The sequence below is a fragment of the Macrosteles quadrilineatus genome, unplaced genomic scaffold (assembly GCF_028750875.1).
Source record: "Macrosteles quadrilineatus isolate MER2022 unplaced genomic scaffold, UCM_ALF_1.0 Scaffold_2__2_contigs__length_208266976, whole genome shotgun sequence".
Taxonomy (NCBI): Eukaryota; Metazoa; Arthropoda; class Insecta; order Hemiptera; family Cicadellidae; genus Macrosteles; species Macrosteles quadrilineatus.
In genome coordinates this window covers 123,331,204-123,453,099 of record NW_026542595.1, presented here as the reverse complement: position 1 = coordinate 123,453,099, position 121,896 = coordinate 123,331,204, and the positions used below count along the sequence as shown (strand labels likewise).

Genomic DNA, 121,896 nt, shown 5'->3' with positions numbered 1-121,896 from the left:
TAGAAACCTTTTTATCGATAGATACTTTAACACAAATTGGAGTAATCCTCCTAAACAAAGTCCATTGCATTAACTTATCCATCCTTTAAAAATTTTCCCTGCTTTTTGGAACTTATTCCTTCAGATTACGTTTCGACCTTTATTTAGCCCACTATAATTTTCTATTATTTCAGCCCTGTTATCTTTACTTTCTACTTGCTCTGGTCTTTCTTCTCAGTTCGGCTCGTGCTGATGAAAGGTCAGGAGCTGTTTTGCTGACCGGAAGCGCGTAGTCGGCGTCCTTTCATATTGTGTGCAGATTCCTTTCACTCCAGTTACCATCAATAAAACCCCACAAGCAGCAATGATCACTCTGGTATTTCCAAAGGTACTTGCATTTCCAATTCGAATCGTGCGTTTGTAAATCGGCAACAGATGCAAGCGTAATAAAGTAAGCTAGGGAATGTACGTTTGGTTCATGTGGAATTTTGAAACGTTCATCGTTAAAATTTCAATGTTGGCCTACTTTAGACATTACATACCCCCGTCACAGCAAACTTGCATACAAATATCTATTTCCCTGGTTGGATTTCACTAAAATGTTTCCTTCAAATTGTCAAATTTATTTTCTATTCATTATATTTATTTATTTATATAACATTGGGTCAAATGAGTACTTAGGGTTGCTGCTAAATCGAAGGTAATAAAATGTGTTTAAGTAAAATTTTAACAGCTTATTCTCCATTATGGAGAAAAAGAAAACTGTTATATTTTGCCAAATTTGGTAATTGGATTTATTCTGTACTATGATATTAATATTTTACCAAAAACCACCTTTTCTTTACCTGTAGCAGCAAACCTAAGCACTCATAAAATCGAATGTTATGACAATAGGGAATAAATATAACAAGTTTAAGACAAGATTTTTGTAAAAATCCAAACACAAAAATTGAAATTAACTTAATCTGCAGATTATCTGAAATGGGTGTATTTTATTGTAAAACTGGTACTTAAATAACTTAAGTAACTTAAATATTTTAATCAAATTACTGGTAGAGTATCTATAGTCAAAGGTATAATAATTTAGTAATTAATAAGTTTGCAGTTTTAATAATAAATTAAATTCTTTCATCATGCTTTGTGGGACTACATTTAGCTGTTAACAGTATAGTTGGATTAATTTATAATTTCTAACTTTTACCAGCCAAGGTCTTAGAGAGAGGCGGAAGGTGATTATTTATTCTTTATCTCTGATATCATCAAGTCAACTTCAGTAATGACACTATTGTGCTCTGTGTTAACTTTAGTGCTTGTTACTCACTATAATGTTACTTTCTTCTTCCTTTCTCCGACCAGAGGCCGTCAAGTAAAAGTGTTTTGATCTAAAAAACTTAAGTTCAGAATATTCTAACAACCCTAAATTCCTACTCACAAAATGCCTGATATTGCTCTGTAGTAGCCATTTAAAAAGTCTGTCACAATTAATTAATCAAGTACCCGTGACAAAACATGACCGAATCAAAACGAACATGCTATTTCCATTGTTGGAAAAACAGCTGATTTAATGAAAACAGAAAATACACTGTTTAGGTTTGCACTGTTACTTTTGAAACACCTTTATGAGAAGTTCAGGTTTATTCTCTAAGGTAATAGTGATGCCAGTTTTGAACCAAAGCATAAACGAAATTAACCTTACAATCAAATCATGTTAAAATTTTCACCCTAGACTTTTGATTAGATTAATGGTTTGGGCAAATAAAGTGCATTGAGTGTAATGAGTGTAAACATATAGACATTGCTTTGTTACTACTGTATTTTATTCTCCTTCGTTTTTTATATTTTAATATGTATGGTTGATGTAACAAGAAACTGCTTATGACGTGTGTTTTTAATAATATGTTAACATCTTTTGGGAATGGTTCCAAATTTAGTATATAAGAAGAAAAATGTTATTCGACAAAACCATTTTCTTGGTGGATTTACTAACGCACATAATCATTATAAAAGGCTATAGCAACTTCTACTAAAACAGGCAAGACTTTAAATTCGCGTTTAGTCAAAGCTAGTACTGTACCTTCCTTTATACGTTGACTGCCCAAACACCTTACAGATATTTTAGATCTTACACAAAACTAGTTGATCCTTACTTGGTTTTTAAGACTATTAGGAAGCAACCAATGCAAAATCCTGCTCCGTCTTCCAATTTCTAACAAGTAAACAACCTATAAACTCACCAACCAAGTACGTAACGACATCCTTCCATTCGTAACTCCTTCAAACCTCTTCGTCGTGTTCTTCACTACAATCTCGTCTCCTTAATGTTCTTTTCTTCCTTCACCACTAAGCTACCTAAGTCACCCCAGATTACACCATCTCATAGTGGTACGTTCTATTCTTCTTCCCTAGTCTTCTCTTTGCTCTTCTCTTCGTCTTCTACAAACCTCACGATTCGTCCACTTCCTGGGAGGCCCGTCGTACGTGTTCTCGGGCACCTTCAACGTCACTTTCCCTAGATTGCTGATCCTGGTTGTGCTCAGCAATTATTGCACGCTGAGCCGAAGACGTGGCGATAGACATGTCCAACTAAGCTGACTCAAGACTTTGTTGCGTAATTGATCTTGCAGACGTTCATACTTATTGATTACTCAGGTTTTTGTCTGGTTTATATTGCAGACAAGATTTTTATTGTATAAGATACATATTTGGTTGTATTTTGTCTACAAACCCGAGTTTGTCCTAAAGGTATTCTTGTTTCAAGGGAATGTTGCCTGAGTGAATCCCCGTGCACTAAAACGCCGAAGTAATTCTTGAAATTCTGCATCAATAACTGAAAAAGAGTACGGCACATACACATAGACGTTTCTTCATTTCCAATAATTATATTATAGACTCATAATTAATGAATCATAATAATACAAATTATTTTATTGGAGGTTGTTTTCCAAGAGATGCTCTTCTTACCTTACGAGCTCCGAATCATATGTGCGGCATTTTCAAATATTGGAGCAAATATGTATTTTTGATTGGCAGGATTTGGAACAGAGTATCCAGGAGTCATGTTGCAGGAGTTGACCACTACCTGCTTTAAGTAAGTAGTTTTGAAACTACCTGCTGGGCCCGTTGGCAAAAAATAACGTTTATCCTTATGAAAACGTTTACATATTTGTTCCTTTGAGTCTCCTAACATACAAATCTTCACCTACATCATGCGGTAAAATGTTATTCAATCGCGAACTCAACTCACTTTCAATTGGATTTTAATTGGATAAATCGGTGGATCGGTCTGTAGCGTCACGGACTTCTGGCCCCAAGGCAGCGATGTCGTGGTGACTGCCGCCACATTTTGTCAGTATAGTTCACTCAATGGACTGTACAGATCAACAGATGTAACCTGGCACATGGGACTGGCGAGTCCGGACGGGGAGGGAACGGAAAACCCTAACTATTCCTTTCCTAAGAACATTGGCTCGGGCCGCTGCTGCCTACTGTCGATGCAGAAATTATGTAGACTCAAATTTGTACGATTTGTACATGAGAGTACACGATTTCTACCTAAAATCCATGTGCCAGGTTACATCTGTTGACCTGTACCAGGTCACCCCTTGCTTTGCTGGATACGTTCTACGCTCAGGCTTATAGCCTAGGTGGACACGTAAATGCAAGGTTAAAAGAGGCCACCAACATACAGTAAAACAAATTACTCCAAAATCCCCATCAAAGTACTATGCTGTTGTTTCATGCTGATTTCACAACAATGCATTATATTATGGTTCATGTTACAGTTAATCCTACTAATATTATAAATGAGAAAGTTTGGATGTATGGATGTATGGATGTATGGATGTATGTTTGTGACAAGTGAACGCGAAAAATACTGGTCGGATTGGGCAAAAAATTTGGCATGATGATAGCTCACATTCCCGATTAACATATAGGCATATTCTTATTTCAAAAATCCTTTCGGGCTCCACCCCAGTGGCTCTGGAGTTTCCCATGTTAACCTTATGAGAAATGGAATTATTGAATCTTAACAGCTGTTTCAATTAAACAAGTTGGTTCTGTTCTATGATGTTCAATAGCATTAAAGTTACAAGGATTACCAACAGGGTGCAGCACTATTATTTATTTTACATGTATGACAACAGCTAATTTGCAACCAAAAGGTGAGTGAGCGTAGCGAACGAACTTCAACCTGGAGGCGAGTTAGCGTAGCGAATGAGCTAACCTAAAGGCAAGTGAGCGCAGCGAACGAGCACCAACCTAAAGGTGAGTGAGCGTAGCGAACAAACTTCAACCAGGACGTGATTGAGCCATGCGAACGAGATGATCTTGAAAATTAAGAAGTTAAAAGGGGCAAAGCCCGCGGGTTACAGCTAGTAAAAATATAAATTAGGGAGAAAATTTGTTAAAATATTATAATCAAACAACTGCTGCAACTTGACGTAAATTTCTCCTCAGTATCGTTTCCTGGTCATGACAAGAAGTGTTGTTAGAGTAGCATTGCGATATAATTACTGTATCAAAGATGGAATGGAAAGAGAGAGAATGATTAATTTAATTTCCTAAATAGGCGCTGTAATTTCTCTTAGGAAGTGGCTAGATTCATAAAAGTATTTAATGAAGAAGTATTTTGTGTTGAAAAAAGGGGACCCCTCCAAGAGTGACGAAACACATTAAAGAGTGTTGCTGGGCATTATTGAAGGTTTAGAAAAGTGTCTCCAAAATGTATACCTAGTTATACGTTAATTTAGATTATCTACTCTAACTCGAGTTGGGGAGCAAACAGGTCTAGTGGTAGAGCGCGGGACTTCGACCCCGAGGTCCCAGTTTCAAATCCCAACAATTACTAATGGATTTTACTAAGTTATGATGGCGGAGCCCTGAGGTCTATCCTGAAGTAATGTGAAACCCGATTCCGGACTAGAGGCCTAATGTCCTAGTACAAAAAAAAACTAAACCGACATAACAAGGTGTGTATTTTAAGACCAAGCCAATTAAAAACTGATAACTTTTCTCATGTTGGATTGTGACCTTCTGAAAATGCAAGCACGATTTCCACTCGGCTTCTCATAATACTGACAAAGATATTTGTTTTTTTGTTCCTTTAATTGTTAATCACCGTAGACCACTGATTTGTGCGGTCGATCTAAAGACAAGAACCGTTATGATACATTGTTGTAGTCTGTATGATTGAACATCCTGAATCTAACCTAACCTAGCTGGGAACCGACCAATGGTTTCAGGCCCTCGTCAGTCCCAGGTAGATTAAGGGTAAGGAGTCAGGTTCCATCATACATACTTTAACGTAATCAAACCAGTGGTGCCTGCAGGGGTGTGACGAGTCTCGAAAGAACTATTTAACCCATAAAGTTGCTACCTCTGAGATATCGTGCTTTATTTGATCTTCTAAGCTATAACTGTGTACCCTACTTTACCCTGATGATGTAACTTGTCCCCTGCCCATTCATCTACCTGGACTAGCCAATGGTTAAATTATGTGGAGACAGGTTCCATCATACAGACTATAGACTGAATCGTTCTTCAGACTACAATACACAACTCAAACACAAGTGAGGCAGTCAGAGTCAATGGCACACATCAGGGCGGATTCCAAGCTCAAGGTCGTAAGGAGTCTGCAAGTGTAACTGGATAACGTATCAGCGAAAGTAGTTCCAGTTGTGCAACCCGAGCATTTCCCGTCCTTGGGAGAAAGCCGAGGATGGACAACGACGACGTAGGGCTCTGCCCCAGTGGCTTTGACGACCGCTTCCGTCGCGAGGGTGGAGTACTTATGCAACGTGGGAACATTGTTATGACATAGGGTGTGGTGGATATGATGGGTAGAAACACTGATCTAGGGTACACAAGAATCTTGGGACATTGTTTCTGGTTCTTGAATGACTGGCAATTTGGGTCGGGAAAGTATTTTTGTTTTAGTATTTCTATAGGTGTTAGCCCGGAATAGGGTTTTGCATTACTTTAGGCTAGGTCTAGAGGAGGTTGAGGCATTATCACCTAGAGATAAAGTCACTTAGGTTGAGGCATCCATTGGTGATTGGCGGGATTTGAGCCTGGGACCTCTAGGACCAAAGTCATGCACTCTACCTCTATGTCAGCTGGCTACCTAGGTTGCAGACATAACTATTGTAACCATAATACAGATAAAAAGTGAAGATTTTCAAAACTATGTAGCTTTGCTTAGAAAGACTAGTTGGAGGACTACCTAGAATGAAGCTGGGCGAAATCAAAACCAATTGAAAATCAAGAGCATCTTCTGCTACAAAGACATTTATACCTAAAATAATAAAATCTACTACTAAATTTATTAAGAACTTAAGTGGATGTTTTTATGGAACAACACTCTCTCCATCTTTATAGGCCGATTATTATGTAAAACGTGTCGATTTAGACTTTTTGGTTAAATAGTTCACATCTGAATTTTCTCTTAACGCTTTATTATACAACACACTTCTCTTTTACATAAAACATGGATTTTTGCTGAACATTCGACAAAAATATATGTGCCAAAAGTCAAATATATGGGGCACTTTTTTAGCACCCTCCTCCTCTCTACGTTACCCCTACTGGTCAGGCCTGCCTTAACTGCATCCAGTTCTTTCATTATGGGCAGCTTCGCCATTTGCTGGGGACTTTTTTTAATTGTTAGATTTATTAATACAAAGTATTTATTTGCTATATCCTTTTACTACTATATGTTTCGTGGGACCTACCACATATTTAGGTTTGACTTCTTCTAGGATTCGTCATACATGGTATAATTGCAGACGATCCAAAATTTTAATAGAGCAAAGGTGCAGTCTTTAAAGAAAATTTGACATGAGATACTGTTTTTTTAGATTTTTTTGGGGAAAGAAATGTATTTATGAAATTAAACCCTACCTAAAGAATTTAACACCAATTTTTATGATAGAGTTTTTTAAAAGAGACCAAAACATAATGGTTTGCTTCCTGATTATCAGGTAAATAAACGCTCATTAATACAGCAGCAATCAATTTAAAGTTCAATAATTCCTTTATCGGACATAACCTAAATAACATTGATATTGTCTTTATAACTGTGAGGAGTTTGGCGAAGTTCGTTTTCTGATAAATTTTGTATTATTTGTAACATTCTCCTCTTGCAATATTAATTGTGCAACTCTTCTATAACGCGACCTACAGGAAGTGTAAGAACACTTAAGATCGTTCGTATACAAGTAGCAATAAATCAATGGTAGAAAGTGTTGATCTTCGCACAGAGCAAGAACGTATCGGAGAACGTCCATAGAGTAGTGAGAGTAAACGTATCAAGCTGTTGGTCGAGATATCTGTTTTTTGTGCGTAATTACGCTGAACTAAGAAAGTTATTTCCCCACATTATATATCAGATAGGAGACAGACTTTTACTTGTAGTTCAACACGTTTCCATCTTGCTGCGTTATTTTTTATAACAGGTTATCAAATTAACTACATCACGTTGTAAGTAGCAAAGTGGTTGGCATTATAATAATTGTCCATCTCTGTCTTTCTGTCTTGGTAAAACTTAATTTATAAATCCAACATTCTAAAGGACCAAATTCACAAGCGTACTATAGTATTTTTGTTCGACAAAAACTGTTGCACTTTAAAAGTGAGACCCTCTACTGAATATCCCCACAGTAAGTGCATACTTAGACTTCTTAAGATTTAAGTAAGATTTATGACTGAAACTGAAATCTCAGTTTTCATCGATTTAAGTACCTTTTAGCCATTAGATGTAGTTCAAAGTATATGTTTAAATAAAGTTTTTCTTTTTATTTTAAAACTGTATTGTGAAACTACTGATTCCATAAAAACGGGTTCTGTCAGTTAGAAATATTTGTAAGCATTATAGTAACCATTATTGAGCAATATATTTTGCTAACTAACAAAATTTTTTTGTTTTTTTCGCATTCATTTTTTTTCAGAAGCTTCCTTGTCGTTTACATACCTTTCAAAGACCGGATTGAAAAAAGCTAAATTTATCAAAGACCACTATAATTGACCCGATTAAAATAGTCGCTGTAACTCCAATAAGTAGTACTTCCAGTTTGGCTTTGTTGAAATGTTGGCATGGTTAAAAGAATAAAATAAGTAATAACATTCGTGCACCATGTCGGGCTTAATTCATCTACGATTGTTATTCTAAGACTGGCGACAACTAACTTTAACATGAAAGAGGGATCTATTATTTTCAGTATCCAAAGGTAGAACCTTAACTGTAATCATTAACAAACTTAAACCCTGATGTATCCGTATGTATATATAGAAGCTGCATTAATAAATATTATATATTGCAGGGTTTTAAAATACAACTTTATAACACATATAAACGATTAAAATAAACTTTTATTTGTTAGAATGAATACAGAAAACACAACAAAACATCATGATGATGGCTCAGCCCCATGGGTGGTATGAGGGCTTGTGGGCTTGAGCGGCTGCTTGGGCGGCTGCATGGGCGGAGGCCTTCTGGATAGCGTGGGCGGCGGCCTGGGAGCGCTGGATAGCGGCGGCTGCGGCTTGGGCGGCTTCAGACCTCTGGATGGCCGCGGCGGCAGCTGCAGCTGCTTCGGTTCTGTAAAATCTATCGAAGTTAATACGTGCAATGTGGTTATACTCATAAACATTAACACTTAAACATTTGATGTGTATAAATGCAATTGTAGTTTTGTCCCTACACTACGTTAAAGGTTGAACTTTGTTTTTTTTTTGCTTAAGAAAGTCGAACCTACCTCTGGATAGCGGCAGCGGCGGCCTGAGACCTCTGAATAGCTGCAGCGGTGGCTGCTGCGGCTTCGCTCCTGAAAAAAATCACAAATATAATTTTAAAACTTTTATTTTCGGTATTTAAATTTGGAAAATCATTAAGCATACAAATCAATGATGTAATTATTGTTTACATTTTTTGCTTGGGGGATCTCAATGTGGTCAAGAACTCGTGTTTTTCTTTTCAATTTAGGAGCATATTAAGTCAATACAAAACCAAGTAGCTTAAACAGTTAGAGAAGAGTTTAATACAATACCTAGCTTTCCGAGAACACGAAAACTTGATGTTTGCTTTGCCATGTCTTTTGCACTTTTTCTCTTCTGTGATCATGACCCTACAATTACATAACTGTTGGTTTTGATTCTAGACTTGAAATTTTACAGGATGTTTGAAATCTTATACTAGTCAATGTTTGAGAGGAAGATTACTTTCTTGGGTTGTGTGAAATGGCCATATTTTATTAACGTTGAGCTCTTTTAAGTGTTTAAGTTCCTCTTTAATTTGATGTATTCCTGTATATACCTGTACATAGATAGACCATTACAAGCAGTTACAACCTCTTATATACATGTTATAGCAAATTGGCCATAGTTTAAAAACGGTATGTAAGTTGTGACGTTCACTGCTTTCAAACTCTAATATGTATTAACTTTTTAGTTTAGAATATCGTGGAATAAGTACAGTTTAAAATGGTCATCGAGTCTTGGTCACTCCCTAATTATTGTTTTCAGATTTTAGACCGACATAAATCAATATTATTTTGTAGACACATATTTTTAAGAAATTGATAGTTTTAATTTTCAAACCAGCATTGTATTACTGTACATTAAATCGTTATCATTTCTTCGGTCAATTATTCTTGATCATGGTAACACACTAAATTAAAAGATTCGTTGACCAATAACAAAAAATTATTTAATCTACGAAATATCTCTCACCTCTGGATAGCGGCAGCGGCAGCCGCTTCCTTAGCCGCGGCTATCCTCTGTTGCACTAGGACTGCCTCCTTGGCCGCCTGGACGCGGTGTTGGGCGAGAGCGGCAGCGGCGGACGCCTCCTTGGCAGCGGCCAGAGCGGTGGCGACCTCGTGGGCGTTGGTGGCGGCAGCTCCATGGTACGCCGCGAGAGACTGAGGAACAAGTGATAATTTATATAATTTTAGGGATTTTTGTGGATATTTTCTATTGCATTTAGTACAAAAAAATGTTTTTGCAACGTTACAGGACGTGAAGTCTGTTCTAGTTTGAAACAATTAATCCCTGTTTAGTCATAATCATGGTAAACTTCTTTATATTTTTGGTGTGTAATTATACTTTAGGTAGAAATAGGGATGGAATTTTATTCTATATTTTAAACAAGTTTTATAATTCGTAAAATGCTTATTCGTATAAGTTGATTCATTTTAAACTGAGTAACAAAAACACATATTTTGAAAGTATTTAGATTGTGATGGGATTTAACCTACTGAGTTTGAGTTAGTGAGACAATATAAAATTTAATATGTCCATAAACTCTTACGGGTACACTGCAGTTTAATTGGGTATATGTGAAGATTTAGGGGTAAATAATGTCCATTTATGGTGGTTAAATAATATTGGAGTCAATAACAAAGAAATCCGTGTCCAACATCACAAAAATCGTGAATGTCTACTCAAAATATAACAAGGGTATAGCAAAGAAAAACAAAGCTTAAAAATATTACCTTAGGGCTGCCCAGATCGTGCAGGGATGCAGACAGGGATGCAGACAGGGAGTTGGCAGGGTCGTGCAGTGAGAGGTCAGCGCTGAGCGGCCAGCCGGCGAGACCCACGCCGCTACCAGCCGCGGGCCAGGGAGCTGCTCCAGGCCAAGACCCAGCGGCACCGGCCGCAGCGGCAGCCAGACCCGCTCCGCTGGACGGCCAGACGCTAGCCGCCCAGTCTCCTGCGCCGTACAGACCCAAGCCGACCCCGCGCTTCATGGACTTCTTGTCTTGGGCATCTTCCGCGCCTCTGCACACCGCGGTCAAGCACAAAGAGGCCAGGAGTCCCTGGAATAGATGTATGGAAATGTTATAATGTTACAAGGAATATACAAGAGTCAGCTCATGATATCAAGATTGAGATGGTAAATACTAGAGATGCGAATAAAAGGATTCGAAATAATATGTTTTTATCATTAGTTTAAGGCAGTGAGGCATACCTAGCCTCGTATTTTAAACTAAATGAATGCAAGATGAGTGTAGAATGGTGTGAAATGATCTGTGTAGCTTTGTTACTGACCAAGATCAGCTGTTTTATTAGCTTAGATCAATTTATTAAAAGCCCAATAATCAAGGACAGCTGGGTCTAGTTTCAAACCATCAAAACATTCACTTTTTTTGGGATCGAACCGGTGACCTTTTGATTACTCGACGAGTACTATTGCTACTAAGCTATTCAACTATTGGAAGAGGAGCTTCAGTTTGTTTTTGAACCTAATGAATACACTATACACTGACATAAGATACAAAGACATCTTTTTAGTGTATTTATGGTGTAGCCTTGTAATATTTGAACAACACTAATATCTCTCGTTTAAGTCACTAAAGTACTAAATGTATTGTTTCAACTAAGTGTATGATTTTGTAATTAGATACTACCATAGTGATTTGTAAACTATTTATAGGAATTTTGTAACTAAACAAATAGTAAGGTCGTAATTAGATAATAGTACAATAATAATTTTAGAGTCCAGCTAAAACGCAATTTATTCATATTTCAATTTTATTTAAATGTTATACAAATTATTAAAGCTTAGGATTTGAATCATAACATATTGTACAATTCCTAACACTAGGTACCTTCATTGCAATTCTTTAAGGATAAAATAAAGTTAATTCCCAAAAGCTATTTAGTAATTCATCTCTTTTTTTAAGTCTTCAACATACGTTTTTGACCAACATAATCCAACAAACTAATTATTTTTATGAGTGATTTTAAAACAAGAACACGGAAGGCGCCACATCGGCAATATTCATACTGCGTTCAAATAGCCTACTCTACGTTTCTGAAGGGGCTAGATCTGTATTTTTATGAGTTATTGGCGTGTACCTTGGGGTACACAGTTTAAATTATATCGTTAATAAACATTTCTAATTTATTCGAAATTTTTTGCCAAAAATTGTTAATATTTAATGTAGTTCATACTTTAAAAGTTTTAAATGCTATTAAAACAAAAAATGTTACTCACAAAAGTAATGTTCATCATGATGAGATGGGAAGCTGGATAGAACTAGAAGAAGCTCTGAGAGATACTGTACCTTCCCTCTGGTAGGTTCAATATTTATACTATCACCGATAGAAGGTGTCCTCTAGTAATTATTAATAATTGAACCTTTTGTTTACTTTCCCGAGAGAGGACACCCCCTCTTCTCGCCCCCCTTGACGTAACAGGTCCAAATTCCGTTCCATCTGACCATCACTGAAGGCTTGGAGCACTGGAAGTCTCTAGACTTAGAAATTTTCAAAATACAGTTGGTTGAAATTCCTTTCTGTATATTAATTAAATTCATTCGTGGGATTTTTAATAGGTACGTTCATAGGTAAGCTAACATTCAACATTAGTTTGGATCCAATATAAATTGAATGGGTATACTAGTTAAATAGTTGCTTGTGGTCGAGTAAAATGTTAGCACAAACTTTTTGTCGGTATTCTCTGATATATTCATCTTGGATGACAAATATACTAATATTCTACCTTGACAATAAAATATACCATAAAATATATTTAATATACTACCTCTTGGAGTTGTCATTCTGATTCATTTTAAAAATAATTTCAAGGCATGTGTCAATCATATGCTATGTGTGTTTCTTTGTACCACCAATTTAATATTATTTTAATATATTTTATAAAGGTAAAATAAAGATGTACTAACAAAAGATTTCTTCACCATAAAAGAAGTAAAATATTGCATTACAACAACAAAATAAATCACAATCGTTACCAGTCATCCATAGCAAGAAATAAGTATTTCATCAACTTTAAAGTCCAAAAGGCTAACTGTACGTGGAAAAAACGCTAAAACGTGCCTCTGATTTTACAATAATACAACAAATCTTCTTGAATTATGTGAAGTTAATGAGAAGTTGAATGGGTGTTATACTTATTGTGATCAGGTATCTGATTATACTAGTATGATTATTTTGGTGAAATACTACTAATAATGACGGGCAAAACTGTGAGAAAAAGTTGCATTCCTCTAAATCACATGTAATTTGATTTTTTATATTTTTATAATTTGTTCTGTATTGTAAAGAATACAGCCACAACAAAACATAAGCTAGGTTAATTATAGGTTTAATGATAAGTCCAGATTTATATATTTAGTCTTAGAGAAAATCTGTGGCTTTTGGTATTAACATGGACATTTCAAACCCAATTTTTACATAGTGGCAAAGGAGAACCTGCATTTTAATTTTTTTTTAACCAAACAAATTGTTTAGGCCTACAAATAACCTGTCTTCAAACGGGGATTAATTAATTCTTTTTAGTTTTGGAATACACTACAAAAGTACAGATTCCTTTTTTATATTTGGTAGCAGAGGTTTTGTTTTCTTATATTTGTCTGAGGGTTTAGCTGCATTTTTACAATAAAGTTTGTAAAACTTGTATGACCACAAGAAACAATTATTCGACGAATTATTTTACTTACTTATAAGACTAAGACAAAAATACAACTATCTGCTTTTAACTACATGTATAACTGTTTTTGTTTAGTTTAATTCTGTGCTAAAACCCCTAGTCTATATTCAATGTTTTATGTTGTAACGATAGTTGTTGACTCGTGTCCTCAAGAAAGTAACATACACTGCTCATTTGTTTCAAAAGATTTTAACTAAAAATTGTCCTAAATATGTCAGATTTAATCCATATTTAAATAATGTTACGTTTAATATGTACCTGGGTTTGCGTTTACAAGGGAGGAAACTATTTTTTGTAAATATAAATAATATTAACTTAATAAATCATTATGTTTGATCGAAATTTATCCATAAACAAGCTACAAAAATTTCGTTTCACTCAATAAGAATTACACTGAAATTTTAAATGACAATTTTTCATAAATCTTCTCCATAACCCTTTAAACGTACAACATTGCTTCAATATTAAAAATTATTTGTATTGCAGCTGTACACGATGGTTGTAACGATAAGTTTAGTTTTAAATTAATAATACATTGTAAAAGGGAAACAAAGAGTATTTTTGACCTTAAGTATTACTTAAATCTAAATATAAACATGTTTTCGATCGCCCTTTGCTCATGAACACGTCATTGTTAGGAATGAAATCAGATGGTTTAAGTGTAGTAGCATTCTTCGCACAATATAATAGATAGTTTCCTTCCTGTTTATTTTACAAAATGCTTGATGTTGAACCTGTGAGAAATCGTTATACAAAAAATTTGGAAACCAAGCCCCAAGGCTATGGGATCAACAACTCTATAATCTTTATTATTTAGTGGTGTTATCTAAATCGCTTACAATTGATTTTGATCAGAATTTTAATTTCAATTTATACAGTAAGTAGCACAAAGTGTTTGCCATCATTTATTGAGCTATTACAAGAGCTATTACACATCTATATCTCTACATAGCCTTATCTATATTTTATTATTTCTTCTATTATTTAACATACGAAAATGAGCCTTGAGGAAGAATGCACTATCGAACTTGGCGAGGCAGTAAAAGGTCAAGATAGAGGAGATTCTAGTGTCATGGTAGGAATGTTTCTTTTCACTGTTTGAAAAGTTCAACTAACTGACAATGGTGCAATTGATTCAATTGCACAATCAGCTTCTTTGTAATCTATAAAGCAACAAATATCAATATCATTTAGGAATTTAGATTACTGCCACGCATCCGTATTTCCATTCTAAAACAATAATAAAATACATAATGTTCCAATTTGAAAGTTAGCCACCATGTTTGAAAATAGAAGCAATTTTTGAAAACAAGTTGAATTGATATATTTTAATGTACTGATGATTTTCTAGAACTCACAGAAAGCAGCTTTCTGTCATTCGAGATTACGATCATGTTTAAAAAGTTAATAACATGTAAAAATAAAAAGTCTTTTGTGCTATAAGAGTTGTTTGGAATACTTGTTGATTTATTATACAGCCACAAAAATAACTATACAAAAACTACTAAATCCTAAAGATTCTCTTTTGTCTTGTAGACTCTATTACTTAATTTTCCCTTTTAGGGTCTTTTGCTAAAAAATATAATACAACATGTTTCACACAAAAATAAATATATCTAACAAAATATTTAAAGTAGGAACTTTAATGAATATGTTGGTGAATGCTTTTTTTTACTAAATTGCACCCTTTTATGACCTAACAAAATAAACTTATATATTCTGACATAGGCCTAAATTCTTGTTGAAACTCTATTAAACTAAACATTTTATGTCTGTAATCTCGTTATCGTAGGTCAAAGCGAAATACCGAAAACTCAATATTACTCTAGACTAATGAGAAGTCCCGAAGACAAGGGTTCGATTCCCACCAACCACCAATTGATTTTAGCAATTCGATAAGTGATAAACTGATAACCGGTGCCCACCTTAGAGATGGAAAATTGCTTTCAAAGATGGCAAATTACTTTTAAAGATGATAAATGACTTTAAAAGATGTCTAAGGACTTTTATCAAATTTTCTCTTGATTCCTAAACTTTGAAATTATAATTGAGATTCGGGCTGGAATAAGATGATAGGTATTTTATACCTATGTGTACTAAAACATTTTATCAGTGTCTTACTCGTATGTGCATGTTCAAACAAATCACATGCTAACATCACACTATGTCTACGATAGTAATCTACACGTAAACTGCTGTTTTCGACAGTTTTGAAATACTTTTACTTTCATCTAGAGCGTAAACTTACATTACATAACTATGCTGAGCGCGTGGTGGCGATAGGGAAGTGCTAAAGTGCCGATGGAAGATTATCTTAGCACCCTCCAATCTCCAGTGTTTTCACTTGGGATAATTTCCCCTTAATCTTGAGATGTTTATCGTTAAACCAACAGTAATAACAGTTACCCTTTAACCTACGTAGGTCTGTCTAGCACCGGGGTGCCACGTGCTGCAGTTTACATATTTTCGTAAATAGTGCGAGATCTGAACCAGGGGCGTGAAGTTTGATCAGTGAAGATGATCTGTAGTTAACTAGTGGGAATCAAGAAGTGAGAGGAACCCTTGCTTTGGTTTTTACGTAATTTGTTGGAAGTTTTTTTTTTTTTTTTTGTTAGTCAGTTTGTATTGTAATGTGTTTTTTCATATGTTGGGAAACCAATGTGCAAAGAAATTCTGACCAGTTAAGCATGAGTACTTCACAATGTTTGTACAGCTTGGAACCAAACCTACGAAAAATTCGAAATAACCTCTGTACATTAATATTGTGTTTTCCAATTTAAAAGATTAGTGATTTCTTCGCCATTCCAAAAGAGGCCAAACTTCCAATGTAAGTAGCCAAGTATTTTGTTTGTAGTTTTTTTGTGTATGGTTTTCTTTTGCTGTGTGCTTGTTTCGGTTTGTGATTGGCATTGATTTTTGCCTATTTAAAATCCATATTTATTTTTGACGATGCTTATTGCATGTTTTTCATTTTAATTGGTTGTGTTCCATTACAATATAGCTCTAGGCTGGCTAAATATTATAAAGGCTTATACTAGCACTCATGCAAATATATATTTCCATTGCCTGAATTTGTTTAACCTCTTTCATCACTTCCACATGGGACCTCAAAACAAAAAAGTAAATTGGTCCCGGGTCTAGGTCTTACCATGAAACTATGGTAATAGTTTATTCCCTATATGGGAAATTTGCTAAAATAAGAAGTTAAAATTCTCAGAAAAAAAATTCCGTCAGCGATTTAGTGCAAAAAGACTGCATGAGATATAAATGTTGAGAACATTACAGTTATAGCTGTTATACTGCGTTCATAGCAGACGAATTTGGTAAATCTGTCATGTGTTACAAGGCGTTCACATCCTTCAATTTCGAATTCCTTTATTGTTTAGTACAACTGTAAATTCCAATTCTTACGTTTTCAAGTAATAATTTACAAATATACATGACAGACTCTAATCGCTTTCAGAAATAGTTAGACTTATTACCGAGTTATTGTGGAGACAAACAAATCGATTGAGGGTTGTTCTTACTAAGTTCTTTGAATCCGTTCTTAAATTCAACTAACAATATCATTTAAAAAAACATTTTTAAGAAATGCTACAATATTCAAAGAAAGCCCGTAAATATACTGACCTTGTAGTAGATAAAGCAACATACTTTGAAAATGATCTAGTTCAAATTTTGTTCAATTTAAAATAAATTTTGCAATAGTTCTTACCTCTTTCCTATACTGACGTGATATGATCGTAAAATTGCTGTGAAAACTGCACTGATGCAATGCTGAGCCACTCTGATATTCTTTAGTTTTGGCCAAACTTCTTCTAACGTTTATGCTTAGAATCAATTGAAGAGTTTTTGCTCTAAGTTTCCATACTTTTCAGTTTTGGAACTCAGTGGTGAAAGAATTTTAGTATTTTTTCAAGGAATTGGTTTTCTAACAACCGCAAGCCAATGGATTGTTTCTCCATTCTCACTCCATCCATCCAATCCAATTAATTTCATAAGACGCGGCATCGGCGACTTTCTGGTCGTGTGCCGATCTAATATTGTTAGCTCAATCTTAAGCCTGGACCATTCGCCCAAACTACAGGGTAGACGACATGAAGGAGATTATAGTTATAATTACGTCACAAAACCAGCCGACGCCGTTGAATGAGTTTTAGGATTTGTTTTGTTGTATAACGCGGGAATCTGAAGCAATCTAGATATAACTCAGGAATGTCACGATTTTTGCTTGATTTTTTAGGTGTGGACGAATAAATAACACAATGGACAGGGCCCTATAATTAGGAAATTGATTTGTCAAAGACTTCAGATAAATTACAGTGAATAATGTGATTGGTGCTGTGAATCCAATGAATATATTAATTTGTTATTATTCATTGTGACTCTTGGTTGCAATATATTATTGATAAAATTAAATGATTACCTTATCCAACCACAGTTGTTGGTGTGACAACTATTTTCGTTACTTCATCCGGTCATTTTGTATGAAACCACATTATCGATGGTTTAATACATTGTGGTATGTCAATAGATACTTAAAAAACTGCCACAATCACAATTGAAACTTGTCATGTTGATAAAATAATTAAAATGGAATAAAAATTGAATAAACTGATAAAACTGATTAAAACTGTACAGGCTGGCCAGAAATGTCTTATCACTGCCACTGACTAAATTAATCTGACTGAGTATCACCAATTAATTGAAGTATAACTAAAAAGTTGTAAACTTGATGTTAAAGAAGAATTCACAATCTACAAACCTAAATCACTCGACCTATGTAACATTTTAAATGATCAGACTTCTTTCCTGTCAAAGATTATATTTGATACACGTATTGACCAGTTGCAAATCAAAAAAGTATTAAATAAGAAGAAAATAACAAACTGAAATTCAGGTGGCACTGGTGAGAAGAAGAAACATCGTGATTCAGTCAGTGACAGTGATAAGACAGTGCTTGCCAGCCTGTACAGTATTAATCAGTTTTTTTTTAATTTTTATTGCATTTTAAATATGTTATCAACATTAAAAGTTTCAATTATTCTGATTGTGACAGTTTTCGTTTTTAAGAATCTATTGACTTACTTGTAACGATACATTGATGATGTGGTTGCTTGCATACACAAATGACCTGGCGAAGTTCTGGAACGAAACTATTCGTCACGCCAACAACTATGGATAAGGTAATTATTTTATTTTATCAATATTAATTGAGTGCAAAAATTATTGTTGCACCTATATTCAGAGATACTTTTAGAAAACCTAACGCGTACGGCGTACATATTCAGAGTGAACATTTTAACTGCTACACCATTGGTATCTCAGAAACTATTAGATTTAGGAAAAATGATAAATGTCGAACCTAATTATAATTCATTTTTTAATTACCACTATTTTACAATATGAAGGATAACTTTTAAAACTCATCTCTAAAGACACTCGTTTAGGAGTTACACTTTGGAAAATCATGATATACATTAAAATATATCAATTCATCATTTCTTTTTAATTGCTTCTATTTTTAAAATACCTATTTTTAATAATATTTTTGAAATACCGACGATGCTGTAATCTCCGTTTGAGGTCAAACTACTACAAACCACACTTCAACGACCACTTACGAGCGTACACTTTAAAAGTGAGTGTAAAAAGTTACAGGAACTGACTACATGAATAAACAATAACATCTTCAGACAACAATTAAATCAGCTGATTAGTTTGTTAACAAGTACGTTGATTTTCACCACAGCTGTTATAAAAAGTTTCTGTGTTTTGTGTGAATTGTTAAGACAGTAAAAAGGTGTACAATTTAAGCCATCCTAATGAAAGATGATTGAAAAAGACCCTTTTGAAGTTTTGTAATATTTTATTATTTTTTTAAATAATCTAAAATTGCTTAAAAAAACTTGCAAAGTGGACGGATACCGTTGCATTGTTGTGGCAGACTTGCCTCGCCATGCACTACATCTAACCTTCAGCGGTCACGTCAAGCTGCCATATCTCAGTTAATATTCGTCCAATATAACAACACAATAAAACACAAGGTGTCAATCGATTTTTAATTAAAATCATTGTAAGTTTTTTTGTAAAATCAACGCTTTTTGAGTTAAGAAACAAATGTTTAAATATAGCCGCCATTTTGTTTTATGAACTTTACGTGATTTAAACGTTGAACGTAATTTAAATTGAATCACGTAATTTAAACGAGGGGTCTGAAACCTGGTCTAATTTTCTTACGTCTACCTTTTTGTTACAGCGCTTTATTAATTGATAAGTCTAATAATTAATTGATGGCATCTGTGTCCAAGATCGGCTCTGTTTGGGATCGAATCAGTAACCTTCAGATTTGAAGGTTATAATTATAACTACAAACTCTTTTTTTTCTAAACTACCCAAACAAAATACGAATATGTTACGTTTTTGTATATACAAATTTGTATACTGTAAACGTAATTTTCGAATGAATTATTCGTGTTTTTGTGGAAATAAATTTGAAGGTGATGATTTATCAACAGACATACGAATTAGGTATAGACTATATATTCACTATGAACATAGTCAATTCTTTCAACATAGACAAAAGAGTTAAAGCAGCGCAACCTATTGGCATTGCGGTAAACGATAATCTACTTTACCGTCTCGACTCGAACATAATGACGGGTTTGTTATGAAAGGAAACATAAATATTTATTTAATTCTATTATAATACATGCTGTTTATACATTTTATGCATAATAACAGCATACATTTTTGAGCCATGCTCCATATTTAATTATCATTTAACTTGTTGGATTTTCACTAAAATATTCCCTTAAAATTATCGGATACATTTTCTATTGAAATAACAATATTAATTAGGTCTGGTGTTACAGGGAAGGCTAATTAATATGTTACACTGTTTAATTAAATGTTACACTGTTTACCTTCCCCGTAGCAGCAAACCTAAGCACTCGTTAAATCTAAGGCTATTTAAATTGGGAATAAATATGTCTTATTTATGGAAATATTTTGGTAAATATGTAATCAGACAAGTTAAAATTCGCTTAGTCTGCAGGTTTGCTGCAGCGGGGGTATTTATTTATTATAATATTAACTGCTAAGTATGAAATAAAAAAAATGCCGAATTCGATCAAAATTATCCTTTACCATGTAAACTAAAGTAATATATTTATTCTACATAAGGATAACTATAGAATTTAAGATTTTATACAACATACCCTTTTGTCTGTGTTAATTAATAAGTATGTATCAAATTTCATCAAAATCTGATGGTTTTTACTAGAGTTATTGTACTTACGGACACAAATACATATGAGCCTATTTGTATCTAAATATGAACGGTCGGTGTTTTGGCCTCCTTTCTGGGGACATCGAAATGAAAAAGTAAATCGATCCCGGGTCTAGGTCTTACCATGAGGCATATTTCCTTCCTTTTCATTGATCGTTATAGCATAATAAAGAAACAATATTAGTTTTATTTTTTTACCAGTTTTCAAACAGTTAATAATAAGGTTTAATTGCTAGTTAAGACTGCAATCAATAGTAACTAAAACCTGTTTATAATTTTCATATTACCAATTATTTCAGATTGCCTTATTTGCGAATTTCCCTATAGGGAAGTAGCTATTACCGTAGGTCTCATGGTAAGACCTAAGCCCGGGACCGATTTACTTTTTCATTTTGATGTCCCCAGAGGCCAAAAACACCATTCGTTCACATTTTTATATATATATATAAATATATATATATGTGTCCATCCGCACGATAACTTGAGTAATTTTTGTCCGATTTTGATAAAATTTGGTTTGAAGGTGTAAGGCGGGACAAACTTGAATGAGTTCGCGAACCAGCATGATCGGACTATGGGAACGGGGGTTTATGGGGGGTTTTATGGAGTAAAAATAGGTTTTTCCCATTTTTGACCCTAAAAACACAAAATTTCACAATTTCTTTTCAAACCATTTTGTAGAGCTTAAAAAAACAAATCATTTAGTATATTGAAGCGTTTTTCTTTTGCGCCTAATTGTTACGGAGAATATTCTAAAAAATTGTAATTTTGAAATTCCCATGTTATTCTTATGGAGAATAAGTCAACTGTTGTAGTTTGCTTGTTTATGAACATATTTTGATCGATTTTGGAAAATACTTTTATTTCTTACTAAACTATTATCATTTTATAAAAAATCTTTTTTACCCTCCCTGTTGCAGCAAACCTAAGTACTTGTTAAACTAACTCTATTTAAATAGGAAATAAATGTGCTATTTTTATGGAGGCATTTTAGTGTAAATCCAATCAGGTTAATGGAAATTCGCTTAGTCTGCAGGTTTGCTGCGGCGGGGGTATTTTTATTTGAGTGGACGCCTGCACTAAATAAACGACAGCATGCAGTACATAATTGTATGGCATATAGTCTGGTTTTTAATGAAGGCGCTAGCACTAAGATGAAGTATTTAGGAGAAGCCCCATTATTCAATATGTATGAATAATTAACCATCATAATCATACAGTATTTATTATCAAGCCCTTCATACTACATGGGTTTATACTTATTTCGGTATTTTATATATTTTGATGGGTGTAAGCCTGTGTCACCACAACCATTTGTTTTGAAATTTATTCGTCTAAACTAAACTACCAGTTAGTTACAGTTAAGTATTTGATAGGGTGCATAAGGTTTAGGTTGAGTATAAGTGATACAAAATAACAACATGTGTTAACATGTTCATTTAAAAAACAAAAGCACACTGTATTAAAATTAATTTTATAAAAACGAAACTTACTTTGTTTTGTGTTAAGTTGAGTATGAACCGTCAAAATGTATTCTGGCAAGTAAGCAATTATTTATTTATTTATTTATTTTTTATTATTATTGTCGATTTATTTTTATAGGAAGCATCTTTACTGTTCTATCCCTTGGAATATTGCATATACAATCAAAAATGGCTACAAACTATAGAATATTGCCTTTTTAGCTCTACTACGAATAAAAAGTATCAGATATGTTATAAAGGATCGTTCAGATAAATTAGTAACCTTGTTATATATAATATTTAAACACAACTATATTACATATATAAAATAGTCGTACTCCAAGTTTAACAAAAATTATAACTGTACTAGACGCCTTCTAATCCTTAAAAACTTACTTTATGTAGTTAAACATCAATTACACACTTTCAAATAAACCACCATACGTGTATTAAGTAAACTCATATTTAAGCTTGAACACATATCATATTTTTTTATCTGGAGTAAAACTTGTTCAAGACTTCTAACCTCTATTACATTGTTTGCCACTTTTAGGTAGGCATTAATATGATCTATAACACGTTATTTTGTAAGAAACCTATTATTTTTTATCAATTAAAGTTTTAGTTTTTTTTTAGTTAATATATTTTTGATTTGCTGCACCATTTTTTACCAAGAGACAAAATATTTTATGGAAATGAATGTAAACTGGGCTACTCAAATTGATAATTGGAACATGATTGCTGTACGTAAATTAAAATCCTTATGGTGTAGGGATACGATAATATATAAAATATTGTGAATTAGTAGTGTTATTTGTATAAAAGTTCTTTTAGCCTCAAACCAACATTCAGATCATGTTAACTCTCATGTCATGCATGATTTTTCTTTGATAATCTTTTCAACTATAATTAAAGTAATTTTTGAAAGGTTAAAGGGTATTGCATTACAATATTCAGTATTATGTTTACATTTTTTGTGTATTCCTATGTAAATATATTAGGATAGTTTAGATAATGACTTGATTTAGTTAGAAAAGTGTTTAATATGAAACTCGCTTACAAATAAAGGCATTTTTATTATTTATTACTTTTATTATTCGTTATGCATTGGAGACAATCAAATGTCGAATCCTATTAAATGCACAATATGCGTACGGGTCTCCTCGTCTGTATTTATTTTCATTAAATGAATTAATTTAGATTAAAACAAAGAAAACGGTAGCTGTTTGACTCATGTTATTGAGTACAACACTAGACAATAGGCAAGATTTGTAACTCTATTGACTGCACAAAAGTCAGAAGTTATGTACAGTATCACCAAGGTAACCTTTTACTATGTTATGTTATGGGGTTGTTTTTTTGTGCTACCTTCTCACCCTATAACCATAGGTTCTAGGCCATAACTTCTAAGGTACAAAGGGGGGCAAAATGTACTGCTGACGTTAAGACTCCAGCCAATTTTAACTCAACAAACCGATTTTTTACAGTAAAGTACTTCTTTTTCTCTCTAGATGATAAGCATTTCTTTGACTCCCTAGAAAGAAAAAGAGCTACTTTACACACCATCAACACATTAATGAAAACAGCTATTTTTCTGCAGTTTGACAATAAAGGATATAACTTCCGATTTACCATTAAATCTACGGCAATATCCAATTCTAATTCAGTTGCGCAATTAGTTTGAATAGGTCAATAAATACAAGCCAATTTACAAAACAGTTTATTTAATGAAACAATTTATACAAAAAATTTACAACTAAAAACAATAACAAGGAGTAGACTTCAAGATATCAACAAAGCAACAGATTTCTTGCATAAAAAGGTTATAATTAAAAAATAAAAAAACTTATTTAAGTATTTACAAGATAAATCTAAACATTACAAATATTAGATACAATGAAAATACTCGTACCTTATATTACCTTGTTAAGTGCAAGGTAAAAATAATTAAATCGAAAAGATTGTTACTCAACGCATAACAAACAGTAGGAACTTAAAGCTGTTTAAAATTAATACATAAATAACGAGATATTTAAATTTTAACCATAATTCATTGCCAACGGTGACAAAAAGTGCATTAAATGTCTCAATCAATTCTCAAATGGGTTTAAAGGAAAACCCCTCGAAGCAAGTTCACTTTCTACGGTACACTTGTCGATCTAGTATTCATCAAGATATGGTTAATCACATAATATATAGGGAAAGGAAGAGGAAGCTGTTTAAACATTCAGGAACACCCTGTAATAACGTAACTTGCTCTACTAGCAACGATTAAATTTCTCCTGTTGCTTATGGAGTTTTACAAAGGATCAGACTAGCAATGCAGCTTTCACTTGCAATTTAAAAAAAAAATTAAGACCTCACGCTATTTCCTAATGTGGTAACATGTATTTTATTTTATTTGTGTAACAAGCTATTATTGTGTTTCGTTTAGAAGCCAGGTTGTGAAACTCTACTGTTCATCATGATTCCAATCGTTAATTTTCTTACAATATCCTTTAGATCATTCACTGGGAAGAATTTGTCTTTCAAGTAAATAAACAACAGCCTATGTATACATAGAAAACTTACTTTGACAGTTTCAAAACTAAGTACTGGCTTCGGTATTCGGGCATTCATGTACTTTTACTTTAGGAACTTATGCACAAAGCATATATTTAGTTTCGAAGATGGAATAAGCAAATCGAAACATCACAATGAACTGTTAAAACTAGGCAACCCTATGACTAAGCACGTTTGACAATCACAAGCTTTTTCGTTCTGTATGGCCTTGGATGGTGTGTGATAGGATGGTGCATGTTCATGTTGGATTCTTTTAGAGTTGAATAAGATTGAGTTGGCTCCTTGAAAGAAGGATCATCGAAGAAGGATTCGAAGTCTGTGTTGGATGAAGAAACTTGTGATCTGAAAGGAGCATGATCCGTGCTGTCTGCAGAGTAAACTCTGTTGAACTTGGGAGAACGGTCAACGTCACCGATGCGAGGATGGGAATTTGGTCTTGTCAGGTGAATTTGCGGGTCTGTAGCTTCTTCCTTTTGGTGTCTCGCCCCATAGTGGGTCTGTACTAGCTTTACAGGGGATTTTAGATAGCTTTGATGACTCTGTTCTGAGTTTGAATTCACGTTGTAGGGAGAACTTTCAAATTCTTCTTTTTGTGGTACGTTTACTCCCGTGGAATCTGGAATCCTTACCATACCTACAGGATGACCGAAGTAGGGTGAGTATCCGTTACTGAGTAAAGGCATTCCTACGGGATACGACAGTCCCGGGTTTTGAGAGTTTACAGGAACTAGAAACGCTTGGACCATTCCAGGAGGAGGCATTTTGCCTGGATTGTACATTGGTTGGAGAACGGGGGTGTTTTGAAATCCAAAATTATTTCCGAAATTCTCGTCATTAACGTTTTGTCCTGTGTTGCTAAACGTTTTGAATGAATAACTTGACTTTGCCCCTCCAGGGTCTGATTTTGTAAAATCAGTTTTAGGCTTTGTAAGTAGGTTTATTGAATTTGGGATTCTTACTGCACTTTGTAAACTTGAATGGTACGGAGATTTCTCGTGTTTCGGTCTTTCGTACTTTCCTTCATTTATAGGATAATTATTTGTATTTAAGATCGTGTGAGTATATTGTGACGATTCCACCTTTGGTGATTTATGATTGGGCTGACCTCTTACATAGGAAGCCTTTGTCTGTTTTGGAAATGTATCAGAATAAGCAGAGTGTGCGTTCTTTTCAAACGATTCGGTAAACGAAGGAACTGGTTGTTTGGAGAAAGATTCAGCAAAAGATGGTTGCACATGTGAGAAAAGTTGGTTTGTCTTTTGTTCCGTAGAGTACTGATTGTTTGCCATCGGGTCTATTGCGTTGCTGAAATCGAAAGAATTGCTTTGTTGAAGAGCGTGGTTATGGTCAAAGTTGTTACGGCCTGAAGTTGACAGGGTGTTGAAGTTTTGATCGAATCCCTCTCTGAAAAAGATTGGTTGGTTGATGACAGATCCTGTGGAATAAACATGGCGATCGTTTCCATCACTGCTGCCAATGTTTTGGTATTCAACTTTGGAGCCTAGGCCTACTTCATGGGACATTTCCACACCTGACCCCATGTTCTTCCAAACAGTGTTCTTTCCGTTCACGTGCACATTTACAGGTACGTTTTGATATGAAACTGGTAAAGCAAGCTGTTTTCCGTGCCTGGTGTTCACTGGGGGTTGCACTATTCCCATTTTGGGATGCTGGGCAAAACCGCTGCCAAACCCGATGCTGTATCCGACATTGAACGAAGTGTCTGAAGAAGGGCTGTGTACGCTGACTCGGTTTGGAACATAAATTGGTCTTTTAGCTATATCGTGGCTATCCTGTTGGCCAGCATTTCCTTGCGGAACATAGTTTGAATGAAAACCATTCATTCCTACATTCTGAGGCTGCTCTTGGTTATTCCAATTTATCTGCTGTTCGTAGTTGTCCGTCTCTTTCTCTTGCGGTACATCAAAAGTCTGTGGTTGTTGCTTTAGAAGATTCTGCATGATTGATGGATGAACAGCGTGGACAAACTGATCTGGTGCTGGAGTAGCGAGAACGTTGGAAGTTTGAGGAGGTGGATCAGCAAGTTTGGGGTTCTTGAAGGACTTGTAGTTCTGTGTTTCTCGGTGGACTTGGCGAACTTTCTGCCGAGGCTTTGTAGGTTTCTTCTGCACGTTCTGATACCTTTGGTGAGCTTGTGTGTCGTGGAGCACCACGGTTCTGTAGCTAGAAGCATCGACATTGCTGTCCTCCTGGGTATCGTCCTGTACTTGGGGGCTGATTCTCGGGTGTTGACGCTGTCTTGGAGTAGAGGCTACCTGGGGTGCGATTTCCTGTGAAACATAAAAATTATAAGTTTTTTGCAAGGAAAATTAATAGGTTGCTGCAGGTTTCTGTAGGGAGTTGAGAACAAAAACACTGACACAAATTTATTATTTTAGTTATCAACGGCCACCCTTTTGAAACGACTTGATCAAACTCGACCATTGATAACTGGGCCGAGATAATGTATTCAAGTACTCGTATACAAAATTTCATTAAAATCGGTTCGGGCATTTGGGTGTTATAACAATTCATGGCAACCCAGCCATTGATGACGTCATTATGGACAACCGAGGTCCTTAAACATCGGGGACTGGGTGGTTTTACGTTCAGGGACTTGTATACTATAACCACCTCAAGTAGCATTCTCCCCGCCAGAACTGAAATATTCTGCCACTTTATACAGCTATACAACCCCACTAATCACAAAGGTGAATGCCGATCGGAATTAATAAAATAAAAACCTTTGTAACAACATTTTTGATTGAAATATTGAATAACTCGGGTATTAATTATCTGAAAATCAATTATGTTTATTATTTATATATTGTAGACCTACTATAACCTACTTTAGACGACAGTTAATTATACTAATATAAAAGGAGTAAACCGCTAACTCTGTCATTATAGTAGCTCATTAACTAGTTTTATAGTTAATTAGGCCTATATGGTTAGTTAAAGTAGTAGTATAACGACCACTGTTAGATACAACTATTACCGGAAACCTCATTGACATCATAGCATAATAAATTATCAAGTACTAGCAGAGAACCCGTTCTTCGTACGGGGTTGGCGTATAAGTATGCAAAATGCTTAATGCAGTTATACTTGGCTTTGCGTTTGCAATGGGAGAGGACACGGTTTAAGAACATTTGGTTCTTTTAATTTACGGTATGCTGTAGTATCTAGCACATCTATCATAGCCTTAATTTTCTACCACTGCACCTAAACAATAGAAAAAAGTAAAGTTCTCATTCTATATCACAGCTTTTTGTTGCTAGTTGGTTCAAATTAGCTGTTGTCATAAATACAAAAATATTAATAGTGCTGCACCCTGTTGGTAAACCTTATAACTTTTTAACGCTATTTAACATCATAGAACCAACTTCTGTAATTTTGAAACAGCTGACAAAATTATTTAATTCCTTTTAAATATGAATACTCATAAGATTTATATGGGGAACTTCAGAGCCACTGGGGCGTAGCCCTAGTGATGTAATGTGAGCTATCACCATACCAAATTTCAGCCCAATCCAACCAGTAGTTAATGCGTGATTGAACTTCAAACAAACAAACAAACACACAAACTTTCACATTTATAATATTAGTAAGATGGGTATAATTTGGACAGATCGTACCTAAATGGAAATCTCTATTATATCATGGTAATTGGAGCAAAAAAAAAAAACTCAAAATAAAATTTTTACCTGAAGAAATTCACAAGTCTGAAATGGGCAGACAGAAGGGAAATTACTAAGCCTAAGACATTGACAAAGTTTTAAAAGAATTATGCATACACACTTTCTGGTTCAATGTACTATAGTCTGTATGATAGGACCTGTCTCTGTACCCTCCATTCCTGGGGCGGCCAGTCTCCAGATAGACCTGGAGGGTCAGGAGACAGGTTCCATCATACAGAGTATATGACTTACTTGCTGCGCTTCCTCGACTTCCTGACTGGGCGTGAACCTCTGGCTCTCCGTGGTCTCCCCGCGAGCCTCCCTTGGACGCTGACTGTACCTCAGACCATACCCTCCTTGAGTGTCTGTGTCTGCGATCACCCCCGTCACCAACACCACATATAACACCACCTGGAACATACCAACCTTACTATAGTCTTTGATAGAAACCAAAATAATATTTCAATATTTGCATCACGGAAGAAAAAAAGTGAGACTCTAAATCCCTCACTACAAAACTTGGCAACCCCACCAATTTAAAATCAAAATCCCGCAAAAGAGTAAAGTTTTCGAGTTTATTCGATTTTTAGTGTTAAATTATACTTTAGTTCTTAAAAATGTACTCGTATATAAGTCACTAGAAAATAGGGGACTACATTCACGTAATATTTTGAACCTGAATACTGTAATGTGTTTCCAAAATTAGGGTTTTCGTTGGTGGTTTGGCGATAATGAGTAGGCCTACCCCTACAATATTTAGCTGATTCAGCTAAATGTAACAGCAAACCCAGACGATAATCAGCTTATTGTAGAAAATTATGAAAAAAGTAATTAGTAGAGAATTAACATTTTTAAGACGTTAAAACAGGCAATCTTCGTATACGCGTTTTGGACCGACAAAAGAAACACGCTGTTCTGAGACTCCCACAGGGAGACTTCTGATTATTAGCTGAGCCCGGACACATCTAAGAATATGTCACACAAACGTCTATACAGAAGGAAAGGTACGCCTCAAGACGTTAAATGATGGTTTACACCTCCTCCACAAAACTGTGATGTTAACCCCTACAAACCTATGGTCTGTATGATGGAACCTGTCTCCTAACCCTTCATCTACCTGAGACTGGTCTGGGCCCTAAACTTAAACCATTGACCAGTCTCGTAGACGGTACGGAATACAGGTTCCATCATACATACTATACACTCCAAATCCACCAGACCGCAATAGGTGAATCGAGCCAGGAATTAATGGAGCACCGCCATTAGAGCTGGTCCGGTAGCTCATCTGCGCACGCGCTTTTAATTGCGCAGGAAAGTGACCTCCATGGGTAGGCGCTAGAGCGCGACTCATGTCTTGAGCCGGAACACTTTCGGTTTCGCGTAAAGCTACTTTCCAGCTCTGGAAACTGATCGGATTGTGAAGGTTATTGCGATTGTTACGAGGGAATGGAAGTGGCCGAAGGCGGAGGCAATCCGCGTATTTTAGGTGAAGGGATCTTCCGAAATATCGTTGTTCTGAATTTGAACATTGAGATTTCATACGTTACAATTCTGAGGAAATTGTACCTTACGTATGTGGTTTCTGGACCGCTTTTATTGGCCCGGGCCCAGTGCGCAAGAGGTTTTAGTATTGTTGGGGCTCAAAGAAAAATTCCTCCACGATGTGGGTGATGGGTTCAATTATCTCCGGGGCCATAGCCATAGCGCATTCCATGCAAACAATGGGACTGTGTAGTTCAAACAAACTTTGAACGATTTGTCACTTTCTAGGAAATAAGCTTTTCCTTGCAGCGTTCACCTTTACTAATTTACTGGCAGTTTTTGATGAAGGTGTAACCACAGGTTTAACACAAAGCCCTTAAAATGATTATGAAATAATAGTCAAAGTAGTGAGTTGGCATCTCTTAGAAGGATTTATGTAAGAGAATTTACAACACAAAATTCGTTCCCTCTACCAAAATGTCCATATAATAGACTATATAGTCGTACCAAAACAACTAATCTCTACTTAAAAATGTATTTTAAATAAACAAGAGACAAGTTGTCCGATTTTTAAGAATGTATTACAAACTGTGCGTTTGTAATCAGAAAAACCTTTTTATAGTTATGTTTAATTCTATAAGCAACGTCTAGTTGTCTCTAAGCAATACGATATTTTTCTTGTATTTACAACTGTTCGTATTTATAGTATACGAATTTACTACGGAAAGATTAAAAGATTTACATCGGTTTTATGAATTTTCGCTGGCTTTTGAGTGGTCTAAACGATTAATATGGTTTTATAAATCATCAATTTTCAGTTCGATTTGTATCAATCTATATATACCTAACATCGATTACCAGTATGTAGTGGGCCTACTCAGGAGTCTTTACAGGACTACGGTTCAACTCTATCCTTGCAAAAAATCATCACAGTTCAATCCCAATGTTGAATATTACAACAAATTATTTAATCACTGAACCGTTTACTACGGTCAGAGCAGCTGCCAATGTCAAGGTCAAGGTCGTAGAAAGCATTGCACGAGGAACTCATAACTTCCAGCATGAAGGATGAAGGAGCAGTTTGAAGGCGTCGCTGATGATCACTGTCCTAGAGCAAGGAGAGCCGCGTAACCAGTGCCAGGAAAAGTCTTCATTCTTCAATATCATCCTTCAGAGGACTTTCGATGTCTGCAACATGAGGTAGAAACCGCACCGGTCGGAGCACTCGGTTAATTAATGTTTTCGGGGAGATGATTTCGTTACTGCAAGTTCGAAAGAGAATCCGGATAACGAAGTAGACTCGTAATTAGTGTATCAAGGTTGGAAAGTGATTGATGAGATTTTGGAGGACAAGACAATTTTGTGGTACAGATTAGATAGTTAAGATATGTACATATAGTATGGGTTTTAGAAGTAATAATGAAAATTAATTGACTAATTAAGGTAAAAACGTACCTTGTCAGACAAATCCGTGACAATGAATCGCTCAATAATAGCTCCGTTATTTTTTAAACGTTCATTTAAAATTAGTTAACTATTCGTGGATTTGAGGGTGAACATATCAGACAAAGTCTAGGTCATGTGTATTTATAAGGTCTACATATATTTTACATTTTGCTCTAATATGTTAAATACTGCTATTACAACTCTCTTAGCATTTCCACCGATTTTATAAACGTGATCCCTAAAAAATAGGGAACAATTTAGAGTAAATTCAAAAATATTTCACTTCAAACTTTCAAAAAGGGAGAAAGCAGTCGATTTCTTTATTCGTTCGTTTTATTGTAACATACAGAAAACGTAGTTATGATTTGTTTGCTTGTCCAGTTTTGGAAGTGATTTCAATTTGGATTACGAATTTGGATTGACTGAAAATGTACTTCTGCAAAAGGCTTATGGTGTTTCTTTGGTAGATTGTTGTCACTTCTTGTGTTATAATAACGCTGCTATCCAATGATCACTCACCTCAATAGGTAATGAAGATATTTTCTATCTTGGTCAAACACAACTGTCTAAACCTCTTTCCACAAATACCTATGGGATTTTACTTCCAGCCTGATGTCTTTACTGGAGTTGAGCCGAGCATTCACATGTTGGGTAATTAGACTTGTTTGCCAAGCTTGCAATTACCTGCAACTGTAGTTCAGCGGTGTGTGGACAGCGTTAAAAGTTAATTACCTACAAGTTAGCTCGCGTGAGTGGGTAATTGGGTGAAAGACCAACGTCCACGGGGAATTAAGTAAAATAAATTAACCTGTAAAGGATTAGTGATTTAATCTTTGTCTAGAGTTGTGTTAGTGCGAAATATCCTTGTCGTTAAGAAAATCTAGTGAAAATATTGCCCTTCAACAAGAAAAATATTGCCCTTGTTTCGACTTTCAGTAAAATAGTAATTATTTTTATTTTTAATAAATAATTTGTTGGGGTTTCAGCAGGAAAAGACTCATCGAGGCACTTAAAACTGAACAATGTGAGAAAAACTGGAATTCAAGCCTTGAAACACCAGATTAAACGTCTTACCTTTTTCGTAATTGGCTTTTTAGTGAGGCTTGAATAGAATTGTGAATTAAGATATTAGAACAAAATAGATGAACGTGAGGAATCCAGTCAAATGAGTAAAATTAAATTATTTTATATCCAAGCATGTCGTTTAAAAAATATTATTTTTTCTAGCACTGTGGTTGCAATAGCAAGAGAGAAAACGTCCGAATATACCAAGAGATTTCGGTACTTTCCAGTAAGTCAAAGTTTGATCCGAGAGAACTAGATTCAACGCATAAACGAGGTCAATTCAAAATGGTCTACGTAAGCTGGACAATAGTTTCCACATAACTCAGAGATAGAAGATAGACCCCATCTTGAACTGGCAAACCCACCTGACAAACGTGCAAAATAAATGTCGGTGACAGTCAATATTGATTTTGAACTATATTACCATTTATTGTACTACTCTAAGATTTCTAATAGAGTTCAAATGTTTTAAATTATATACTATACGTCATTATTAGGTTTATTTTATGACTATTAACACTCTGATAAATTCATATCCGCACCAGAAACCTCTACCACTCTTACACCTATATCTAACTATGTCCCCAAATCAACAGATTTTCAATTCACTCTGTCCCATTCGACATTTATTTTTCCCCTTATAAAAACATCCAAGAAACCAAAAACCTTGAAATTCAACGAAAGTGTAAGTTCTTCCTCTGGTTTTTCGGCGACTCCTATATATCCGTGACCTCCGCGGTCCCTGCCCTTAGGACACCGTGACGGGGAAAGCTCTGACGACCCTCCAGGCGGAAGCTACATCGCGGACCATGCTCTCTCCCTCATGTCTCGCTGATGTCATTATGGTATTGTCTTCACGGTACATGCCTACGGTTAATGCTACGTTGGCCCAATTTACATTTACATAACGCTGCAATGTTTCAACAGTGGAAAAGAAAATGTGGAAAGAGTATTTTAGCGAGTCCGAACGTTATGATATATGTAAGGTGTAAACAAAATATCCGTAAAAGTTAATGAAGTATTTGTCAACAAGAAAACATGGTATAAGAACCGTCTATTTGTTCACAACCATGAATACTCATGTGATAAATTTGGTTACCATACGTGAACTGTCAGAGATTTAACTATACCAAACCATAAGACCATTAACTTGCAAAATTGGGGAGCGAGCTGGTCTAATGGTATAGCGCGGGATTTTAGTCCATGAGTTCCCGGGTTCAAACACCGCCAATCACCTGGATGGATTGTGTCTAAATGATAATGCCGCGACCCCCTTGGCTTAACCTGAAATAACTCTTATGTAGTAGTTACTTACATATGTAGTGAAGTCCAAAATCGTCTAGTCTAGAACGCTTTAACTAGTTGCCTTATTGATGGTTAATTGTGATTGACTAAATTGTTCAACTATCTTGCACGGATTTCAAACATTAAGGGTTTCTTCAATGCGACATCATGCCATTAGAAGGAAACCAAATTACAATTTCTCCCCCAACCATTTCCCTCAGTCATTTTTCATCAAACATTGCTCTAACCTTCAGGAATCGAACCATGTCCTGGGAAAGCAAACGCAGTGTGTGACGGTAAACTGTTTTTAATTCCCAGCGGGGCGAAGCCCACGTCCTCCTGGTAATGGGAGTCCGTGCATGAGGTCCGAGGGCCCAGGCGCGGGAAAGTACTTAGGAAGACGTGTGGATAATGTCTACATAGCTCCCGTGCAGCAATGGCTACTTTCATGCGATTACTTTCGCTCAGTGTTTGAGTATGGCTTAGAAGCGCGGTGCTTCACTTATGAAAAACATTGGAATTAGTAAAGCTGTTTCCTTTCAACGTCGCAACGCATTCATTTCAAACTTTTGGGTTGGTAACTGTCTGAATCCTAGTTTTTAGGCAATTCGTTGAGTTACAAATTTGGATACAATGCTGCGTAGTGTTAGGAACGATTTAAAATGTGATGTTGGATACATAGCTGACGGAAATTATTAATATCATTTTGAGTAAAATATTGGGAATAATGTAGAATTGCATTTGTTTGGCGCAATACCAGGTACTGTGTTGAGTAAAATTATGGGTGAGTTGAGTAAATTGTTGGGTGAAATTTTGTTGCAAGCAATGTTGTTGGAAGCAATGTTGTTGGGAGTAATGTAGTTGGGAGCAATGTTGTTTGTAGCAATGTTGTTGGAAGCAATGTCGTTGGTTGTAATTTTGAGTAAAATGTTGGGTGCAATATACTGTACAATTCTGGGTCTAATGTTACTACAATTCACTTAATAGTACGTACAAAATCGTGTGCTTAGGTGCGAAAGGTACTAAGTTAATTTAAATTGTATTACAAAAGTTGTTAATACCATTCAAACTAAAGATATCACAATCAATAACAATTAACACATTCGATTTAGATTTTTCAAATATTTGTACTACCTTTTTATTTAATTGTTGGACCACTGTTGAAAGCATAAGAACAGTGTCTGAACTGAAGGACTAAAAAATATTTTTCAATAAAAACTTTCAAATATTCAAGCTTTCATAAAAGTTCTGCTGCATGGCTATTACTTCTAAGGAAAATTCGAAGTTTATTTGTTTTTTTTACGGAAAATGCCTAAAGAAGATCTCTCAATAAAAAAAAAAACAACAATAGAAACACATTTTTGGATAAGCAGTTACTAAAAGTAACTGAGAGTAGATTTAACTACTTAACTCCTTAACTCTAAAAGTAACTTCTTATATAAATATATTGACTCCTCTGAACGTATAAAGCCAATGTTCATAACATAGGAACAGGAGCTAGATTGAGGTTTACGATTAATTTCACACCAAATAAATGGATTTACTGCAAACAATCAGTCGTTACGATAGAAAGGCAAGTGAGCGTCGTATGTGATTGTTGAACTTTAAGAACAGATTAACAATTACTTTCAATATGAAAAAAACTAATGTATATCCATCAATATGTGCTTCATGCATTGAAATGTCGTTCGTTCGAAAACCGTGAAACTTTGAGAAATTGTTCTTGCTTAGGAAGGTTTCAGAGATATAAAGTCAATGGTTTCAGTCTTGTTCTCGATTTCAAAATTTCTTAGGAACCTGTTCCTAGGTGTTTTAAGTTGTAGGCCTAAGTTAAGCTTATGAGAGTAGTTTACAAATCAGGTAGGATATTTTTTGTCTGAGGTTAGTTTATTTTTCCTATTGCCATGTCATCATTTCGGGGTTTAACCCCTAACCCTGTTAAGTGCGGGTAGTTTGGTAATCGGGTTACTAATAAACAGATGATTTAGTCAAAAATATATTCTACAAATAAACAGCTGGCAAAACTGTAGGACAGTCTTACGTATTCTGCAACAATGATGAATCTCTGTTTACAGCAAAAAAGTTTATGAACATTGTAAAGAGTCGAAAATGACTTTATAACACATCAAAATATTAAATATATAACTATGGGCACAGAACAAAATTTGTTTCCATGCTTAAATATGCCTTCAGTTTTCTCTTGCGTAGGCTAATAAAAACCTATTATTGAAATATCAGGATTATATTCTCTTGTAAGGAGTATTTTGTAGGTCACAATAGTTATAGTACAAGATTGTGTATATTTTGGATGGAAAACTTTAATTTTTGTTGAACTGGTTATTTTACTAGGCTACTCAAAGATTTTACCATAACCTAAACAATAAGAACTTTTTATTTTGTATTGATCCTGGAAATAGACTTAACACGTGGTAAGTATTGGTACCGAGTTTTGTGATTGGGAGATTAATAATCTTAAAAAAGGAAAATTCCGACGATGAGTAATAGTGAGTGAAGTAGCCAAACCACTATTTAAATAATTACCCCCACCACCCATGATTCTGTGGTTTTTGAACTAGGAATATTAATTAAATCACAAATGGATCAGTAAAAGTATAAATCAATTCAATTGCACGTTTTCAATGCATTCAAAAATAATTAACTCAATTTCCAAAATTTTATCAAGAAATGTTAACATAGTGTTGCTTTTTTGTAGTTTTCACTTAGCTAAAAAACTTTCTAAGTATTTGAAACCTCTATTAATTTAGCCTGAACCAACTTTTTTTTGTCGAAGATTATTTATAATCAATGAGAAGACAAGTGGACTTTGTTACAACCCAAATACAGCACATTCAGCAAGCGAAATACATAATTGTGTTGTTTTTACAGTAAAAAGAATGGGAAACCACTCACAATAATCAATAGGCCTACATCTTTAAGATATGGAGAGAGATAGGATAAATTAACTCCAGTTAATTTTTAAATACCTGCAAACCATAATATTTTAATTATTGTAGTACCATGTCAGTCTTAAAGTATAATTAACTCAAATTCAGTTAAGTTTAATCATTAACTCACTAAAACGATGATCAAAGATTCTAAATTAATTTGTAAAGTAAAACTGTTTTCCTCTAATTTAAAATTATAATTAATTAACAAATCTTTCAAATAGTTTTCAAACTATCCAATACTCAATGAAGTACAATACTTAAATCTATAGTACTAACACTATTATGTTACAGCTAGTAACGTCACACTCACTATAGCTCTGCAGCGGCACATGTTATCCAGAGGGCAACGCACAGCACTGTACAGCGCCGGGCGGAGCCCCTACCTTTATAAACTACGGAGCTTTCCTCGGTTCGACCGTTCTACGGTAGTCTAGCTACTACGGTGTCTTCTGGTAGAACTGTGTAACATATTATCTATATGTATATCTTTATATCGAACCATCTATCAATGTATTTGTAAATCTAACTATTCATCAATCCATCTGTGTTTGATGCCCTGCATGTGTGTTTTGTTGCTAATAAGATTTTTTTTATGACCATATCAGTGTACACAATAAATACGCATGTGTAAAAACTGTATCTAAATTTTTGATCCATACCATAATATTCTAAAAAAACTTTTTTTGTTATTTGCAGTAAAGTAATTTATTTTCATTGCTTAATTTAAAATTTTAAAAAACCAGTAATTTTTCTGTTTTGTTTTTGAAAGCAAAGATTGACACGCCATAGTAAACATAACCCAAAATATAGTGAAGAATAAGTGCATAATTTATTTAGTTTGAAAAATAATATATCAATTTATAAATAAATAAATTAGTTTTTTTTATTATGAAATGTTTCTTGTCAGATATGGCGTAAAAAATATAATGACAAATAACATGTAAAATCATTTGTATAGCCTAACCCGCAGCTATTACTGGAACGAACCCAGAAGTGTCAGCCTACTGGGAAAACCCGGGAACTTAATTGTTTTTGTAGGCTACCGTGAAAAAGTATATTCAATTATGACCGATAAAATCCGCAACAAATGGTTGTTTATTCACTTTTTCGTCTCGACACGTAAATTTTATGATGTTCTTGTGATATACGAAGATGGTTGCGTCGTTTCTGAAGAACTAGGTGAAGATATGGTTTTAATCAATTTGTGGTCGATGGGATTTAACTACACTAACACTGACAATATAGCTGAGTAGAGTAGTTATCTGTTATATTGTCATAATTACAATTAAAAGTTTTTTATCAACACTCCCACAAAAGTTGTATTTATAATACATCTGTTTGCTATTTGAAAATCCACTCCGAGTAGCAGTGCGTCATAATAATAAGTTACTGGACAACAAATTTTAATTGAACGCAAGTTACTTGTAAATCTTCACCTGCAGCTCTGCAAGGGAATTACACCTGATTTATCTTACAAGTAACCTTCAAGGAGAAATTATATATTACGGTACTTTTCTCTCGGAACTATATCCATCAAGCACTATTTGATAATATAAACCTAAGCTTGGATTTGTATATTCTACTACACCATAGTAAGAGAAGGAATTGATTTTAACACTACTATACAGTTTTGTTGCTCTACTCTGCCATTAAATATCAAAACTCAACAGTAGCTGTGGGTATTTGACTATACAGGGTGTTTCAAAATGAAAGACCAGTTTTGACATGTTTATTACTTGAAATCTGCTCTTTAATTTGGAAAAACCCTGTACAACCCTTAGTGTTTATTTTTCAAGATTTTCCGATTGGTACCGCCCTTAAGACAGTTGCACAGCATAAATATTTATTTAAACAAAATATAAGAGCACGGTGCCATAAAACTTCAAGGTATATTATTATAGATTTGAATTCATAACGGTTCTACAACAGTGGTGCTGTTCAGCAATATTAACACGGGTTTTAGCGGTGACAAAGTTGAAGCATACGGCAATTCTTCAAATATATTCACGTAAATAAATATATACGAGTAGATTGTAGTCTTGATTCACAAATATCCATTTTATTAAGCCAAATGGTTTGTTTCTTGGCTTCGTCAATTGATCCTTTTAAAGGCGGTGACACACTATCGACCGTCTCCTCGATCATGACCACGAACCGAGCAGGGAGAAGGGTGATATTGTGTCAGGGGTCCGTACACCGTAGACGGCGAACAATGACATGATATACACACAAGCCAATTCTATGTAATTATCTAAAGCCTCGGAATTCAGAATGGAACCCAAGCCTCAGACAGTTGCTGAGCGAAAGCTCACAGCGAGCGTGGATCATAAAATTCGCGATAGTCCAAGCATGCACGACGTGGCTGTGGATTTGTCAGGGATACGTATAAGGGATCTGCTACATAGAACATTCCCTTGGGCAACGACGGATTTATTTGCCTGATTTCCCTGCTGGAGGAAATTTGTAATCTACGCCCAGCGATGGTAAACGTTTTAAAAGTAATTCTCGATATAAAGGGGGATACGAAGATTAAGAGTTTTAAAATAAGAATCCAGATACTTGTCGTAGAATTGTGTATACCTATTATGTATAATAGAAAGTGGACCAATAGATCTTTGGAAAAATACTTCAGGTCAAAATGCATACACTAAACATGGTCTCACCTAAAACAGCAGTAAAATCTTCCCAAAAAACTGCTCAAAACATTAAAATTAAAATTTAGTGTGTTGTGGTTCTTTTTTAAATACAAACAAAATGATACAGTCATTGATGGGAAAATTACAGTTCTAAAGTTATTGCGACTTTTTACAGATAACACATCACAGTACTCCCACAACTTAGCCATTAAAAGATGTTGTTGAGCTAATTGAAGAAAGTATGTGTAAAATTTGCATTTTAATTTACAAGGCTTCACACTTTGGATTACCTACAACTAGATCGTTTGAAGTAAGTTAACTCCTTAAGGTGTTGAGGTGTCGAGTAAGTGTGCTTGACAATAAAAAGTTATTGAATAATTTGCCCAATAAACAAATATTTTAAACTAGTGAAAAATCCCCCAATAAATGTCATTGTTACTCCGAGGGTTTTGTACTTTGGAAAGGGTTTAAAAATAATATGTTGAATTGCCCTAAATCTTAGTTAACTCCAAAAATTTTTTTTCGCAAAAAATTTAACCTCAAATAAATTAGCGTTTGCTTCATAATCATAGGTTGTATTCAACTTAGAAAAGAATCAACGACAATCATTGTTGAAGTCAACAAAGGCAGTTTGTTGGATATTCGCCTCAACACGCAATCCAGGTTGGCAATTTGAACTGATTCTCGTTCAATTTGGGAAACAATGACACAATGAAAAGTGCGCCTTGCGTGTAATTTACATCACCAAAATAATCCCTAGCATGGAATTTCGTAATTTCTCTAATCCCAGAATATTTTCCAATATTGAGCTATTCTAATCTACCACGCATGGAATGATTTTTTCCGTTAAACTGTTAAGCTAAAAAGTCGGTAATATTAAACACTGCTTAGTTATTGAGTTTCTTAACTGCCTCTGTTCCTGATCTGCCTAACCTTTACTCCTACAGACGTATTATTTGACGTAGTATTCATTAAGTCCGTAGCTCAAATTAGCGTTAAACGTGAGCTATGAGGATTCCGAAACAAAGGATCATACAAACGTCTTAAGACCTTTCTTTACCAAAGTCGTAAGGGAAAATTTTCCCCCACTCTAATCTGTGAGACTATTTTTAGGCTGCATTCTATATATTTTTAGAGTAGATTAATCACAAATTAAATGCTATGACAAAAAGATAGTCGGTTTCAATTTTTCTTACTGGGCCAGGACCCACCAATAATACGAATATTCCCAATAATATATGTTGGCATTGGTTGCAACCGCCATAATCATGTACCAGTATGATAATTTTAATAAAAATTATGTCCATCTACAGGACAGATTTTGAGTTCTTAGCAATAAAGCATATACGAAGCAAAACAACAAAGCAAAATTTTCATGTTTTCTCGCCAGTTTACTACTATCTCCTTATCTCTACTGCACCACTACAATGCGTATTCAGTAGAGTCCTGCGCGTTCTCTGGACATTCCAGTGAAAGGGACAAGCGTTCGTTAATGGGAAAGTGCGAATGTCCGTTGAATGTCATGGGAAAAACTTCGATACTGGTCGGCTTTGGCTACCGTTAGAGTGATTTTATCTATTACGTGACGATAGTTAAAGAAACTGTTGTTAATCACTAATTGAGATGGAAGAATGAGTGTTGATGATATTATTAGCTTTTTAGTGACTAAGATCAGCTGTTTCATTAGACAGGATGATTAATTGTAAGCCAGCTGATCAAAAACAGCTGATAATTTGTTCGTAAGGTTCTTTGACCGTTGCTAACCGGTTATTTGCAACTTTAATGACTAATATACTTGTTCTCGTGTTTTGATACGAAAATCAACAATACTAAACAGTTTTAATCTTCGACAATCGAGCAAAGCTAACACATGTGAATTTCCTGGACAAAACGTAGCGTATTGCACGGAGAGAGTGGAGGGCGTAGTACGCCTTGGACCGTAGCTGAACACGCACACGTATTACTTCCTAGCGTAGTAAACTAGACTTCCACGTTGAATATCCTGGGCGTGTTGAGAGGGTTATGTTTCCTCGACGTGATAGACATAGATAGTTCATTATGACTTGAAATTATGGTGCAGAGTTTGCGCTTAGAGAATGCTATTTTGGAGAATTTATTTGAGTAAGACACACTACTCGGATTTCAAGTAGCCTGAGGCTTGTAGCTGAGACTATAATGCGCTTGTGTAGTAAGAAAAGATAGCATTTCTTTTTGGTTTTATTTCGGACTGGTTTCCTTGATTATTGTAGGTTGATTTATTGAGTAAAAGCCCTCTAATTTTTCAAAATCCATCATTGCCAACCTTCGCCCCAAAATACGTCATTGTGTGTGTTGTGTCGTAAAATTCTAAAAAAAAATTATTCACTGTGAATATTTTTCTAAAACACGATTGAGTAAACTGTGCTACGATAGACTTGAGATCCTTCAGTTGAGCTAATTTGATAAATTTTTTGCATGTTTAGATGTGTATTTTATGTGTGTATTGGATGTCTTTTTAGTGTGAGTAACATATACTGTAGTTACCGTACTTGTTTGTTTTCTATAATAGCAATTTCAAAAAAGGTTTTCATTTTGTAACCCCTAATTTTTGTCTCTAATTGAGTAGGTTCCAAATATAACAATATTTATACAATGCCCTTGGAACGGTTCATATGCAATAGCTTTCGAAATATGCCTTCAAAAATTCGGGATTATACGTTAGATAATCAGAATTAATTATTATATTTCGAGACTTCCAACAAACTTTCCATTCATTTTTAGGTTAAAATACGCCAGTAGCGTCCCTATACTAACACTATAGTGAATACACCGTCTATCAGAAATAACCTTCAGCTCTGTAGAAAACAGGATGTGATGTTTTATTTGTTGTAGCGACAGCCTGAGGCAATCTTTCTCCTGGACTATAATATAGCTTAATTGCTCATATTCAAACTGAATATGACAGGCAAAATACCCGCGCTTTCTTATTAGGTTCCGCATATTTGCCTTTATAGATTACACTTTAGTATTACTCACAGGTTCATTACAGTTTCTAACTGGATCCGGTAAATTCAGGAGTGATTGTTATTGTTATCATTTTGTAGCGGATTTTTATTTGTATTTGAAATAACATAACATGATCCGATAAAAAAATATTAATTTTATGTTTAATTGTACATACAAAACCACCAACGCAAAACAGAATACGTAGTATAATATACCCTCGCCGCGCAAAACTGCAGGATAAGCGAGTTCCATTTGAAAATTTCGATGTGATTTCCCATTTGCTTCATTTGATAATTCGATTTCCACTGAAATCTTTTCTAATTTTCAGCTTTATTCTCCGTTTGAATCACATTAGGTTTAATGATTAACTTGCTTTGTTGCTACAGTATGGTACTACTGTATATTGTATATGGAGAAAGTATTGTTTTTGTCAACATTTGCGAGTTTGAGTTTTTGGTGGATGTATCTGTTTTGGGCCCCCCTAACCCAAAACAATGGTTTTGAAGTGATCTGTGTGGATGTGAACAAAAAGCTACAGACCACACCTGTTGTCCAATTTTGATTAAATTTGGTATGTGGGTATAGGTAATCTACGGTATCTCCAGTGGTTATTTTAATTTTTTTTTTTATGAGATTCGATCATTTTCATTTTTACTTTCTCCCCCTATACCATTTACCACGAAAAAAAGTATTTGTAGAAAGTATTTGTTTTTGTCAAAATTTTCGAGTTTGAGTTTTGAGTGGATATATCCGTTTTGGGTCCCCCTGGACCCAAAGAAGTGGTTTTCGAAGTGATGTCTGTGTATGTGTGTGTGTGTGTGTGTGTGTCAGTGTGTCTGTGTGTCTGGTTGTGTACCGGTTTTGATTTAAAAAAGTATGTTGTAATCCTTATAATTTTGATAGTTTTTCATTTTTTAGAAATTTAGATTTTTATGGGGATTTTCCCATAAAACCCCATAAAATAACGGAAAAATAGGATTTTCCCAAAAATGGCCTGAACTATTTTGATAAAAATTTAGTATGTTATAGAACTTTATATTCTGAACAAAATGGTACAAATCCCATTTCTGTAAAAATTACGGTTCAAAATTTATTGTAAATTATGTTATTTTCCCATAAAAACCCATAAAATAAGGGAAAAATTGGATTTTCCCAGAAATGGCCCGAACGATTTTGATAAAAATTTAGTATGTTATATAGTCCTTTAAATTCTGAAGAAAATTGTACAAATTCCATTTCCGTATATTTACTCTCACCGCTTACACATGATAAAGGTTGTTGACAAACTTATGGGAGAAAGTATGTGTCAGAATGCTGATACCATTTATTTTTTCATAAAATAACAGAAAAACAGAATTCCCACAAAAACTGCCAAAATAATTTCTTAAAGATTCAAATTTAGTACAGAGCAGACAGGGGCGGCTGCAGGAATTATCTTTTGGGCAAGCCTTAATGGGGGGAATTTTAAAATTATACGCAAAATAGTGGGTTTTAATGTTTTCCCTTTATATAATTGTAATTAAATTTCTTTCTTTATTAATAATTTTATAATTTATCTAACTGGCCTAGCCTCTGGAGCTGCCCCTGAACAGAGAATTAATATTATAGGCTAGTCCTTTTAACTCTAAACAAAATGGTACAACCATCGCTGGGAAAAACTACGGTTCAAGCGCTTTTCAAATTGTGGTAATTTTCCCATAAAGTAACAGAAAAATCAAAAAATCTGATTTCTTAAAACAGCTTAATGGATCGTAAATACAATTTAGTATGTTATGGGCCTTATGATTCTAAACAAAATGGTATAACCCCCATTGCTGTAAAAAATATGGTTAAAACATTATTGCTGCTTTTGCGATTTCCCCTTTAAAATATTATAGTTACCTACCTATGATGATACAAAGTTTGTTGACAAGTGTGAGAAAGTTTGTAGACTTCTTATACTGTTTATTTTAGTTCTGTCTGTCTTAGATGCTGATCAAATTTAAAGTTGAATAGTTCAAAGTGAGTAAAGAATGGAGTGAGATGATCTGTGTAGCTCTTTTACTGGCTAAGATCAGCTGTTTCATCAGTCAGATCTTTATTAAAAGCCAAATGATAAGGAACAGCTGGGGTTTACCTACCTGAGTATAGAGACCAAAGTGTCCCATTGTATAGTAGCTTTGACTATTATTACGAGGCATGTTAGTGGGTAAGGGCATTTAAAGACGGCCCCACCAATGTTCATGATGAGCAATGCACTGGGCAGGGTCATTACTGTCCCCAGTACCCAGTGCCTTGCTCATGATGAACATTAGTGGGGCCATCTTTAAATGTTTTTACCCTCTTGTGTACCATTCTGTCACTCATAATGTTCTCGCCATACACTTCTCTAGTCTGTCGATGAATTTCAATGGCTATCACACCTTTAGCAATTAAATATCTAATTACAGTACCCACTTCACAGTCCTCGGTAGTCTCAATTTTCAGCACCATTTCTGAATGCTTGAAACCGGATGTAAACATTGTCGATTGTTGCCGAATTTCCGGTGCAGGCTTGCCAATAGATCCACATACACAGCGCAAATGTCCAAAATGCCATTCGCAGGGCTGGAACGGAGAAATTTAAAAACGGTACTTACTTAAAAAACATGCCTCATACAATTAGTCAATGATAGTAGGTACTGTATTAAGTCCATAAACCAGAATATTGTGTTTTGGTGTCGTGAACACGTTTTAGGTTATTGTAGTACCGACTCTTTTTTGCTAGACATTAGCAAGATATAAATAGCAGATGTGAATAAAGTATGTAAAACGAGCAATAAATTACACAGTAATTTAAAATCAAATTCCCTGTATGATAAGCCTAGCTTGAGCTGGTACACAATTCCATCAAGAATGTCATTTTGGGATTTAAGGTCTTAAAATAATAATTTCTATCATACCATTTAAAATCTTTATTGAATGTGTAAATAAAGTTGTCATAAATAATTTATAAACAAATCTTTAAATGTTACTTTATTTTAACTGGCAGGGTTTTAATTTTGAAACAATCCAGGCTCTAGAACAACTAACTTAATTTGACTTTGCCAATGCATTTGAATAAATCTGGCCAAATAAATGGCTTATGACAACAGCCATGTGAGAGTAACATGCTCTAAATTTTACTACAACTAGTGAAGTCCATGATAAATTATACAATTGTGTACAAAAATGAAGAATATGCGTTTGTAAACATTCAACATATTCATGTTTTTGTTTCACAACTTATTTTAAAGTGACCTAACATAATCAGATAATGAGACAATAATGACCTATTTAAAAATAATATGTTACAATAATCATTAGTGAATCTATGAATAAATCAGAATTTTTCATATATAAGATGTATATAATGAATCAAGTCATATATATGAATAATAAATACAAACAAAAATAATGTCTTCAACATAACTAACTATGTACATAAACAATCTTTTTCCACTGTATTTTTTTAGACGATTGCAATATGAAATAATAAGCACACAGGATCTTATATTTATTAATGACAAAATTTATTAACACAATTACGTATAGATATAAGGCTCATTATTTATTCTTAAGGGTAAAGAGGATGGACATAAACTATTTATTTAAAACAAAAACAAATTAAATAGCAATGAAAAACTACTATTTCAATTAGGCAATGACAAAAAGATAAAAAATAAATTTTTGTCAGATAAAGTAAGAAAAAAAACTAATTTTCAACTGGCAATTTACTTTTATGTGGTAAATAAAAAATCGGTTCAATTTAATACACTAATTAAATAAATTAGATTTTTACTGACAAAATTAATGTCAACATGAACTCATAAAAGAAGGTTTTTAATTTAATAATTAAATTTCCAAACACAGAAAAATATTAAAGGCTTGCAGGCTCTCCATTAGGTAGCACCACATCGAAAACCTTTTTCCTCCAAAATACAATTTCAAACTTTAAATTTGGAACAGATAAATGTATTTAACATAAATCAAAACCCTTTTAGACAGATTACCTAACTTACTGATCGCCCTTGAACTACATGAATAGGTAACAAATTTGAGACTTCAAAGCTCAATTTTTCTTCAATAATTGAGCATTTACATGCAGAGACGTGTCAGAACACATATGGATGGGGCTTATGTTTCATCAACGGAATGTTTAGTCTTCTCCGGCAGGAATTGCGTCTTCAAGACGTTTGATAAACTTTACCCTTAACTCAGTAACACTGTCGCCTTTGAGTACGTCTTGCACAAACCAGCTGCTAACATCCATCTGGACCTAGATAGATAATTAAAATTTAGCATACTAACTAATAAATGGTATCATAATGATAGCACAACCATTGGTAAATGTTTCAAAGTTATAATTTGGGTGCAATTGAACATAGGTATACTTAAATTAACTCATTGTCAAAACCAGGGCCGCCACCAGGTTCACGGTTTACGAGGGCTTCGGCCAGAGAGGAACACTTGGGGCCTAAAATGAAATTTTTCTACTCTTGAAAAATGAATTTTACTGAAAATCTGTTAGGGCGTTCAATTTTCAAAATAAGCAATTATTTTCGTTATTGTTAAAAACATCTGCTAATATTATGCGATGAAAAATCACGATTTTGCCACAATTGCAGTAGATTTTTAAACAGATTTTTGTATACCATTTTCTATTTTTTAAATCAACCTGATTGAATGATTAAATTTGAGGTAACTGCGTTTTAGGAATCAAGATTGGCACGTTTAAGACTACCAGGTCTGTACTGTTGTCTCTAGTAAGTTAATCCGTTGATCATAGAGTAGTATCGTGACAGCATTCAAAATGTCCATAACTTTAGCCAATGCCTGAAACAAAACTGATAAACTACCATCATCGTGCAATTTACTGTACGGTAAACATTGTGCAAATTTTACAGCCCTTTAAGCTCATCGCACACTACAGCCAAACGCGCCGCGCCGCGCCGAACCGCCCTATGGAAACTTCCGCTGTGAGGTCGCACATACTGGCCGCCGTCACCGTCGTTCCTCACCGCACCTCAGCGGCAGTGGGGCAGTGCCTGTAGTTCTGTGCAGTCGTGTGTCTCGTATGTGTTGTCAAGTGTAACATTTTGGTTATTTTTCAAGATGAGCAGCTCTGAGGACGAAGATATGTTTTTATTTTGCCTACTGGAATCAGAAGAGGAGGAGAAGAGGCAAAAAACGACGTGGGTCCATCCCATAAACGAGAAGAGGGAAACATATGGGGAATTTCACCACCTTTTCCCAAATTTTACTGAAAGACAAACGAATATTTTACAAACAAAAAGTTTTATGAACTACTTAACATGCTCAGACCTTTAATTGAAAAACAAGACACAACTTTCCAACAACAACTAGACCGAGGTAGTACGAAGACACACGAAGGTGGCCGTGGTCAGAAATCGGTTCCGTTGCCTATCGCACACTACAGAACAATTCCACGCGACTTCTCCCGAGAGTTCTGGCAACGGAATTATTCCGAGGCGGACACGGCTGCGCGGCGCGGCGCGCTCAAGTGTGCGCACTCTCATTGATTCCCATGCAAACTATTCGGCCGGAATTATTTCACGGCGGTTCGGCGCGGCGCGTCTGGCTGTAGTGTGTGATGAGCTTTACTCCTTCCTCACATTTTAAATCTAAATTAAAACTTTCTCCATTCATATCGCTTCTTGGCGATGAACTTTATGGGTTAGCCTGCAGAATTAACCACAATAATAAAATCTCAAGGAAAACAAAACATACTTAAGTGTAGATTTTCCTCACATTGTTGTAGGTTATTAAGAATCAAATTATCATTACCCTACATATGATTGGGGAAAAGCTAGGATAGTTGTGGAGCAATTGATTATAGAATGATTTCTACTGTTTGCAAGTCATTACAATCACCTATTGTTTACTGGGGAGCGAGCTGGTCTAGTGATAGAGCACTGGGCATAGGTTCCCAAGGTTCCAGTTTAAAACCTCACCAATCACCAATGGGTGAGTCATGACGCAACATCCACCGGCGCCTATCTTGTGTGTTCGTCACTTGGCCAAGCTTGTAAATTTGTGTCATTTAAATGTTGTTTTTGAGTATTTTGTGTACCTACAATAGACATTAGCCTATATATCTTGACAAGCTCATCGACCGATGAAACGACGAAAGCATATTTATTTTACCGTTCTACAACCTGAAGATGTGCTCCAGCGGCATGAAACAGCTGTAATTGATGCTAACTACAACACGGATTGTTTGACGCAAAAGGTAACATAAATAAACCATTTTATATACCAATGGGTTTTATCTGAGTCATTATGCCACGACCCTTTACGCCTTGCCTGAAGTAATGTAAGAACTAAGAGCGGTTCAGGGCTAGAACCTAGCAGTTAGTGTGGGATATAAAAAACTGTGTTCCTAGAATTCTTTCTTGAGGGAAACAATTTCTTACGCTATAGGCAACGACTATCACAGGCAGGAAAGCGTGTTTAGCAAAGTATGCCAAATAAACACATTCCTACTCTAGTTTGATCTTACAACTAGTTAAGTCTAGACATACCATTTCACAAGCACCTCGCAAAACTCCTGTGAGAACATTCATATACTTGAGGCCCAGGCAATGGTCAGGCAACTCGACAAACTCTGTGAGTGGACTGGACTCAAACTGGAGCGAAAACTCATCCCCAGCTGAACTCCAATTGGTGATAACCGGAGTGATACCCAAGTACAGCCTGAACCCAGTCTGTAATAACATTTAATTGTTACTAAATTTAGGCTAGTCTAGGCCTATTTAGGACAAAATATATATTTAACTTCTAGTTAAATTAGTAAATGATGGTAGCCTATATTTCATTACTAGGGCCATGAACCCCTCTGATAAAAGGCCTCGGAGAGACAAAAAAGTGGCAACACTGCTGTCTTAGCCTACTGAAACAGACGTTGCACGGATTTAAATGGAGCGTCTGCCAAATATGTATGTTATTGCTGTTATTATCTCAGCAATAGATCGGCCAGTTCGACGTTGCCACATATCAACACGGCTTTGCCTTAGAAGAGGCGTAAAGTGACTGTTTTAAACACATGTTCAAAAATAAAAGGATATTTTCTCCAAATAACTCTCTAACACCAACAATTTTTTGGCCTACTTAAAACAAACCTACTTAAAAATGGTTTTACGTGCCTGAATCTTTTCAGCGGTATCCTTGAAGTCGTAACAGCGACCAGCATTTGTTCTGGCGAGAAAATCTTCTATAATTCTGATGCCGATGTTGTAACCCATTCTCTCGAGCTGTTTATTGACTTCTTCAATGTTGTCACTGTCTTTGATCAACTGACTGACCAATGCTCCATAGGTTAGGGTGAAAAGTTCAGAATTCTGAAAATATATAGAACGATAATTAAATTAGGTAGTAATCATTAATATAAGCTTTCAGAATAAAAGAATCTCATCAACATTAGGCCGAGGTGAATCCAGTCATTGGCAGAAACAGACATTCTTCCTCTTTTCAAATTGAGAAAACCAAACTGTAACGTAGATAATTAGGCCTATGCTGAAATTGATGCTACGAACTTTTATTTTCTAGTAGGACTGTTACATATCCATTTAAGTCCCTAATGTATTACAAATTGCTTCTATAAATCTTTCTGGGTCGATCCAAATTCAATTTATGTGTTTTTAACTTCTTCAGTTACTTATAGAATTTAACAATTCTTCTTCAATGATTGAAAATGTTAGCCTACGTGTTTGTTTATGTTTAGAACAGTGAACAACAGAAAACAAAAAAAGGCGTTGTATAAAAAGTGTGTGAGCGCAACCATAGACCTATGGTCACACTAAACGACCTCCGATCAACGGTGACAGAAATTAAACAAACGCATCCAGAAGCATCTTTTGGTCATGGCAAAAAATATGCTCCCCATGTTATCTTACGGCATCAACCTCATTACACGACTATCCACTCTCTCACTCACCCAGTTTCTAAGTGCACTGTTTTCGTATCTTGTTTAGTTTTGGTCTAGAAGCAGTATAAAATAAGTAAAATTTGCAGTTAAAATACAAATATTTATATCAACACGTGTGTATAGGCCTACATAACTTAGCTCTATATGAGATATAACCCCTCCAAAGACCTAGTAGGCCTGGCGAGTAAAAAAGGTTTCAGCGACCAAATCGACTAACTTAGCCCCATTTAAGCTGGGGTCTTGTTCATAAATAAGTAGTCTACCGGTGTCTCAAGATAGGCTAGTTGTGTGCAGCAAGTTAGTTAGCCTAGGTTAGTTATTAAACTTATAAGTTAAGTTAGTCGGGTTGTTAAGTAAACAAACTTGACAAGGTGAACAACTATCTCGAAGGTCCACGTCAATTTGCCTATTACAATCCACACACAGGCCTAGGACAAAAGTTAATTTTAAGTGAAAGTTAATTTTAGATGAGTCGGTGGCTCAGATGGTAGCGTCACGGACTTTGGGCCCAAGGCAGAAGTGTCGTTGGTTCGGATCCTGGTCACTGCCACAAACTTTTATCAGTACAGTTCACCTTTGTACTGTACCGGCTCACCCCTTGCTTTGCTGGATACGTTCCACGCACAGATCTGTAGTCTATGTGGACGGGCAAATGCAAGGTTAAAAGAGGCTGCCAACCTCTTTAAAAAAAAAAAAAAAAGTGAATGACAACACTTCTTTTAAAAATTCTCTTTAAGGCTTTGATGTCTAAAGAGATAAGTTAACTTAGCCTACTTGAATACATAGGGTAGCCTAAGTCTAGTTATATTGATAGGGTGGTTTTCAATAATACAATGAATCAAGTAAATGACTTAATAGGGTAGGAGACTTTACGACTTATTTTATATTGAATACTTAATACTAAAAAAAAAACCTATAAGGCTATAATAGCCTAGGTTACTTACAACTTTCTTTGCATCTAATCGCGTTCCTTGACGAGCCATATTCTATCCGTGTCAGAAAATCTATGAAGCTTAATTTGATTAAATTTCAACGTATGATGCAATATAGCATCACCAAATAAATAAAAACACTAAGTTATAAAATAAATAACAATTTAATAGCAGAAACAGAATTCAAGGAGTTGACTGTTCAATTCCAATTCAGTTTGTTGGTTGGTTTGGTATGGGTATGACAGTGTCAGTGACAGAAAAAAAAACAGATGTTGAGATTTAGTAGTCTGCTCTTGATGTGTTATTGTGTTGTAAACGAAGAAGAAAAAAAGAGTCATAAGTCATGTCATTTTTAATTCTGGCTTGCAAAGCTTACAAACATGTAGCACAAATATTGAAGAAATACTTTTTTGCAGTTTTACTTTTGATCCTCTTGTAAACTGTCTATAATAACCACATGATTATACTTTGGACTTATATACCTACTTCGGAATTCTGAAGTCCAAGAAAAAATTACTATAACTTCTTAAGCCTATTATTAAGTGTGTTTCATCATTGATTATACATCTTCAGTGTTTTTGGTAAATAAACTATGTGGTAAACTCCCAAGCTATAGCTTGGGTTTTATAAGATGACCTTCATGAAACGATTATTGTCTCATGAAGGTCATGTTTGTCAAGAGAGTGTGAAGATGTCGACTAAATTAGCTAGATTTTACGGAGAAATTGTTGTTTATATAAATCGTTTAGTTTGGTTGAAATACAAAGAAAAACTAGTACACAACTTAAACAATTATAACAATATCAGCCCCTCCATATTATAAATCCCATGGAACTAACCATTCATATGTTACCTATTATATATAATTTTTTTTTGTTACTTTATCACAATTTGTTGTGAACTTTTGGAAACAATATGATTTGGACAGATCCTTTTTGAAAATTATAATTCATGAAACATTAAGAGGTTCATTGACTATAATGAGATATCATCTATATGGCAAACATCAAAATTAATCAGTCTTAAAGCTGCATAATCCTTCAATATTTTAAGTGTACATTTTTTTCTGTGTCATTGGCAACCTTATTTTTTTAAGGCAGATGTATTTATTTTTATAAATCAATTGTTTTCTCTCCCTCTTGCCACTGCCATAGCAGGCTCCTATGTTTTTACTTAATTATTATACAGTTATTTATACACTGCATTATGATTCATAATTTCCTGATTTTATCAAGTTCAAGCTCATCATCTTGTAACCTGGCACCTTGCTGGTTTTATAAGCATAGAGACAATCACCTTAGAGTAGATTATGCTAATATACCCTATTTAAGTATTCAACTAAAACTAATGTAGGCCTACATGTTTCAAAGAAGGAGGTCCACCATATGGAGACATTTAGAATGCCAATCTATACGAGGCGCAATCGAGGGGATTATTAGAAACCATAATGCTATTCCGTTCTGGACCACTTGTGATGCATCTCAGACAGAGACAGAGGCAAGTAAATGTGGTAGATTAGTCTGGCAGTGGAGTGATTCTCCATCTCAATGAGTGACAACCCTACACATGAAGTTGAACACCTGACATATTATATTGATACACATCACTCGCTTATAGCCGCAGCCGGAGATGACGGATTTTCACTGTCTTCACTAACTATACCACCACAAGTCCAAACTTCATTCTTCAGTCGAAATGCAACGTATCCAGGGGGATCCTCTACTCTTGGTACCATCACACTTTTAAGAGAGAGAGATGTTTCTCCAGACCATAGCCCAAACCACTATTGAAGTAGTACGCACCCGATCCCTTTGGGTTCACATATGATATATGGGTAAGTTTGTGTACCCATGTTTTGCTTGATATGCATGTGAAGATTATGGTCCAGTATGCACTGCCCCAAGCTATACTTTCTGGCAAGAATAGCCCGCCATTACATAGTTAGTCTCTGCACGTTGTATGGCTAACTTTTGTAATATTAAAACAATTAGAGGCTATCCACAAGATCCGCAGAAATAGGTTCTCGATTAACACAAAGTTTGCGGGGCCAGACAACTCCAGGCGGACCTGATAGTTCCGCACCTTCACATACTGGCTAATTCTAGAGACTTTCAACATGACACACACCATATTGGTAGGCTCAACAGGCACTCTTATTAGGTTGCATTGCAAACTTAAGTAATGGAGAACCTGCCTTGATCTCATGGATTGTGGAGAAGGCGCAGCTCAAGATAGCTGAGTTCCAGTCCACCATGACACACCGTGGACTGTGGATTATTAGTCTTTTGACTGTGTAGGGCTGAAAAAGTACCCTACAGGTAGGTAAGACCCTAAGACCTCATAGGTACCTATTTCTTATTTTGCTGAGACTCATCCAGCGTCTTGTACACTGCTTGAGTTCCGACGCATGGGGACAATGATAAGACTGATGAGTTTATACGCGTATGTGAGTACTTTGGTATACTATATGACACTCTGGTGGATCTAGAACAGTCACAAGGGGGGGGGGTTTAGGGGGTTTGGGGGTGATATGGAAATTGATACTACACAATATATCAACTGCTACCAGTGAAACTAGTAAGTATAAACACAATGGTTTCTGTTCATCTTACACTTGGTTGTGGAAGCAAAACCTCAGAGTAATGAGAAACAATGAGTGTACATGTCATAGTGTACCGATACTCTATGTCTGGTAAGTGAGTATGAGTAAAGCCAAGCCTTTACCTGCACCCATTATATTACACTAATATAATGGTAGGTGACAAAGATAATCAATTGTTTATCTTTACATATGTACTAGATGATAAGAATTCAACATTACTACCCTAATGGCTTTTATCCAAACTGTCTCTATAGGCCTACCTACTTCACTTCCCCCTACATTGTCTTCCCTAGTAGCACAAATATATATTAAATACATATCAATAAATATTTTTAAAATCTATTTTATATATCTCAAGTGTGTATTAATGTCAATTTTATATAATATTTAAAATATATTATATGTATATAAAATATGTTTTTGAATCTATTAAATATTAAAAAAATATGTTCCAATAATATATTTTAGTGAATAATATTTAAATGAAAAATGTATTTAATATCTCTTCCAAACATCCCATGAGGCCTAAACATAAAAACATAAAATAATGATGATATAGTATGAAAAACACAATTATCAGTTGAGTAAATTGATTAAATAGTTCATAAAAACAAATTTAGAAAAAATAACTGGATAAAATTTATTTGACCCGGGTGGGTCTCGAACCTGGGTCCTTCGACTTGTGAGCCTCTTACCTTACCTCTGAGCTACTTGTGATTGTTACTAACCTTTGTTTTCAAATGGTCAAAGAGCGGCCGTCAGTTGCAATGGTTGCAATAATTGAAAATTGTTTGATACTACAGTATAATATGATTCTGTTAATCTGTTTTTCCGTAATTCATTTCTTAAACGGTCGCCAGTCGCTAGCACCCTTTTCTAGCCAATCATTAGAGATTTCTATGATCACATTCATTGTCACATATTGCAATTTAAAAAATAAAACCCATCAACACTTTTTTTCGTTTGACCCAAATGTAGCTGCCGAACATGTATACTGCCTCTTAACCATATGCGTAATTTTTCTTTACGTGCATGATAGAGTGACACCATTCAGAGTACGTATTATTATTAACTTAATTTTAACGCTTTCATAATAGCAATTATCATATAAAAATGCATGTATAAATTGATAGACACTATAAAAAACAAAAAGATGCAAATTATTTATTTGCTAATTATAAAAGATTATAGGCTATAGTCTATGTTCTACAAATATACTATCATTTTATCAATAAAAATAAATGTTGTGTTTCAAAATATATTTATAAATACTTTAAATATATAATATAGTTTCAAAAATATTTCATATATATATTTAAAATATTCTCAACACCTAATTTTTTTTAATATTTAATAGGAAAAATATACATATAAAATATTTATATTATAGATTCTATACTTATTTGATCAATATATATTATGAATCTATTTTATATATTCAAAACTTATATTTAATTTATATTTTGCATTGCTTGTTGGTAATATTTTTAATATATATTTGAATATATCAAACTGTTATTAAAGATATATTATTTATATATTTTATTCTAGGTTCTATCAAATACAACTTTGAATATATAAAATATTTATAAAATACATATTTGTGCTACTAGGGTTACTTTATATATAAAAACTTACGATCAGAGATATGGACTGTTATGTACAAAAGTTAGTAAACATTTTTTATTTTACTTAAAATGTTTAGATTTTAAACACCCATGAAATTGATAAGCTTTATAAGTCTGAGAATTTAAAAATTAAAAGGGGAAGGGGGATTAAAACAGAATAAATTATTTTTCTAAATAAATGTATTTATTGTTTTTTTTTCACATATTCACTCTATTATAAAATATAAATACACTCTTTCATTATAAATCAACAATTCTGATGACTTATTCGGATAAAATATATCTATTTTTCTATCTTAAAATTTTGTATGTGTAATCAAAATTAAGCCTTTCCTAAATTCAATAAAAAATAACTACAGCTCTGGTTTTATCTACATTTTAAATTTTTTTATACACACTAACACAAATACACCACACTCTGAAGAATAAAATTAAACTGAAACATTTCTATAAATGCAATTACGTATAGAAAGCGTTCTTGTACAAATTACAGTTGAATTATTTTTTACTCTTAACGCTTATGAAATATTATTCAATTAAATGTTTTATGATTTTTTACAAGGTGATAATATATTGAAATAAAAAAAATATTTGTTGAAAAAATTAATATTACATATACCTGGCATATAAAAACGTTTTTATGTATTACCAAATTAATCTGGTAACAGTTTTACAAATATTTATTGATTGGCAGTATCAATGAAGTCTTGCTCTTGCTTGAAGAGTATTACTTGTCCTTACGTGTTGAAGGATGTACCCGAAAGTTCTTTGTAGTAACTGAATGTAACAATCTCAAAGTAAAGATAGACCACTGCAACAAAACATATCAATATAGCAACTTTTTGATTAGAATTTTGTGTTAGGAGACATATTATTATTTTCCGTTCAGACGCAATTCCAAGAGGGGGAGCTGGAATTAAGCCCCCTCCATTGGACCCTGAAAAATAAATTGAAACATTCAATTTAGTCCTAAAACGTAAAGAGGTGTTTAGATACAGTTCTAGATGTTAAAATAGCTTTAGAAAATCACCAACTTTAAAAATACCAAATATTCTCTGCAAGGACCCCCCTTTCTTGGAGGTGAGTATGGAAGACCACTTGAAAAGGTCCTAGAACTGCCACCATATCCTTTTACTCTAATACTATTGGTTATAATGAAATACTTCTCACAAAACTTATAGATTTACCTACACTTTAATACTTTAATACTTTTCAATTTCAACATGGTAAATATAAACAACAGACCATACGTTGACTCTCAGTTTCTAACAGGTAATACACTGTTCAGCTTCAGTCTCAATATTGAAAATTCTGAAATGGATTACAGTCATAACATGTTTTTATTGTCCTTTGTGTTTGCAGATACAGTAGAACCTCTTTAATCCGAACTAATTGGGACCGGGGGTAGTTCGGACTAGTGAATAGTTCAGATTACAGAACATTGTTGTTTTTACATAACAATAGCTAGGGAAAAGTGAAAAATGCTTTATAAAGTAAAATACAGAGTTTATTTAATACAGTAGTAAACATAGGGAATAATCAGTACTGTACATTACAATTGAAATAATTACAGTGCTTCAACATCAATAAATACAGTATACAATAAAAAACTACTGTACTGTGTATAGAGTACATTAATGAGGCGTTCTGATTAGTGGACGTTCGGATTACAGGAGTTCGGATTAAAGAGGTTCTACTGTATTAAAACTTGTTGGCAGACATTTATTATAGTATAATTTGTAGTCATAAAATTTCATTTTGTAGTATCTGACACAAGACCAAATGGAGCTTAAAATAAACAAGAACATTAAAATAAAAAATATTGAAAATCTCAGGGACCAAAGTCCGAGCTCTCACTAGATTAGCTCGTTCCCTCGACTCTATAAGCATTGACATTACCTGCAATGATGATAGGAACAATCATCCACCAGCTCCACAGGATAATTAGGGCAATGTCAAACACAACCCCAATCACAGATGTTCCGAAGAAGCCAAAGGACCAGAGCATTAGTAGTCCCGGGATCTCCTGTGGATAGGAGGTGTAGTTATTAGATAAGATAACATTTTGGGATTCACATATTTAGTGGCCAAAAATCTCTTTAGAGCTAAGTTACAACTCTGTCTGATCACATAGCAAATATAACATTTGGCAATGGTGACCAAAGGAAATATTTTATACTACATGACTGTAATCAGTGATCGTGAACTATCATTATTATTTCCCCTAATCGCATAAAGCTCATCAATATCAACTTCTACACTGACAAAATTATTGTCATCTCCCTCAACTGTACTGCATGTTACCATGAAGTACTTCATCATCATTTTCTGCAATAGCAAAGAAATCGTAGACACCTCCCACAGTCATGGGGACCTCATCATCAACGGCCATAAGGATGAAATCGTCAACATGTCCAGGATAGCAGAGACATCATAATTGTCAATGGCGATCGCGGTGAAGTTGCTTAAAGTTGGAATAAATACTGTCCATAGAAAATCCTGAATAACATTTAATTTATATTGGGGTGCGGGGGAGGGGGTGCAGTTATGTCTCCTCAGGTCCATGAAGGACACAAGCAAACCACCAAGGGCCTGCTTGTGTATCAGTAATCAGATATCTGAAAATATATAACTTAAAAGGATTTTTCATGAATAAAATTAATTTGACCTTACAATCATTACCTTACAAAGAATGCCTTACCTGTTGGACTGCGAAGAACAACAAACCACCCATCAAAACCTTGATGACATGTGTGATCATGGCTAGGATCATCCAAACATCGAAAGCTAAAAATATAAAGAAAATACTTTAGTCTCTTGAACTAAAACTAGGTACATGCTAGCCTGGTAACTGAAGTACCAGGTTTTTGAAGGCTAATTTTACAAGTTGAAATATAGCATTTCCCCATTTTTTACGAGTAACTCTAAAAATATTTTGTATAAACAAACACACCAAAACAACACAACAATATTGAAGGTTTTTTTAAATTCACTAACTATACTAATTTCTGCTTCACCATTAGCTTTTGATACAATGTAGCCTTTAAACTTTGTTGAATCATTACCTCGGATATAAAAATTTAGAGAAAAACACTTTAACATGTGGTAGAGTGAAGTAAAATGTGCTGTTGAATTTAACAATGCAATTTGAGGTTTTGAAAATAGTTATTAGACCCTCAAATAGTGTTAGTTATCTAACTCTACAACATAAAGGTTTGTGTTTTCTTGAACAATTAAAAAAAAATATTTCCATTTTCAGTTGTCAAAGACAACACACTTTTATATTCATTCACTTAAATTTAAAGTATCTACAAAAATAAAAATCATATATTAGAATTTACCTGTATATTTGTCTGCATCTATTTCCTTCTTATTGTATATGACAATATAAACGATGAAGAGAGCTATGTATAATACCTGAAAAGAAACAAACTTATAAGCTTTTCTGCTAAAATAGTTTTAATAAACATACTAACTTAACAATCACAGTCCCAGCCATAGTGGCTTTAGCTGTAAAACATCCACAGTGCTAATGCTTTTCATATAGTTGACTTAAGGATAAGCATTTGGTTTGAGTTAATTTTCCCCCATAAAAATCCCCAAAATTGTACTTGGAGAGTTGCAGTGTATAGAATCAATAATCAAAGTCAAATTTGGAAAGAGTTCCCACTATCTGTAAACGATACAACTTGACCACTGCTGGTTAGCGGATGAGTGTGTTCAGTTCTTTTAGCTAAATATTTTATTTGCCTGTACATAAATATTAACAACAGCTGATCTTTGTTTAAGAATTCATAATAATGTAAAAATAAAACACTACAACAAAACCATTTAACTAATTGGGTCTGATGGTTGGAAGTGTCCAATCCAAATCGTATCACACTCCAATCTTTTAAATAGTAAATGGCTGTTATTACCTTCACGTTAAAACAGTACAAGTGTATATCGTAAGTTTTTGGTGTTAGACATATTATTATTTACTTTCTGTAGTATTTGTGAAAATTGAATAACTTACTATAGACAGAAGTGAGATGATGAGGGACCCTCGCCTCACTGGCATCACGCCCAAGAATGACCCTAGTTGCACCATCTGAAACAGAATTATAGAAAATATTGCAATTATAAGAAGCTAATGGACAATTTTTGCTAAATCTACAGGGACATCATTCCTCATTATTTGGGATATTTCACCGTACAAAGTTAGCCTGGAAGAAATTAGTAAATGATTACTGTATTGTAGAATCGTGCTTTTCTGATGACAACTTTGTCAAAATATAGAGGCTGAAATATCATTAAAGAATATTTTGTTGATTTTTCAGGATAGGTCCAGAGGGTGTCACTCTATTACCACTTAGATAAAATCCATTGGCAATTGGCAGGACTTAAACCCGAGACCTCAGGGACCGAAGTCCCACGCTCTACCTAGACCAGCTCGCTCCCCACAATATATAGGTACAATGAAATTATAAACACTCACTTTATATGCTCCGCACGGATGCACACCTTTGTATTATTTAAAACTAAATTCAATAAATTCCATTAATTTAAGGGAGTACCACTACCATTTTTAATCTATTTTCTTATTTATTTTAGTCAATTTCATAAATTAGTTAACTTTTCAAATTTTAATGGCATGTCTGATGTTCAGGTCTCTACACAGACACAAAAATAGTATTTTAGTAACTAATTTTAACTACGATCTTAGATCTTAGAAGTCGTATGGTAAGATGGAAGCAAATAAGCTCTATCACATTAAACCAAAGCAATAATTAAGTAAATATTTTAAGTCAAACAGTTAATGGCTAACCTTGCAAGATTGAAGGACAATATTCTAACCTCTACCTGTAGCTGCTGGTGAATACCCTTTCCAAGGTCTGCTCTGTTATCAGCATTATCAATCTGAGAGTTCTTATCAGCCTGTCTGTTTGTACAAGTAGAGTTACTTCATTTTGCAGCTCTATTGTTACCTTTTTCAACTTTTGCTTTCAGAAATGGTATTGGCTGACAGTGTTTTGAAAACATTGATGATACCCTTGATGAAAATTTTCTTATTTTGTAAATATCTTTTTGGTTTGTAAAGTGATTCTACCTAATGACTATTCAATCGAGGGGTTTTCTCCCCTTCTCGATGCATACATTCATTCTCTTTAACAGCAGATTGCTAACAAACCAAATAGCCAATCTGATTTATATCAGGACATTTCTCAATCTGATGTCCTTATCCTTTTGGACCTTGGGACATAGGAAGTTACACCCAGTTACATGTATCATGTTCACATCCAAATATAATGTCAATATAGATGAGAAGCTAATTCCAAAAACTCCATATGATTTGAGTTTAGTACTATAGATGTACATTATCCAAAATACAAATTATACAAATATTCAACCAAATAATTATACTTTTACAAAAGTTTTTAGAAGGTATACTCAGTACCCTGTTGTAATGGGGGCTACAGGGACTAAGACAACCCAATTATTGGACCCTGGAAAAATAAGTTTAAACAGTTTATCCTAAAAAATATAGGAAGATTTGGATAGCCTACAGTTCTAGGTTTCAGCATAGACTAACCTACACAAGTTGGTTAGTCACTACACTATAAACAGCTAATAAACATTATCTTTACCAAAGGGAAATCTCCAGATCCCTCTCCATTTGTTCCACAACCCCCAAACCTCCCAGTAGCCCTCCCCCCCTTGATAAGGTCCTAGAACCACCACTGGGTAGACTCAGCTTTTACAATTTTAAGGGCTACAATTTTAGCAATACTAGAAGTATGCAAGCTGTCACAATCTTTAAGTTGCTTGTTCTTGGTTGGGTTTTGTGTAAATACATCCGACTATGTTTTAATACATCTCCAACCATTATTGAGCTTACTTAACAATAATCTAAACTTAAACTAGTACGAATACAATATGAAACAGTGTTTTCGAGATCCCTCACATAAAACATATAGGACACTCCCTTACTTTATTTATATGAAATTTAACATGAATGAAGCAACTCCAGACTTACCTTTATGTGGCAAAGGCGGAATTCTAAAGTCAACTGTGTCTGTTATCAGTTTGGCCACTCCAGCTAATCTTATCCATGACTAACCATTTCACAACTGGGTTGATAACAACTAGGCGAGCCCTGTCCTATTTTCATAGTATTTTTGTAAAGTAGGTAAAAATACAGAACTATATGGCCATCAAAACATACTTTAAAATATATTTAATTTTTGTTTGAATTTGAAAAATAAATTCAAGATTGATTTATCTTCTGAGAATAACAGCCAAGACATTCCTTTATGCGATCAACTGATATTAAAAAAATACCTGTGACAAAACTCAGTAAAATTCTAGGAATCGGTTCAAGGGGCACAAAACTTACCAAAAGCTTAGAAAAAAAATTATGACTCCTCTGGTCAGTATGTTATAGCATAGACTAACCAACACAAGTAGACTTCTCATCCCATTGTAAATTTTGAAGCTCGTTTTTCATGTCTAGTTCAGTGTACGCCACACTGGGCGCTAGTGTCAACGTAATTTTGCTTCTATTATTTTAGGGTTAATTTCTTGATTTGTGCTTTACTGTTTGGTTAAATAACTAGGGGACAATTTATTGTTTATGATTAGATCGTATTATTTGGTTAAACGAGGTTTTAAATGACTGTATTAACGGGAAACAAATTGTAAACAAAACACGACATCTGCAGAAAAACGGACAGAACTAACAATAAAATTGGCTTCAGCTGTTCCATTAGGATGAGAAATCTACTAAGGGAGTATGTTTTATCTATGGTTATAGCATAGACTAACCAACACAAGTAGACTTCTCATCCCATTGTAAATTTTGAAGCTCGTTTTTCATGTCTAGTTCATGTACGCCACACTGGGCGCTATTGTCGACGAAATTTTGTTTCTATTATTTTAGGGTTAATTTCTTGATTTGTGCTTTACTGTTTGGTTAAATAACTAGGGGACAAGTTATTGTCTATGATTAGATCGTATTATTTGGTTAAACGAGGTTTTAAATAGCTGTAATAACGGGAAACAAATTGTAAACAAAACACGACCTCTACATAAACCGTACAGGAACTAACAATAAAATTGTCTTCAGCTGTTCCATAAGGATGATAAATCTACTAGGGGAGTATGTTTTATCTATGGTTATAGGTAACATGTTAAAAAAATGGTGGCTCATAGGGTAGAAACTTGATGCTAAGTAAAGTTCAACCCTTGACTTACAAAACTATGGAGTTTGTCTAGTCTCATGTGACAAAAACATAAATATGTTTACCTATTTATTTTCAACAAATGAGTCTTTCGTTTGTTCATAACAGTTACATTTTATGGGGATGACCATATGTAAAGGTTTGAGTTCAGGAACTACAGATGATAATAGAGTATTACTTGTTTGTGGTTTTGTAATTTGTGTTCATAAACTGCAGTTGCGTCTTTCTAATGTTTTTTTTTTAGAAAATAATTTATACACTGTTTTTGTTATATCTGATATAGATTTTTCTTCTATAATATTATGGAGTGTCTCATAGGTCTCAAGATTAAAATCCTTTAAAATGTTAGTAAGATGCCATGACAATTTTTACAGGAATGGATTAAGCATTGAGACTAGTTTCCTAAAAATTAAAGGAATCAAGACTGTTCTTATGAGGTGAAAATCTTACCTTCAAACTGACTTCTTAAAAAATAAGCTGTAAATTCTGACTCAAATAAGTAAACATCAACCTTATAAAATTCGCAAATGCTGTGATGGTACATAATCTTGGGCATTTCACAATATAATAAATAACTGCCACAAAACCTTTTGAAGAAGTCAAAGTGTTATTGAAATCCTTGCAAAAAATAATAATCAGTTTAAAGTGTTGACACACAACGCAAGTCACGTACAGTTTTATTGGATATTTTTAAGAGGTCTAAGAAAATGCAGACTTTTACTATACCCGTTATTTCTGTATTTATATAGCATTTCGAAGCGACAATATGTTATATTTAGCGTTAGCGCCTTCAAAACAGAAACGCAAGTCCTTCACTATTCTAGCTATGAAATTGCATGTTGTTTTCTAAGGCGCTGCTATTAATGTAAACTTATTCCGCTATTCCAGAGGTTTATTACAGTATTTGTTTAAATAAAAGATGAAACTTTGTGTACTTTATATTTGTGAAGATTGTTAGGCATTAATTTATATCGCAAAATTTAAATGTGGTATAATTACTGTACTTAACTCACTAGTGTACAACCAATTTAATTGATAAAACATCATTTTCAAATTGATAACCAAGAAAATCATAAGTTTACTGATTAAATGTTTTTTATTTTAATTTTAGATACCTTTCGTATACTACCTTGTTGCCAACTAATGCTTACCCAAACAATTAGACTAGAGGCCATCTCCAATTTTATTACAAGTTCAAAACTCGTCCATTAAAGAGGCAAGTGGAAAGGAGTATTACTATATAACAGACCTACTAATAGTGTAACACCAATTTCATAGACGTATCATAAATTAATTCGTTCATATAATGGAAAGGATAAACATTTTCGCTTTGAAACACGTTGTACAGTTTAGAAAAAGTTGCTAACCATGTTCTTTCTAAAAAGAACCTAATTCTACCATCAGAAATATCTAAAAACTAAAGTATAACTTACTTTGATGAAGCAGTCTTGTAGGTAAGCAAGATCTCTGGAGCGGGCCTGGCTATAGCGAACACTACTGACTCACAATGTTCTTATCATTTCTTATCATTCCTTCATATCTCTGACGAAACAGGTACTCAGGCCTGTCTGAGTCGATAAAAATTTGAAAATGCCGCGTTATTGTTGCTAGAATACGATGAAATAACTGATTATCCATCAGTAAAACTACTTGAATAACTGACTCGGCGGTATTGAGTCAATTAGTTGGAAATTCCAGTTAGACTAATCAGTTTTATTGGAAATTGAAAAATCAGCTCTACTGAATTGAAAACACGACAAAATATAAAGCCTAAATCAAATTATTTATTTGTGACGTTGCAGATGGATTTTGTAATTTTATATAGCTACTTAAACATTTACACAATTTATGTATAAAGTGATTACGAATTATTCATAATCGCTTTATAATAATAAGTTATGTGAATGTAGGTAAAGGACATTTTTCATAGGGGATTTTATAATAACCAATTTGAGAATTTATTTTCGTAAACTTCAATGACGTGGTCCAAATAAAGTGTAATCTAATGGTTCATTCTTAGTAGACTAATTCCTATAATCAGCTATTTATACAATTTTGTCAAGTCCATTAGATCCTGAACTACCGAGTTTAACAAATCCGCTAATAAAGATAATAAATAAATGACAATTAAGAATACGCAATTTTTATTTAGTTAGCTGCCAATTTAGTTTAACTAGTAGTTTATTGAGTGTCCAAGTCTAACAACATTAATAATTCAATATACCCTAAGTGATTTGAGCAACATGTTGTACAGCATAGTATGAAAATAATTTCGATTAACCGAAATAAAGGGGGGAGAGCCGTTTCGGATAACCATTTTTTCGGTTATCATATGCTAAAAATAGCCAATGTATCACCACAGTGTGTAGGGATAATGAATTTAAGAGAATGTCTATATAATTCAGTGTTTTATTTCAGCTACAAAAATGTTACAATGGGATAGAATGATAGAATTAATAACGGTGAGGATATAATCATTGACTATAGAATGCAGTTTCTACTAATAAGAAATCCTCACGACCGCAAAAAATAGGCTATAAAGTACTACCATAGATTAAACACACTCTTTGTAGTAGTATTCCTATAATGTACTAGTAGTACAGGTGCGCTGCCTCTTTCCATCTCCAATGACTGGCAGTGGCAGTACTCAAGGTCACCTTGTAGTGCCGGGCAGAGCAAGCGGGGATGTAGCTCAGTGGTAGAGCGTTCGCTTTGCATGTGAAAGGCCCCGGGTTCGATCCCCGGCATCTCCAATATAATTTTGGAGGAGATTACTCTATAAATTACACTGGGTAAAATTTCTTCAATGAAATAATGTAGAAGATACAATGATAATTTGAATATAGAAACATTTTAAACCTACAAAAAATTGAAAAATTTAAGTTTCAAAAGAAAGGCAAAACTTTAATTTAATTTTGTTAGGATTAGAGTGCCTTTCCAACCGAAATACGGGAGTATTTAGAATATAAATGTTTAATTGAGTTATAATAAAACTTAGATTCAATGAAATACCCCCGCCGCAGCAAACCTGCCGTCTAAGCGAATTTCCATTTGGCCGAATTGATTTTCAATTGATCTATTTAAATAACATTAGGTTTAACGAGTACCTAGGTTTGCTGCTACAAGGAAACTAATAAAGTAGTGTGTTTTTAGTAAAATATTGATAGCTTACTATAAAATAAATAAATTTGCCAAGTTTGATCAAAATATATCCATAAACAAGCAAACTACAACATTTTACAATATTCTCCATAAGAATAACATGGGAATTTTAAATTTACCATTTTTTTAGTTTTCTCCGTAACCAATAACCCAACAAAAACACTTTGATATACTGAATTGTTTGTTTTTTTTAAGCTCTTTAAGCAGGTTTAGAGAACAATTGGGAAATTATGTGCTTTGAGGGTAAGAAGTGAGAAAAACCAATTTTTACCCCATAAAACCCCCCATAAAACCCTGTTCCCATGGTCCGATCATGCTGGATCGCGAACTCATTCAAGTTTATCCCGCCTTACACCTTCAAACCAAATTTCATCAAAATCGGATAAAAATTACTCAAGTTATCGTGTTCACGGACACATATATATATATATAAATCTATATATATATCTATATATATATATACATATATAAAAATTTGAACGAATGGTGTTTTTGGCCTCTGGGGACATTAAAATGAAAAAGTAAATCGGTCCCGGGCCTAAGTCTTACCATGAGACCTACGGTAATAGCTACTTCCCTATAGGGAAATTCGCTAAAAAGAAAAATCGAAATATCCATATAATGGAAAGTATGCCAAGCCAGCATACTAATTAACATTTAATGAGAGCTCGTAGGATCTGAATTTGTAAAAAATATCCAGTGATTATACTCTATTTATGTTGCCCAATAAGTTTGTTTATAATATTATAAGCTTTGACTAGAAACTTTTGACGTCCACCTGACCAGCCTGCATGAATTATGACATAGACCACAAACAGAACTAAATATAGACCGTCAGCTGTGCTGCGGTTACCATAGGTTCTGGCGCACATCGCTGGGAGCACCATGTAGTTACGGCGTGCGCGCTACGTAACTACACGGTGCTCCCAGCGATGTGCGCCAGAACCTTTGGTAACCATGGTAACCGCAGAAGGGCTGACAGTCTATATTTAATTATTTTTGTCTATGATTATACCTAGGCATTGAAATAGGCTTACATGTATACTGAGCATACGCTACTCCAAAGAGCAGTATCAAAATACTGCGTTCGTGATCTTTGTGTAAAATGTAAGCACGGGGGGTTTATTATTACGTTCACAAGGAACAAACATATTAAAACTACTTTTGCCATAGATAACAGGTAAAGAAAGATAACTCATCTTATCTCGCAGAGTTCCAAAACGCCGCACACGTTTTCACACTTCGTTCATCTGTCTCCATCTGATTAATGAGGTAATAATTAACCACGGGTAAACCTGAGGTCACCGACGTGAAAATATCCCGGGTATTTCCCACCTTTCCCTCCATTTAAAGGCAACCCATTAATTGCGAGGATTAAGGCAATTCGGCTAACACGTAATATTTACAACACCAAACAAACTTTGACCGGCGAGAATGAGAAATTTGGAAGAATTTGTCAAACTGGAGATTATACAGGAGTTGGAATTATAGATTGAGTTGGCTTTTTAAAATGTACGAAATTATAAACAAACACTAGCGCGTGTATTGGGCAAATGGAGAACTGATGAGGGCAAAGGAGGTAGATTTAAAGCAAGGGGAAATCAGCTGATTGTTTTCCCTCCATAGAGTTTAGGAAACAATTACTTTTTCGTCATACTGCATCAAAAACAGTTGGTTTTAATAAATGCGCTGCGGATCTAAAAGTAGCTTGTTTACTCCCTAGGGAGTAAAAAAGCCTTTTTAGTCCCTAGGGAGTAAATGTAAGCTGTTGTAAGTGAGCTCAGTAATTAACTTCGATTGTTAGCAATCGCATGTATCGAAAGAAAATATCGATGGAATTAATCGGTTGCAACTATTGTTGCATTCTTGTTCAATAGTTTGATATTATAACACATTTGTAATAGACGAAATGATTGAATTACCAAACAGCTGCTTGTTTGTATTAGAAAAAAATTGAAAACAAGTTAAGAGTCTTTTTTAGAGGTTATCTCTACATGAAAAGTATTTTCGTTTTGCAGCTTGGTTTGTTGAATAATGATGCAATATGATGAAAAATATAGTACATCATACGGGCAAAATGTTAAATATCAACCCTCGCTCATTTCCCCCCTCAGTAAAACTTGAACTCGTGTCGGAAAGAGTCACTTTACGCCCTAGTGATGAAATATATTATCTTTGCTACTGTTTGTACTAGTAATAAAAAAGAACACATTCCAAAAATAACAAAATTTCAAATTAAACACATTAATTTATAACACAATTATTTAAACTCTTCACGAGGTATAGAAGGCCCCATAGCTATTTCTGCTGTAACCATTATTGCTCTGAGGATTATGATGGGAACTGATCCCTAGTTTGACTGCAGAAGGGCTCCTCTTCTCCAGTAGTCCGCCGTACCGCAGGGGATGGGTGGGGTCGACACAACGAGGGAACTTGGAACTCCCGGGACTGGCGGAGAGTACGTCCACCGACCTGGAGGAGGACAGGTCCCAGGAGGAAGTGGCAGGCATACCCAGCTTGGAGACATTGTATGGAACCAGAGTCTGAAAAAAATATTGTTTAATGCAGGCAGTAGTAGTCTTTTGAATCAAGGATAAAAAAATAAATAAAATGTGTCTCAGTGTTACCTATAAGGCCTAGCGTTAGTTATACTTATAAACTTAGGTTCATAAGCTACAAATCAAATAACTCAAAGTATTTTAAACTGATCATGGAAATAGAAAGAAAATCTTTTGAATATCTATCTAATATATAAAATTCTCGTGTCACAGTGTTTGTCTGCAAACTCCTCCGGAACGACTTCACCGATCGTTATGAAATTTGGTGTGTAAATTCTGTAGGTATGCGAATAGGAAGTAAACTATTTCCCGTTTCGAAATTCTTAAAAGGGCTCCGCCCCAGTGGCTCTGGAGTTTCCCATGTTAACCTTATGGGAAATGGAATTAATGAATCTTAACAGCTGTTTCAATTAAACAAGTTGGTTCTGTTCTATGATGTTCAATGGCATTAAAGTTACAAGGATTACCAACAGGGTGCAGCACTATTATTTCTTTTACATTTATGACAACAGCTAATTTGCAACCAAAAGGTGAGTGAGCGTAGCGAACGAACTTCAACCTGGAGGCGAGTGAGCGTAGCGAACGAGCTAACCTAAAGGCAAGTGAGCGCAGCGAACGAGCTCCAACCTAAAGGTGAGTGAGCGTAGCGAACGAGCTCCAACCCAAAGGTGAGTGAGCGTAGCGAACGAACTTCAACCAGGACGTGATTGAGCGATGCGAACGAGATCATCTTGAAAATTAAACGTAACGGTACTTTCTTTCCATCGGTCTGTCTTAGGGGAAACCTATAACTTAGGCGATACGAAGTTCGCGGGGTCAGCTAGTAATAATATAATAACTGAACTACGTGTGGAATTCGAACATTTTAGTACAACATGGCTAACGCCTTCAATAATTATTCATACGGCTCTTGCATTTCTGGCTTGAAGTTGCCGCACAAAATCTACAGGCGTTCATAAAAGTAACGCAAACAATCACACTTAACTGTTTACTAAGATTTCACAACAAATTCACTAAGTGAGCACGTTCACATTAACAATGTAAACACTTACAACTAGTCCTTACCGGGTCGTGTCTTTTGTTCTTCATCAGCCGCCAGGTTGGCAGACCCACAGTCTCTGGCTGGCGGATGACATCCCCCTTGTCCGGGAACACCTCGGGCCCGTGGGTGTAGACGGCGCTCAGACCAAGGTCCAGGGAGTGCTGGGGACACAGGGGTCCTCGGAGACGATGGTTCCAGCGGACACTGGCTGAGAATAAACACAGGGTGTGAGGTAACACAGGTCAAAGAGTGGTTGAGTGGTGATTTATAAATCGTTCATTGTTGGCGATGGTCAAGATTAGAAATACTGTAAGGTTTCAAATTGTTGGGATTGTAAATAGTATCCCGTCCTAAAGTTCATAAAACAAGAGTACACAATCAAAGTGAAAGATGGAAATCAATAACAGAAAAAATACTTGTATAGTATAATAAGTCAATGATAGTATTCACACACAAAAATAAAAATCCTGAAAAGAAACAATAGTTTAGCTAACTATGGGAACACAATGCACACGACAGCATAAAATTGTGGCAGATGGTGTTTCGCTTGAAAACTTAGTTAATTCCTAAAATGATGGATTTATTAATATCGGTACTCATTTTAAGTACAGTATATTGCAGTAATATAATAATACAACAATCTGTGGATATTAAAAACATCAAAGCTAATATTTTTATTGCGCTATTCTATCTGTTTGCACTCAATCCTTTCAATAATTCTATATTTTTTTTACTTTTTACTTAGAATACAGTATAACTGGTAAAAACTATACCAACTTGATGAAACTAACATGATGAAACTATACCCACCAGATTAAAATTCACGCAACTATAAGATAATATTTAGATTAATCTATCGAAAAAGTAGTATAATGCTAAGTAATATAAGTAATATAAGTATAGGTAATATAAGTAGTATAGAGTTCATGAACACTATAGAGTTATGAAAGTTGTAGGATTCTAATGTTGCAGAATACACGACTTTAGGAACGCCTTCAAACTTCAAACAGCCTACGTTCGCATTCTACGGCCTGCAATTGCCCTGCAAACTCTGCAGGCGCTTACAAAACGTGCAACTATAGCAATCAGCTGTTTCTGTAATGAGGACTTTAAATGAATCAAATCGAACATTATCACTACGAAGATCAATACACTGTATTCTGTGTCTATGACAAATAAATATTCTTGATTCTGACTGTTTGTTCAAATAACATTCTACTGCCTCTTGGGAATATGATTCATACAAAAACAATATTCGTTATAGTTTTGAATATTCAATAATGAATTCATACGGATTCTGTGCTCAGCTCACCAAGGGTGTGATTCATATTGAGACGACAATGAGCACACACTGTGTTCTGCCAGCCAGGGTAGCATCCCTTCCATTCCATAGGCCTCCAGAGCCGCTCTTCATACTGGATAGGGGGAAGCGGGAGAGGGTTCCTCCGGGATAGAGCCATCCTGGAATTGGATCTAGATTTTTTTTGGGTTTACGAATAAAAACAATTTAATTTCGTAAGTAAGGTAGTATTTTTTCTCCTTATCTGTTACAGACGCTAATAGTTTTTCTTACCAACATTGTTTCAAAATATTCATGATTAAAAATAGCCTAAGATTTTTATTCTTAGTTAGGTTTAAAACTGTATTTTAACTAGGCCTACCGTATGAACTTAGAAGCGGGATTTCTCCGAAATAAAATTCAATTTTCCTCTTCTGAAAGGAATATGTTTTAGTCCCTAGCTTAGTGTGGATTTATAATTTTAGTTGAAGAAATATAAATGGCATTGGTTACCTACGGTTTTTGAATCAGTACTTTCAGGATATAAGTCTTGGACTCTTTTAAACATTAGCATTCAGTTAACAGGTTTGCGGCCTGCCTTATCTCCACTGTTGATGTTAAAAGATGTTTTAACCGAGAAACAATTTTAATATTTTCGTTTGGTCGTTCTGAAGGTTTACCTACTGGATTCTTATTATTTCAAATTTCAATTGTCTTTTTATCAAAGTAATTCGTAAAACTGATTTTGAAAATTGGCTAGATTACGCGATACTCTGAAATGGATGGAACTTGAAAGATACTTACATTTACAGTCTATCACACTTTTTGTTGATTTTTCTAGGTATATTAATAATTTAATGTTTGATGAATATTTTAAGTAAGTTATATTTTACCATGGTAACATTCCTTTCTGTCTTAAAGATTGTAGAAAGGTAAAAAAAAAACATGTAGCGTATTAAATATATAGATTATTTTTAATACAATGCTTTTTCAGGTTTTGATCTCAAAATTCGTCAAGGGCATTTCAAGGACGCTTCAAGGACATTTCTTCTGGCAGGTAGCGACACCATCGTTGATGTTACATTTGGTCAAAGCAGTCTTGGCTTCCTCAATTTCCTTCAGGACCTCTGGTTCGTCCCGCTTGGCCTTGGGACAGTAGATGGTCACGTGGGGGCCGAGGACTCCTGGGGAGGAAGATTATGTGTAAAGTTTTGTTGGTAGCCAAACAATCGGCTTCACTAGACAGGAAGGAAAACGGACGGGACATTGAAAGGAGAGGAAAATACGAGGACAAACTTTATTGACAAGCCTCTAGACGTGACATAGAAAGAAAATTGCAAGGAACAATAATTTATTTTGATAGGTTGGCGGTGCAGAAGAACAATCCCCGAAAGAACGCGCTTTGCATATACCCAGAAGTTTCTGGATCTAGTCCTATCTTGTCTAATGTAGCTTAAGCTTTAAACATTGGAAACTAATCATAAAATGTGTCTAAAACGACTACTTGTACATGCATGATGGCACTACGTACTATATTTTGTGTTCATACACTTTACTAAAAATATCTTAAGTTTCCTCAACCTACTATTAGACATTCTAATCTTTTGAAATAATAATCCACATTTAAGTTACTGTACCATATATTTTCTACTTAGCTTCAATTGTTATTATCTAGATGAACGATTTTATATTGATTAAAATGATCAATAGCTAATGAGAAATTAATTAGTCAGTAAAACACCCAATTAAAAATCAAACATGACCATATTGATGACATTTATTCTGAATCATTGTATGATTTCGTAAGATTAGCTTAATCAATCCAAACCATTATTTAAAATTGTAATACCTTGACTCATGTGTAACACGATATACATACTTGAATTACACAATTGCTTCATAATTCATTACTTACCGTTAGCGCTACACACGTAGAGCGCAAGACAATATTTCTTGAAGTAAATTGCGTAAGCATTCATGTTTACTCCTTTGTCTAAAACATGTGAAAGGAAAAATATCACACTAAATAAATACATTTGTTCCTTATCCTTCACTATAATTGGAAAGAAAATGCACAGTGTAACATTCAACGAGAATATCATGTTTTTTATCAATTAAGAAGGGGACGCCACCTAGGTGCGTATTTTAACCAATTAAATATGAGTGAAGGATAATTGTGGAATTAAGCTTTGTTACTGACTAAGATCAGCTGTTTCATAAGCCAGGACCTTTAATTCAAAGCCTAATTTACAGTTGAGTCTAAGGCTCCATCAACAGATTGCACGGAAACATCCAAATTTAGGTTGAAGACTCCCTTGTTCTGAGCCTTTAATAGGCAAACAAATAATATTTACTGTAATAATCTTAACCAACTACATCAGTATGATAACAAATTAGTGCATTTGGATTTTATATTCTACAGTTCAAAACTCAGGACCTACTTACAATCCTTGATCAAAAACTCCTTTGTTGTAGAATTTAATTCGGTTTTAAAAATAACTTCGTCCACCTTTCTGAAACAAACACAAAGTCATGATTCAATTGTAAATCACAAAATACATTCTTTATATAGGTTATTGAGAACACGGGTGTTTTATACAAACATAAGCATTAAGGTGAATAGAGGGATTTTTCTGGTTGGAATTTCACTAAAATATTTCTTGAAACTTGTCAGGATTGTTCCCGATTTAAATATTATTATTAGATTTAACGAGTATTTAGATCTGCTGTTAAATGTACAAAAAAGTATGTTTTTTTCTTTTGGTAAAGTATTAATAGTATGGAATGAAATAATAAATTTGACAAATTTGATGAAAACATATCCATAAGAAAAAAAATTACAACATTTAACTTCTCCTCAATAAGAATTTAATGGGAATTTCCAATTTACAATTCTTTAGGATTTCCCTCCGTAAACCTTAAATATACAAAGGATTGCAGGAATGCTTCAATATACAAAGTTATTTAGCTTTTGTGTCCTACACGAATTATTTAGTATCCTAACATTGGGCATTTTTGTTTTTAATATTAAAAACTTGAAGTGAACAATTTAAAATTTCCAAACTTCCATAATACTCCTATAATACTTACTTGCATTGGTTGGTATATGTGTCTTTGTTCCCAAAGAGGCCGAATGAAGTTGAGATACAATCAAATTTGTCAACTTTGTACCCAGAGTACCAGCGGATTTCATAAAAATGGTTAAACAGCTTAAATAAAACAAGAGTCACTATTAGAACTAATATACTCACAAAAATAATAAATAAAAATATAGCACAATAAATATTGATCAAACAACAGAAAATAACTCTGCATAAACAATTTAAATTTACATTAGCAAAATATTTGCTATTTTGATAATAATAAATATCTTGAAGAGATAACACTCTAAATTATTTTTTTTCATCCCAACTGTGCAAAAATATAGTTCAGTCTATTCAAATATATAAAAATCTCACAAAAGAAAATATATTTAATTACATTATGCTTAGGGTTTACTTTATACGGTAGCGTAATTTTCTGATTTAAATTGGGCTTTTGAGCACTCAGAGAGTGGTTGAAATAAATCCAATTTCTGGATCCAAGTTTTCTATTGGTTTTTTAACAATGTTCAGTCTTACTAAAATACCTAAATGCATCAACAAGGATTAAAAAATATCGGTCTGTTCCGATAAAATTTGTAACATTACATTATTATAATACTATAGAGAAAATAATAAACTGTAAATTCTTATGAAATAAAATATTTTATATAAATCTTATAAAAAATAAATAACATATAAAATGCTTTATATATTTTTACCATTCCATTAAATACTTAACACATAAAACTTACAATTTGTAGACCACTCCATGCTTTAACAGGGTAATTTCCACCATTGATATCTTTAATGCATTGTATCACTTTAGGATCACAGGGTTTTGCTGGTGTAGATTCAGAAAGAACTACACTTAGACATAGGCAAGTGAATGTGAAACAAAATAACGTGAACTTCACCATCGTCCTAGAAAGGATTAACATAATCATAATTATAAACGTCAAAAAAATTAATTAGAGTTAAAAATGAGGGTTAAAAATATATTAATTATATAAATTGAAAATTAAATCAAATGTTGTAACGTTGAATAAGTGTTTTTGCTGTTTTACTCTATAAATTAATGGATATAATTTATTAACGCAAGCCGACCCAGGAAATATTTATTCAAGGTTCACAGTGCAATAGTATAGTAAAGTTTCTCTATTCTATAAAAAAATAAATAAATATGTGTTTGGAGAGAAAGTAAACCTTTTTCAAATAAAAATACGATAAACAAAGACATAAAAACAATTGATCATTAAAATAATAACTACTATTTTTAAAAGATACAATTTTATTAGAGTATGGTTCAAGAATATTGTTCATAGACATGTAAAAATCTTACCTCATATGGTTGATTTGTAAAAGATACTTTCACAAGGTTCAGTTTCTAAATTACCGTTGTCTAGTGAGTTTTGACAATTGGTAATTTCTGTTTAAGTAGCTGTTTCAGCTGATATGTGTAATCAGCTGTGAAATGACGTGCCAAACATCTTGTCATTATCTTAAGGCAAAAAGCCAACTTAACTTCTTTACGTGATACACATGTTCACGAAAAACCTATGTATTTCAAATAAGTATGCTATTTGGTAAAAACTTAGTCAACCTACTTTACCTTAGAAAAGAAGCCGAACTAATTGTAAAACTATTTTTTGACACAGTGGAAAATAATAAGCTATTTGATACATTGCTTAAGTGTTTTACCAATAGTAATTGAGTTTATTATATTTAGTTTAAAATAAATTATCCCTCCTTGTTCATGCTTATGGCATCATTTAAAAAAGCACGAAAACATCATCATGAGGTATTGGGATATTTTTAGAGATTTGTTAAACCACCATGTAAATGTTGGAAAATACTACATGTATCAATTTTATGTTTTTATGTGTCCTTTAAGATCAAAATTTTTTATACTTTTTTAAGTCCCACTTTAACGTCCTATGACGCTAGGCTCTTACGTTTGTTTTTTTCACATAACTACACAGAGGTGGCATTATCACTTAGATAAAACCCATTGGGGATTTCTGGCATTTGGACCCTAGACCTCAGGGACCAAAGTCCCACCATCTACCATTAGACCAGCTCAATCCTCAAAATATGTAGACTGAATGTTATCAGTAAAAATATAAGCGTATATAAATAGTATAATAGATCACCACTGTTAATAATTGGTTAAATAAAGTTTAGTATGTTAATCCTCCAACTAAAATTTCTTCAAAATTATTTCCTAGAATGTTAATTCTATGCAGTAGGCCTAAATAATGGAAATGTTCAAATTAACAATACTTATAAAACCTAAAAGTTCAAGTGCCGTAAACAGGCACGAAAGATTATATCTATGATTAAACTTAACTAAATAACTTAACTAATAAACTTAATAAACTGAACTTAAATTTAACTTGAAACTGTTCAAAACATGGAAGATTCACATGAACTTTATTATTATTATTCGTTTTCATGGTTTTTAATTTCTTCAAATTATTGAAAAATCAAAATAATCCCCTAATGAAAACGCATAAATAATTGTAGCCAAGGCTATTTACATTAAATATTCGTTCTTAATTTTACGAGTGTCTTTACCATTTTTAAATCTCATAATAAGTATTAATAAATCAAAATTTTCAACGAGCACTGGCTTTCTTTACAATAGCAAACCTGTATAATAAAGCTGTATATTTAGTTACATACGGATCAGCAAACTCAGCAAGTAGTAAGATACAGTATGAGGAATTCATGTCACCATATCAAGAGTTATTTATCATATATGATTAGAATTGAGGAACATTTCAAGCATGTTTAGAGGCCTATAAAACAGCGACGACAGGGGGTCAGAGAACGACTCATAAAGCACTACATGTGCTTGGCCTTCACGATTATTATTCATATTTACTTAATATTAGACTATTATTCTTCTTAGTGAGTAGGAATGAAATTTACTGATGATTCCTTTAATTCCATGAAATGTTTGCAAACTTTTGTAAAGTATGAACTTCAATGGGGATTGGTTGTTTATGTGTTATTGGGGATGTGTTTATGTTTTGAACACAAGGTTACATACGTACCCACAGTATGTTTCTAGAGTATAGTTCTGACCTCATGGGCTACGTTTATAGGTTTTTATTATTAATGAATTTACTTAAATTCACCAACTAAGTTTGTGAACGAATTTTTCGGTGACATCAAGGGTTTTACTTTTGCTTCTCAACAATACAAATGAGTTAGACCGTTTAAGACTCACCAAAGATAATATTTGCTTTTATTAAGAGAAAATTTAACAAATAACGAAATAATGTTGGAAGTTCGCTCTTGGTTCAAATAGGTTCTACAGTACAAAAATTAAATAGTATCTCAAAAGAAGAAAAAACTTATGAAGACTAAAAAAAAATTAAAAAATAATATTACATGCTTTAAGACATTAACGAGTAGGCCTACCATTGGCCATTAATAGTAATGCAAGTGCACAAATTCAATTACGAATAAACAACCGAAATCTGCCAGAAAATAAAAAATACCCTAAATATTCCCAGAAGAAACATAATTTACAAATATAAAATACCCATCAAATACAGCATCTAAAACTTTCGAAACAACTCAAAACTTCGAAAGTAGAAATTTTCTAACGAACGGGAAAAAAGCGAACGAAGGAATTTATGGTGTTGCTGAAAGAAGAGAACGAGAGATCTAATTGGGTACAACTTGGATCAGCTGGGCAAAGAAAAGGCGGGAATATGCGATGCAGACGGTAGTTTTGAAACATACAGCTGCTAAATGCCGCGTTCTATGAAGATGACCACTATTAGTGCGTTGTTGTAGGGTCATTACTGGGCACGGTACAGCACCGCCTGCCTTCTGCTGACGAGTTCTGGATGCTTCATTTTTACTGACTTGTTCAACACCCTATTGTCATTTTGCAATGCACAAACCATTGCGAAAAACTAGTTTTATATTTAGAGTAATCATTTTAAAATGAGATTTAGATAAAGAAAATATACGGTAGGAAACATTTTAACGCTATGATGAGAGAAGTGTAAGCGGAGATGAGATCTTGATTTTTCACTAAAACCTAATTGCCGTGTTTAGCTATGCTATTAAAACCCCCAAAATTAAGGACATCTAACCATCAAAATATCCGACTTGGTATTAACATCCCGGCAACATATTCAATCAAGCCTAACAACACTTTTGTACGCTTGAAAGCACAACAAAGATTTCCATTTGAAACGTTTTCATCTCTGAATAAACCACGGATTGAAATCTGAAATTTTTATTTATGGCACCCCTGGTTACAAAAATATACAGTTACATTTAAATTGAATCTCTTCCTTAGTTCTGCATGATGTAGTAACACACGTAAAGACCAATATTATTACGGTAATGGTACTTGAAGGTTCAAATTAACCTGAAAGTTGTCATCAGATTTTACTAGGCTATAAGACTTCCACCGCAGCTTTCAGTATATGATATGCCATGTAAATATTGTTTATAGTTATTGCTTCTTATGAAGTGTGACTGTGTTGTATGGACGACCAGGTATCAGGTTTCAGACATAGATATCCTGCATGTTATGAGATTTTCGGTCGGATCAAAAATAACCTTTGTGACTTTATTTTGGTTAAATTAAAAATATTAAAGGTTTACATATTTTTAGGACCTACACAGGTCCACGACGTAGGAAGTGGTGAAGGAAATAGTAAAGGCGAGCAGTGTGGAGTGTGGGAATGGATAAATGTATCTGCAATACTAAGACTGTTCTCAGAGTAAACTAATTATTTTCCCCGAGCAAAGCTCGGTCCCCAGGTACTATATTTAAACCCAAATAAAATTATTGTTCACAATCACTGAAGTGGTAACAAAATTATTATTTTAGTTTAATATGCTACTGAAAATCGATGTAAAATACTAAATATAATACCAAAGCTACCATAGATTTTATTTTCGAATCGGACTAAGCTGTGCAGTAATTGACAAGACATGTAACCTCGTAAAAATGACTCAAGCTTGGATAATAGTAATTACTTTAGTAATCAAATACATCCTCAATTGCGCCAAAGGAAGTTTTGACATCGGGTCCATTGTTTGGTAATACGACCAATCCAAACTCTCTCCGGCGGCTTTCTTTAGGTCATCGGTAATTAATTCTCGCTAAGTTTTTTGTCGGGACTTTGCAGAAGTAAATTTCACTACTGCAGGAAGAATTGCAATACCAACGATACGGCGTTTTTGTGCATCAAAGACATTTTGGAAAGTCACGTTGGAGTGGTCGTTTTCTCAAACCATGGTTTTGAAAATTTTTTCAATAACACAGTTTCTTTGTCTGTGTTATTAAATGTGTTATTTTGATAAAATTGTTCAAAAATCTTCCCTGGAATCACAGCAGGTTTTGAAAGTGATTTTGTTAAAACTTTTCCATCCATTACTTCATATTCTTCATAGATTGTTAAGAAATAAACCACCTTGAACTACTTTTTAACCATCTTACACAAAGATGGAATAAAATAGTTTATTCTTTGACTACACATTAAGTCAACCATATTATTATGTCTTGGTAAGTAACGAATTGTTACAATTCATCTATCACAAGTTTGTAAGCATTCAATAGAGTATTACTATAAGTTTTGCAACCAAGGATTTTTTTCGGTACAAACTTGATACTGTCCTCTTTTCCTTTTCGATGGTGTTAAAGGAATGAGAGAATAAAATGGTATATCTAGCATTTTAAATGTATACTGATGTTGAAGAAACTATCAAGAATTTTGGGATGCCGTTGCCAACTAATTCAAAATAAAAAAGTGAAATTCTTCTGTCATGTTTCTTGGTTAGCATAAAAGACTTTGGTAAACTGAGTTTCCATGACCACGATCCCACTTGAATAAAGATTTAAAACGAATTTCCCTACGGGTTTCAGGTTTCCCTTTCACTTTAATACTCGACCAGACAATTTTTAACACAATCATGAGACTTCTATCTAAGAAAAGTTTATTCTAGAACGTAACTCTTAAATCCACGACTGTGGCGGGTTGTCTTCAGAAGTTTATGCCAGGAGGATATCTGGATACAAGCCACCAGCAATTAGCATTGTACGCCCGGGGTGGCTTACACAAACACAAACACATACACATACACATACACACACACAGACACAGACAGTTATTTATGCACTGTGCTGCCACCTGTAGGCCGTCTACGCTACTGGTTTTCATTTCAATTCAACAGCCCAAGTATGTATTGTGTAGGTGTTTCTAACATGGAGAGAAGGAATTGTGAATGTTCACTGGGATACTGTTATTCTATTCAAAGTAGGGATTGGATTTGGATTTTCATGTGTATTGAAGTTTTTGACTTTGACTCAGCTGTGTTATTAGTAGTTTGTTAACGATGTTTTACAGTGTTGTTTAAATGTATTTTGAGTGAATTTACCATTACTGGTTTGACAAGATACAAGGTTATACGGCATTTCGGGATTTAGAACTTGGCCTCGTCTTTAGGTGAAAAGGTATAACAAGATCACTATACGAATACTAATCTTGTAAATAGTCGGGATAATACTTTAGAATTTAATCAAAGATAGCTTAAGGTATCAATCGTGGTTGTCTGTTTAATTGTTTCTCTCGATCAATTTATTGTATTTCCGTTTTCTTCCGTTTTTTTTCTTGCACTTCTTAAGTTTAAATGACCTACAATCGTTGTTTTGAGCTGTCGAGTTTCTAACTACTATTTAGTCTTCGTACTAATCTATTCGTTGTAGATCCATTCCCACCTTAAGACAAATAGATCCGTAATAGTGTGTTTTTATTTAATGTATCAGAACTCCATTGAATCGTTTACGTTTTTTTAGGAGAATGGTCCAACTAGTCTTATTACTCTGTAAAGTACACCGTTTGTTAAATAGCCTCATTGATTCATAGCCCAATGACACCTACCGTGTAAATTTAGAAATAACCAATTTTTGGATTGATCCAGCAACCTATTGAAGTTGATCATATTCATTTGATAAGTATATAAAGAGAGCTACAGATAATAATTAAGTTGCATTACAATTTGACTCGGTAAATCCTATATTTTAAAGTAACACACGAATTAAATTGAACCAAGTTGATATTTTTTCATCCCAAACCAGACTCCACTTTCACACCGCATATCTACCTTATCGAGTTACCTATATTTTTGAATCCAAAATTTAAACATTACACCTCAGTTTTATAGGTTAAGTATTTTTCAGTTGCACCAAGACTCCCCTGTAACGCTGCAATGGCTGCTATGCTAAACATGCCATGTCTCCAGGCGTCAGTCACTTTATACGACGGCTTGTTAGGGATGATAAACTTTCATGTCTGCTGATAAACTGTGGTAAATGCCTTATTACACATTGAATCCCTGTCATAATCCCCGCCTCTTTTACACCGAGAAATTTAGGCTAGCGTTGCGGTCATTTTAGTAACGACATTTAGCACGCCTGGGATGTTTAAGAACGTGTATTGATTTACAGCGAAACTAAAATGTTTGAGAAACTCTTTGTATGAGGTAATTGGGTGTTATTTTTTATTTTTGGTTGAAAAAGGAGGTAGGCAACCTCATTAAACATTGAATTCCAGTGAATTTAGCAGCAGACTAAACTAACCTATGGCGTGTCAAAAGGTTTCCAGTTTGACCCTGAAAACCGCCAGTAGATTTTTGATGGAAACTGGACACATCTGCACCTGAACATTGGGTTTTTAACACATAGGTAATGATCTTGAGTGATGAAAGCTGTAGTCATTAACAAAGTAACACAGATCATCTCACAACATTCTGTACTCATCCTTCACTGATAGCCTATTTGGGTTAAAATACGCACCTAGGTGGCGTCCCCATCACCATCGATAGTAATCATAATGTTTAATGTTTGTTTCTATAAATGTCTAGAGTGGTTTCGAGATATGCAGAGCGATCAACTGGACTCATCGATATAATAGGTAACAGTTTCAGTTTGTAGCACAAATATTCTCTACCACAAAGGAATTCTCATTAACTCATGGTAGTAAATTATACTTTAATACTTTCTTATGAAATGGCGACCATACAAAGTAGGTATTTTAAGCCAAGTATGAATGGAGATTAGTGTAGGATGAGTGGCGCGATCTTGTAGTCAACGACTAAGGCCGACATATTCTCTAGATACAGCTGTTAATTAATAGCTCATACAGCCAACTAAAATCCACATTTTTTCCTTGGTATTAAAGAATTGGTCTAATTATCAGGATAGTACTGCGGATAGTATAAATATCCACAATTCGTGACCTCCTAGTAGCTGGATGGACGACGCCACCATTTATTCGATACACTGATTAAGGTTAACAATGATTGAGTCAAAATGGCTCGCATTAAAGAAGAGAACAATAAAAAATCAGTGTGGAACTTCATATTTACTTTAGGTTCAACTTCAAACTTTAGGATTTAATATTTTTTAGTTTTATATTCCTATATTTAGGACGCCACAGAGAGTTTCAACTTGTACTTTTCAAGTAAAGAGACTGGTTTCACTAAGTTGTAAATATAATTGTTTATTTTTTTGTTTTACGTTTGCCACGAGTACTGGATAATGTGGCAACGTTGTTCCAAAAGAATGTATTATTTTGTATTTATATGTTTTGAAGGAATAAACTCATTATTTCATTATATAAATACCCATGATGCAATACGAGTTGGAGCAGTAACGAAGGCCAGACCCTTCTACCAACTACAGTACACAGCGCTGCACGGATCCCCTAGTTTTCTAAACCTGAGAAGATTCAATAATATATGCAAGGTAGCGGAGATCCTCTAAAGGACCAATTTGGCGCAGATGAGGTTATTAGTTTTTAGCGCCGACAACGTCAACGACGCTGGTAATTGATCTTCTTGTAACCAGGATCAAATTTCCCTCTAATCTGCAAAATGTACGTAATTAGCCGCTATTATGAAGGTATTTACCTAAACACTAAGTCCATTAACCACAATCTGAACTCAATTAGGTTTATAGGCTGGTGTGTAAAAAAGTTAAAGGTTTGCCGCGAAGATCAAGCACTATTCCGACATTGAGGTGTGATTAGAGGCTAATAAATTGTTGGTGGTAAGTAAATGCGCTTTAGTTCATTAAATTATTGTTTTAGAAATAACAGAATTATACAGACTTCAAATACAAAACCAATCACCATCGAACCAAGCTTTTCAATTCTTCCTAGCGTTTGTCGTTTTTGAGAAAGAAGTTAATTTACAAAAGTTACAACAAAAACTCTTTTGGGTAAAGTAAAAATTCAAAAACCACATAAACTAGTTCATTATATAAGTGTCTATATTGTATTAAAGTTTGGCAAAGTTCTGAAGTTTAGTTTACATCGTGCAAATTTTCAAAGTCATAAGATGGTTTTTGATAGATAACAGGGGTTTTTTACCTTCCGACTGTCATAAAAAATTTCTAAACGAACTAAAATCGTTTTGTTTTTACAGGAATATGGAGAGCAAAATCTCCTTTGAAAATTGTATCAAAAGAAATGGTAGAATATAAAAATACTTTATCACTAGGGAAAAAAGTGATTAATGTAACGTAAACAACAACACAAATAAAAAAAACAACAAAAAAAACAAATTAACAACAAACTAAGCACAACAAATTAACAAATTAACAACTTAAACAAAACAACAAAAAACAAAAACAAACAACACAACACAAACAACAAACACAAACAATAAAAAATGTCAAACAAATTAAAAATTATTGTCATTACTTTATACATTAGATTAAATTATTTTACATAATTTCTTTATGATGATTCAAGAAAACCGATACATTAAAATAAATGCCATAAAACTTTGATTAATTAGTTCCAACAAATATAAACAAATCCATAAAACACATTCTAGCACAACAGGAACTAAAAATATGACAAACAGACACTTATTCATATTTAGACATAAACATCGTAGAACTAGTTTTAATTTACTCATATTTGCTATTCACTATTCTCGAATTCTAATGTGTAGGCCTATAATAACTTTCAGGCATGGAGAATAAAACTGTCCACTAGTAGATAAACCTCGACTGTTTATTCACTGTTGGAACACAGGGAACTTGTTAATTTGTCACAATCAGAGAATATGACTGAATTTCAAGCTCAATCAATTCTCAGCAGAGAAGTGGATGAACTATGTACAGTACTACGTTTGTGGGTGTTGCTCTAGTCTGCATGATGAAACCTGTCTCCTAATTCTTCATCTGCCTGGGAACTGGCCAATGGTTTAAAGGCCCGGTCAGTAGACGGGTTCCTTCATACAGACTATAGTATAAGATTCATAGCATAACAAGTATTATTTCTAGTTATGCATTGGCTGTTTCTTTGAAATTATTCATGCTCTTGAACAGAGAGTACAAATCCTGACATACTAAGAGGTGGATTAAATAATTATCGGTAATGTTATGATTGTCAAATATGTTTTAGGCCTGTTTTGTGTCATTGTAAATCTTTCCATCCGTAACCTAACATGAAATTGGATGTCGCACAACACCTGTTACAAAATGGCCACTCAATAGGAAAATTAAAGGATAGTCTATATTTTAAAGAATTGTAAGAAAGGATATGTAATGAATGCTTGGGAAGAATTGTATATTTATAAGGAAAAAAGTAAAAATATAAATAAGCTGATTAATGAACAAGTAAGTTTTGACTCCAGTTGTACTTATAAACATGTTTTGACCGGTGCTTACGGTAGTCAATAATATACAAGTAGGGACGCCATTCAAGATTTTTGTTATTCGCTTATTGGGTCTGACGATGATTGGAGTGTCCAACCGAAATCGATCACCACAAGTGTAAATACAGGGTGAGTTTTAAATTTCCCCCTCCCAACTTTTTTCTACATTTTTTCAAATATCAATCCCAGACCACTTCCAAACATTGTTGGGTAGTAAGTACTTCATTTTGACAAGGTAGTCATTTCTGGCCGCCATCTTAGATCCGCCATATTGGATGCAAAATATTTTTTTCAAATGTAAAGGTGGGGTTGTGACCCATTATTTTGAACTAGATTTTTATCCTGATTACAATGCCACGAACTGTTTTTAAAAATCTTGATTCATTCAAAAGTTATGAGGACTTTTTAAAACTTTATTTTTAGCCCATTTTAACATTGTGCATTTAAAAACTAAGGACCATAATCTCAAAATAGTGCTAGATAAAGATAAGTATACACTACCAGTCATTGTCATCATATTTTCTCTTTGTTATGACTGATGTATTTTTTCGGCCGCCATCTTGGATCCGCCATTTTGAAATGTGATGTATTATTTTAAATATGAAGGGTGTGTTGTGACCCATCATTTCGAACTACTTTTTTAAGCTAAACTCAATGCCGCAATCATTTTTTGTTATCAAGTTTTATTTATGAGATATTGCATTTTTTTGGTTAAAGATGTGAATATTTCAAAATCAAAATATGAAAATAAAAAACGAATCTTGGAATTGAGTTCAGCTTAAAAAAGTAATCCGAAATGATGGGTCACAACACACCCTTCATATTTAAAATAATTTATCATATTTCAAAATGGCGGATCCAAGATGGCGGCCGAAAAAATTACATCAGTCATAACCAAGTGAAAATAAGTCGACAATGACTGGTAGTGTATACTTATGTTTATCTAGCACTATTTTGAGATTATAGTCCTTAGTTTGTAAATGCACAATGTTAAAATGGGCTAAAAATAAAGTTTTAAAAAGCCATCATAACTTTTAAATGAATCAAGATTTTTTAAAACGGTTTGTGGCATTGTAATCAGGGTAAAAATCTAGTTCAAAATAATGGGTCACAACTCCACCTTTACATTTGAAAAAAATATTTTGCATCCAATATGGCGGATCCAAGATGGCGGCCAGAAATGGCCACCTTGTCAAAATGAAGTACTTACTACCCAACAATGTTTGGAAGTGGTCTGGGATTGATATTATTTGAAAAAATGTAGAAAAAAGTTGGGGGGGGGACATTTAATACTCACCCTGTATAAGTTTGTGTTATAAGACGTTAATATTATTTACTTTTTGTAAATTTAATAACTCTGCTGATCAAGAAGTTAATCCAAAAATCTAACTATTTCATTCGCAGTGTTTACGTTTTTGTAACGGAGTTTGTTCTTGAATGGTTCAAACACTGTTTTTCCATCATAGAAATTTGACATTTTTATTCGATAGCATCAATAAATAGCCTAACAGCCCAATAAAAAAACATCTTGATCCATAATTTTGCTTAGAATCAGACTCGAACAAGGTAATTTCAATTTTTAAGTCGATCACTATTATCCTTTTACTTTTCATACGATTACCTGTTGAAGTTAACACAAATATATTCATTTTCACAATGCCAGGAAATTCCATTCCGGCCCATCTCTTCGCCGTCCAGACCACCTCACAGATGACATGTGGATATGTCTTTGTCAGTCTCCAGCCCATTCCAGTAACGAAGTGACATTTATGATTAAGACCATAACGAGCGGATCTCCAGTTTCAACATTTTATGACCTCGTTGGAATCATACGTGAACAAATTTATTAAAACTTTCGAAATTTGCATATATGTCGCAACGTTACATTCAACTATGTATCATAAGCTAGTGTTAGTCCGTGGTGTAATTTTGAATATACGATTGATAATTGTTATGAGTTATAATAATTTGTAAAATAATTAGGTTTGCGTTTCGTAGAAGGCAAATAATTTAAAATTAAAACGTTTGAGTATTGCTCTTTTTAATGTTATACAATTAAAAATAAAATTCTGGTTTCTTTCATATTTCTCTGTGAGATTCATTCATGATAGCATGATATGAATAGGATTGTAAGACGAGTTCGATGTTTGCTCGATCCGTAGAAAAGGGCTTCTATGTATATCCATCACGTGGTAGGCTACATAACAAACATTTTCTGTCTAGTCACTCCCATTTTTTTTGCTGTTTTTAAAAATATGTATGTTAAAACGATCGATCATTTTCAGAACTCACTTACAATGTGGGTTATAGGTGCAGTTTGTATAAATACGCCACCATGTTGCTGATAATAGTATAGCTGATGTTTAAAGTTCTATTTTAAAGGTTAAAGGTTACAGTTCTATGTTTAGTTTAAAAGGGGGTATGTTGACGACTACATATGGTTAGAATTCTCATGTTATGAAAATCATTTTAGATTTTTACGACTTCGACTCTATAGTTTCTAGTGTGTATTTTATTGCTAAAAAAAGCGAAGGATGACTGAATAAATTAAATTATAGATTTTTCCCTGGCAAAAATAAGCTGTTTCTTTAGTATACCATTCAATAAACAACCTGATGAGAGACAGCTGAGTCCATTTTCGACCCACCAAAAAGCTTCTTACTTCAGGTAAGGTCAAACTGGCAACCTTCTGTTTACTAATCGAACAACACCCATTCAGTCACCCAAATACAATGCTAGGTAAACGTATACTATGGCCCATAATTCTACTGTAAATCTATTTACTTTTCCAATACATATCACAACACTACCGCTTTCTACAATCCGACTACAATGTACATAGTACGACTGTCCGCGTCCTCAGCAGGAATGTCCGCGACCGTGTGCGGCGACCGCCAACCGCATCGATCAAGCGACAAAAAACCGCGTGACCGCATTAACTACAAGACAGTAAATCCAGTATCGGGCGGCTTTTATGTCTGTTTGTTGTTTAATGGATTCGGCGCGGCTTCGGAACGCGGACGGGCGCCTGCGGGGCCGCTGCCCCAAAAACATTTCCTTTTTTGGCCGGTATTGTGAAATTTAAAGAATTTCTCGGTCACTTTAAATCAGGATCGAGATGTTAAATTTGGCCGGACGGTGCTTGTATTGACACTGTATATGTGAGGCATGTTAAAACCCTGTAAGACGGTAACGGAATGGGTGGCTGACATGGAAATTAGATTTTTGAAGGCGAATGGTCACGCTTTTACTGGAATTTGGTGTAGAATTTAAATTGATCTAAACTGAGCTAACTAAAAATTATTCATTGTTGGCCACCAGAGATGTTTTAACCCTTTCCACTCAGATTAGTTGACCTCTTGTCCCATACGCATTTATTTATTGTCATGCAAAAAACATGTTCTGAGTTCTGGGTGATTGTGTGTACATATACTGAAAAAATAAATTATTCGCTGTACTTGAGGGCTTGATTCTTATTCAGCATAAAATTTGTACATATGTAAAACATAAAGTCAAAATAAATATAACCATAAAAAATCTTTGTATGGTCATAGTATGAGAAAGTTTAAACTTTACAAAATATTTTTTTAGGTAGAAAAAACGTTAGCACATTTTCAGGATTTGTAAAACTCTTTGTCAACATTACTTATCTAATTGCCAATTAAAATCAGCCATTACAGCCATTACAGAAGGGTTAGGTATATTTTTACAGAAAAAAATCATTTTCAAACTTTAATTTTTTTGTGATTTCGGTCGTCAGATTACTATTGTCACTTCTTTATTCATTACTCCACAGCTGACTTACTTATACAAATTTTTTGTGCTACCAAAGACATGTAAAATGAATAAGGAAATCATTTAGTACATGATACATTTTGGGTTAGTTAGTTAGTTTCGTGATGTTTCCAATGTTGTTTTTGTTCATGATGAGTCCAGGGAGCCGAAACCCCACTGGATCGAGAATGTTCAGGGACCATGTCCTCTTCGTTATTTGTTATTCGAGAGGAGATCACTTGAAAACATCTACAGATTTGTTTCTGGCGCTGAAAAAGGATGGCTATTACTTAAAAGCAGAAACTCTTAGTCTGGTACGACTCTAGGTGAGAAAAAGTACACTATACACCTAAACTATAAATTTCTACAATATATGCAAACTGTACAAAGCCATTCAGTATATATGCATGACACCCGAGGCCGAGCTATATGCTCTGTGGTCACATCATGCATCGCAGCCATGCATCATGCGCGCCGGAGGCTGCATGTTACTTCTATCTGCTTATTGGAAACAAGCGTCTTAATCATGCAAGAGGAGAACAAAGTCCTTAAATCAATAGTGTACTAGGTGCGTGTTGCTGGGCGTTGTAACTGGAAAATATCTTCTGTAGTAGAATGAAATCGTTATGTAGGTAACGGGATGAGTAAATAATCGTACGAATGTTAGGTGGTGAACTTCTTCTACAAAAGGGGTTTCTCACGTTAGAAACCTATTTTTCCGAAATAGATGGTTTTTCCAAAGTGAAGCGGACTCTGAAAAACTGGGTCACAATATTATCATAAGTATTTGGTGACTGGCGGGATTCGATCCCAAGTTTCCTAGCTAGAGGTCTCGTGCTTAATTTATATTAAGTCAGGTCCTATTGTAAAAACGTATAAGTTGATGGTTATAAAATAATTATCGACTATTTTTTTACCTACAACCATATAAAACCAATAAGAAAGTATTATTGAGAACGCACTATACAATGAAGAGGTTGAATTAAATAAGATACATAATAGAGTATATTAGACAGTGTGTGACAATTAATTTCATTACAAAGTTTAAATTCACTTTTGATTCATCCAGTAATTAGCATCGTATACAGAACATTTACATGAAATTCACAATCTTTTTGATTAAATAAATTAAGGAACAGTGTACCAGATAGTGTATGGATATTTAATTTTTTCACCAAAATTTTAAATTTCCGTTTAAAATTTCAAACTATTGCAGGTAGCGTATTGGTAAGACACAAACTTAAAGTGGTTAATTTCAAATTTTGACAGCTATTTGTTATACAATGGTGCTCAGAAATATAAATATTAAAACGAAAGGAGAAAATCGGAAAAATCTTAAAGTCGAGAGGGTATGATAAATTAACACTGGTTCACATTTTTCTTTCTTTTGTAAATAAAAAATATAATTTTAATTTTCAAAAACTAATGTTATAGGTTAGTCATTAACCACAAATAAAATCGATAATCAAACAGGTTACAAACTTGTCTTAAGCCCCAAGAAAAAATACTTAAAACTTAAACAAATAAACTGTACATTTACTACAAACATTACTTGTATTGAGAGGAGATCACAAACAAGCAAGTGGTCGTACACACGCGACTCGACGTATGTTTACAGCTAACGAGAGCATGCTTCATACATTCACAGACAGCGAGTAGATGTGTATCCCTAGGCTGGCGTGTTTATTCCCCCCCCCCCCCGTATAACGCCTTGGATACTCCTGGAAATATTACATATGTAAAGAGAGGATGGTAAAAATGATTCCTTGAGACATTGAAATGAGAACAATAGTTTATCTGTACAAATAATTGGAACACCTGGAAAATGATGATAATACTTGATTCGTTATGGGCTTAAAAAAATGTAGACCAAGTAAAATTTTCCAATGAGGGTTTGATGCTAAATATTGGTGAATTTCCCATACAGGAAATAAGCTTATACATTAGGTCTCATGGTAAGGCACGGACCCGGGATCAATTTACTTTTCCGTTTTAAAGTCCCCAGAGTCCAAAAAACAGCCATTGTATACTTGTTCGTCAACACGATAATTCAAATGAAAATCGTCCGATTTTGATTAAATGTGGTATGGACGTTAATATCTACGTTTATTTAAATAAGTTGGCTAACCAGCATGATTAGACAATTTTAGCGGGCTCGAATGGGGGTTTTATGGGGTTACGATTGGGTTTCCGCTTAATATTTCTCCCTTAATTTAAATAATACTCAAATGCACATTTATGTATTCTTTAGCTACAACACCAGTGTAAAAACACCGTATAAAATATATTTTTAGATTTAGTCACATTCATTCGAAAGTGAAGTGGTCACCCATAAATAATAAACGGTATCAGCAAACTGACACATACTTTCTCCCATAAGCTTGTCAAAAACCTTTATCATCGGTAAGCGGTGGGAGTAACTATGCTATTCTATATGGGTAAATAATCACAAAAGTTACAATAACTTTTGAATCGTACTTTTTACCAAAATGGGATCTGTACCATTTTGTCAAAAATTTCAAGGACCATAAAATACTAGTTTTAACCAAAACCAGCCTTTTTTCTGAAATCCAATTTTTTGTTTTATGGGGTTTTAATGAAAAAATAACATAAGTTACAATAACTTTGGAACTGTAATTTTTACGGAAATGGAATTTGTACTATTTTGTTCAGAATTTAAAGAACTATAACATAGTAAATGCTTATAAAAATCGTTCAGGCCGTTTTTGAGAAAATCTAATTTCCCGTTATTTTATAGAAAAATCACAAAAAAATAAAAAAAATAAAAAGACCCCCGGAGATATATTCGATTCGTACCTACGTACCAAATTTCATCAAAATCGGCGACAGGTGTGGTCTGTACATATCCACAACAACACACACAGACATCACTTTGAAAACCACTTTTTTGGGTTAAAGGGGTCCCAAAACGAATATATTCACTCAAAAATCAAACTCAAATATTTTGACGAAACCAATACTTTCTCCATGTACTATGTATAGGGGGAGAAAAGTAAACATTCATTATCAACACACTCCATTGTTACCTAAAATCGACACAACCATAAAATCGTCCCTAGCTGATCCATAAGGCTTCAAAATCTATAAGTGTGTACGTTTAATCTGTGGTATAAGTTTCCCAGGAATAGAGCCATTATAATTCTCATTGCTACTTATCCAGTTACAGATAATTGCATTGATCGCATACTTGTTTAATGTGGTTTGCTTAGGTTAACATAATTAACTCTCGACGATTATTCCATAACTTGGCATCTGATCACAATTAAGCATTATCTGCTGAAGCGGTTATCTTTCTGTAGCCAGTTATCTAAACTAGCTATTTGAGCTGATTTTATTATTCCTTGGGAAAGTAGCAACTTTCTTTTCTCAGGGGTTTGTAGTATGAATATAATTATCATTCCACGTAGTGTTAATATGTTGGAGAGGTTTTCCGGATTTTTATTGGGACACTTTAAGCTACATGAATAAGATAAATATATATTTCAAGTTGACTTGAGATCAAAAGAAAAGTTACAATTGTCATATGTATTATATCCATACCTGATTGCTCACAATGTAAAATGAAATAAAAATATGCAGGGTGTTTCCAAATTGTTTGGACACATTTTGTGACTGGTTCTTTGGGCTAAGACAAACATAAAATGCCATATAAGTATGGGTCTAAAATGCCTAATTTTCTGTCTGTTGGTCTAGTTGTGAATTTTTTTAATTATTTTTTATATCAGGCATTTAGAGATTTCAAAATTTTTATAAATTTGTAGTTTGGAAGGTAAAAGAGCTTAAAAACTTCCGTTCCAATATCTCAAGCCGTTTCAATATGGCAACCATTTAAAATCTTTAATGCCAAATTCAACAAAATTCGTAAGCGTTAAGAAATTTTTTTGTGTTAAAAAAGGTAGACAATTTAAATGAAAATCAAATGAGACCTTGTTTGTTAAAATCGGATGACAAACAACCGAGTTATCAGTTCGTTTCTACATTTGGCTACGTAATGACTACCATACTGCACTTAAGTTAGGTCCTATTAAATCCTTACACATTTATACTAATTTTGAAATCTCTATCTTAAAATATGCCCAAGACATAAAATAGTTTAAAAAATCACAAACAGACCGACAGAGATAAATCTAGGCATTTTAGACCCATACTAATATGGCATTTTATGTTTGTCTTAGCCCAAAGAGCAAGTCCACAATCTCCAGACAATTCGAAAACGCCCTGTGTGATAGATTAATCACTGTCTTGCCCTAAAATAGGTCAATTTTGGGACTAATGACATTTATTCTATGCTAATAGTGAAAATCAAACCTACTCGTCCAACAAATAAAGTAACACAAAGAACATGTTGAAGTTAAACAAGTGTTGTAAGAAGTTTTTCTCAAGTATTGTAAGGTCATTGGCCACAATAATTCCATGTTATTGTTTATAGCCAATTACTAAGGCGCCTGGAAATAATTACTAGTTGTTAAATAGATGAATTTATGATCAAGGCCCCCATTCTATTATAAGTTTAACTATCACACCTACAGTTATAGTTAGGTGTAAATGAAGGTGATAGTACAGTTAACTTAAATGAGTATAAAATCGTGTACTTAATGAAGCATTAAAAGTATTTCTTCAATTTATTTTTGCATGTTTTAATGTATTAAGAAGACTAAAAATGCTTATCAAGACATAGTTTTATAGCAATATTCAAACAATAATTAGCCCTCGATATACAATTTTTCAATATTCAATTTTTTACCTATAACTGTTTGGTTGTAAATTATTTTTGTTTTAATCCCATTCTTTCAATACATAAATAAAAAATGAAGTAATTCAACTCGACACGAACAAATATAATATACATAAACTAAGAAATAGGTCAACTTATATATCCCATTATTTCTATATATGGACATAATTTAAAATTTATTTACATCGTAAGCCTTTATATGGACTCTTTTATTGATGTAACTCAAAATTTAAATAATACAAGTCTTAAAAATAACGGAAAAATGAATATTATTGAATAGTAAGTGAATGCATTAACCTATTGTTTATTCCTAGGCTAACACCACACAGTGTGCCTAGTGTCGGCAAACACTGTTTAAAAGAATATTTATCACTAATTTGCACGCCAACTGAGCGTCATATCGTGCAATTAAAACAATAAATCCAACATGACAAACCATCTGGGAGTCATTGTCACGAAGGTAATTCATTATAATTATGTAAATCAGGATTTCGCAGCAACCTTGTGGCAGTTACAATGAAGGATAAATCGTCATTAACCAACAGAATAATAACTGACAGAACGGGGTAATTGTGGGTTTGGCTAAACAGCTGTGCCCACGGCTGGTGAATATACAAAGTAAGTAGGGGTATAGAGGGAAGTATACAGGGTGAACTACTTATTATACTACCATACCATTGGCATCTAAGGAATATAAATAGTAGGTAAGTAGGGTGGTTGAGGGAAGTAACAGGATGAAAACATTAAATGAGGAACATCGACTTTTTTATGACGTTAAAAAGGATAGATTCTACTTGTACAAAAATTGAAGATATTTTCCAGTAAGATGGTTAACTTTAAAATTGTTATGTAACACCTTATATTTTAAGATTTTTTAGAATTTATATGAAATAAAAATAGTTTTTATCGTCGACATTTTTCCCCCTAAAGCTACTTGTTTATTAGTTACAGCATTGACTATATAACACCAGTGTTATATAGTCAATGGTTACAGAGTGTTACATCATGGAAAAGTGGTTTACTGTGTAAATTATGAATCCTTCTAAATAAGTACGTTAAAGTGCAGTCAGCATTCTGCAGTTCTTTTAAAAATATGTATTTTTTACTAAAAATATTTATCAAATAATCCACTGTCAACTAAAATTAGTTTTTTGAACCCTGGTTTCAGGTACGCTGAATGAATACAAGTCTTAAATGGTCATTTGCGCATCATAAAAATGACTTTGTAAGGAATGTTTTTTTAAATTTTACGAACTATTCAACTCAGCACGAAAAACTTCTAGAAACTGTATCTCAAAATTGTACGTTTCAAACTATGTATGCCGCGCCCGATGAAAATATGCTTGATTATTTCCTTCCAGACATGTGATCCTTGGACACCGACGCTTACCTCTCGCACGTTATAAGCCCAATAACACAGCTCATATTTACAATCTAGTCATATTTACAACAGGCTGGTGACAGTTTGAATGAAGCTGTTCCGTCAACGTTATAAGCATAACGTTCGTTAGTTTCCTTGAATACGTTTTAGGTTTCATGTTCCATCATTCAGAGGGTGGAGGACTTTATGGACAATAGAAGTTTCTCCACGTAAGTTATGAATAGAGCCCAATTTACAAGAAGTAATATTTAAATAAAGAAAGTTTTCAATCTTTAATCACATGTAAATTGGTTTTTGTATTGATTTAAAGGGAAACAATATATTTTTCTTTGAATGCGTCTCCACATGTTTCATGATTCACTAAGGGTACCCCATGGTAAAATTACTATATGATTGCTTAAAAGTATTTTTTTTACGGTAAAAATTGAAATCCTCTGGGACGTCAAGTGTTAATAGTGGTTTAAAGCTCAAGGTAGATTCTACCGTCTATCAATATGATAAACCGATATCACTCACTCTTCACACAAACTTCGTTACGATTCAATAAACTTGGAAAGTGTTCAAAATTTATATGCGCGACTCGTTACGGGCCAAACGTACGATAAATATTCATAGGAACCAGTCAATTTTGGCAAATTTGACTAACAGCGGCAACTCCGCCGTATTACAACAGGCTTGGTGTCTGGCTAAATAGGCATAATCAACGATATCCGGCTAAATGGTGAGCATTAGGCAGGTAAATAGGTGTTTTTGATGTGAGATTTAGCGGCTGGTGAGAGAAAATCAATCAACTTGATAGTGTTGGGTTTCATAGTCTTGTCTACACTGATGATATAGAAATTTTGAAGGGAATAGTTTAAAATTGACCGGACTGTGAGAACAGGAATTTCCCTGTGGACTGACTTTACAACTAAACACTTGAATTTAAATTTGGCTCGGCTATCCTAGACTATTGGGTTTAAATGAACCTGGCTCTGGAAATGGCTGATCTTAGTCTAAACTATTACATACCTCGTCTTGCATTTCAAATATAGTATTTGACCTCCACTACATATGTTTGTTCCACTACATTCTCAAGTGGTTACAGAAACATTTTATCCAAATTGGACTCGTCAACATTTTACTTCAAATACATAATAGTTTAGTCCATACTACGCACTTCAGGGGCTACAAAATTGAATTAAATTGATCTTAGTCAATAACAAATCTACATAAGGCAGCTCACTTCATTCTACACCTATTCTCAATTCATATTTTAGTTGAACCCAGTAGCATTCACATCTGAATCGGGTTTTGTTTTTGTTTTATACAAGCAAAAACATAAGAAGAGAAGCTGTGCTCACATCGAAGCCAGCTGGAAAGTCTCAATTTTTATACTTCCGTCAAGAAATGTAGTAGTGGAGATCCTATGACCACCAATAGATAATCTGTCCATGATAAACAGCTGATGAATATCAAGAACCATTTTCATACCAAATCAAAACAAACTTACTAGCATACTATTATTTAACAACTACAACTGTCAAATTAAAATCCGAGCAAACAAAAACGGACGAATTCCTCTAAAATTATTTCTTCGCTTAGTAAATAACACAGTCGTTTTGGCCGAAACATCAAAGGTGACAGCGATTGTGGCTAATATCCTGAAGGATATAATGAGCGGAATCCTGGGCTCCTGTCAACATCTCGTGCGGATGATTACAGAGGAATCCGGCCTCCTTTGTCGGGTCAAAGGTCACTTATACAAAAGCAATAATTGCAGCAAAGTATAATAGCACCCGGTGTTGCTTTGTGTTGGCTTTAACTTGTCTCGATTTTAATAGCTGTAAAGTTTATTAACTGGTGTCCGAATGATTTGTGGGGAATGCAATTCATATTTTGTCTCTTGGGGTAGTCGTTTTATTTCTTGAAATTCTAGATATTGCATATGCTTTAGTCTTTTTTGTCCAACCGACAGGTAGTCCTTAAGAAAGTTGCCTTGAAAGGAAAATTTTAAGTATATCAAAAACATATGTATGTAAAACATTTGCTTCTTTTTTGTTGTAATTTTCTTGTTTCGGGGGTGTGATTGATTTAGTGGTTGAAAAACCCTGAAATCTTTGTGATGCTTTGAAAATGAGCATTGACTTGTCGTTCAAAGTTCGACCCTAAAAAATCTGTTTTTGTGAACTATTGAATTTTTTAGTCTCTTTGACTGCCGTTGTGTAACAAACTGAAGTAGAATAAAGAACGTTGACCGTATTGTTTTCTGTAAAATGGCTCATTTAACCATTTCAAATGTAAATAAAAAAAAATAACAGCTATAGTCTGTATAAAGGAATATGTACCCTGATCCTTCGACTAAGCTAACACTCTGTGACCTCAGCAGAGCCTTTGACTGTGTATCCCATGATATCCTGCTCAAAAAACTCAGCAGATATGGCGTTGGTAGTGTGGTTCTCTCCACCTTCAAGAACTACCTAGCCAACAGAACCCAGAGGGTAATACTCGAAGGCGCAAGCTCTCTAGAACTGGAGGTGAACCAGGGGGTTCCCCAAGGATCTGTGCTGGGCCCTCTTCTATTCCTGGTCCTCATCAACGACATCGACGAGACCAGCAGCTCTATACTATTTGCGTATGATACCACGCTTCTCATTAAAGGGCCAAACCTACACCACACTAGGGATTTAGCCATAATCCAGGTCCAAGAAGCAAAAGCATGGTTCCAGATGAATAAGCTGCAACTGAATGGAGACAAAACCCAGAGACTCCTTTGTACCCTCTCAAGAGACTCCTCGGACGACATGGCTGCAGTAAAACTTCTCGGTTTCCAGCTGGACAGCCGACTCGACTGGAATGACCATGCTGCCCATGTTGCCACACGGCTTGCGAGAGTCAACTGTCTCCTCAGGCGCCTCCGGAAATGTGTCACGGAGCAGTACCTGCTCATGGTATACCATGCCCTGTTTCATTCGCACATTGCGTATGGACTACACCTTTGGGGTCATGCGTCGGAAGTGGAGGAAGTCTTAAAGCTTCAAAAAGCGGCAGTCCGTATAATCTCAAGGAGCCCTTTTAGAGAACACTGCAAACCGATAGTCAAGAGACTTGGAATTCTAACCGTCTGCAGCCACTACATCTACGCCTGCCTGGTTGAAATCAAATGCAGTGTTCCTCTTCTCAACACCAGAAGCCACATCCACGCCCATAATACCAGAGCTAGGCAGGATCTTGATGTTCCCCGTGCGAGATTGAGCAGGACGCTCAATTCCTTCCCTACGTCAGCCATCAAGTTCTTCAACAGACTCCCTTCCAGCATTCGATGTCTGGACGACCGGAAGTTCAAGAGTGCTGTGAAAGACTTGATGATCAATAGACCATACTACAAAGTAGAGGAATTCTTTAAGGACAATTTGGAGCGGGACAATTAATTTTTTGTACCGCCTACTGCCTGCCCGCCATGTTAAATAAGTTTTATTTTATATGTGCGTGTAGTCTTTGTTTTTGTGTCTTTTTTTTCGTATTAAACAACGACGCAGTCTATTCCCTCATCAGAGGGTCAACGACGAAGGCTAATGAATAATGAATAATGAATACCTGAGGACTGGCCAATGGTTTTAGATCTGGACCATAGTCCCAGATATACGGAGGGTCAATTGACAGGTTCTATCATAGAGACTATAGTCCATATAGATGGGATGTGTACTTCAGTAGCAAGTGTCAATCGTTTTTACGATAGAACCTATCACCTGATTCTTCGTCAATCCAGGGCCAGTCAACAGGTGGATCTGGTGACAGGTTCTATCATAGAGACTAAATAAATAAATAAAAATGCCTTTATTTAGCAAGCGTTCCTCAGTACATACTACTTTACAGGATAACTCTTGTCAATTTAATTACTAATACTAAATAAAACTAATAAAAAAAGTACATAATCTATTTACAAAGTTTGAAGTCCTTACCATACATTTCTTTTAGCTTGTTTCTAAAAGCTGGAACACCCAGCAACTTAAGATTACAGGGGAGGTCATTATACAACTTGGGCCCAAAGTATGAAAAGCCTCTCCTGCCAATCTCCATCTGACAGATGAACCATGCCCTCGTGCCTGCACCCAGACTAACGAAAAGGAAGCGTGATCCATGCGCAGGCCCGAGGAGCGGCTCACAAAACTTTACTTAACAAAATGAGAACCATGGATGGAGGTTCAAGAACAACACGCCATTTGAGAGAAACGAGCTGTAATTAATCATTTAAATGAACACAACAACAAAAATCAACAACAATACATGAATTAAATACTCTCAATTAAACTTTAAATAAATTTGGATACCACTCTGACCTACTAACTTACAAACATTAATTTAAAAAATTCAAATAGGCTAATTTCAGTCAAAGTAAATTTAATCAGTTTTAACCTTAATAAAATAAAATTTGTAAAATAGCAACAATGGATATATAAAAAAACTCTTCCTTTAAATAACTGGCAACAATTTAACATTTAGGGGCCCCAAAAATAAATGCTCTTGAAAATTTCTTTTTTTTTTTAAGAATTACTAAAAACTATAGAATAAATTTTTCTCAAAAAATAACAATAAATAGGATTTAAATCTTGATATAAAAATCTAAAAATTAATCAACAATAAATGACACTAAATAACAACAGTAGTAACTTGCGGTAACTAGGCGGTAACTGTCTAGGGCATCTCAGTCACTAGGTGGAGGGGCGATGAAACTGGGCAGAGAGGGGGCATCCCAAAGTCCATAAGATTGGCCCCAAGTAGGAAAAGCTTCTCTGCTACCAGTTGAAGGTCCATCTCCTAGGCGAGCAGCACGGGAGGGGAAAACGAGCAGAACGGAGAGGTAGGCCATAATCCCAGAGACAGCAAGGCGAAACAAACTTCCTCTCCGCCAAAATAGCTCGGGTCTGCTTCATGTCCTCCTCACGGGCCCCATCAAGGTGCCGGTGGCACGAAAAAATTACTCCATAGCGTAGCAGAACAAAAGGATAGAACAAACAACTAAACTGCCATGCAAAAGGTAAAGCATGGGAACCGATGTAAAAAGATAAATTTGTTCTGAAAATCCTCTGCGAGGCAAACGGCTCTGACGTCGCTGAACCTATGAGTTGCTGGCGGAAAGAGTAAAAAGAACAAATCCCCACAGCCTTGTTTGGGGTCGTGGAAGTAACAAAACGACACACTAAACTAGCATACTATACAAAAAACACTTGAACCATTGAATATGAGTCGTGACATTCGCCCGGTGGAAATAGTCACGGCTCAGGTCCTTACCATACATTTCTTTTAGCTTGTTTCTAAAAGCTGGAACACCCAGCAACTTAAGATTACAGGGGAGGTCATTATACAACTTGGGCCCAAAGTATGAAAAGCCTCTCCTGCCAATCTCCAGCCTCACTCTCGGGAAGTGAAACAGCTTTTCCTGTCGAGTATTGCACCGAGACACCCGATCGCGGGGGACCAGTCTATAAGACTATAGTCCATATAGATGTGATGTTTACTTCAGTATCCAAGTGTCAATGGTCTTTACGATAGAACATATACCCTCATTCTTCGTCTATCCAGGTCCAGTGAACAGGTACACCCTATCTGGTGACAGGTTCAACCATACAGAGTATAGCGTTCATCATACTTCTTATAACCGTGGTTCCAGAGTTTGGGTAGAGTTTGTAATGAGTGTACAATTTCCCGGTACACGATTGATTCAGCAGCAGACCCCGTGGGAACCTGTCTCCTACACAGCTTTCCCGCCTTCTAAGGCACTTCCCGCCAAAGGTTAGAATCTACAAAGAATGGCGGGATTGTTTTGGGCCGCGACAATGGGACGTCGAGTCCAGCTCTCTATCCGTAAACGCCAACTGAGTGAATTATTCAGCAAAGGTACTTGTGTTCTCGCCACACTTACTCGCTCCAGCCTTTACCTACAAGGTATGATAGTAGGCTACTCACTGTGAGGAGCGAAAACTGAATCTAGGTCCCCTTGCTGCCTCCGGATATAAACAAATGAAATGCACATACAAAATTGAAAGAGACTATTAGATATTGAAAATTATATTGACTCCTTTAACGGGTTTAACATTTCATTTGGATTAGTATTCGAGGTAATCTAAGAATTAGCTGGTGGGAAGCGCTAATTAGTTAATATTTTTAACCCTAAAACTTTATCAGCATTTGTACTAAACTATTAAGTACAACTTTATTTCATTTCCACTTCGTAATGAATTTCACTTATTGTTATCAGGAGGAACAATTAACTAATTGTTAATTCTAACATTTCAACCGCACAAAATAAAAATAGAAAGAATAAAATAACAATTTAAATGCACTTTTATCAGTTATCAATTCTTCGAGACAACAACACACTTAAGTGCGTATTATAGGCTGAATCTGAATGAAATATGAGTATTACATGGAAATACATGATCTTTGTAGCTTTTAACTGACTAAAAGCTGATGTTTCGTTCACGATCAAAAGCCCAAAGATCAACGACAGCTTCAGTTTCAAACCAACAAAATTCTATTATTTTCTCAGGATTGAACCCGCGTCCTTCTGATAACTGAGCACTATAACCCCTCAGCTACCCAGCAATTTAAATTGGTGCAAGATACTTCAAAACAACATCGACAAGTCTAAAGAACTACTTAACAGCCAATGGTAACCAATGAGATCCAAAAGATTAAACCTAAACCAACTCACCCACTACTTGACTGGGTAACTTAGCTACCCACACTAAAAGCATTGGCTACAATGTACGCTCTAGCCTATCGTCGTACCTTCGCAATGAAATGACCACCATAATGCTACCTGGTACATTACGGCAGGCGCGAGCGTTGTTGCAGATAGCCCTAATACCGGGAATGGTCAGTGTGATAACGACTAGATAAATGTAATTGTGACATGGACGGTGTAACATTGTGTGGAAATGTGGAACATTGTAATACTAAACATAAGTTTTATGTTGGTTAGTTTTAAGCGATGAATTTCAAGCATGTGGAAAATCAAAGGTTTATCGTGTTTTGACGCTAGGTGAAACGAATATGAGATAGAAAATTGTAGTTTACTTTTTTCCCGGTTCTACACCGATGGTGTTTTTGGGTTGTATGGTGTTTACATAGTACAATAATTCATTAAATATACACTTTTGCAGTTACGAGTTCATATTAATTTTAGGATCAATGTGGTTTTCGTGAGCATCTTATAGACGATTTTCTCAGGATACATCCGTAATAATTTTCCCTGCTTCAACCCAAAAACTACAGTATGATCGTTTAAGTTGCTGTACATTTTGTACTTGGTACTGGTTAGGTCTTTAACTATACTTTAACCTTTTAATTAACTATCATATGACTTATTAGTGTGGTTCTTCAACTACAAAGAGTTCTTCCTGAAATATAGGTGAACCAAAACCTTAAAGTGGGTACGGAAACTCTAATGCATAATAACATGACTATGAGTATTTTTTTTTTTTACTATGTGAATTTGAAGCCATGCTCCCAATGTATATTCCTCCCAACAACAGAAAACATACTACTATGTTTTCTGTGCCCAAACCCAATTAGAGTTGTACATAATAGGTACCACTATGTTTTTAGTTATAACTATCTACAATCACTGTTTATGGTTAGGCTTAGGTTAGATTAGGTAAGGTTAGGTTAGGTTATGCTAGGTTCGGTTTAGTAGAACCGAGACATAACCTAAAACTTCAATCTTTTATCGTTACGTACAAATTTACATATTAGTTGTATAACAGACAATGTCCTTGAATCCCATAAATTGATAATTGATTACTTAATTAAATAATTACCGCATCATAACCAATCAATACCGATATTCCTACCTCAAGTGCACCACTCCGGCACCGGTCATGAGGAATGCAGGTCCGGCGATTTGTAAACAGTGCAGCAAAAAGTCGGCACAAACAATGCACCTTGTATCGGACCAGTCCGACTGGGCTGTGTGCAAATTTGTTGGACAAAAACTTTTAATTGATTGAGTCCATCGTGGGAACCTAAGTGCTGTACCAGAGTGGACGACCACGTGAGCTAAATAGTGATTGTGGACGCAGTTAGACGATTCTGATAGTCGATAGATCGATTGTAGGATGTTCAAGATATTGTGACCCAAATTAAATTGATTTTGGACGATGGGGATTCGTGTAACACATTTGTTATAGCTAACCCTTGTGGGAATAACATAGTCCTTTCAGAAAGGAAACATGTTGAATTGGTCTTACGATATTCTTTGAGTAAAATCTCTTTTGGATTAAAATGAAAAATAATATTTTGAAATTAGTGTTGTAAGCATGTGTGCTGCAGCGGAGGTGCAAACACATTAATTTCGAGATGTAAAATTTCGAAATAGATAAAAACTATAAAAAACTATTTAAAATTCAAGCATCAATCAATAACTCTCCCTCTAGAGGAAGTTTTAAGCGAGTAGCCGGCAAAGAAATGTTGTTTAGAAGCATCATTCCAGTATTGGAAAAAGTTTTAGAAATAAACGATAACTATGATTAGCTCAGGATTTATTGACAGTTTCATTTCTGATGTGTATGCTTGGACGTTTTAGCTAGCGAAACCTTCCGTCTTATACGTTGTTTATGAAAACTATTTTTAACCTTTGCTACAAAATTTCCTTCTCTTAGAGAAATTAATTTAAAGCAAAAAGATTTCAAGTAAGACAGATTCTACAAGAAGTTAAGTCATGAAAAAGAAAGACAACATAGTCTACAAGAGCTCCACTACAGTGGGTCTTTGCACCATAATGACTCCAGCAGTAAAGCGCTAATAGGGGTCATTTCAGAGAAAACCGACATTAGTAGTTGAATGTTTTAAAATCAGCCGGTCCCCTACTTGACTGATCGCGAGTTTTCTTTTTCTGCAACTATTCTAACGATCCTAAGCTGTTTAAACATACCGGACAGTGTTTCGCTTTTTCTTGACCGATTAATAAAGAATCTTCCACCTTCATTGAAGCGTTTCTTTCCAGTCTTGGATGTTTTAAATATTTTCAGCTTTTTATCAAATAGTTTAATACTATGCATAGCTGTTGATACCAAGAAGTAATAAAGAGAGAACTTACAAGGATAGTTGCACGGATAGAAGATCAGGATTTCTATTGCGTCATTTTCATAGTTAACAGCTACGTACACCATGGTATACTTAGATCTCTACGTCATTAGTCTGTTGAAAGTCCAGTATCCAACGGTATACTCAGTTCTCTACGTCATCAGTATGTTGAAAGTCCAGTATCCAACGGTATACTCAATTCTCTACGTCATTAGTATGTTGAAAGTCCAGTATCCAACGGTATACTCAGTTCTCTACGTCATCAGTATGTTGAAAGTGCAGTATCCAACGGTATACTCAGTTCTCTACTTCGTCAGTCTGTTGAAAGTCCAGTATCCAACGGTATACTCAGTTCTCTACGTCATCAGTATGTTGAAAGTCCAGTATCCAACGGTATACTCAATTCTCTACGTCATCAGTATGTTGAAAGTGCAGTATCCAACGGTATACTCAGTTCTCTACTTCGTCAGTCTGTTTAAAGTCCAGTATCCAACGGTATACTCAGTTCTCTACGTCATCAGTATGTTGAAAGTCCAGTATCCAACGGTATACTCAATTCTCTACGTCATCAGTATGTTGAAAGTGCAGTATCCAACGGTATACTCAGTTCTCTACTTCGTCAGTCTGTTTAAAGCCCAGTATCCAACGGTATCCTCTGTTCTCTACGTCGTCAGTCTGTTGAAATCCCAGTATCCAACGGTATACTCAGTTCTCTACGTCGTGAGTCTGTTGAAAGCCTAGTATGCAACGTTATCCTGTTCTCTACGTCATCAGTCACTTGACATCCCAGTATGCAAAGTTATCCTCTGTTCTCTATGTCGCCAGTCTGTTGAAAGCCTAGTATCCAACGGTACACTCAGTTCTCTACGTCGTCAGTCTGTTGAAATCCCAGTATCCAACGGTATCCTCTGTTCTCTACGTCGTCAGTCTGTTGAAAGCCCAGTGTCCAATGGTATCCTGTGTTCTCTACGTCGTCAGTCTGTTGAAATCCCAGTATCCGATGGTATACTCTGTTCTCTACGTCGCCAGTCTGTTGAAATCCCAGTATCCAACGTTATACTCAGTTCTCTACGTCGTCAGACTGTTGAAAGCCCAGTGTCCAATGGCATCCTGTGTTCTCTACATCGTCAGTCTGTTGAAATCCCAGTATCCAACGGTATCCTCTGTTCTCTACGTCGTCAGTCTGTTGAAATCCCAGTATCCAACGGTATCCTCTGTTCTCTACGTCGTCAGTCTGTTGAAAGCCTAGTGTCCAAACGGTATCCTGTGTTCTCTACGTCTCCACCTCAGACAAATCATCATCTGACCTCCCACTTTATTGATGTAAGTATAATGAGCCAATGAGTGTAGCCCCATGCGGCGCGGCGCCGACTGACCGCAGGGCGCACTTACCGGACTCTCTATTTTATCGCTCCCCAACTAATTGCTTTTTATTGCTCTTTATTAATTGATGCTTGATTAGTTTTAAGACCTTAAATTCAGATGTTCGTAGTGTCTGGTGCAACGTTACTTTGAGGAAATCTTTTTGTAAAAGTTGTTGAAACAGATTTTTTAAAACGATCTTTTTGATGAAAATGCTCCTATGAGTTGTCTCACATTTTTTTTATAATCTCTTTAATACACATCAATGGTAGGATTGCACTAATACAAGTTCCCATAACAAATACTGTAGAGGTAAGCCAATATTTAAAATAAAGTTATTATCAGATGATATGTTATACATTTGATGCACCCACGTTTGATGACGTTTTTTGCTCGTTATGGTAAAGCAAAATCCAACAACTCTCACTATTGTGAAATGTATTAACATCCGAGGAACTATTTAAAGCTGTTTGGTTCGTGAGCAATGTTTAGTATTGTCTGATAATTTGCATACGTTCAAGCTAAGGAAAACGCTAGTTTTAGTCTTTTTAGTATGAATTTATGAGTCTCGAGATGTTAAAAAAGTTACTTTTAAAACAATTTACAGCAATAATACAATCATTTTCAGCACTTTTTATTACAAATTCATATAAACATTTCATTGGAGGTTCCTTACAAGCAGAGACTTAAATTCTGATATAAAGTTCATTTCAAGCTGCAATAACTGAGCTATTAAGAAGTATCAAATCAACGCAAATATAATTTCTTGCAAAGAAGTCGTAATATTCATCAATTTCGTGTACGAAAGCTGTGTATTAAATCAGGACTGATAAGGCAATTTTGGCAAATCTTTTCTATGACAAGTTTAATCTTTATTCCTCATTACAAGCTATTTAGGCCGACCCGTCCTGCAAATCGGCGAAATGCCTTTATAATTCCGGTTATTGGCAGGTCCCTGGCGAATTAGATGAACGTTTGGTCCTAATTGCAATATATCGATTACTTGAGAAATACTCGTTATAGAGGAGGGCACTTTAAATAAGTTCTTAAGCGATTCTGTTTAATTTTTCGACTTGTTCTCCTTTGGTATTCCTAGTAAATTAACCTGAGAAAAGCTTTACTTCTTTACACAGTTTGACAATTTGCACCTTGCAAAAGTCTTAGTCACCGAGACATAGAAACCCAGTAGCTGTGTAGAGCCTGGCAGGATCTCAGTACATAAATATCTGTCTGTGTATGTGTTTGTGTTTGTGTTTGTGTAAGCCACCCCGGGTGTACAATGCTAATTGCTGGTGGCTTGTATCCAGATATCCTCCTGGCATAAACTTCTGAAGACATCGCCGTACACCGCTACCTGTCTGAAAACCTAACGTTGTTGGAATTGTATATCTGTGGTATTGCCAACTCAAAAGAGGTTTGGAGATTTGCTTAAACAAGTACTATCAAGTAAATTTACCTGAATTGTTAATTTAGCAATACTCTTTTATACAAAACAGGTACAGTAATGTAGAAGGTAATGTAGTTTTTTAATTTGTGTGGTTCTGCGCTATTTTGAAGTGTTATTTACAATTTTTGTTGGATGAGTTATACGAATCATAGAATGTAAATTTCAACTTAAACCTGGATTAGCGAATATTCCGTTTGTTTGAAGTCATGTAATCTAGGCTTAAACTAAAATCATATAGGTGATGGCATATAGCTGTGAAATGTTGCCTTTGCCCAGTTGTAAAATGAAAACTACATCTGTTTACAATCTGATGTTACCAACATTTTCAAAGGTGTACAAAATGTTGAGAATGGGACTTAAATTCAACATATGTGATATCAGACCTCAATCTAATATTTTTTGCATTCTTTCGAAAAACGTTTGTTCATATACAACAAGTTAATAGTTTCTTAATTATTGAGTTGGGATAGATGCCAATCCTGCCAACCTAAGACCTCCACAAAAAAAATTGTATTCTTGATAAAATTGAAGGTAGAAAAAGATTCATTTAGAGTACCGTACTAGAAAAACGATCAAAGTCTTTGAAGCTTTAGAGTTTTGGATCTTTAATTTCCTCCACCGAATATCATCAACTTATCGTGTAATTACTTCCACCTACCTCAATTTTGCCTAAGCTGTCATTCGTAATGTAGCTTTTCGAAGCGGATGTTCGAGAAATTCCTACTCTCTAGACACTAGTGAGTGCACCTTATTTGTGTGCATGTTCGCCAATTTGCATGCTGCCGGAGAGAGGAGAGCGGCGATGCAAGCGTCTACTGGGATCTGTTCAATCACATGGTCTGGTAAGCTGCTGCTGCACCGATCCATCAATTATTATTTCTAATTTGCCTCCGCTTCCCACCCTGTTCTTGTTCAGCTTGTTGTATTTACTGCCACACCGCGGACAGAGCTTGTACCGGTAGCTCTCTCCACAACTCTCCACATCGCAGCTGACTGGACCTTTCCCACGTCGTTCTGCGGAGCAAACTTGGTTCTTAGTCCATAGGTCTTCAGGAAAAGGTGCATTCTTTTGTAATTTCCTTCAACATAAACGTTATGTAGTCTCCCATTTGAACGTGAGGAACTGAAGATTTTGAGTAATTCGTAGTTTTTGTCCACAGGCATTTGTGGTACCCTCTGGAAAAGTTTGCCAAAAAAGATTTAGTCATTTTTTTATATTAATAATTTTATAAAAATGACATGACCAAGGGCGAATATTCATAACCAAAAGTGGAAGTTGACTTTCCGTTTCATTTTTAACAAATAAATCTGAAGGTCTCTCGCCAAAAGCTGTTTATATGAACACTGCTGTTAATTATTAATTAATTAATGCTTCAAGTTTTCAGCCCCATACCCTACCGCATCGCTTGTTTCTGAGGTGCGTGTGGTATATGTTCATGTATATTGAGTGGAGGTGTGTTTGATAGTTGTTGATATATTACTCACATCTTGATCAAATATATAGCTCGGGCACAAATTATATCCGCAAACCTTAAGCCCCTAAAACACATCTGTTCCTTAAATGTTACGGGTTTACTCAATAAATTTACCCTTGCTTATATCAAACATTACCTACACATTGATAACTAATGAAAAAATACAAAAAATAAAGTAAACGATAAACCTCTAAAAATTTCTTTGGGATTTCACAATTTCATTGAAATCTAAGCTATCTATACGGTCAGTTTGGATATCTGTTCTACCAAACGGGTGCACAACGGAGCACAGATATTTGAATAATGCCTATAAGAGTTTCTCCTTATATAAAAGACAAACTGTCCAATTTCAATACTTTTGTCACACCCAACTATCTAAACCCCTAAGCATATCGTCTGATATTTCGTCAGACTAGACATTTTGATCTTTCATGTCTGTGCTCCATTGGAAAAGGCTATCATATAATTACATATCCCGCATCATTGCCAGGTGTTAAGGTTGGTACCACTGTAGGCGTGTTGGTCGGCAGTTCCCGCCATTGTAGATGGTAGCCATTACTCCAACAGACAGCCCCGCCGGCGTTGCCACTGCTACCAACCGCTCCTGCTCTACTACTTATTAATAGTTGTGATGTGAAACTCATATTGATGAATGCGAGCCATATTTTACGCTTGTTATATTGGTGCCCTGCAAGAGTGTAGGCTTGCAGGTAGCAATCCAATTTGAGACTTTTCCAAGGGCTTTCGTCAAAGAAGAAGACATGGGCGAGGTGAAAATGCAGCCCGAGTCTAGTTGTCTAGCCGCAGATGTCTTCGACCATAAGACAACTTGACGTGCAGACAACTTGACGCACAGACAACTTGATGTAGACAAGAAAGGATAGAACTTGACGATTTCGTGCCCGTCAAGCTGTACCCTCAGGGTTTTGAGAGGAGACAACATGACGATGAGGCAACCAGCAGACGGTAACCACCAAAATCTTAAGTTGCACGTACGTTTGTGTCATGTCTGGCTGTAATGACTGGACTGTAAGGTTTGTGATCTTCCACAATGTCCTTACAAGTGTCAGAAATATTCATTGCCATACATGAAGTAAATTTTTTTAGAGAAAGAAGCAAACACTTGATAGACTAATATACGTCATAGAAAGAGACTCACGTGCATTGTAATGTAGATTGTATGCTGTCAAAAAACCACGCCTACACTGGATTCAATATTTTTTTTTATGTTACACTATAGCTTCCAACTTACAATGGATGTGTGTGTGTTATTCACTCCACAGACAATTGAAAGATGCATTCCTGCCTGAGCAGGTTTGTTTGTAAGATGTCAAAACGATGTTGAACCCTGTGGTACCCCTGATGACATGAACTATATCGTGATATGTTATTGGTATAGTTTAAAATTAATCCTCACCAATACAGTTATGCCTCAACCAATCGCAGTAATGAGACAAACTACATAGATACACCAATAACGCTTAAAGCAGTAAAGTACGAACATTACAGAATAGCTAGAATAAAGAATAATAGTTAAATAGGTCAGTAATTGACAAAATTCGGAGCTATAGGTCCTCAACAAACTCATTACAATGCTTGTAAGGTATTAAGGCACAAATATTACAAAAAACTTACCAGTAACAAACAAACAATAGGTGCTTTATGTTTTCAAACCTACAACTTTGCTTCGGTACAAGGAGTGGATTTGTACATGAAGCATCACATTGAAGAAGCGACAAGACAAAGCCACGTTTGCTTACATAAACTGAGATAGAGCGCAAGAGGCGGCGAACAAATCGGAGATGAAACTGATAGTCCGTGGGTGATGAAGTGCGTACAGGCGTCATAGCTATCTCCTAGAACACCGCACTTCACACACGCACCGCACACCGCATGCTGCTTCTCCATAAACCTGCGTGGATATGCGGTCAAATGGTCATGGAAGAAGAAAATCCAGTCATTGATCCTAAAGGCGGTACATTTTCGGTGCAGTGCTATAGTCTGAGTTATGTTCTTTCGGGGCCTTGTAGTCGCACTCTTCAGGAAGACGTGCCCTTCTGAGCTAACAATTAAATAGATACATCTGGATTATAGAAGAGAATTAGGTTAGCCATGAGACTAGTCTAGCTAATCAGAACTTACAAGTACACTTCATATGAAAGACTAGAGCCAATTCTTAGAAGAAATTTACCGCGCAAATTCTTGCAGAAGGCAGGAGTCTGACCAAGCAGTGAATCAGTATAGCATTCTTTTCAGATAATTTTTTTTTGGAGTTATGCCTTTTGTGGTCTTAGATGAGCATGTTTTCGGAGCAATGCTTTTTCGGGGTTAAACCTATAAGAGCAATCGTTTTTTTTTTTTGGGTTAATACATTGAAGCAATGATTTTTGGGGTAAAGCCTTTAGGAGCAATGCTTTTTCGGGTCAAGACTTTCGGAGCAATGCTTTTTGGGGTTTAAACCTTTCGGAGCAATGCAACCCACCGTACGCACGGTACTGACCCATCGTAGTACGTCCTAGAATACCGGAATTCACAAACATACCTCCCCTTACCGCTTGTTGCGGCAAGTACACCACAAGAAACAACCAATAATACCACATACCAGAATATATCTCTAACGTTCCTGTAACGGGAATCCGTACTTTTATAACGTCCCGCATCGAACATACCATAAAACCGAATGGTGCTGGAACTAACAATTTGTGAACTAGTTTGTAACCCTTTGCCCACCAACGATGACCATATTTGCTCTTACAGATCCACTTATTATAATGTTGGGTATTAGGTTTTTGTTGTTTGATTTTATCTTTTGAAAACTTATATTTATTGCAATAATTTATCTAATCATTTTGATCCAAAGATTATCACTGTGGTTTGATAACCTTTAACTAACTTTACAAAATATACTAAGCAGTTAAATCACATTAATTTAGACATGATTTAAAAACAACCTACGTTGATGGGTTTTTTAAGAGCGAGGGAAGGAATAAGAGTCAGGTTACATTTCAAGTTGTAATTTCGTTCAATGACACCTCTCCAATCGATATTGATTTTACTGATAATTAATTTTTACATTTTAAACAATATACTGTACGTACTGTTTTATTTTTTATTTTCTCTACTGAACAAAAACACATGATTCAAAAGTTAGGCTTACTGTAGCAATAAGTAACGCCTAAATTAATGACCATTCAATGATTAAACTATATTTTTCAGAACATCCTCATTACGGCGACGCAAAATACACATTGTAATCATAATTTAAAAAGTCCAACATTCTTCACCGGGTAACGATTCACCAAACAAAGGTGCAGTTACAGTAATTGTGGTATTCCGAAACTGGATTTCCTTTCTAAACGCTACAGGCGCTTCCGTCAAACTCAAACAAAGAGCAATGTTGTTCAAAGTCCTTAAAGTTAATGAAGCCAGACTTGCGTTGGCCAAATTCTAGACTTATTGGTCACGAGGCTATATTGGTCCTTCGAGCCGGATGCATGGCCTGAGGTATAGAGAGGACCTCACGAGGTCAGATAGCAGATCTTTGGCGTGACTAAGTCAACGGATAAATATATGTTAACAATCCTTGATAAGAAAAATATGGGAATAGGTTATTCTATTGGTTTACTAACAGACTAGTCAAGAGACAATTGTTGTTCTGCATAATTTTATAGCCAACAATTCCGTCTATCAGTCAAGCTTAATATAAAGTATATATTTACTAATGACCAGTGTTACATAACTTTTTAATTTAATCCTTTTGCTAGTTGTATACAAACTTTATAAATTCATTAGGAATTATTTTACAACAATTAAATATATTTTCTCATAATATTCACTTCTCGAGTGGTACAAAGTATTTTTATACATAAAAAAAATTGAAATACATTTTGAAGAGAATTATCTCCAATAAACCTATTTGCTCTTAAATAGGTATGTTTATCTATTGTAGAGAAAGTTTTTTAACAAAATATAAATCTTTGACTGGCAACTACTGCAAATTTTTATAATATGATTATTAAACTCTGAGTGTGTTTGCACCTTAGAAAGTATAGCTTTACCCTAGCAATCCTAAATTCCCCTAGAGCAAGGCTGAAAAATATCCTTATTCTTAGATCCCCGAGCTAACGTGTAGCCCCAACGTTCCATTAATTTTTAAAGCCTATTGGTCGATAGTTTTCTCCAATCACTATACACAGCACCCCACTATGTTTCTCCTATCTCACTTTACTCCTTAAATCTACAAAAAACTATATACCATAGATTTTTCTATATCAAATGTATCCCATTCTGTAAATAATCCAAAATTCCCCTTTCTAAATCTCCAGGAACTTCGAGTCCACAATATCCTCACAAATCCCGGTCCAGAACCACGAGTAGGGCACACCGCTCCAGGTTACAGCCCGATATGGACTATCTTCTCTTCTCTTTATCGGACCGTGATTAAATCATAGTCCCGCGCACTATTTACTTGACTAAACGTCACGCTAGATGCTAGATAGTATAGAGCCTAGCTTAATTGAAGGTCATTTGCTCCGGATCAGATTACCGATAGTCCGAGGGCGACGCCGCTCCAGATACTCACACCTTGCAGGAGATACGCTGCTTATTATGTAAATTGTTTTGCACTTGCACGGATATGATCGAAATGTTAAATCGGATTGTGTAACGGGACTAGTAGACGAGACTGGGCAAAAGGTTAAGATTGTGTTTTTTTTTTATGTTCAGGGGACTTAAAATCCGTGGAAGACATATCTAAGTTCACTTCAGAGGGAAGAGTCAAGGGAAGAGATCTCATACCTTTGTATTAACTTACTTAAAATATTTTTTTTCAAACTGCAGCATTTTCTTCAATAGTTACTTTTGGTATTCAGTATTAGATTTCATACTGACTGAAATGATGAAAATGCAATAACCCCTCAGTAAGTTCCTTGACTCAGGTCTGAATGCAGAGAATTTATAACCACTAATGTCAACATATATTTTATTTTATGAATACGTTTTTTAGTCCTTTAGTCATAGATCTTAGTTGTATCAAAGTTCGTATGAATTGTTCCACAAAACGTAAGAACTCAACCTAATATTTGTTAAGTAGAAATCTCAAATAGGTGAGAGATGAACGAGCTCAGATCAACATATGATTGAGACTTGTATCTTCAAACTCCAATGCCAATAAAGCATTTCCTATAGCAAACTTTTCGAAGCATAACACAGACGTCATCTGACCACCCAGATCTCCGTTCTCTCAGACCATGACGTCATCGTTGTGGGAGCCATTGTTGACTCAGCTGTCATAAACTAGCTTTGACAGTTTGACAGTTACTTTGACAGTTACGTCGCCCGTTTCCGCCGTTAGTGTCGCCCAAGACGCGGTTCTCGACTCTCTTATTGACCCTTGGCCTGCCATTCCCTTGATCAAATGTCATCCGATGATGGTTCCAGGTTATGACTCTGCTCTGGGATCAACTAAGTTGTGATCCAAGTCCACTCTGTGTATTAGGATTCAGTACTGAACTATTTTGTTTGCACATTTAGGACACTAATTTTACATATCTTCAGAGGAGGTGAGAATCCTTTTAAGGACAAGGACATAGCGATGGACTCACTAAACCAACTTCTCATCTACTTGGGAATTAGCATGGAGCTGTTCGACATCCTACTTCAGGCAAGACATTTAAATTATGACACTAGCACTACTAAAACCCCTATGGGTATCGGGTGATCTACGGCGGATGAAGATCAACTTTGCAGCTTGAAGAAAAAACACACTACTTCGTTCCGAAATTATATTATTACAGCAGCGTAAGCATAATGACCTCATACGTAAATTGTTCCACTATTCCAATTATGTTTTATATATTGTCATGTCACATACAATACCTTTACGTTCACTTTGGTCGAATATATTGACTTTTCAAATATTGACCCGTTGGAAACCGATAACATCATACCCAAATGCCAAATTAATCGTTCCCAGCTCCCAAAACATCCAAAAAAAATTATCCACAAAAGATATATTTTTATATACATTCAAAGTGTAAATCTTCTAAATAAGTTTTGGAAGATCATCAAGATAATCAAGCAAAATAGCAGGTAACCTCATCTACATACATATTAATGTTGAACGGAAGCAAAGCAGATCCATTTATTATAATATTGCCAAATCTCGTCCCTATGTTAACTAATAAACTGTCACTTTTAAACCATTATATTTAATAACTATTAATCTTGTTCATAAATGAACCAAGAGAAATTTCGTTTCCACTACCCCATTCTTTTGTCTTGACGTGTTTAGGAAACCAGAAAGAACGTATAGTGTCCACTTACCAAAATCCGAATTTCCTTTCTGGACCCAAATTTATTTAGCAAGCCCAGAAATATCTCGACCGGACCAGACCATCCATGGATAGGAGCCATACACCACTGTGGAGAGTGACCTCCGCAGGTCAAAGTTCACTCTTAATGATGCTAAAGAAGACACTAACTCAGCCAGTTATGGTAAAGGGCTACCGAACCGCCATCTGTTCGTGTAATAGCCGAAATGGATACTTATCAAATTAGTAATGGCGTATCAAACTTTTACATTACCTTATCGACCTTTGCGAAATGTGAGTGAAGGACAACCGTGCAGATTTAAAACTTTTACTTGATAAATATCCAGTAAATCTTTTTTTATATATTTTATGAATTGATGAAGATAAAAAATGTATCTTTTATTTTACAAAAAGAAAACAAGATTTTTCAACCTTGAACTCTTAAATTCTTGAAACTTTTAAAGTTAGTTGGTAATGCAATTATCCTTGGCTTTTGTAAGTACACTTCTTATATTGTAAGATCTTAAGCATATTTTTACTGTATCTTCCATATTCAGGTGTAACTAAATAACTTTAAGACTCTTTGGGTGTTTTAGGTAAATACCTGAGTAGCATTAGCCCGGAGATGTTTAGTTTTAGTCGGTCGTAGTCATTAAAATGGTGAAATGATAAGAAATGACCGGACCACGTTAACGAACTAAGGCTTTATTAGATAGAAACGCCTTGAAATGAGATCTAGGATAAACATAGCTAGTATAAACATAAATAAATAAATAATTAAATAAAAATGCCTTTATTTGCGAGCGTCTTTCAGTACAATAACTGTTTTACAAAGTAACTCATGTCAATATAACTAACTTAAAAATATACAAAAATTATGATACAAAAACAGTGTGTATGACAAAACAAAACAAAATTATAATCTATATACAATACTTTACATCTTCTTTACTTTTCTTTTGAAAGCCAGGACCCCCAGCTGTTTTAGGTCCAAGGGGAGATCATTATATATCTTTGGGCCAAAGTAAGAAAGCCCTTTTCTACCCACTTCTAGTACTTTTGGAATTTGGAGCAAGGCGTTTTGCCAGGTCACACGTTGAGTCACCTCCCCACGTGCCACAAGCCTCTCCACCAAGTACTTAGGCTCTTGCTGAACCAAGACCCGGTGGATGAGGCTACAAGTCTGCGCCCTGCACACGGCACCCATTGACAGCAACCCCGCAGCATCCCGAAATGGGGATACGCGTTCCCCTAGCTAGTATAAACATAGCTAGTATAATGATAATAAACAACACACCCTTATTGGGTCTTCCTTTTTAGCAGAAGTGTTTTGGAACCACAATAGACCACATTAGAGCAAGTGATACCCCTGCCGCAGCAAACCTGCAGACTAAGCATTTGTAATATTTCCAATAAAGTATTTCCTTAAACATGTCAGATTTATTCCCTTATTTAAATAGTATTAGATTTAACAGGTGTGGGAATATTCCTCTGGGGATATTAAAACAAAAAGTAAATTGGTCCCTGTTCTCCATGTATACCATTAGACCTACGGTAAGAGCTTATTAAGATTATATGGGAAATCAAGTAAAAAATGAATAACTTAACCAATAGTTTTCCATTGTAGCATTAAATAAACTTTATGTAAGAGAGATTACAAAACTGTAATTTGGAATTATACGAAAACAATTGATAGAAGATAGAAAATGTATGTTTTTAAGCAAGTAAAAATTTAATTTTTCCTCGAAGCTAATTTCTTCTTGCACAACATAGTTGTGCATTCGCTTACCCCCTTACATCAACTACCTGTTACTTCATCTTATCATCTTATCTCTTGATCTTATCACGACCCGAGCCATCTTGTCATTCTGACGATTATCCTCCTGGTAATTTGTACAAAACTGTTCACGATCTGCGATCTTATCGTCCAAAATTGCTCTCGATCCCAAATTAGCCTGGGATCATCCGCTTATTTGCATGCGATTATGGCAATTTACTTATTTTATACAAGTGGGTCAAAGACGTTCACCGGGCATGTATATTAAGTAAATATACTGATACTTTTGACATTTAATTTATTTTAGGTTTAAAAAGGATAAATGAAACTGACGTACACGTATATTTAGGCATTTGTTATTGAATGTACGTTTAAGCTGACTGTGTGATGAATTACGAAATCAAAAAGGTCCAAAACACCCCAAAAAAAGGGTCTGAATACGATAATCTGCTTATCAACTGGGTTTTAACAGTATCAGTGGAAATATTGTTATTTATTGACCACAAAAGCTCCACCTTATAGATAAATACAGTGATATTTTTTAAGTATTGTATTTGGATATTTCTAAGAGAACTCCAAAATTACGTCAAATTCGCAATACGGGATGAAAAACTCGTCATAGCACAACGTATAGAAAATTGGGAAGAGATGTCTGAGTGTTGTTGCAATGAAATACAATCAAAGAATAGGGATGATTTAAGGTAAAATATTCCTTTAACATGAGTTTTTAAGCAGTGATTATCACCTTAAAGTTGGTGAATGACATTTAAATTTTAAAATTAAAACTCAATATCAAACAACATAGCCTTAAGTAAAGCATTTGATGTTCAACATACATGTTTTACTAGAAAATTTTATACCTATATATATATATATATTTTATAAATACAAAATAATGCAATTCCATGTCATATCGCTCACCATATAGTTTTGATTCTTATGCATGTTAAAACTCATTTTCTTATCCCTAGAAAAAACCTTTTACATAAAGAAATAAAGAGATTTTACATAAAAAGCGTTATTTAACTTATGTAGAACTGTCCGTAAACAGTGAAAGTATTGTATGTTTTGTTAAAAGGATTTTTTCTGGGAAAGAGTGTTGAAATAAAAAGAATTACAACACATTAAAACACATTAACATTAAAATTAATAACATTAAAATTGTCAATAGGTTTTTCCCATTAGCATTCCGTGCATGTTAAGGGATATTTAATAAATACAACTCTTACTAAATAAGATAAAATTCTCCATTTCTTTTCACACGTCTTCAAGATAAAATGAAGAAGAAAAACACACCAACACATGTCAGTAAATACCAACCAGTGCTAACAAACGAGACACGAGTGTATGTGAGCGACAGGTGTTCCCGCCAAGACTCGATCAGCTGATCGTGATAGTTGATCAGCTGATGTTGATTAATCGTCCTTCCTTGCCGCCAACTGTCTTCGCTCTCAGATCTCCACATACCACACTTTCACGTGATGGTATCAATGCTAATGTGTATTTTGTTTTGCTATAGAGTTTGTCAAGGCTATAGAAATAATCAGAAGGGCGTATATTCCAGGTTGAGAGGTTTCCTAGTTTTTTTTTTTTTTTTTTTTTTTTTTTTTTATATAGTTCGAAATTGATTGGGAAATGGGATTTTAAATGGCCATAACTAGAAAAAAATGTGGTATTAGTAACAAAGCTGACATCATTACTGCTATTTACAATAATCTAGCTCTCAGATGAGTTTTAGTTAAATTAGTTGAATGTCCAGCTAAATAGAGAAAAATCATATGTGTCGTCATAGTGAACTTAACATAAAATCAATCAAAGGATATAATAGTATATTATCACTAGGGCGTAAAGTTACTTTTTTTAAGTTGTGGAAAATGTGCACAGGTATAAAATACACTTTTTTGCCAGTGGAATGAACTATATTTTTCGTCATATTACAATATTCTTTAACAAACTAAGTAAGAAAACGAAAAAAAATACTTTATTGTAAAAATAACCTCTCAAATCAACTTTCAACTTGCTTTCAATTTTGATAATTCAAACAATCAGCTGTTTAGTAAGTGGTAAAATTATTTCGTCTATTACGTCAGTGTACATTTCACTATGTAGTCGGGGGGCAAACTGTACTCCGTGGGATTTTTTGTGAAGGGAAGGTAAGACAATGTGGAATCTCTTTATTATATGTCACATAATGGTTTAGTGGTGTTTACCTTCAAATTGCGCTGTTTGGTTTTATGACGTCGTAAATCCAAGATGGCCGCCATGTGTGATATCTATTCATTAAACTAATAATAACTCTCTAATAATAACTCTCCGTACTTACAATTTTGTTTACAACAGCTGACTTTTACTCCTTAGGGACTAAAGTCTTTTTACTCCCTAGCTTGGGAGTATATGAACTCTTTGTATGTTTTAAAAACGGTTGTTTTTGCTCCAGTATGACGAAACAATGATTATAAACGGATAAACTTTATTCAACAACCATATAATTGCGTTATCAGTAACTGAAAATCATATTTATTTATTTCCTTCAAATATTAGAATGATTGTATTTCGACACGAAGTATTTTTAAAGTTTTTCCGGTTAGTAAACAATTTCAATAAAAAAATCCTTTTGCAATGTTCTTTAGTTTTAATGCACTTTTTGAATACTGATTTTGAAATTTAACACGGTTAAAGCCTTATCAGGACAAGTATATTTTTCTCAGTAGTTTTCAATTTCAAACTATAATTGAGATGGTTTCGATTAGTTTTATTTGTCCATTGCAAGTATTATATGTATGTTATTAGATTCATGTTCGAGTTCGAATCTTGGTTACGTTACTCTTGCCAAATATATTCATGCATCTTAAAGCAATAAGGAATTGTGATTTAGATTCATATCTTATAAAATCTAAAATTATTTTGAAATTAACAGAGAAATTTTGTAAACTTACAAACAACTTATCTATTTGTTTCAGGTTTTTTTGTTCTTCTTTTTTTTCAGTCAGCTCAGCTCGGCCGGCGCTGCCAGTGCCAGTCTGCTGTGCAAACAAACAAACAGTTCAAACATGGTCTACGAACCATGAAAAACAAAGAGGACCAAATATGAGCAATCCAAAAGAATTCCGTAGATTATAAAGCAATATTTATGTCACTACATTTTAGATTTTTTAGTGTGCTGCCAACTACTTTGTTTTAAGTTAAAGTGCCTGCCACAAACCGCCGTAGAAATATAGTACAATTAAGAAATCTTTGTTCAAAAAAAGAAAAAAAATGTAAATTATTTGTTTGTTAGCCTTATTGTATCAATTGGACCTCACCGACAAGTTTTATAAACTTGGCGAGGCCAAGCTGTTGTAATTTTCATAATAAATATATTTGTATTTGTATTTAATTTTTTTATTTTGAAAAAAATTTTAAATGCATCTTTTACTTAATATTTTTAAGATTGTTTACAAATAATTAATCTGAAACAATAATCATATTCCGATTACAATAAATAATTAAACTTATTTTAAAACAGTGTTACTGGTAAAAGTCACCCGCAATTACATGCTATTTGTCTGGTTACAGCTATGACAAGATTGAAGGGGACTTGTCAACCCTTTGTGACCTTTGAACCTTTCAGAGGTCAAACAAAGCAGCCGGTGTCGGCGTCTCAGTGGAAAGGTCACCCAACTTTATCCTCAAGTGACCTCATAAAAACTTTCCCAGAGAGCGGTTAAAGTCAAGTGAAGAACTGAATGTTTGTTCCACCGCTGTATTTATGCAAACACTCCCCTTTGTATTTGATCGCGGGTCTGAATGCTAAATATTTAAATATTTTAACTCAATATGAAATTGTCTCTACTTAAACGTGACTTAGTGTGACTTAAGTGATAAATTGGTTTCGAGTACCTATGAACCTTAAAGATTACTTATTACTTACACTATCTTTTGTTTTACTTTCAATTCAATTCACTTATTCATGGCATAAACCAGCTTAAAAATGATTACATAATTTTGTACATGCGTTTATGCAATTAACAAGATGCAAAACCATTGCAAGCTACAAACAGGTATAATAACTTAATTATTGACAGTTTATTGCAAGATTTAACACTCTAGAAAAATCTTTATGCTCGTCAATTTAAAATAAGTACTCTAAAAGGCGACAAATAGTGAAGAACAAAACCATACAAAAGACCGGCAATTGTTTTGTATAAAACACGTATGAAATGCTACATAAAACGTTGACAAAGTTTTTATCTATTAATACCCGACGTATTAAGAATCTTTGTACTATTTGAGTAATGCAAACTGTTGCTGTTCATAAATTTTTCAAGGTCTTTGTTTTTTTATATTTATTTTCATGTAATCACTTACTTCATCATAAAATATGATAATTGGTTGATAGCCAACCACTATTCATCATTCGTTTCGTCATTTCGAATCGTTTCATCATTCATTTCGATCCTTTATATCGAATTACCGTCTTGTAAGTAAACAGTATAAATGTTAATATATTATTATAAGTGCTACTTGACGTATTTTTTGTGCTTTCAGGTTATTTAATAACACGAACGACGCTGATCAAGAAGTTATTTAACATAAAAATGTCCATGCGCATATTTTTTCTTAAAATACTTCATCCTACAGCTGTAGACGAATATCTTAATATCGTTAGTAGTTCGTTGCTTCGTGCAGATGATTTGGGTTGCTGATACAATGGACTAGTCTTCCAAATAAGCCGTTTTATATGACAATAGATAGAAATAACTAATTTAAACTAATAAATAATCTTGTTAAAAATACAAATATTTGATATGAATTCCTAATAGCCAATTACATACTCCCTTGTCTTAAACCATACAGTATCTTCCGACAGATTTCACTTCCAGGGTCCGTCTAAGACCTTCCACGACCTCACAACGTTTTACACTGTAAGCGACTTCGGTCTTTTCTTGGTTTGTATATTTCATTATAATGAACGTGCTGATAACAATATCGGCACAACAAAGGTGCACATTCCGGTAGGCAGGGATGCCAACAGCGGAAAGTACTTAGCAGGCCGGTGATTTACCATATTTAGGCGGGAAGAACGACACAGATATGGCGGGAACACGCGCCCGCCACCTCTCTTACCGCCCGTTGTAGTCTCCGATGTTGTAAACCTGTTTAAGTCCTTTTCTGCGCAATTTTTTTGCGCAGTGATCAAAAGCGCGTTTGCAACTTTGATGTAAGAAATTCTTTGTAATTAAGGCACTGTTTTTTGGTTCTTTGCCGATTTTTAAACGTGATATATAACGTTTAAAATTAGGAAAAATGTAAATTAGGGGCTTCTACATACAAGTACAGTATGAAGAAAAGAGTTTTAATAGAAAAACAGTAAGAATAGCAACAAATATCACATTTGAAGTCTAAGGGAAAGATTTAATATTCTTCCAAAGTTTATTATTGCGACTTTTATAGGTTTGGAATTTATGGCAAAGTTAATTAATAAATTAAAACAAAACACGTAGTACGTATTTTACATGAATGTGATAAAGTTTTAGAAATTAAAAAATTTAAAGGGTCCGGCATAAGGGATTTAATTCATGATTCAAGAAAAGGCATGGGGCTAAATTGTAATGATGTCATAACTGTTAATGCACTCGATTGAAATAGCTAAGGATATTGAGAGCCAGGTGGTGAACAGTAGGTTAAATATATACCTCCGCCGCAGCAAACCTGCAGACTAAGTTAATTTCAATTCGTGTGATTAGATTTGTACTAAAATGTAAACAAGACGTATTTATTCATCAATTGAATACCTACCTGATTCAGCAAGTACTTAGGTTTGCTGCTACGAGGGAGGTAATAGGTGTTTTTGTCTAAAAGTTAATAGCATATGTTGAAAAAACGAATTATCCAAATTTAATCATCATCATATTTAAGTCATAAATAAATATATTTAAATATATCATAAATAAGTTAAACACAAAAGTTTAATTTTTCTCCAAAAGATAAACATGGGAATCTTAAAACACCAGGTTTTTGGGATTTTTCTCCGTAGCCTTTCATTTAACAACAGCGGTTTAATGTACAAAAGTTTTTTAAGCTATACACGATTGTTTGGTTGGTAATCCGGCATTTCTATGTATTAAGGGTGAAAATTTAA

At 34.7% G+C, this 121,896-nt stretch overlaps 6 protein-coding genes and 1 non-coding gene across 10 annotated transcripts; 1 reads left to right on the top strand and 6 right to left on the bottom strand.

Moving 5' to 3' along the window:
- Positions 1-8,367: 8,367 nt before the first annotated feature.
- LOC128988043 (antifreeze protein Maxi) lies at positions 8,368-12,036 on the bottom strand. The gene is made up of 5 exons (XM_054409226.1): positions 11,978-12,036; positions 10,470-10,796; positions 9,706-9,896; positions 8,733-8,801; positions 8,368-8,575 (listed from the first exon to the last, which is right to left on the bottom strand). Exons 1-5 carry the CDS (start codon positions 11,993-11,995, stop codon positions 8,398-8,400), a joined length of 783 nt encoding a protein of 260 aa, XP_054265201.1. The 5' UTR covers positions 11,996-12,036; the 3' UTR covers positions 8,368-8,397.
- A 12,019-nt stretch (positions 12,037-24,055) lies between these two features.
- LOC128987269 (uncharacterized) lies at positions 24,056-36,992 on the bottom strand. The gene is made up of 3 exons (XM_054408029.1): positions 36,964-36,992; positions 28,681-28,839; positions 24,056-27,039 (listed from the first exon to the last, which is right to left on the bottom strand). The coding sequence occupies exons 1-3, from the start codon at positions 36,982-36,984 to the stop codon at positions 24,913-24,915; spliced, it is 2,307 nt and encodes a 768-aa protein (XP_054264004.1). The 5' UTR covers positions 36,985-36,992; the 3' UTR covers positions 24,056-24,912.
- An 8,202-nt stretch (positions 36,993-45,194) lies between these two features.
- On the bottom strand, positions 45,195-51,386 carry LOC128986171 (trafficking protein particle complex subunit 3). The gene is made up of 4 exons (XM_054406355.1): positions 51,164-51,386; positions 49,438-49,632; positions 48,817-48,999; positions 45,195-46,550 (listed from the first exon to the last, which is right to left on the bottom strand). Exons 1-4 carry the CDS (start codon positions 51,200-51,202, stop codon positions 46,431-46,433), a joined length of 537 nt encoding a protein of 178 aa, XP_054262330.1. The 5' UTR covers positions 51,203-51,386; the 3' UTR covers positions 45,195-46,430.
- A 4,171-nt stretch (positions 51,387-55,557) lies between these two features.
- On the bottom strand, positions 55,558-64,162 carry LOC128987139 (uncharacterized). Of its 3 annotated transcripts, XM_054407863.1 has the most exons (7): positions 64,035-64,051; positions 61,398-61,522; positions 59,397-59,471; positions 58,723-58,798; positions 58,083-58,168; positions 57,281-57,407; positions 55,558-56,192 (listed from the first exon to the last, which is right to left on the bottom strand). In XM_054407863.1, exons 3-7 carry the CDS (start codon positions 59,469-59,471, stop codon positions 56,119-56,121), a joined length of 438 nt encoding a protein of 145 aa, XP_054263838.1. In that variant the 5' UTR covers positions 61,398-61,522; positions 64,035-64,051; the 3' UTR covers positions 55,558-56,118. The 3 variants fall into 3 exon arrangements, with proteins under 3 accessions (XP_054263838.1, XP_054263837.1, XP_054263840.1); XM_054407862.1 differs by lacking the exon at positions 61,398-61,522 and having other exon boundaries at positions 64,035-64,162; XM_054407865.1 differs by lacking the exons at positions 61,398-61,522; positions 64,035-64,051 and adding an exon at positions 60,189-60,300.
- A 1,120-nt stretch (positions 64,163-65,282) lies between these two features.
- Trnaa-ugc (transfer RNA alanine (anticodon UGC)) lies at positions 65,283-65,354 on the top strand. Its single transcript has one exon. It is a non-coding gene; the product is annotated as a tRNA-Ala (tRNA).
- Positions 65,355-67,996: 2,642 nt separating this feature from the next.
- On the bottom strand, positions 67,997-71,524 carry LOC128988104 (uncharacterized). 2 transcript variants are annotated; one of them, XM_054409311.1, is made up of 4 exons: positions 71,447-71,524; positions 70,676-70,824; positions 69,387-69,571; positions 67,997-68,306 (listed from the first exon to the last, which is right to left on the bottom strand). In XM_054409311.1, coding segments are annotated over exons 1-4 (606 nt in total). In that variant the 5' UTR covers positions 71,449-71,524; the 3' UTR covers positions 67,997-68,036. The 2 variants fall into 2 exon arrangements, with proteins under 2 accessions (XP_054265286.1, XP_054265287.1); XM_054409312.1 differs by lacking the exon at positions 71,447-71,524 and adding an exon at positions 71,156-71,190.
- Positions 71,525-71,597: 73 nt separating this feature from the next.
- On the bottom strand, positions 71,598-75,125 carry LOC128987872 (uncharacterized). The gene is made up of 6 exons (XM_054408936.1): positions 75,065-75,125; positions 74,478-74,646; positions 73,733-73,851; positions 73,088-73,155; positions 72,558-72,635; positions 71,598-71,826 (listed from the first exon to the last, which is right to left on the bottom strand). Exons 1-6 carry the CDS (start codon positions 75,067-75,069, stop codon positions 71,678-71,680), a joined length of 588 nt encoding a protein of 195 aa, XP_054264911.1. The 5' UTR covers positions 75,070-75,125; the 3' UTR covers positions 71,598-71,677.
- Between the last annotated feature and the right edge of the window lie 46,771 nt (positions 75,126-121,896).

Coding starts and splice junctions, on each gene's coding strand:
- LOC128987139 (XM_054407862.1), bottom strand. CDS start 59,471: ATGGTGCAACTAGGGTCATTCTTGGGCGTGATGCCAGTGAGGCGAGGG. Junction 58,799..59,396: donor TCATCTCACTTCTGTCTATA/GTAAGTTATTCA, acceptor GTTTCTTTTCAG/GTATTATACATAGCTCTCTT. Junction 56,193..57,280: donor TGTTCCTATCATCATTGCAG/GTAATGTCAATG, acceptor GTTTTGTTGCAG/TGGTCTATCTTTACTTTGAG.
- LOC128988104 (XM_054409311.1), bottom strand. Junction 69,572..70,675: donor CAATATGAATCACACCCTTG/GTGAGCTGAGCA, acceptor GTTTATTCTCAG/CCAGTGTCCGCTGGAACCAT. Junction 68,307..69,386: donor AGAACAAAAGACACGACCCG/GTAAGGACTAGT, acceptor TATTTTTTTCAG/ACTCTGGTTCCATACAATGT.
- LOC128987269 (XM_054408029.1), bottom strand. CDS start 36,984: ATGTGCCGCTGCAGAGCTATA. Junction 28,840..36,963: donor TGTGCCGCTGCAGAGCTATA/GTGAGTGTGACG, acceptor GGTATGTTCCAG/GTGGTGTTATATGTGGTGTT. Junction 27,040..28,680: donor AAGTCGAGGAAGCGCAGCAA/GTAAGTCATATA, acceptor TATGTTTCACAG/GAAATCGCACCCCAGGTAGC.
- LOC128987872 (XM_054408936.1), bottom strand. Junction 73,852..74,477: donor CATGGAGTGGTCTACAAATT/GTAAGTTTTATG, acceptor GTTTTATTTAAG/CTGTTTAACCATTTTTATGA. Junction 71,827..72,557: donor CTACGTGTGTAGCGCTAACG/GTAAGTAATGAA, acceptor CTTCCTCCCCAG/GAGTCCTCGGCCCCCACGTG.
- LOC128988043 (XM_054409226.1), bottom strand. Junction 9,897..10,469: donor ACGATCTGGGCAGCCCTAAG/GTAATATTTTTA, acceptor CTTGTTCCTCAG/TCTCTCGCGGCGTACCATGG. Junction 8,576..8,732: donor GCCGCTGCCGCTATCCAGAG/GTAGGTTCGACT, acceptor TAGATTTTACAG/AACCGAAGCAGCTGCAGCTG.
- LOC128986171 (XM_054406355.1), bottom strand. CDS start 51,202: ATGGCTCGTCAAGGAACGCGATTAGATGCAAAGAAAGTT. Junction 49,633..51,163: donor GATTAGATGCAAAGAAAGTT/GTAAGTAACCTA, acceptor ATATATTTTCAG/AATTCTGAACTTTTCACCCT. Junction 49,000..49,437: donor ATACCGCTGAAAAGATTCAG/GCACGTAAAACC, acceptor ATGTTATTACAG/ACTGGGTTCAGGCTGTACTT.